Source organism: Apus apus, chromosome 3, assembly GCF_020740795.1.
Source record: "Apus apus isolate bApuApu2 chromosome 3, bApuApu2.pri.cur, whole genome shotgun sequence".
In the NCBI taxonomy this organism is placed as follows: Eukaryota; Metazoa; Chordata; class Aves; order Apodiformes; family Apodidae; genus Apus; species Apus apus.
Genome location: NC_067284.1, coordinates 15,893,205 through 16,037,383, shown reverse-complemented (window position 1 = coordinate 16,037,383; position 144,179 = coordinate 15,893,205). Strand labels below are relative to the sequence as shown.

The 144,179-nt window shown below is 38.0% G+C and overlaps 1 protein-coding gene across 1 annotated transcript; it reads left to right on the top strand.

The window, feature by feature from the left end:
• The first annotated feature begins 59,304 nt into the window (after positions 1–59,304).
• MEI4 (meiotic double-stranded break formation protein 4) lies at positions 59,305–133,276 on the top strand. The gene is made up of 5 exons (XM_051615248.1): positions 59,305–59,347; positions 68,738–68,986; positions 82,774–83,327; positions 97,061–97,192; positions 133,025–133,276. Exons 1-5 carry the CDS (start codon positions 59,305–59,307, stop codon positions 133,274–133,276), a joined length of 1,230 nt encoding a protein of 409 aa, XP_051471208.1.
• Positions 133,277–144,179: the final 10,903 nt, after the last annotated feature.

Here is a 144,179-nt window from a genome sequence, read left to right as displayed (position 1 = left end):
GGATCAATTTGGACTGAGAAAGCTGGAGTAACTTACTGTTCTCCAAAATGAATGTTCCCACCAGTCGATAGGTGAATAACTCAGACCGTGCAGAACACATTTCATTTCAAACCAGTAAAATGCCTACTTTGTCCTCTCTGGAAAAAACTAAATGGTATCAACAAGAGCAGGGGAGAGATGTTGTTAATTTAATTATTGTTATTGCTGGCAAATAAAGCACTGCAGAAATCTAAGGGTTTGTGTTCACAATCTGGCATATTCAAATAATGCAGATGCTATCACAGAAAATTACTTAAATGCCTAATCAGCCTATAGCCACAAAATAATAAGATATTAAGCCAAGGAATCTTTGGGGTCACATTGATTTATTCAATAGTAGATGCCTTTCATATGATCACAGCAAGCAAACAGAATTGATTTAGAGCTACTATTTATGGAGATTGGCTCACCAGGAGTTGTAACCATTCAGTCTCCTGGAAGATTTTCTCACACTGTATTACTAACACACAATGCAGACTGACAAACTTCTGCCATTATTTACCCTGTTTGTAGCACCAACATATCACTACTATTACGCCTTTCTGGTAAACTTTATGATCCTGTTCCTTTGCTCACTGACAGCAGATCTTAGAAGAGTTTCTTCTTGTGGGGAGTCCAGCTTGCTTCAGGAGAAATCAGAATGCAGGGGTGAGGGCAGTGAGAAGAGCAAAGTTTGAGATGAGTGACAATTAAAGTCTGGAGGATATGAAAGCAGAGCACCAGAGCGTGGTGTTTTCAGCACATACTTAATGCCTAGGAACTCACCCATTATTACTAGGAGACAATCTTAAAAAGCCAATCAAAATTAAAGCCCTTAGTTCTTTCTGATAATTTGGGAGGTTTCTTGAAAGTTTGGGAAATCAGTTTGCTATTAAAACAAGTAAATCTGAAAAAAAATATTCTACAAACAGAAAAGGTGTGCTTGGTATACTGTATTATGTTGCCTTTGAAATGTAGCCATAAGGGAGGTACTGTAACAGGATTTGCTGCTTGTCTAGCTTGGGGAAAGCATCATGCAGTTTGTTCTTTTAAGTTGTGTGCTTATATATATATGTTACAATGTCCAGTAGAAGCATTTAAAACATGCATTCTTTGAATTGCAGTTTGCAAAAACAACAGTTGGTGGCACTTTGAAACAATTTTTATTTCTAAATGTGCATTTGCTGATTGTACGTGTGTAGAGGATTACATCAAAATCTTAACTCACTAGTCTACAGTGATGCAAATTACCATAACGATGCAGAACTTATCAGCTATATTCTGCATGGTGCACGGATAGCTTGCTTGAACAGAATATTAAGATCTCAATTTATAAAAACAAGGGAAGGTGCTCAGGGAAATTAATTCTTCTTAAAAAATGTCAGAGAGAAATTACCAGAAAAGACAGCAATGACAAAGGCAGCAGAGGAAGTCACTGCAAACTGTATAGTATACTCCAGTCTGCAGAGATACTGAGGCCTGCAGTGGCATGACAGGTTTCTGTAGACAGCTTGGCTTCACCCAGTTTGCATTTTGAAGTCCTTCATTTTGTTGTGGCACTGATGTGTACAGTATGTAGCAAGCATATAGATTTCTTTTTCAACCAGGACCCTGTAGGTAAACAGGTATTTCTCAGGATTGAAATCCCCAATAAATGTAATGGAGAAAAACAGAGCCTGCTACAGTCATTCCAGAGGAATCAAGCCTTTATCCATGGTGTTTCTATCAATCAAGTGCAATTACACCCCTTGCACAGGAGCTGCAGCATGTCTGATGTCAGTGAGGGAAACCTGGATGTTAGTGGAGATGGTTTGAAAGATACTCTCTGTGTTGTCACATATTTTACCTGCATACATGACATTTAAAGTAGCTAACATGCAAAACCTCTTTCTTTGAGCACCAGGTCAGTTTCTTTTGGGCCATTTCCACTGCACAAGGGACACGTCACCACCTGGTCATAGAGAAAGCTCTGAATACCAGAATGACTTGCTGCATTAGCCGCAGCCATTTGTTCAAAGCACTGGAATACCAGACCACAGCTGGTGCTTGACAGTCTTTACAGTCTGGCCAAAGGAGCTTCAGTGCCTTCTGTTCCATCTCTAATACTCACATACTGGAAATGAGAAGTCTATGTCAACATCTGGAACTGCTGCTGGTCTCTGCCCCTCCCCATCATGCTGTGGATCAGTTGCAAATTATTCCTGTTTGCCATGTTGGCCCTGAACATATTAGGCTTGACAGTATAATTCATAAGTGATTCTTATTTAGCTTACTAAATGGCATGTTTTGCAATTATTAATAGTTCTTTATATTGGCCAGTTTGGGTTTTGTGGAAAAATGTTTCCCTCAGCTTCAGACAAACGTTGTTTGATACAATTACACATATGGTCTTGCCTGAGAATATTTTGCTGCTTTCCCATTTTATTCCAAAGGGCTGTTTAAACCAAGGGGAGAGCTTGACATATTCAGTATGATAAGGCAAACCTCTTCACTGTCAACAGTAATGCTGTCTGGCATCCTAGATTTTCCATAATGTGCTGCCAGATTTGCTGTAACTGAGCTAAATACTGATTTGAAGTGTGCTGGCTTTCATATACTTCCATGTACCTCAAGCGTTGTATGTTCTTGCTTCAGCTACATTCTCGTGAGCAGCCCAGCAGTCCCTACAAATTTTGTGCCTTTGTATCTTTCTGAATGCTTGATACCCCTGCACGCTCCTCCCTGCATCAGAATACTTCTTTCACTCTGAGAGCACAGCTTCTGCTTCAGTCTGAGAAGATGTTTCAAGACAGTTTTCTCCAGTGCCTATATCAGCATTTTGTACCTGCATCCAGAAGAGATGGTTTGCTGATGCTAGTGTTGTTCTCCTGTATGCCTGATCTCATGCTCGCAGAGGGCTCAGACATCCTTTGCTTAGGCACTTTGTATACCTACCTGGATGACAAATCAATTTTCACACACTGGTGCTTTAAGTTCAGGAATGAAGGCAGAAATAGGTATTTCCCACTTGACTTTTACCTTGCCTACATAGAGGCTATGACCCACCTACTTTAGCTGCCTTCCAAAGCAGACATTTCTGGCCCAGTAGGTACTATCCTTCATTACTTATCTGACTTGCAGGCTTGATTGTTTTTATTATGCTAGATATTTTGATCACGTTCTCCCACAGAGCAGCTGTATCAGTTGTACAACTGGGTACCTGATCCCAGTGTGACTGGTAATGCTGTTGCTGCAGCTGGAAGGCTGGGGCTTCAACCTGGCACTCCCCAACTCTGATTTTTTTTTTTTTTTTTTTTTAAAGCATAATCATTCTGGTCTCACAATCCAATTTGTAAACTGTAATTACCCACCATTTCTGATCTGCCAACCACTCCCATAGACTGGTTGTTTTCTGGTTGTTTTGAATAATTTAGTCTATTATTAATACAGGCTCTGAAATGCCTTTTCTGAGTAGGTGTAAATGAGTGTCCCCAGTGCTTTCTTGCAACTCTTTTCTGGGACCCAATTTCTTCCCTCCCCAACAAGTCAGGTTCTGTGATCCCTCAACCGTATGCTCTGCTCCAGTGGGTGCTCAGAAGAGCATCAAGTGGACCATACTCCAAGGGAGTGGAAGTATCTGATATTTTCCACTGTCTCTTTATACTGTCTGAGGAGGAGAGGAAATTAATTATAATGGGCTTCATCACTCTCTGAAAACATCCCAGTCCCCTATGCTGTCAGTGGAAAGAAAGATGCCACTGGTGGATGAGAATACCCTTTGTAGCATTTGAAAAGCACATCTCTCTTTCCACTGACTATAAAGCTTGCTTTATAGGGAGTATATGTCATTCTATTAAGTGGACTGGATCACTCTCATCCTCCTTTATTCCTTCTTTCTCTTTGTCCCTTCCCTTCCTCTTATTACTTTCTCCCTAGGCCAGGTGCCAAAAATGCTGGTGAGGCAGTGTCATCTCAGCTATCAGCTTAAATTTTCAAACTGGCTTCCACTTCTTTCATTTCAGAGAGCACTGCAATTGAAATTCCTCTTATTTTAGGCTGTGATAGTATTTTAAACTCAGAGCTATGTAAAGAATTGGCGGCAATTCTGAACTGCTTAGCTGCAAAGGGGTGGTTACAGACCAAGTGAGGAAATATTTGCATAAATCCTATGTGGGCAGATTCTCACCTAGAAAAAGGCTGTGTTTCTGCCAAAACATTCTGAATCTCTCTGGCATCCACCACAAGACAATTGTCAGACTTGATTGGTCCAGCCAGGAAAGGCTTTTGCTTTCATTTCTGTATGTTTGATGCCAGCATATTTCTCTGACAGTGACCGGACAAGTTCATTGACCATGGAGCTGCCTACACTGAGAAAATCTTCCCTTCTTCTTTGGCAGAGGTGAGTGGAAGCCAGCAGTTGCTCCTGAGGAGGATGGGTTTCCAGTGTGATCAGTTTTTATAAAGTCCCCAGGTTGCATGGGCTGGTGCTGCTTAAGCATTGCAGGTGGCAGGACAGGTGAGCTCAGGCTTTGCTCTGGAGCCAAAGCTCTGAGATGAGACACCTGGAAGGTGTTCTGGCTGGGGAGACTTGTCTTGTGCTGTGATTCTCTTTTTGTATCAACAAGGCTCAAAATCAGAGATTTCAGGGACCTCAGAGTCCCAAATTCCTGTTCCTCAATTTGGTAACTAAGTGATAAGTAAAATGTGACTCTGCATTTACTAAATGAGAAAAACTTTATTAACTTGCTTTTCACTTCTTTTGTTGCTATTTTGTTGAGCATTAGTGGGCAATAGGAGGAGAGGGGAGAGAATATAGATTATCTCATTTCTGTATGGACCTGGCTGGGCATGTTCATGGCTTACTTCCAAACATTTGAATGTCAGTGATGGGGCTGCAGTGGGAGATTTGCTGAGTTTTGTTCTAGAAGTGGAGAATTATAGCAAAAGTAGGACTGCAGTGAGACAGGCTTCAGCCCTTAAATATTTTTCATTTGTCTGTTGTTATCAGCTAATCAAGAATAATCATGAACAGGGAACCTAAGGATAAGGCTAAAGGGGAATGCTGACTGAATGCAAAGATCAGACTGGTTTGCCTCAGGTAACCTGAGCAATGGTTTGCAATGTGAAGTATTGGCAAAGGGATCGGTGAGGCATAGGAAGGCTAAGGGAGTGTTTTATGAAGGCTGACTGTGGAGTTTCTGACCTTAACAAAGGACTTCTTATACCATCCTAAATGCGTAAATTAGATTTTTAAAGGGGAAAAAAAAAAAAAAAAGTGAAATGTGGTATATTTTGATTTGTTACTGGAAAAATGCTGCACAGCATGTCTCATAAGCAAGACAGCAAGTGTCACTGAACAGAAAGGAGGGAAAACAAATTATCCTTTGGGAGATGGAGTCTATTGGGCAATTGAGTATTTCCTGCATAGGAAAACTCTTCACAGAATAAGTGTTGGTTTGTTTGGCTTCAGTATGAAAACATTTGCTTAACATTCATCTTTTTTGCAGAACCAATGCTTCAGTTTCTCATCAATCTCCTTAACTGCTGTGTTCTCTGTCTGAAAATACCTATTTAAACTCTTTGTTGCATGCTCAGCAACTTACTCTGATGTACAACTCCCTGCCCAGGTGATACCAGCAAGCTGTTTGGCTCTGCAGGTCTAACCATCAAGTAGAGTTATTTTTCCACTTTAGCATGAATACAGCTGCCAAGGCCAGCATCTTCATTACCCCACTTCAGCACAGAAGCATGCTAAATCCATTATTTATAGGAAATTTCTGCCAATGATAATCTGTATGTCATCAGCAGAAATTTGCCTACAAGCTCCTTCAGAAATAGGTTATCACTATGCAACGTCACCCAACCAGCTGTAATATTATTAGTATATGTGTGCAGTGCAGCTCAAAAATAAATGAAAACATTTTAATGGAACTTTATTTTCAGGTAACACTGTATGTTACAGTTGTGTGTGTGAAAGTATTAAAAGCTGAGTTATGAGGTGGTATGTTTATATCACTCGCAGTTGGGGAGCCAGCCTTAGTTTTTTGTTAATTATAGGAAAACAAGCCACTAATGATGTTCCAGTAAATAACACAAAGAAATAATAACTAGTTTCTATAGGTTGTTACCCATTTGAAAACTAGAAAACCTTCTTCCAAAACAGAAAACTGTATTTGTAACATGTACACCTAGCCTCAGTACTGTACTCTTGGGTCCTGTTGACTCATCTGCAAAGTATTTCCTACCTGGGGGAGCACTGGCCCTGTCATTGAGGGTTGCTCACACAAGTAAAGAATGGTGTGATATCCAGTTGCCTCTTGTCTGTCCAAAACCAAAACAAGCAAACAAATGAGTTGTTTGCAAAGAAGAAGGTTGTTGAAAAACAAAAACCAAAACCCCAAGAAAACCAAACAACAACAACAAAAAACACAACAAAACAAACAAACAAAAAAACCAAACACCAAACCAAACAAAAACAGGTGAACATTATTGTGGTATCTGTTAACCAAAAGGGCCAAAAGGGCCAGCAAAAAAACCTAAAAAAGCATTTGACATCTCCAAGCACGCACAGGCTTTTGCAAACATTGTCAGATTTTTATTTCACTTGTCTTCCTGGGTGAGACAGTCACTCAAAAGTAAGATCAATGCCTTTGGTCAATACCTCACCCAATACTGTGAAAGGTCATACATCATTGTCTCCCCACGCTAGGGTAATTTGCAAACAGATTCTCGTTGTATTGGAGTCATGCCCAGAGAATTGGAGCAGGAAGGGAATGCTGCTCTGCTGGGCAGGCTGAAGTAAAATAGTCCACCTTTACTGTTGTAATAGGAACAAGATGTGACAGCGGTGAAACATGGGCAGCAAAGGCTTGTGAAGGAAGGGGTAAGTGAAAATAATGGCAGAGGAATGGCAGAGGAAGGCAGTGCCATTGAGCAGCTGTTTCCTGAGGTTGAGAAGTGTCTGTAATGGGCAGCTCATCAGATGACTGCAGCTGTTTCTAGCACCTAAAGCAATAAATAGATTTTTCGGAGGAGCTGGTGCCTGAATATTTCTGAAAATCTCCCCATAATATGACGGTTGGAGCCAGGAGCTACTGATTGCTCCTGAAAACTTGGCTTTTGCTTAGCTGTTGACATCCAAAAGTCTGTGCCTCAGTGTGGTCGCCTGCAGTGTGAGTCAGCGCACGTTCCTCCTCCATGGCCATTACTAGACCCTGTTGTGTCCTAGATGTGGGAATTACTGATGTCATCAAAGGTTAATAGCTAAAGAAATAATTTTATTTGTAAGTACCCCCAACTAACAACCTTTTAATCACATCCCAGGAGAGCTTGCAAGCTTGCATTTTTGAAGACGCAGGGAAATAATGTTATTGCCTGGTATTTGTTTTAAGGCACTGTATAATGAGAGTGGCTTTCTTGCTGTTTTATATAGTGCCCAGGCAGGAAATGCAGCAGTGCCTGTCTTCAAGTTTCACAATCTTTTTGTACACTTTTTCAAGAAAATGACATACATTTATTATGCTCCATATATACAGAAAGTTGTGATCTTTTTTTTGGTTATTAAATTGACTCATGCTCAAAGGAAAACTGAAGTATTTATTTGCAAGTGAAGATTAAAAAAATGAATTTAAATTGAGCTTCACAGAATGGGATGGGTTTCAGGAGCTGTGAAATCAGAGATCAAAAGGAAACATTGCATCTTAAATATTTAATTAAGAATTTTTTCTTGCTTTAAGTATAGCATAACAGGGCTAGTAACATTTGTTGATTTCCTTCAGGAACACATTTAATTTCTCAATTGTCTACTGGCAAACATTGCTTCCAGTGAAGTCAACATGAAAATAAAATCAGGAAGGAATCTAAAAGAATACAGTCTCTTTCACTGAGTGCCATGAAATGTTTATTAGCTGTTTCAGCTGCTGTGTGTAAGTACATTCATCTGACTGTCATTGGGCTGTAGATACAGCAGAGAATAGATAATGAAACTGTTTAGGTTGCCCTGTTTCCAAACTCCTCAGTAAATATTTTTTCTCTAAAACTGGAGAAATCTTCTGTGATAAACTTTCTGTGATGGTACCATGATCTAAATTCAGAATATACAATTATGAATTATTGACTATTCTTGACCATTCTGAATATTGAATTATACATCATACACATACATGTGACCAATTTTCTTCAATTAGTGTGAGGTGCTGTCAAAGCAACACTAACTCTTCTGCACAGATTGCAAGAATTTTATCTTTCTTTACAGCTGTTGTGGGTAAATAGAGCCATGATATCCTGCAAATAAAGAATTATGGTGGCAAATCCATCAGCTGAATCCTTGACTCACGGGTGTAGATATATTCTAACGATAACATAAGATGAGCTGGACTTACTTCTATAAAAAAATTATTAATAAAAAGCAGATGTAGAAGTATCAAGTTGATTACTGCCCCATTAAAATCACCTAGATAACCCTAATTCATACCATAGCCATATTTGTAACACCAAAAACCTTGACATGACTGTCTTATGCAATACAAATTTTAAATTAAAACCCAGTTTGAGAAAATTTTACTAGATTATACTAGACTATGATTCCTGCATTCACATGGAGTATTCCTTTCTTCCTAAATGAAAATTCATTGGATTCACTCAATTATTTGAAGAACTAAGTACTAGTTAATGTAATAACAGCACACTTGAGTGACACCATGAAGATCCTGACCCACCTGTAGAATAAACAGGGCCAGGTTTCCTATTCCAGAGAAATTCTCCTTCACTGTTCATGAGGTCTGCCAATGCTAAAAGTGCTGTTACCACATAAGCACACAAACCTGACTTTGACAATATTCAGTTGATAAACAAGAAGGCAAATGCCAGTGACTTTAGTGACTAAATGCTTGGGTTTTTTCCTAAGAAATTACCTGACCTCGTTTTATGCCAAATGGTTCATGTTTTTATGTAATACCTAAGAGGTCTTGAAATCCCACATTGACCTCCAAAATACAAGTTCTTTACAAGTCAGCTATTACTAAAACCTTTAGGTCTTGATTTCAAAATTAATGAATCGAGGCCTAAATCTACATCCCAGTCCTAGTTCAAGATGCCAACCCAAGTGACTATTTTGAATCTCTTAATTTGTCAATATGCACCTTCTAAAATGTGAAGATCAAATTTGCAAGTAAGAATCCAGCTGTCTCCAAAACTGAATAAATAATCCTAACTGATGTTTAAATAATTCAATGACTTTAAAAATAAACTTATTAAGCATTTCCAGCTATGGAAAATCCTTATGTACCATAAATATAAATCCCCTCAACAAATTTGCCACAAATATAATATCATATATCTCTTGAGGTAATTCTTCACCATTGCACCAACATGTTTTCTGAAGGGATTTTATTTGAGGAGGTTAGAGGTAACAACTTTATATTTAATAATGAAAAATGTGTTGCATTGTTAGCTACAAAGAGCTCAGTCCTACTCCATAACCATTAAAATGCAGGAAGTCACCTATTCAATAATGCAGAATTGTTGTGTATTAAAAATTTAAATCTATAAATATTAATAGAACACAGGTCAGTCTCTTAACCAACAGAGGTAGTTGTACACACAGCTATCATTGTAAGCCTTAAGGGTTGCTCATTTCTTATGGCATAGAGCAAAACAGACGTGATAAAAGGCAGCTGTCTGATAAAGAAAATGTTAATCCTTTTTTCAGATGGAGTATAATGGCAAGAAATCCTGCATAAATAGAGGAGTCTATGGTTGTCCTTTGGGAAGGAAATGTTCCTATTTCCACCTTAACAAGTCAATGTGCTGGAGTGAGCTTTGCAAGGGCATGGCATAAAGGTGTTTATAAGTAACAGCAGTCCAAGTTACCTTCTGTAGCCTTGCTCCTTTACAGCATTTTGACAGTATCAAGAGGTCAGAAATATTATACTGCTTTTCATTCCCTTGGTCTAAAAATACCCAGTCAGAGTATGCCAAATGTATTCAATACCAAGCGAGAGGTGATTGCTGTGTAGAATAAAAACCCTGGGTTATTGCAGTCCAGGTATTTTCCATCTCCAGGAATGGGGAAGCTGATCAGGTTGTGAGAGAGCTTTAAGTCTTGTACATCAGCATAAAGCAAACCTGAAGCACTGGAAAGCTTCAGATAGCTCCTCAGCAGCCGTTCCTCAAGGATATGTCAGTAGTTTCTGGATTCAGATAGCGTCAGCCTTATTTCTGGCTAGGAAAAAACTGACTCTTCAGTGTAGTAGAGTTATGTGGCCCTTTGTGGCCTGAACCAAATTCACATTCCTTGAGCACTCTCTAGATCAGCTAAGGTAGCTCTGTGAGCAGTTGTCTATGTGGCTGCACAGACAAGAGAGACTTGGACAGCCGTGCATGGCACAGGTTCGTCAGGGCTCTGTCTAGAGAAATGAATTTCCTCCTTCTCTTGCTCTTCCAGTTAGCTGCACTGGGAAACCACTGGAACAGGGCCATGCTGTTGTACAGCCTTATTTATGTTTTCCACACTGATGGCTGATTAAACCACAGCTCACAAACACTGTAATACTGCAAATGGAGACAGAGACAGATGTCTGCTGTGCACTTTTGAAGGGCAAGTGGTGGGTGCCTGGTTGTCCTCTTCAGCTCCCTGGGACAGGTATGCTACCAGAGATATGTCCCTGCTCACAGTGTGCATCTCTCAGGCACCTGCGGTAGTTTTATGGTTGGAAATGAGGCAACAGCTGCTTTACACTGTTTTCCACCTCAGCAGAATTGGTTATGCTCATTTAGAAGAAGCATTTATTGAGGAGGAGCTGAGGGTAGGGCAGGATGTGTCACTGCCATGGTGTCAGGTGGGAATTCATGGTCAAAGTCGCTGGGAACCCCACCAGACCCCTGTTCCCACAGCTGTGCCATGGTGCTTTGTTCATGCTTTTGAATTTAATCCCCTTAAGGTAGCAGTGACCTCAAGACCATGTTACTTGAATTAGGACTGTGTGAAAGTACCCCTGAGTGTAAACAGGAAAAGGGTTCAGGATCTTATGCTCTTCTTAGATAACCTTTCCTGTGGTCATTGTCAGAAACAGAAACAGGAATTGACAGACCACTGGTCTGTCCAAGGAGGGCATCTCTTATGCTCCTATGATGATTTCCATCCCTGCTGTGTTTCAAGATATTCTTTCCCCAGCTTTGTGAGAATACAAATGAAAAAATGGGAGCATCTTGCTGCAGTCTTAAGTGGTTGGTTTATTTGGGAAATGCTTCCTGGGTATCCACTGTCTGCCTTTCTTTCTCAGGAAGTCCACCAACAAAATTGCCTCTTGGTGAAAGCACTGAAAAGAGATAAAGGAAAGGAGATAATTAAGGCAGTTTGTGAGGGCATGTAATGATAGGATAAGAGGGAATGGCTTTAAAATGGAAGAGGGTAGATTTAGGTTAGATCTGAGGAAGAAATTCTTTACTGTGAGGGTGGTGAGACACTGGAACAGACTGCCCAGGGAGGCTGTGGATCCCTGGAAGTGTTCGAGGTCAGATGGGGCTTGGAGCAACCTGGTCTAGTGGGAGTTGTCCCTGCCCATGCAGGATGGTTGGATCTAGATGATCCTTCAGGTCCCTTCCAACCCAAACTATTCTATGATTCTATGATAGGAAGCCTTCAGAGGACCTAAGGGTCTCTCCAGATTTGATGGTATTGCTTGGGACTGGATGCCAGGCTAGGCAAGGCAATATATCCATGTTGTGAAGGACAGGTAATATCCTGAAGACCCTGGAGAAGGAGGAAAGAGATCAGCCCTCTGATATCATGGTTAAGAGAGATTATGAGGAGGACACAGACATCCTGGAGAGAGCAAACTGTGCTCTCTGAGCCAAGACAAACAGCACAGGCCGTGAGGCAGGACCCCTGAGCACAAAAAAGAGTCTCAGGTAGGTGCATATCTGCATGGTTTGTTGTTTGTTTTTTTTTTACTTTTTCTTACAGGCCGTTGGTTCTTCCTCCTATCCCACTCAGGCAGAGAGGTAAGAAGCTGCAGGCCAGAGCATAGGAATAATTCTCCAACACACTGCAGAGGAAGCCGATCTTCTCACATAATGTTGCCCTTTGGCACAATCAGGAAAGCACTTGTTTTCAGCATTTCTCAGAATGACGATGTTGAACCGTCCCTTCCCAAACTGCTTCACAGGGTGCCCTTCTGGCCCTGCTCCTTGATGAAGCTATCAGCACCTGAGGTCAGAAGACCCACACCATAGCCTCTCTGGGCCCTCTGAGAAAGCCACCAGGCAGAGTCCTGTTCATTGTGCTGAGGCTGTTTTTTAGTACACTGATAGCTCACATGAGGCCTTCAAATCTCCAGGCTTTGAGAAGCACTCTCTAATGTTTGCTGTGCTGGAATTTGCTGAACTGTCTTGAAACAAGCCTGGTCCGTTAAATATCTTTAGGAATAACTTTAAAACAGCTGCATGGAGTTTTCTCACTGCATTTCTCCTGGCTCATGCCTCCATTTAAAGCTCTGTCTTGTTCCTTACTGGTGCCTTTAGCTGGTGCATTGTTCAGAGCCATCTTTTCCACATTTGCTGAAAGCTCAAACATCATTGGAAAAACAGGAGAAATGGGCAAGGGAAAAGTCTTTTGTTTGGTTTTTTGTTTGGGTGTTTTTTAAATTTTATTCTATTAAAAAAAAAATGTTATTACAAGGCCTGAGGCTGGTGCATGAACAGTTAGAGAGAAACTAGCTCATCCGGGAAGAAAAGCACAACAGGGTTTCTTTTGGAAAGTCACCACAGATTCCTCAAATAGCTGTGCAGGTAAGCAGCAAATAATGTTGAAACTAATCAGTTAGATGTGATTTCCATTAACTGCAAAGCTTTCATTACAAAGTGAGGACCACCTGTGTGATCCATCCATGTGCTTCAAAGCATGATTTGATGTTAGCGCTTAATTAAATTTTAGACTAATGAAAGTTATAAATAAACAGTTTCACAAGGCCAGCTGAATGAGGAAAATACAAACATGATGGAGACTACATTCAGTTGATGAAATGTTTTGAAATTATAAACATTGGTTTGAAATCCAGTGTTTGTAAGGCAATTTGTCCTGTTTAGAAAGATTGTATTTAGTTTTCCATGTCTGAAAGGGAAAGGCAATTTCATAGCTGCATGTTTGTCCTAAACTTCTTATTCTGCATTTCTATGGGCTCTTGATATGCCACTTTGTGGAATGCTTCCTGCTTTTAACAGTATGACAGCTCTGCAAAAGATTGATGGCTGCTGTTAACATAGCAGAGAACATATAGGTCCCATCTGCATACCCAACTGTGTTTCAGAATAGAAGCCACTGTCAGTAACAGATCTCTGATCTCCTGAAACTTTGCCCCTGTTAGACTGACCGTTTTTATTCTTAGACTGACCATTTTTATTCCACTGTGATATTTATCCCATTTCTGATTACAATTTTTTGAAGTCTGCAACACCAAAGCCAAACATGGTGTGTGAGTTGATCTACCTTGGACCTTGCCAGGAAGAGGAAGTCACAATGTAGCACCAGTTAATAAGTTTTAAGTATGAGGTTAAGTAGTCTGAGGTTAGAGAGGAAAAGATCAGCAAAACACTACTAATTAGTGTCATACAGGCAAGCCAACTCCATTTATAACCAGCACCTATGCAATAAAAGATATTAAAACAACAGTGAAACCTGTTCTTTTGTGTTTTACCAGCCCTGCGTTCCTCTCACGGGTCTTGCAGGACTTCTCAGTTTGTTCCACTTCACTAATAATTTTTTCCTCACTCACATTCATACAGTCTCACATAGTTGCCCATAATTAACACCACTGCCATTTTTTACTTCTTTGTCATCTCTTCAATTTACTGCTAGACTTTTTGTTCTTTGATCCACTAATTGGATCTGTGCTTTTTTTTTTTTTTTTTTCAATTTAGAATCTGATCTTTTAAAAACACTGAACGCGGCTGTTCCTTATGCCCAGTTCCTTTCCCTTGCTTTCTTTACTATTTGTTTCCTGCGTCCTTCTCCTTCTTATGACACATTGTCGTTATTACAGATGAAGAAGTTTGTCATATGTCTATTTTTGGACAATTATAATTAATAAATTAAATTTGATCAATCTGTGTACCCTCACAGAGGATGTGTGAGCCTGGAAGTGAGGATGATGCGACTTTCCATTTAACGTGCCGATTTATATGTCAGTGCCAGAGATTTCATCATCTCCAGAAAGCAGACAGGTATGTTTAGCATTGTCTTGTCTATGAAAACTCTGGGAGAATTATTTGGAGAATAAAACTCACTGCTAGCAAAACCAGTGGGATTGCTCCACAGCAAAATGTGACATAGTGTCTACGTGGTATGTCAGAAGTGCACATTTTCTCGTCCTGTCTTACTGTTTCTCCTTTAAGAACACAGGGCATCTAACAATTGCAAGACTTTCAGTCTGTTGGGGCTTACATGCTGGAAGTACAAAACTTGTGATAGATCTGCTTTTTGGAGCTATTTTGTCTTTTAGCTAAGGACAAATAAATTTCTTAGAGTATGCCTACACCAAAATACAGCCCAACACAAGGAACAACATTCAGCAGAGCTAACAGCTCAGTTTCCAAATCTATATAGAACTGTTAGCAAGGACCATACATTGTACAGCTACTTCTGTGTGTCTTTTGCTTCTGAGCTGGCATGGTGTCTCCTCAGCATCTCTCTCCAGTCTTCGCAGAGTACCTGAGCATAGTTAAGCCTTTGTATTAACCAGCTCCTCTTGTGCGTTTCAATAGAAAGCAAACTATTCACAAAAAAGATTGGATTTACAGTGAGAAAAATATGCAAATTGAACAAACACTGTGTGTTATATAGGGTTATAAATACTGAGACATTTTATTTGGAAGAAGACAAGAGAAGAATGTGTTTATATATGTGTCCTAGATATAAAGGCATAAATGCCGAAACTTTTGCAGTACAACATGTATCCCAGCAACAAAGGAGAGACTTTGTGTGAGGAACATCCGTAGGTTTACTATATAATAGCTGTTATTTAAAATTTATCCAGTCTTCCATAGCATTCACAGTGCTGTACAGGATTCCATTTATATGCTTTTTATGATTTACACTGTTTGGTGTAAGCACTGAAAGTTGACTGGAAGCTATTAACACCTATTTATCAGAGTGTTATGTGCAGAAGTTTTGAGACTCAGACTGCATCTAATGCTTTTGGAAGCATTTTTTAGAAACAGGAAAAATCTGCCCTGTGTTTCAGTATTAATGAAGGACAGAAAGAAGGAAAATAAAGTTGCTATAACATCTGTACGCATACTAGTTCCTCAAGCAATATTCAAAGTCAATTCAAACCAGAGAGAGAAGTGAATTCCTTTCTTTGTTGTTTACCATGAACAGAAGGATTGATTGCATAAGATGAAACTACTGAGGCATAACAAGAGAGGATGGCTGACATAAAGCCAAAAATGGCATTTGACCAACAATGGAGATAATACATGACAAGGAAATAAAGACTCCAGGTTGTCACCTCTCTGGAAAGGTGTTTTATGATGGTTAAATGTGGCTAAATGTAAAGCCCTCTGAACAACTTTGGCATTAGGAAAAGTCCTAGGGAGCCAACAAGGGGAAAAAAAAAAAAAAAAAAAGATGTCACAGAAGAAAAAGTAATGCAAAGCCTGACAAAAAAAAGAGATTGCTCCTTCCTTTCAATATCTGAAAGTGACATTCCAGCCATAGATCTGTAGTGTCAGGGAGAGATGAGCAGATTCTCAAATACATTTATTTTTTAATACCATGAACAGAGGTGATGTAGGATTACTTTTCAGTAATCCAAGCCTTACAATTCTATCTTGTCACATACAAAATGTAATATTTGAGTTTGTCTAAATAATATAAATTTACGAATTAGATAAACTGTTACACCTAGATAGTGGATTAACTAAGCCAGTGAATAGCAGCACTCTTAAAACAATGCTGATGATTTTCAGTCCAACATTTGGGTAGACATTAGATCAGCAAAGAGGTATCAATGGCACATGTTTTGTGTGTGTATGGGCAGGCACATGAACTCTTATGTACCATGCACTTGGTTTCTTCAAACTATAAATCAGTAACTGTTCTCAGAGGCAGTACATCAGATTGTCTGATGAAGGATCTGAGTTTTTCCATTATAAAAATAATCTATATTCCCCTCTCAGCAGGAAATTCAGACTGTGGTACACGATGGTACAAGAAACTATATATTTTGCCCTGGTTCCTAGAACTGGCTGCGTTCATACCTTTACTAAGCAGGGCACTGCTTGATCTTGGGTATAGCTGGAAAATAGTTGTGTATTTAGCTGTGTGGGAGTAACATTAGATGGTCCTTCCTGGATTTACTGTAAAATACACATGTAACAGGCTAAGAAATTTTACTTCAATCTGATGCAACACTGTCTTTATTGCCCAGCTGTTCTCTCAGCTATGCTGCTTAAATTGCAGTATGGTAACTGTTAGTGTGGTCTGACATGATCTGTGATAGTATTGTAAATATTTTTAATTTTTTTTCTATTTGTTACCATGGACAAAAGTAATGGATAATTGCATCTGAGATTTTATGCCTCTCATTCATATAATTCTATGCCTCCAGTTCAGCCACCAATACACTTAAAATTAAGTTTCTTGGTTTTATCATAGATTAGAATGTCACTATCAACATTGTACCATTGTCTCAATTAGTTCTTATAAATCTATTCCTGTTAGCCAATTAAATAATTAGCCAATTAAATAATTCTGTTTTATAAGAGATTACATTAATAATGTCTGGCATACATTAATTCAAATTTTTAGAAAGGTATTACTGTGAATAAAACCCATCAGGAACATATCTCCCTGCTGTTGTCTTTATGATTCTCTAATTTCAATGACTTATTATCTCAAAATTCAGGACAAAAGGGCTTGATTGAAGACATTTTAAACTGATAAGTCTAACCTAATTCAAAATGCTTAGAACTGGCCTTGCTAGTCACTATTAATCAGAGAATCACAGAATTGTCAGAGTTGGAAGGGACCTCTAGAGATCATCCAGTCCAACTCCCCTGCTAAAGCAGGATCCCCTAGAGCACATTACTCAGGACAGCATCCAGGTGAGTCTTAAATATCTCCAGAGAAGGAGACTCCACAACCTCCCTGGGCAGCCTGTTCCAGTGCTTGGTCACCCTCACCATAAAGAAGTTTTTGCTTATATTTAAATCGAGCTTCCCATGTTCCAGCTTGTGCCCATTGCCCCTTGTCCTGTTACTGGGAACTACTGAGAAGAGTCTGGCTCCATCCTCTGTGTACCCCCCCTATAGATACTTATAGGCATTAATAAGCTCTCCCCTCAGCTTTCTCTTCTCCAGGCTAAAGTGTCCCAGCTCTCTCAGCCTTTCCTCATTAGGGAGATGCTCCAATCCCCCAGTCATCTTTGTTTCGGGACTCTCTCTAGTAGTTCCCTGTCTCTCTTGAATTGGGGAGCCCAGAACTGGATGCAGTATTCCAGATTTGTCCTCACCAGGGCAGAGTAGAGGGGGAGAATGACCTCTCTCAACCTACTGGCCACACTCTTCCTTATGCACCTCAGGATTCCATTGGCTTATCTTAATATTATCATAGATTCATAAAAATCAGAACAGGAAAGTTCTTCATATGGTCATTTAGTGATTTAAACAGATTCAGGAGCTGTCACTGAGTTCAGTGGCTACAAATCACATCTTAGGTAATATAGTTCCTGATGTTGAAAAATGACTAATTTTAAATATGTTTTTAGGGAGTTATATTCTACAGAGTATATATTTTCTCATTTTTCATTTTTTCCACTTCCTGGGCTACACAGTGGATATGTTTTTCCAGATGCTGGATTGTTCCAGTCCAAATTATTTTTTCCCTTCTAGCTAGCTGTAATCTTTGAGGCTAACCCAGGGCTGCAGCAGAGCCCTGCTTCTCAGAGCATCCTGTTACCCCTCAAGCTGAATCCAGCCTGTGAGTGTCCCATTTTGCTCATGGCTTTTCCCACATGAAGAGTCCTTCCATTTAGCAGATGTGGTAATGAAAAAAAAAAAAAAAAAAGAAACTATGCTGACTGGTCAAAATATGTGCTTAGTGATTCGTCTTGCTCTTTCTGTGTAATTCTTCAGACAACAAAAGTTTTGTTCTTTGTTAGTTTAACTACCTTGGAGTTAAACATACTGTAAAGCAGATTGTCTTCCAAGTGTGCAGTGATAATAATTTATCTCTCTCTTGCCATTCCACTGTCATGTTTACCTGCCTCTGAAGTATCATTGCAAGCTTTCTTGGAGATTTTCGCTAAGCTTGTGTAAGTACTGTGCTTACTGCACTACTATTCCTTACTCCAGAGTGTATTTTCATGCCCTAGCTGCTGCTGCTGCTCAGCGTTTATTGCTTTGAAGATCTCTGGCTTTGCAAAATTCCACTGACCCTTTCAGGCATTGACTGGGGGAAGACTCAAGAGGAGTAACTGATCAAGCATTGAGACCATTCTGCAGGACACCCTACTCTGGCTTGCAGAAGTATGTGAAGATCCATATTCATAGTTAATTTAAAAGCTTCTGGATGCTAATCCTAAATTAAGCTGGTGACGTATTCCTAGTGGCACAGAAACCAGAGACTCCTCCACAGAAAAAGCTCAACTCAGGATGCAAAAGATATGATGTATGGCAGTGCTGCTCTCCTCTTATGAAATTTGTTGCCCAGCATAGGTAGCAGTTTCTCTGCTTGTTCTGGATTTATTGCTAGCTGGGAATCCATCAGAAAGACTACTGGTAGCTGCTAATTGCACAGTGGTTTCAGGTTTACAGGTTTTGATGGATAGTGTACACAAAAGTGTCCTACTTATCTCATCTTCCAATATGACTAAAGTCTCCTCAGAATCAAGCTCATATGGAGTGAGTTTTGTGTCCTCCATGTTAAATTTTAGAGTTTATCTGTAGAAACTTGTGATGACTTCTGATTGGCTCTGATTTTGTTGGAAAGTTCTTCTTTTATGTAGGACTCCCTATTGTTAGAAGATGCTGACTACCATTTAGTTGCTATTTATTCTAGCATCGTTAGTTACACTGCTGCAGTTTAATCAGCTTAATCTTGATCTCAATCCACCAAATTCAGTTCATCAGTACGTGACGTCTGGCTTAAGAAAATGTACAGAAAACATTACTCTGTCATTTTTCTCATTCTCTAAATGCTAAATATGTATGTTTTGGTGTACCAGGGCCAGTAGAGATAAGACAAGGGATAACAGCTTAAACTGAAAAAAGGTAGATTTAGACTAGACATAAGGAAGAATTTTTTTAGTATGAGGATGGTAAGACACTGAAACAGGTTGCCCAGGGAAGTTGTGGATGCCCCACACTTGAAAGTGCTTGAGGCCAGGTTGGATGGGGATTTGAGCAACCTGGTCTAATTAAAGATGTACCTGCCCATTGCAGGTGAGGTGGACTAGATGACCTTTAAAGGTCCATTCCAACCCAAAGCATTCTATGATTCTGTGCTTCTCATTTAGTGTTTCAGAGTTGCATAGCATTGCCAATTCAAAAAATATATTTGACTTGTTATAGTTCTCTTGTTACAGACATCCAGATCTCATATATTTTTGACTCATACCACATTTTTTACATTGTTACTAGCTTTTGAATAATTTACTTTAGCTTCTAAATATAGCCTTATTTGAAGTACATAGTTGAATGAAAATATAACTATATACGTCTAGAGCCTGTGAACTGAAAAGCAGCTTGCTCAGAAAAGGATAACCAGCATTTTGTCACTCTAAAATTTTTAAAGAAAATACCTGAGTAAGCATTTAGCAGCAGAAACATGCCACTTACATTAGGGCGTGGCATGGAAGGATTTGGGAGATTTGAGTTATTTTTAGAGGGGGGCAAGCTAGGTGCTGTTGCATATAATGGTTGCTTGGTAACACATCTAGGATTACAAGATAGCAGGGTCATTGATGTAGGCTGATTTAATCAGTAATACAGAAAAAAAAATCCAAACCCACTCCAGCAAATTGTTGCTTGGCAAGCTCTGTTTTTTAGTGTTTTGTGAGCAATTCAGTGATGCCAAGCTTTCAGAAATATACATTCTAGAAATGCAAGACCAGAGTAGCAGCTTGTTAGTCATTGTTTTTGTTGTATCAATAAGAAAGCTAGTTTTGCCTTTGAGCTTGGATTAGATTTATTTTCATTTGCCTTTCATGTCAGTTTACAAATACACAACAAGCTTTGGATACTCCACTGTATGATCTTCTGCTTTAATAAATATTTGTTGATAGTTCTTTTTTAATATCTCTGGACCTGATCCTAAGAATATGTCATATTGAAAGCAAAATTTGTGTAATCAGATCACTCCTGTATTCAGTTACAACGTCTCATCACTAAGAATGACAGAATTATGTTCTACATAAACAAAGACTAGTGAGTTTTTCTAAGCACATGTACTTAAATCTATATTAAGTTATTTAGTTGATTAAATTGCCTGCAGTTGCAGGCATTGAGTAATCACAATGAACACTGTTTGTCATGGCCATATCTGATCCTTGAATTTAGAGGCATCAGAATGCCTTGATTTAGGCAGAATTCAACAATTTTGGCCTAAAATATGCTTGAAAATGTTGGTTAGCAAATACAGTTGTCATTGCCATACTCTTAAGACCACTTTTGTCTTGGAATATGTCTTACCTTTTTCACAAAAAAAAAGTTATCCAGCCAGACTGGGGACAGTTACATAAGTCACTTTGCAAGTGGTTTCTTAGAGGTTCAACCTCTTCCTCTGAAGTCTTTTAACTTTCCCAAAATCTTTTCTTTCACTGGCAGGAACCAGGAAGTCATCCCACATCATATCTTGTTTGTTGCTAAGTTTCTTTAAAGCTCTGGTATAAACAGGAACAGTGAGTGATTGATGATGAATCACACTGGCCCTTGAATTTCTTACTCAGTAAAATTAATCTTCCTGGGTTTTGCATGAACGGACCCAGCCTGTTACCTCAGAGCTGTGACCTGTGCTGAAGTACAGGGCAATGAATCACAAAGGACCCTGTCGTAAACTTGGTGGAGAAAATTCTCTCATGTTACCCTCTTTATAATAACAGAGGGACAGTCAAATGGGGGAGCATTACCCACCAGTGCAACTCACTCAAAAAACCAGAAGGCTCAGCCAGCAAAAGAAAGGTGCTCTGTCCTAGGCACAGGTCCTACAATTCTTCTGATTTCAGGGAGGTGGAGGGGTTGTGTGTGAAGAGCGATGTGTTTGTTTCCTGATCTATGGTCTTGTTCAATACATGTTGGTGGCCATCTTTGGTGTTCCTTAAATCTACTGGAAGATGTTTACATTGACAGTAGTTTGCCAAATCTGCCAGGTAGACTTTTAATGTTAGATGTGGCATGTAAATACAAGCTCTTGTGGAAAGAGAAAGGAATAAAATAGAAGAATCAGTGCTACCAGCTTTTTTCTAGTACCTCAGTCCTAATTCTCTTACTTCTATGTCAGTGGTAACCTGCATTGTCCTTGAGAAGCAGAATCTCTTCACACTCACCTTTTCCTCAAAATTCCCTTTACTTCCCTTACACACCTGTCATGTTTGTGCTATGTTTTGGTCCATATGAAATTGCAGATTTTGATTAACAATATTTTCTCAGTATGAATAGGAAAATATGAAAGATCTACCTGCACTATGAAAATGAAGCAATTAAACTATTGCTTCCTTCAGTTGTCATTACTCTGTCACTCCAGCTTTTCTGCAGGTTTTGGTTGTCTTTTTTTAGTTTTCTGCTGTTTTCTAGTATTTAATTTTTAAATCTGCTTTGCTATGTTATTTTATCATCATTACCCTTTAATGTCTCATTTCTAATATTATCTCATAATTAAAATAGATAGGAGAATCCCCTCCCTACTTTCTATCTCCACCAAAAATGAAAAGGAAGTTTTTCTCATGAGTACTCTGACTCTTAATTGCCCTCTCAAATTTGATTTAGTTTTTTTTTTTGTTGCTCAAAGTAATTTTGCTTGCCAGCAATTAGAGATAGCATGTTGTACAACAAACTGTTCCAAACACTGGGGGAAACCTCAGGAAAATAGTTTCCATGGTGTTAGCCAGACCTGCATAACTGTTGCTTAGCAAGGAAAATAAGACGAGGCACTTAAGAGCAACAGAACAGAGGACACTAGATGTTCTGCTTTTCAAACTGACTGTTTGCCAGCCAGCCTGATAATGTGTTATGCTACAGCATGGATGGATGGATGTATTTTACCAAGGTGCATTTGTTAAAGATCCTCAATCTGAAGGGCAGATTATTATATGATTCTATTTCCTTTTTACTTTGACAGTTATTATGAATAAAAGGTGTTGATAACATGATTTATGAAGGGGTAGAAGTACAGAACTCCTTCCTTCAAAATCCACCTTTCTTCTCTTAGGTCTCTGCTCTCATGCAGGAGGACTTCACTGTTCCCTGAAAAACATTCCTGAGTCTCTTTGATATTGCTCTAAAGCTGCACAGTCACCCAGAATTTGGAGGCTGGACACTGGCTGTCCTGGAATAGGAACTTAGGCAGTCACAGTTGAAACTAGTGAAACATGTTGCAACTGTTTAAAGTGAGAAATATTATTCCTTGTTTCTGGTACCCAGGAGAAGAAGGTAATAGGGAAACCTCTCTGCAGGTAATCTGCATGTGGGACAGATTGACTTACAAAATTATGTAGGAACAGAAAAGTTTTGGTTTTATTTGGATGAATTTGCAATCTGGACACCAAGCTGTACTCAGGGCAACCTTGTGTTTAGGAGTTCCCTCAGGACAACCTGTCACTTCCCTCAGAAATTAAGTCAGCCTTCTCCCTCTCAAAAAAATGTCTCCCAAAGAGAACAAAGTGATGTGGTGTTCCTGTCTTGATCATGAGCAATTTGATAGACCTGGAGGCCTTCCCATCATTTGCACGAGGCCATACAATGCCTGACATCACTGATTCCACCTGGGAGCTTCAGAAGCCTAAGGCTTACCCTTGTCTTTAGGGCCCTTGCATTTGTGTCTCATAGAATGCCACATGAAGCACACCTATGGGGCAGTCACTCCAAGGGATGGGGAGTGGATAGCTCAGTCCTGTTCTGTCCCAGGCCCTGCTGGCAATCCAAGAGCATGTTTTCAGTGGCTTGCAGCAAATGGCTGCTTATGCACTTGCCCCTGCCCATTTCATCACTCTCCCTAAGCAGAGCATCTCCAGCAGTGCTGCCCAAGCACTGTCTCTCTCTGGGCTTCTCCTCATGTAGCTGTGGTTTTAACTATTGCATTACACAGATTTATCAGCCCCTGTTAACTCCATCCCCTGTAGATACAGTCCTGCTTTTCACTGTCAAACTAGCAAAAAAAAAAAAAATTCTTTAATGCTTTAAGCCAACTTCTGCCCACAAGTGCTCCATTAATTCTATCAAATCTATTTTGGTCTTATTTCTGCCATCAGTTCTGCCACATTTTGTGCCAGCTCAAACCAATAAGCTAAATTATTAAGGCTCAGAGCCTTTCTCAGATAATATGGGCATTTTGTGAGCAGCACAGAACAAAGGTTAGCAGCAGAACAAAGCAGTGGAAAATGAAGCACAGAAGGGATGTAGTATAAAGATGTCACTAGTTTTCTAGCCAGTCTTAGCATTAATGTACTTACTGTATTTTCCACATCATTTACACCATTCTCTTCCCAGTTAATTTTGTAATCTGAAACTGAGGACTCAGCCTGGGGACCAGAACTGCTCTTCTGGAAAATGGGGGGTCTGTTTCAATTGACTTTCCTTGCACTATAAAATAAATGTAAAATGAACAAGATTTGAGTAAGCAGCTTTAGTTTAAAATGATCCTAAAGCTCTTGACAAATGCAGCTGAGTTTGTTTTTGGAGGAAGTTTAATTTTCCACGGAAGAATTATATTGTGCTTGGGTCACAATAAGGACTAAAGCCTGGATTTGCTCCTCCTAAATTGTGGAGGTAGATGTCAAGATATCATCCCATAGCAACCAAAGAGATTTTCAGCCTTTGCCATGCCTTTCCAGCTCATGACACCCAGGGTAGGGACCCTAGCCCTACCTGCCTTGTCCAACATCTCTTGAATTTGATTGATTCCCCTTCATGTGAGGAGTATGACCATCTGTGTAAAAAGACCTCACCTCATCCTGACCTTTGTGCTAGCTGGGGAGGGAACAAGCAAGAAGGGGCAGAGTGAAAAAAAGCAGAGGGTTGTTCTGTTTTTTTTATGGGTAAGTGCAAGGATAAAATAAACTGTACTGGAGAGGAAGATATCAGCAGGTTTTAGGAAAAGAGATTAAAGAGGAAAGCAGACCTGTACATTTCTTCTAGAGTTTGTCAGCTGTCCACACTCTCTGTAGGATGCTGGCAGAGCCATGGCCTAAGGGCAGGAAATAGTGTGTATGCCAGTACTATTATTTTTATTAGGAAGTTCATGGGGGAGACAAGATGAGCTCTGTGTAAAAGTGGCAGAGTGCAACTGGGACACTGCCACGATAGTTCTGCATGGTCCAATTTCGGTTTCTTCGCCTTCTGGGAATTTCCCAAATAGGCAGCTACTTCATAAGCAAGTCCTTATAGGGACTCATCACATTTTGCACTTGACGCCACTTCTGCATGATGCTTACTAGTGTAGGGACAAAGAGTGCACTTGAGAAGGAAAATGTCACCTTCTATATAAAAAAATTCTGATTTCCTTACAAGTCTGGATTTAGTATTTATAGATCCTCACAGTGTTTTCCTTGTTTAAAAAACATATTCCTCCTTTTCTTCCAAAATCTGTGTCAGAAGGGGAGAAGAACGCTCATTTGTAAGATTTAATTTCTTTTATCTTCTTAACCACTAGTGTTCACTTCAGTAAGATAAGGTAGGTTAGAAGGTCTTTGCAAAGGACAGTTCCAGTTCTAATCTTTCTTATCACAGACTTTTCAGTCTCTTACTAATCTTTCTTATTACTCCCATCTGCACCTTTAGAAAGACTATATTTTGAGATAGGCTAACCTGAGGAGACTATTCCTAGCACAGCAGATGTATCTTGATTTATAAATGAGTTTATGATATTTTTCTTTTTATTCTTCACACCAGCCTTTTGTAGGGTAACATTTGCTTTCTGATTTCCAGCTCTGCTAAGCAGTGATCCTTAGAGAGCTGTGATTAGTAATTTAGGACTGCATCCAGATTTACTATAGCATTGAATTTCATATTGCCACCTCACTACTATTTCCCCTTTTTATTCCTTCTAGTTTTGCAAGGGTTTGCTTGACCTATACAATTTTGCTGTCTCTCTGTTTGTCACCCTCTACACTGTTTTACATACTGCTACCTATATATAACTGCACCGATGCTATGAATAGATTTGCTGTACCTCAGCAGTAATCTTTTTTGACTCTCAGCCAGTTTCTAGTCCATAGCAACAAATTGTCTCCCACCTGGATCCCACTGAATTTCTTTATCCTTCCAGTGCAAGGGGTTTTGTCAAAGGCAGTTTCCAAATCTAAATAAATAATGTCAGTTAATTTTGCTTTAATTAAATATTTTCCTGACATTTCAAAGATTGCCAAATAGGTAAGAAGACATATCTCCCTTCAAGTGTACTGACCCTCACTAAGCCCTAAGATCATGAGGCTTGAGGGGACATATAATTCTTCTTATAATTATCTCCACAACCAACTCACAAAGTACAAATTCAAGATATGAGAATTTTCCTAATAAAAGATATATTTATCAGACATGAACATTGAATTTGAATTAAAATAATGCTTTTGAAAATTGAAGTATTTTTATTTATTTCTCAATAGCAAAATGTGTGGGCATTGTGGAAACTTATGCATTCTGAGGATAAGCTCCCTCTCTGCAAGTCATTTGTGCAGACATTAGAAGGGGAGGGCACATGGTGTAATGTTGATCTGTTAGAGCAAGATTTCTGTATGGGATATCTCAGTACTATTGGTGTTACAGCAATCTTGTTTGGCAGAAAAACACTACTGTCATTTGGGTGAGATTTTCTTCAGGGCCCCTCAGTTGTTACATGGGCCTCACATTTTTCTTCATTTAGCAGCACACTGGCATACATCAAACATCCTATAAAACAAAGACTCTTTACTCTTTAGTGTTGACTTGGCATTAAAGTACTTTGAAATATTTATTCATTTAAACATAGTTGCATTACTCATCATAAGCCATCAGTTTGAATAGCCTAAAAGACTAACAGAAAGGCTTGCCTGATTAAATTAAAAAAAAAAATATTTAATTAGCAAAGTAAAACATCAGATCATACTTTTCTTTCATTTTCCCTCTAGAATCCTATGGCATTTTTGCAAGGTGTAACAATTGTTCATGTTCCTGGTTCAGCTGGTCAGAATGTGTCATCCCAATATGCTCAAGCCTATAGGTCTCCTCTGTGCTTCTGACCAATCACCATTTTTTCCCATTTTGAATTGCCAGAGTATCTTATTACAAAGAGCCCTACTCCAACTAATTCTAAGCAATTAATGGTTTTCTGCATATCGTTTCCCTTTATTTCAAATGAAATAAACTTTCCTAAGCTTTTGGAAGGTCCTGCAGGACCCAGACTGAAGAGAATTTGAGAAAGTGTTTCAACCCACCTTCAGATACACATGAAGACAGATTAGATGCATTCCCTTTAGGAAGCACCCACCACTCCCCCTTGACTGTGGAAAGTAAACAGTACATCTGCAGTGCCCAGTGCAGTGCTACACACAGATACCTGAGCTTAGTCTGTAAGCAGAAGTATAATGGCCACTCCACCCTCATTAATTAGTCCTTCCAAAAAAGCACCAAAGTGGCTGATCACGGGATCTGAACAAGCACCTCTGCTTGACACTGGTATTCAGAAGTGCCTGGTGATCTTTCTAAGGCAATGCACTGCACTGAAGAGATCTGCCATAAAGACTCAGGCAGATATCAGATGCAGATGCCAAGCCCAGGCTCAGAAGCAGCCAGAAATGTGAATACATTTTGGTTTTGACACCACCCACAGAAACATCAGGCTTTCACATAAAGCCTGGGAGGATACCCTAATGCCAGAAAGCCTAAAGGGAACCTTCTAGCTTAAAAATTATTAAAACAGGGAATCAAGGAGAGAATAAAAATTATTCAGCAATTCAAGGATCTTGATATTTTAACTGATTATACAGATAGTTTCCTAAAATCTGGCTTTATTTCCTTCTTTCACCACTGAAATCCTTTCCACTTGAATGTATAGCTTTTCTCTGCATGTACAGAAAGACAATTTAAATCAACCTTCATTTTTTATTCTAACAGTGCCATTCTGAAAATAAAATCCATTTATTCAGAAAATGTCCTGAAGAAAAACAGATTTTCATGATGGAAGGCCACTAGAAGAAAATCCTGTAAAGAAAATGACTTTTAGTAAGTCAAGACTGCTACTTGTTTATTAAATGCTGTTGTTATCGTGGATCTCTTGACAGGTTTAGGTGCAACAAAAGTGTACAATTTTACTCAATTACAATGTGCTTGCCTTGTTTTCTCTCTAGAGCATACTTTAACTGTTTGCTCAAGCCAATATTGGATGTAGTCTAAACATGACTAATGCTTTTAACCAGATAGCTGTACAGATAGCTCTTCATTTGTTTTTTTCAGTGTTTTTTTGAGGGGATCTCTTATCTATATTTATCTTGAGGTTTTAGCACCATGTGTCCATTTCATATACCTTCTAATTACTTGGATTTGCTCTGCAACATTTTGTTTTTGATCGACTCCACAAAAACAGTGAAATGACCAAATTGTTACAATTCTTCATCAGTTTCATACTCTAATGTATTTTTTCATAATCTATTTAAAATAATTCTGGTACCTTATCCAACTAATGCTGCATTCTCTGAAGCACTCCAGAGATATTCTCATAAGACACAAAAGGTTTGTCCATTCATTAAGCAAGTTGTTAATGAAGACTGAGTTCTGCATCCATCACATTCCTGCTTTTACATATGCAAATCTCATAATCAGATGGCAAATTTAAGCACTTGTTTCTATATAGAACTGCCGTAATTTTCCTTTATAATGGAAATCTGTGTGAATGAACACTTGATTTTGCAAGTAATTTTGGTGACTGCACAAATATGTTCCCAATTTGGGACTGTATTTGCCACTCAGATGTTTAAAGTTACTTATATGAATAATGTAATGGAAACATTTATCTTTTCTTTTTGTAAATTTTAACATATTGCATGTACAATGTCTCACTAAGGATGTCTATATCTAATGGTGTTGCCTCTAGTCTGTGTACTGAACAAGAGTTACAGAGAGTTGCTGAAGCAATTATCTACAATAGCAAGAAAACATTTTTAATATTTTTAACAAATTTCTTCAGCAAAAATTGCAGCTTTGGTTTTAATTAAGTGTATGTATTTAAGTGTCCTAAATTGGACCTAGATTACATTGATTCTATACATCTTCCTGGATGTCACCTGTGGTGAGTCTTTACTACAGGGAGACCTCTCTGTCTTAGGGTCTTTTGTTCACTGCCTCCTTTCACAAGCAGAATATTGGCACCCATTATTGCTCTCATCACCTTCAAGCTGCCAAGATGAACATGAGTGTATACCTACATTATTTTTCTTGGTTTGGGCAATTTTCTTCATGCTATTTTGAATAAAATTGAAATTGTTTCTCCTTTAGAGGTGACATCTCTTAAACATTTCCTTTAATTAGCTGCTATAAAAACGATACCCACTAAAAAGTCAGAATTTATCATGCTGACATAAAAACTGCTAGATATTCTGAACACAGTTTAAACTGATCTAGTAGAAAGTGTCCTTGTCCATGGCAGAGGGGTTGGGACTAGAGAATCTTTAAGGTCCCTTCCAAGCTGAACAATTCTATGATTCTATGATGCTGTAAATACGGTCTTTAAACTTCCAAAAGACTTCATCAGAAGAGTTTTTCAAGGAGAGAAAAGAAACCCACATGCAGAGAAAAAGCTAATTAATATTGGCAATGGATTCACAAAGAGGAAACAACATTCCCCTCATTTAGTCAAATAAATTATGCTTTTCTACTCACTAAATCAGAAAGCTGTCATCTTGCCAAACAGTATAGCTCTGTGGTCCAAATACCAGATTCTAAAACCGAATAAAAACAGATTGTGGCGCATGTGCTGGACAATTTGTTCTCAGATTGCCTGTAACGTGATGTGCCTTTCAGCAGAGTGGTGGTGGGCTCAGGTGGTGCCTCCAGAGGGCTGGGAGAGGGTGACCAGCCCCAGGGGAGGAAAAAGTGCCTGTGAGTGAGAGAGACATAGCAAGAAGGCAGAAGCTGCTGCCCATGGAGGTAGTACTGGAAAAATCACCCATAACCTCCACAGTGGCAGAGAGCAACTTTTTAGGGATCAGTGGGAGACTGCAAACCAAACCAAGCAGAGAAGGAAAAACTTGCCTGTAAGTATATGAAGAATGGAGGACATTTGTGCATATACATTTTTATTTACATTTTTACTTCTGCTTTGTCTTATTTAGTCACTCTACATTTATATTTTTAAGAAATCTGGCTTTGAGCTGGAGCAGCTTCTTCGTCTTCTGGTCTCCACCCTAAGTCAAAGGTGAAGATATGCATCTCAGAGCTTTACCTGGCTCTCCTCTTACGCCATTACACACATATCCCTTGCTTAAGAATACACAGCATTTGAATTTCTCTGGATTGGCTGAAAATTAATATTTACATCCTGTGAAAATTCCAGGGTTTCAAAATCTGTGCTTTGCAAGACAAAAGAAATATTGACATTTTTCTGACATGGAAATAAAATTTCACATCATCCCATTCCTTTGTTTTGCCCATCTAAGCTAAACAACACTTGTTGACATTTCCAGTTACTGGGTTCAGTGTGAGCTTAAAGGAAGCCTTTAGTTTCACCATCCTCCAATTCACTCTGAATTTTGAGCTGCTGCACTGACTCCTTGAGAGCTGGTCTTTGTGTCTTCACTCTATTTTAACTCAGCTGAAGGAACTTAACCATCTCAGTGCTGTGTAACTCAGCCCCACATGAAGTATTTCATCCCTCAGTGACAAACTGAAAGATGTCAACCTCTGCTTTTGGGTTTGGAACTTATCATTTGGTTATTTTATTTTGAAAAATGCCCAATCAACTCTACACATCTTTTATAAAAATACTAGGCTTAATTTAAAAAACAAGGTTTTACTGTGTTCCCAAGGAAGAAAACCCTCAAATTATTGAATAGTCATTATATTTTTTTATCCTGGCACTAAGGGGCACTATGCTTGGGACTGATTTATGTCTTCTCCCACAGGCGGATTTCCTGATTTAGACTTAGTGTTAGATTAATCAAAAAGTTGGGAAAAATAACCAGACATCCTAAAAAAGTGCTTTTTATTTATGGAATTTCTTTTTTTTTTTTTTTTTTCCTGTTTCACTGTAACAGTATTGTCTTTGTAAAGTACTAAGTGACCAGCATGGCTCTGCTCTCAGGTATCTAATGGAGGCCTTACATTTCAATATGACACTATTATTTTGAGTACCCTTCAGTAGCTAGAGAACCTACTTCAATTCCTGAAAAACTGTGCTGGTTTTGGATTCTAACTCCCTGTTTCCCTGTTGGTGCTTTCTCCTTACCTCCTCCTTCACAGCATTTTCTTTCTCTCCCACTACCTTCTTATGATCACCTCAAATACCACTCTTGAGAGGTGGGCAGGGTAATCCAAAAAGGCTCCTTGGTGCTGTGGGAAAGGCACAAATAAACTTGGGTCATCACATTTTGTTACTTGTTTGTTTATTTCAAGGTTTAAATCCTAATTCATTAGCCTGAATTCGTTCAAAGTGAGCTAAAGGTCACCCTCATTTTGGCCAGGCAGTTGAGATGTTCCTACAGTTATAACCATGGTCAAATATTTAAGAGAACTATATCTGAGATATTAACAACTTCCTAATGTAAGTACAAGGGAATATTTTCTGTATCCATTATTTTTCTTTAAAAAAAAAAAAATCATGTGAATATATATGAAATTATCAGATTAAATATTTTTCTGTTTATTTTATTTCTGTCTTAAAAAAAATAATATTGCAGTATATATTTTTCTTTAGGACTCTCTTTTACTTCTATACACATTTTCTTCTGTTTCTGTAACTACAGTAAAATTCTATTATGTCCAAACATATTTCTTGTTGATAATTTCATTACTATTACACCACCTTTTATTATGTGTGCTTACTGTTTTCTTCAAACCCTAATACCTTCTATGATAGTCTACAAAACTGGTGTGTTACTGTTTACTTCTGATTAAAAGATAAATGAGAACATCCCAAAGACATCTCATTTCCTCATTCACACACACATATATATATCCATCCTAAGTCTAGAGCAGAGGATTTCATAACGGTTCCATGGCCATGAGTGAATATTCTGAAGCTCTTAAATATTGTATTTTTACACTGATATTATGTCAAGTAGTCACAGTATTTGTGACACTTTCCATTCTAAGTGTCTAGAACTCTGTAAGCATTATATCATTACATTATTATAATTATTACTTGAGTATAAAATGTTGTGAATACTATGTTGCCCACAATAACTCTGCTTAAACCTGGGGAAATGCAGACAAATAATTAAAGTCAAACTAGACTCTAGTTTATTGCATATAAAGTTATTTCCTTGGAACCTCTGTTACCAAGGTCTCAGACAGAAATAATACATTTTCAATCTTTCTATAGAGAAGAAATGGCATCTTTCAGAATGTGAAGGTCTGGAAACTATTTTAATGCATAAAATGCTTTTAAGTGGACTGGTACTTCCATTAGAGTAAAATCTATCTGTAATGGAACAGGCTTGCAACAACTGGGTTCCTTGTATAGTCTAATTTGAAAGCCCAAAGTTAACCATTGAAAATCACAAGAAATTAGGTTTAATTTGATTATGTGACCTTGTGCCTTGATCTAGATTATTTGTGCTATGGTTTCTGAAACTGTCATAATTTTTTTTTTAACAGCCACCCTGTGATAAGTACCCAGTAACCAGTACCTCTGCCTCAATCTACCTGTTTTATTTTGAAGAAGGTGAGAGTTGTGGAGATATGGAAAAAAACCTAAAAAACAGAAAGCAAATACACAACTAGACACCACCCAGATGTCTTATTCTGTTTTGAGAGCAACTTCTAACTGTTATATACATCTTTTTTAAATGCAGAATAGCTACCTGCAGACCTATGCTATGTATTGATAATTAAGAACTGGTTTCATAATTTACAAAGAAGGCTCCTTCATCTTTCCTTTTCCAAAGGAATAAATCTATTCTCATGCAAACAAGTTTTCTCTGCTTAATCTTCACTTGATTTACTAATCTGCTAGATTGGTTAAACAGTGATCACACATGTAGATGTCTCTGGGATGTGCTTTCTCTTCATTTCTTTATGAACTTGCAATCCTGTGTCCTGAATACTTATCAGAAGAAGACATCTTATTTAAGACTGTATTAAATTATAGGGCTGTTGTATTTCACCTTCCCTATTTGTGTAAAGTGATTTCATCCAGAATGTTATTTGGCCTGTCCATTATCATGCAAAACAGTATTTCCAAATAATTTTCTTTTCTTATCTATAGTTTGCTTTCTCATGGCCCTTTCTGACTGCTTCAAAGTTTCCTCATTTGAATTTGCATAGTCTGATTCTCCCTTCAGCATAAGAACAGTACAACTTGGACAATATATCTAAGTATTTTGAAGTTCCTGGGATTGCTGATATTAGTTTTCTTTCCTCCAGGCTCAGCTTTCTTCTACCTCCCCTCTTTTGCCATCACTTTAGCAATCTTCTTTCCTTAGGATATCTTGCAGAGCAAGCATTCCATGAGTAATATAGGGTTTTGTTGTTCTCGAATGTTACTTCTCTTATGCTATTTCTTATCCTGGTTGTCCACCTTGGAAGACTTCCAATAGCACATCTCTGCCTCTACCAGTGCAGTTGTAATGTTACTTGAGGAGTAGCTACTTTTAAGCTCTTGACCCTTTTAAACAAGGCTATCTTTGCTGTACTTATTTGTAGACTTTTTTTAAATACCAGGAAAGATTTCCAGGCTCTGGAAATCATTGCACAAGGGGAAAGAGCCTATAGGCTTCTGCACCACAAGCAGGTGGCTGGTATGCCAGTGACAGGTTACATATGGGGTCACAAAAATGCTAATAGCTAGACAGAAATCTCTATACTGGAGAAGCTATAATCTTTGAAGTTTTTGAGCTTCTAGACCTTCTGATAGGTGTTAATAAAGGTTTTGACACTACTTCTAATATCCAACCCCAAGAAGGGGTAATTCCCAGGAGCACAAAGGAAGATACTTGCATATAGATGCTGTAACTTCAATAGTGAGAGTATGAGCATCCTTATGGCTGTCTTCAGTGGTAACTTAAACTAATGCAATTAAATGTATGCATTGATGAATTGTTAAAGCAGTCCCTGGGACATTTTGACGTGAGTAAAGTAGCAGCCTCCTGACCTGCTCCACAGCGCAGGGTTCATTCAGAACAGGCAGTTTGGAAGTGGCCATAATGATCTTGTCTACTGAGAGCTTGGGTACACATTGCAGAACTACAGCTGGACAAAACCCCCAGGGATGGGTGGAGGCTCTGGCAACCCTGTCAAATGCAATTTAGTTCTTTCATAATAGTAGTCCCTGAAGTGGGCATGAGGAGTCAATGCCTGAAAGCCAGGCCTGTGCAAAGGTGCAGTTCATACACAGGTAGTAACTAGGATCTGCATGAAAGGGCAGGGAGTGGGCTTTATAAAGTCTCAGAATCTGGGAAATGAGCACTAGGAATCTAAGGGACAAACCACTGCAGTTGGTTCAGAAAACACCTGTAGTACTAACCTGGAGAGGGAGCTCTTGGGTTAAGAGCTGGCTCGTAATAGGCCTAACACCATAAATTTTCTCTCTCCATATGATTTTTACACTGTTCAAGTGGAAAAAAACAACACATCTTTATAGGCCACTGTAAACTGAAATTTAACCAGATCCTCTGTGAACAGAGATAAGCAAGGTGTGTAACTATGCAAACCAAAAGGGGGAAGCACTATCATTTTAGGCATTACACTTTCTACGCAGTTATTTCATCTCAGTAACTCCCTCTGTGCAGAACAGGATTTGCTTTTAGTTTAGAACAATAGACATTATGGCCATGATCCTCTTTTGTCTTTCATTTCCTGTATCATTCTGCATTCTTGGAAATATGTGTAAAATATTGCTGATGACTCTGGACTTATTAAAATCATCTGACTTTTTCCTGTATAGCAATAAGAAGCACAATGCAATTACAATCATCAGTGGAAAATAGGTGTGTGCTGTCCAGGGAAGATAATATTAAATCAGTGAGGCTGAGAAACACTGTGGTAGTAACCAACAATGAAATTAATGTTAGATGGATGAAAACAGAAAGGATATTGGTCAGCTGTGTTGCAAAAGAGATTTCACTGAGGCAGTTCTTGAGGTACTGCCCCAGATGCTGAAGACAGGTGAATAGAGATCTCTGTATTTCTAGTAGATTCTTGTTACAGGGATTACAATTTTCCAGGTATATGCTGTATAAATAATAATAAGGCTCAGTTATTACTACATAGCCACTCGTGCAGGAATAACTAGCATAATGGAATATCAGCCATAACTGGGATATAAGTTTCTGCACCATGATGTATTAATGCTTGAGTTAATAGGAATGGAACAAAAATTCAGTAGCACAAAACACAAGGCCAAGTATTACAAACTAGTTTCTAGAGTTTCTGCAGTAAATCAGCTCACTTGTTGGAACAATTGTCACCATCCGGTATTTGGATACGAGGCAATTTTTTATGATCTTGTCAGGACAAAACAAAGATAACACACATCGGGTGCACAAAGAGGCACCGGGGCTGGTGTGCGGTCTTATGAGAGATGGGGCAGAACCCCCTTGCTTTCCAACACTCCTCACCGCAGTGGGAGGCTGGGGTGGCTGGATTCTGCCTTCGCTCTCCTGGGATGAGCCGCACGGCAGCTGCATCCTTTGTTGCCCGGCAGGGCCAGAGAAGAAGTTTAAAGGTGATCCCAAGTGGTGAAATTAAGACGCAAACGAGGTCAGATGTCACGCGCACAACAAACTTTTATTAGAATAACACGGCAAAGTCCCTAGAGCGGATAGGACAGGGAGGAAAACAGAGACAGAGAAGAAGGGAGAAAGCAGAGATACAGAGGACAGCAAGCGAGAGCATAGTTACCACCACGGTCCAGCGATGTCGTCGGTGGGGAAGTGGTTCCTGGTGGGGAAGTGCTTCCAATGCACCCATAGTGTCCCAGAGTTTTATACAGTTCTTGCCCATTGCACCCCCACTTTTCTCCCTGAATAAGGGAGAAAATCCTTCTATCTTCTCTGTGCTCCTCGGAGATAGCAGGGGGCAGGTATGATGCCAGGGGCTATGTAGTCTTTGGCTAATTGATGAGATCAGCCATTACAAAAGAGGAGCTTGAGACAACTGGCACCACAGGATTAGTTTGTTGCAGTGGAGTTTCGGTCCTAGGAAGTGGCTTGAGACTGGCACTCTTTGTCTTGTCCTGCTAAGTTGGTGGTTTTCATATCAAAGCCTAGTTATCACTGGATATTCTGCTCCCAGCACCAGCTGTAGAACTCCTTTGTCTCTGACCTCAGCATGTCCCACACTGAACTCCCCAGTTCTCAGGTACTCGTTGCAGGAGGGGGAAGCAAAACGGTTGGGTGGGTTGCTGAGACATCTCTTTAGTCCATCAGCAAATGTTGTTCAACTCTCAGATGCCACAAGACAGACAACAGATATCCTGAGTGCCAAAGTCCATCACATATCTCTTGGATTGTTCGAGGCAAGCACTATACATCCTGAATGCCACAACAATAAAGCAAACCAAAAATTGATAGCTGGTAGCAATCCTATGAGATGTGGTGCAGCCATATAAAAAAACCCATATCCTTAGGGACAGGGAAGTACTAAACAGCACTGTAGCAAGAGTTTACCTGGAATGTAATGTACAGTTATAGCTGGTTGCACAAGTGAATTAAATATGTTGAAAAGCAGAAGCAGAAAGGCTTCTAAGATAATTAAGGGAAAGAAAGGTTATCAAAGGATGAGAAAAGGCCGAGAGCTCTGGTTCTTCAGCCTGGTGAAGAGAAGGTTCCAGGGAGACCTTATAGTGGCCTTTCAGTTTTTAGAGAGGGCTTATAAGAAAGATGGAGACAGACCAACCAAACCATTCTATAATTCTCTCTTCTGAGAGGAACTTGGCTTTCACAGCCTAACAAAATGTTGCATGTCTATAATGTTGCACATTAATACACCAGAGAAAAGCTGTTTCAACTAATAGCCACTGCTGGCACAAGAACAAATGGGTATAAACTGGCCATTAATAAATTTATCCTGAAAAGAAGGTTTCTAAGCACCAGAGCAGCATCGTTTTGTAACAGCTTTTCTATTTGCAGCACAAAATTTAATGTGGTTAAACAGCATGATCACAACCCAGATTATATTATATGATTGACCAAAAGAGCAGAACTCCAATGCTTTTCTCTGGCCTATATCACTAGAGGGAAACATTATGCTAGGTTTTGGACAATGGAGGTATAGATTCTGTATCTCTAGATGAGTTTCTGAATTCAGTGTACACTGAAAACCAAATTTACTGTTGCTGATTTTTTTTCTTGCTTCACCTAATGCTTAGTTTCTCTGTCTGCTTTTATTACCAAGAGTTTGTGAACTTGATTATATGCTGTTTTGCTACTGTTTAGGTACTTAACTTCATCTCATTTTTATAATAATAGGTATGCAACATATTATTGCTGCAGATTAGATCTTTGCAATATATTGTTAATCTTTTAGTTATATTTGTTACATTGCAGTTTGTCATGCTGATGTATAATGTTCATCCCCCTCTCCTCTTAGGGTTTTATTGGTTGCTATAGTTACCAGCCATTGCTCCTCTCATTTCATTTATGTAGGCTAAATTCTTAGTGACTCTAAATCTGTTATCATACACATCTTGTTTTTTCTATTTTGTGGGATGGCAAGGTAACAAAATTGTTATGGGGAAGATTTCCAAAGAAATGAGTAGAGCTTGTTTACATGACAGTCTGGACTCCCAAGGATGATTCCCTCCCTGCACTGCTATCTTTTTTAAATCCATATGGACAATAACCCAGCAAGGTCTTTTACATGCTGTAACACAGTCTATCTTAATATTTATTATTTAATCTATTAAAACATTTGGGTCTCTTCACAAACAGTTGAGGGACCAATTAAAAGTCCAGAAAAACTAAAAAAAGTTTTTTTCATGTAATTAGATGCTTCAGGGCATGCTATTAAGGGCCAACTGTTCCTCTGGTTGACTGAGTACGACTGATAAATCAGATGTTTTCTTTTGTTCTTGGGGTTCCATCTGTCTTGCTTCAATTTTTGATTGATGCTATATGGGAGTGGGTCTGAATTTCATAGAATCATAGAATAATAGAATGGTTTGGATTGGAAGGGACGTTAAAGATCATGTAGTTCTAACCTCCCTGCCATGGGCAGGGACATCTCCCATTAGGCCATGTTGCTCAAAGCCCCATCCAACCTGGACTTGAACACATCCAGGGAGGGGGCATCCACAACCTCCCTGGACAACCTCTTGCAATGTCTTGCCACTTTCTTGACAATTTATTCCTAATGTCTAGCCTAAATAATGTATGAACATACAATAATAATATATGAATAATACGAACCAAGATTGAAGGTGAAGCTAAGGAAGAAATAATGCATCCTTGATAAAAGTTTTCCGAAAATATACTCTGGATAATTGATTTGGAACCCTTCAAGAGTATCAGCCCAAAGCAACCAAGGCAATAAACAACTAGCCTCTAAATCGTCATTCCTAAACTACATGCGAGTCAAAAAAGGGTAGAGTATTGTATTTGTGTCTTCTCCTCTGTAGCATCCATCCTATCCCACTGAAGGCAACGCAGAATTTGTTAGACTGCTGTGCAAAGTGGAGATGCCCAAATTGACTTTTAATTTAGGTACTTCTGCTATTCTGTCAGCCACAATGTGTTAATAACTTTAAGAGGAGAGTTCAGTCCCTTCCTATCAATGCAGAGGGTTTTCTACACTTTTCCGTCTAAGTCCCTCTAAATCCTAACAGAACAATGACACGCAGCAATGCTTGTGTTGAACATTTCTAATAATGGATTACTTCAGCTAGATTTTGGACTAGCACACACACTTTTAAAACCTAAACCTGTCTGTAAATAATATTTTCACTTCTTGAGTAAGTTCATATAAATAAGATCAAAGGTCTTGTGATACACTCTTGCTGCACACTTAGCAATGCTAATGTCACTGTTCTGGCATCACCTTCAGGCATGTAACACCTGGCACTTGCCCAGGCTGGATGGCTTCCTGTTGGTTTTAGGAATGGTTGTCAATATCCATAAGCAGCATAAAAATAGTATTTTATTATAATTGTAGGCACTTAGAGTAGTATCATCTGACCAAATTTAGACAAAGTGAGTTATCAAGGAGAGAGTTAGCTTCCTTCAGCTCCCTTTAATGTCAGCACAGAATAACAGGAACTTTCAATTTCCAACTATTTTCCCTAACTTAGGAGAGGTGTGTAATTAGGTAGCTAATTCAGAGCTAGATAAATCAGCTAGGAGTCCACATCCCTCACCACTCAGAAAAGCTCAACCTTCACTTTTCTAACCTTTAGCCCCCTGAAGTTAACCTCATCCCCCCATTAATGTATGGTTCCCTGATGTGCAATGGGATGAACTCAGCATTTTTTAGCTATTAGTAGCTGACTCTAGAGATATTCCTCTTCCCTCTTGAGGAGAAAGGGCAGGCTTTTTTCTACAAGTAAAATGTAAGTGTAGCCACTGTGACTCTGAAGCTACAGCTCTTCATGATGTACACCATAGTGAACACGATTAACACAGTCATCTGGAATTCACTATCTACTGCGAAGGAGATGTGGATACCTTTGGGTGTAATTGGAAAGATAATGTAACTTCTTCTTTAAAGAAATCTTGAAATAAAGAGTTGGTTGTTTTCTTGTGTTTATTTTTGTTTTGTTTGTTTGTTTGTTTTGTTTGTTGTTTGTTTAAAGTGAGTGAAGTTGCTTAAAGAACACAAAAAAAGTTATTAAAACTTTGACAGATGTTCTGCTCTGGTGAAATGCAAAACTCTGCTAATTTTTACCAAATATCATAGACGTAGGTTGAGCATGTCAGAACTTTTTGATACAATGCTTTTGCAGACTGAAATACTTCTTCATATTTTTTCCCTTCAGTAATTATTTTGTTTCAATATTCCTGAAGAAGGAATTTCTGAGAAGGGGGAATTGCATGTGAACTGATGCTTCCCCATCTAGTAGATCCCCAAAACCCCATGTGCCTCAGCCTATGAAGCCCTGAAGAGCCCAGAGGGCTCTGCCTGGTGCAGCCCACCATGGGGACAGGTCTGGGCTGAAGCAGCAGTAGGCACAAACAGGGTGCTCCTACTTTGGGAAGCAGTTGTCCAAAATACACTTGGGGAGCTTCTGCAAAAGTGGGTTTAGTAGCTTGTTTTGTTTAAATCTTGTTTTAGTAGAGAAACATGTGAGAATGGATATGTGAATGCTCTTCCATTAGGCAGAATATTTTAGACTCTGTATTCAAGCTATGTTTTAATCAAGGACATAAAAAAATACAGAAAGCATGTGTCATACATACTGAATGTTAGGGATATTTTAACAGGGAGAAAGAATGGTGAGTGAGATCTTAGCAAACTAATATAGCTGTGGAAAATAAGACTTGATGACCTTTTAATCACTGGCTTTCTCAATATGTAGAGGAAGATAATTTATTTTCCCAATGCTTCCATTTCTTTCTGTACAGTGGGGATAATATTACTGCTTGAGATAAACCTTGTGGAGAGAAATGTCAAACACTACTTACAGGTTTTGATCAGAGACTCACTATAGCTATTTATCTTAAATGATAAATAAAGATATAGAATTTGAAAGTAAAATAGATCATAAAATCATGGCATGGTAAGGCATTCCTATGAGACTGACCAGAGTGTACCAGAGGATCTGTGGTACCTCTACCATGAGCTAAAAAAAACAATTGGACATGAAAGAGCCTTTGACAACTTTCAGAGGAAAAGATGAGTTATCACCTTTAAATCTCAAATTAAAGATAATCACAATTTTCTCCCTCAATCCTCCTGTAGTTTAAATTAGGGATGCTATTTCTCATGTCCTCTCCCCAAGTGTGGCACAGTGTTGCTTATGTGTTATTGAACAGCTGCCTTACTTGACCCCAGAGGCAACTGCTTCTTGGCAGTGGATCCAACAAACCACAGGAATTCCCTGACTACATCATGGCAATATTGTGACTAGCTTAATTAGATAATGCTCAGGAAGTGTGGTGAGATACTTGGATTAAAACCATTATGTAAGGCCAAATTAATTACGAGTATTAATAAAATCTTGATCTAAAGAGTAATTTGAGTAAAGGTTAAAATAATAATGAGATCTGTGTGAGACACGTTCAGAGTGATTTGCTTCTCCACATAAAATATCTCCCACATAATTTAAAATGTTTCAGTGGAGCGGAGCAGAACAATGCCACTCAGAAGTGACAGGAATATGTGCTGCCAGATGTGAGTCATTGCTGAACTCCAGCACTCCTTTCTTTGTTCACATTTCAAGCACGAGACACCCCATTCCTTGCAACTGATTTTTTTGCAGATGCCTAGATGGAATGTGGAATGTGGACCTCTCCAGACAAGAGGTTTTTATCTTCAATCCATATGCAGAACTGTGGTGACATGGCACAACCATGTCTGTCCCTGGGTGAAACCCTGGCATTTCTGAAATTAAGGAAATATTACCTTTGATTTCAATGGAATCAGGTTTTCCACCATGCATGTGTTTCAGTGCCATGTTGTTTTGGGTAAGGAAATGTGGAAATGCTGGAAATTATGTGAAATTATGTAGCCATGTAGTCAATTTCCCTACAAAACCAGAAAAATCAGACTGAACCAAACTGCTTGATCTCCAAAACTGTTTTGAAAGTTGGGTGGCCAGCACAGGTTGCCACTGATGCTTTTTGCTTGATATGCTTTATTCATTTTGTGAGTACCTAGAAAGTTTAGTATGAGATTTATTTTAATGAAATCTGAACGCATGGAGATTGGATTTCTAAGTCTAAACTTTTTATATTGCTAGGATAGATTCTTTTTATTAAATGCACATATCTAAGACATCACAGGTATTTAGGACATCTGCTCTAGGATGAACTGAGCTGCTCCCTAGATCTGCACTGACTCTAGGAAGAGTTTACATAACTAACCATTTACTAACCATTTACTAATATGGATTTTCTAATTTTATCCTTTTTAGTTAAGTGCTTTATGATTTTAATGAAATAGGACTGAAGTATTGAATTATTTAATGTTATTGGGTTAGTTACCACAAAAATGTGAGCACAGAATTGTACTTTAACTGCAGAAGCAGTGTAACTCTGCAGGCTTCTCACTTTGATTGCTACCTAATGAAATATATGGACTGAACAACCATTTTCTTTTTAGGTAATGGACAAATACCTCTAATGACAGCTCTTCACACAAACTCCACTTATAAGGTCAGATTTCCACATGCAGACTTCCTTGTTAAGTTACTTGAGCTGACTGAGTGAAGCTGAGCATATAAATGTTATTCTGAACATTTAGTTCTAGTCCTTTTATTTTTGTTTACTTCTGTGCTTCATTATAATGAGAGATACACATTTTTGTGTATCAGGGATTATAATTGTGTCCATAGAGCAGCTCACCAGAGAGCATAATTATTGCCCACACGTTGGCTCAAGGCAAGAATTAGACTAGAAAGTCTGACACAGTTGTGACTCTTGCATTTCAGTTTGTTCACCTCCTGGTAGCGCCTAACATATCACCTATGCCTGTTCTAGTTTTAAGTGCAAAGAGATTAAACTCCTGCCTCCATATCCTTTTTTTGCAAGGAAGGTATTAATATCTGAGAATGCAGTTCACCTTGCAAAGACACAGAGCTGTCTGAATTGCCACTTGGTGCAGGGACTGCGATGGCACAGTGGGCAGCTGGTCACACATGCAGCACAGCCAATGCCACAGAGGCCACAGACAGTGCTGGATGAGCAGGAATGGAGGACATTATCTTATTTGGGAGAATTCAAGCCAGGTCTTTTTGCAAGCTACATATCTACTACAGCTGAAGAGATTTATTCAGGCTGGAGGTGACACATCCATTGCTCATGAGCCGTGTGTAGATCACTAATTGGTTTGATGTGGCCTCAGAGGACTCCTTGAAGAGAGGAGCTACAGTGGGAGTGGCCAGGGAGCCTGCACAGAACACATTTAGCTCCATCAAGCAATAAAGACTGGCAATGTCCCTTCTTTTTCTTTTACCAGTGAAATTAGGGTCTCTAAATCACTGAAAATACCTGGTACTCAGATCTTGGCTTCACTGAATTACTCTGAGTTTGTGTGAAGTCTTTCCTCATCAGGGAGTTCTGGCCACCTCAGAGCTATATTGAATGGCATGTATGCATGAGCTTATTTTAGGAACTAGCTATAATAGCTATAATACAGCTATCACTAGCTATAATGCTGGTCAAGATTTCTCCATGAGTCCTTGGTAAGGTATGTGAGCCCACATAAAGATGGTCATCCTGCTCTCTGTGCTACAACCGAGTGAACAGAGCAGCCACTTTTCCCTTTCTGCACTTGGTTCAGATCTTCCCTTTCACTGTGTCACAATTTATGGCTTCCTGCATTGACTCCAGAAAAGCAGGATTTCTTGCATGCCATTCTTTTTCCTGAACATGGTTATATGTTATCACAGTTGGTTTAGTGTTAGAAACCAGGTGCCATACATCAGCAGTAGGAGTTTTGCTGAATGTGACATTCCTCTTTTTATTGAAGTGAAACAAGGATTATAATTTTTTAATTCAACCCAGGACCAGAACCCTCATGACTTATGCACACTTGCAATTTTAATGACTTACAAGTACCACTTATCTCATGTCTCAATTTAGCCAATGACTCATTACATAACAATAATAATTTTTCAGAAGTGTCTCTCCAATACAAAAGCTGTTTACTGTTTATAAATACTACTCATTCTGTTTTAATGTCTCTTAGTAAGTAGTAAATTTTCACAAACAAGAATAAATTAAGAATTTCATTCTGCATATTTTAAATTAATTTTATCTGTGTCTTTTACAAGACTTATGTCTCATTGTATGATTTTAAGTGGTTTTTCAAAATGGCTTCCAAAGGGATGATTCTGTAGAGTTTGCATACACTTCATATATCTCTTCAGAATTATTTGTTCTTGTGCATCCTTTTAGTTACGGAATAAAGACTCCTTAAACTTGTATTGAGACAACTCAAGTAATTTCCTGATAACAAACTAAATTAAATCCACAGCATTAAAAGAAGATTTAAATACTAGAAAAAAGCCTTTTTATGAGAGCACAACTCTTGAATAATAACTTCAGCTCTGACAGTGAATTCTTAGTTATTTCATGAAACTCTGGTGAGCAGTGCTTTATACCATATGTATCAGGATTTTTCAGTATGAGAAAATGAACTTTGGTCCTAATGTGTGCTCTGGGAGTGAGAGGCACTGGGAAAATAGGATAGCAGGGCATTTAAAACTTAATTTGCTGAGTTGTTTTTGAAGGTAGCTTGGGTGCTTATAACAGCAATTCCTGGCTCTCCATCAGGCCAAAAAAAAAAAGGGTCACTGTCCTTTCCTTCCCCACCCACTGGTTATGTTCATTCATGCTGATGCCAGAGGAGGGTCACAAAAATGATCAGAGAAATGGAGCACCTCTCCATAAAGAAAGGCTGAGAGAGTTGGAGTTATTTAGCCTGCAGAAGAGAAAGCTCTGGGGGGACTTTATAGTGGCCTTTCAATACTTAAATAGGGCCTATAAAAAAGGTGGAGACAAACTTTTTAGCAGGGCCTGCAGTGGTAGGACAAGGGGTAATGGTATGCTCTAAGATACCACTGCACTGTTGGCCACACTTGTACCCCAGTGGGACAAGGTCAGCAGCAATGCATTAAGCCACTGAGGATGCAGTTCCTCTCACCTCATACAAGCTTTCTAAAGATTAGAGATCTAGATACTGGTCTGTTCCCTTTCCAGCTAATCGAAGGTGACAGGAACAGCTGTGCTCAAAGCTGAAGCTGTGGGTGGACATCACCACTCTCTGGAGGTGTCAGTCCTTCACCTATGGGGACATCAGTTGGCTAATACTAATTACATGTGGCACTGCCAGGTCTTGAGAGTTTGCAGAAATAGAGCTTGACCTTAATGGGCACCAAAATCATTTTAGTGTTAAGATAACCTTTCTTGGTAAGTGACTTGCTCTACATAAGGAAAGATCTGCACACAGTCTGGGGACCCCAACACAGAATCACAGAATGTATTGGGTTGGAAGGGACCTATAAATGTCATCTAGTCCAACCCCCTTACAATAAGCAGTGACATCCCCAACTAGAATAGATTGCTCAGAGACCCATCAAGCCTGGCTTTGAATGTCTCCAAGGATGGGGCCTCCACCACCTCTCTGGGCAACCCATTCTAGTTATCCATCACCCTCATAGTAAAGAACTTTTCTCTAATGTCCAACCTAAATCTACCTTTCCCTAGCTTAAAAACATTATCCTTTGTCCTATCATTACATGCCCTAGTGAACAGATCTTCCCCAGCCTTCTTATATGTCCATTTCATGTATTGGAAGGTCGCTATAAGGTCGCCCTGGAGTCTTCTCTTCTCCAGGCTGAACAAACCCAATTCCCTCAGCCTGTCTTCACAAGAGAGGTGCTCCAGTCTTCTTATCATTTTTGTTGCCCTCCTCTGGACACACTCCAACAGGTCTACATCCTTCCTGTGTTGGGGGCTCCAGAGCGGACACAGTATTCCAGGTGAGGTCTCACCAGGACAGAGTAGAGAGGCAGAATCATCTCTCTTGACCTGCTGGCCACACTTCTTTTGATGCAGCCCAGGATGTGGTTGGTCTTCTGGGCTGCAATTACACATTGGTGGGTCATGTCCAGCTTCTAATCCACTAGTACCCTCAGGTTTTTTTCCACAAGGCTGCTCTCCATCATGCCTTCCCGCAGCCTGTATTGATATCTTTGGTTGCCCCAGCCCAGGTGCAGGATGCTGCACTTGGCCTTGTTGATCCTTATGAGGTTCACCTGGGCCCATTTCTCCAGCTTGTCCAGGTCATTCTGGGTGGCATCCTGTCCATCTGGCATATTGACTGCACCACCCAGCTGGGTGTCATCAGCAAACTTGCTGAGGGTGCCTTCATTGCCACTATCAATATCATTAATGAAGATACTGAACAACACTGGAGGATGTGGAGCTGTTAGAGTGAGTCCAGAGAAAGGTCACAAAGATGATGAGGGGGCTGGAGCACCTCTCCTGTGAAGAAAGGCTGAGAGAGTTGGGGCTGTTCAGCCTGGAGAAGAGAGGGCTCCAGGGAGACCTGATAGTGGACTTCCAGTACTTGAAGGGGATCTACAAGAAAGCTGGGGAGGGACTTTTTATAAATGCTTGTAGTGATAGGATGAGAAGGAATAATTTTATGCTGAAAGTGGTAGATTTAGATTTGATATTAGGATGAAATTCTTTTCTGTGAGGGTTACCCAGAGAATCTGTGGTTGTCCCACCCCTGGAACTGTTCAAAGCCAGTAACAGTATATACTCCACTTCATCATCTTAGAAAAACAGGAAGGGAAATTAAAAAGAATTGTATTTTCTGTTCATTGTTTTTCAGCATACAAAATGCTACTCTGAGATATTTGTAGTTCTACCTGAAAATTTTAGCACTAAATGGTTATTGAAATACACACAGAACACAAAGGAGAATTCTATTAACTCAGTTAAATTTGAAAGACACAAGTCAGGCAGAAAAAATCCCACAAATTATTAAATACTTCTTTAACTTCATCTTGTCCTATAAGGTAGCTGTGAATGTAGATTACTTTTTTGTTGGAGAAAATACCAAGCCAAATGATAGTACTGCACCTTCTCATTTTAAAAGAAGTTGCACAACATTAAAATGTTTTATTTCTATAATTTAGCTGACATTTTATTTTTCAGTATGCCTCTTTGTGAAAAGAGATTTGTTTTCATTAAATGAATGGAGAGAAAGAGGGCAGTAGGAATAAAATATAGAAGTCAAGGAAAAATAACTAGTTAGTTGTGTATCTCTGTAAAAATGCCAAATATTCCCAATGCTGGGATAATTGGCTGCTTTGTGCGACAAAGAGTACAGAGGAAACATTAACTCACTCCGAAACTATCACCTTCTATTGGTGATACCCAGGCTTATAGGGTCCTTGAAGCAGGGATCTTGCCTGGAGATGAGATGCAGTTCCATCCACACCTCTGTGTGCTCTGATCTGGTCACTCTTGTCACATGAAAACTCTGAGGATGTAACTGGCATGACATGACTTGTCCTGCTTGTTTAGAGAGGTAGGACTGGAACAGCATGTCCTAGCTGGGGGCTGGCGCAAGCAGTGTTTGTCTCTTTTATATCATGATTCCCTTGCATCACCCTCTGATTCAAAGAATGCAGTTAGATTCAGTCTGAATGAGAAATCACTTTATATTGCATCTGTTAGAAATGGTAATTTAGTGTAATTTAGTGTAAATTACAGTCAGCAAACAGAGGATGGATAAACAAGGACATTTTTCAGGTGTGCATTTCTCTTTTATTAATAATATCAATAAGAAAAATCACTTGTTGCCTTAGGCAGGGCAGTGACTATAAGCAACTGCAACTGTTCATTTGCTCATTTACACAAGTACTTTTTGCTAAATAGGCACATATTCTTGTATCCTCACTAGACGAACAAGACAAGATTGCTGCAGCATAAAAGAAACATAGACAACCCCAGGGGGACTGCAGGTGTTTATTTAATCACAGGACCATTTACCTGATTTTCTTAAGCTATTTGTTCACTTGAACTCAAACCCAGCCATAACAAGGAATAAACAATTCACCGACCTTTGAGACTTAGACATTAAAACAAGCCTGTTTTATCTGATTAAGTAAAACAAAAGGAAAATTTGAGTCTCTGACACTTTAAAAGATAAAAATCCTCCCTTGCCCTCCCCCACATGCGTATTCCACGTCTCCAGGATCATATCACAGGAGGAAGAAACCTGACAGTTATCAAAACTTTTAACACTATGACTGTGATTTGACAGAACAGAGAAACAATGTTTCAAAATTAATGCTCAAAAAAATATGGCAGTAATAAAGGCAGCCTTATGCTTCATTTCAATATTTCCTCATTTTGGCTACTGGTTTGCAATATCGGCATCTCATTAGAGCCTAGGCTGCAAAGAAGGCTTCAGGATAATAGATCTTGCTTTAGGCACCAGGGTTTGAAGGGAGAGTGGTAATTTAATATCTTAAAGTCAGTGGAACTGTGTGTGGGCAGTAATGAAGAGCGGCTTATCAGTAGATATACTGTGAAACAGTTATGCTCCAAATCCCTCTTCTACTCACAATTAAAAGCATAGATAACTTCTTAATGTACAGCAGCTGACAGTTCAGATGAGGAAAAGCCAATACCTATCAGTGTCTGTTTATTTCTTATTTTGTGTGGGGAAAATCAGACATATGCGGAATCCATTTGAGATAAAAAGAGCAGAGCTGACTAGCAGAGTACAGATCATTTCTAGTACAAAACAGTTTCATCCACCAGCTCTCTCCAGCAAGACAGGACTGGACCTTACATTTTAAGGGCAGAGGAGGAAATACCAAAGGAGGTTAACAATCAGTTAAATGAGAAAAGGAAAACTCCTTTCAGACAGAACTTCAAGCTTCTAAATGACTTCCTGAAAGCCTCTGCTTTTGTTTGCTTGTTTGTCCTCAGAAAGGTAATTGCCAGAAAACTTGAACTTGCATAGGGAGAGCAGTGCAAAAGGAAAGGGTATGGAATATTAACAGGTACAATTAATCCAATCCTGAAATCTTTCTTCACTTTGTGTTTTAGAGTTTATACAAAACTCTAAATAAATCTGGTAGAAGATTTAGCTCTTCAGGAAACCCAGAACTTGTCCTGCTGGGCTTAGCTGTGAAGCTGTTAACTCCAGCTATTAAGCAGAGGTACAACATTTGTACATCTAAATTCAGTTTATTTCACTAGTAAATTTTATCCAATCCACCAACAAAGGTTGCTTTCAATGCATATAACTGCTCTCTTCCAGCAGAGAATGATTTGAAACAGATTATGCTGAATCCAAAACATCCTGCAGCTCTCCCTGAGCTCTTTGGAGGCAGAGTCTTGTCCACATGTAGGAGGATTGCAGGAGCAGGGAGTTACTGCCCGGGGGATTCGACCTCCATGACACTTGGGTTGTCAGTTTAAGCACTCCTGTCAGTCTGTTCTGTGTCCTTGTTTTTTTTCCATTAATCTCTTACTTTAAAGGATGTAAAAAGAAGACTGACAAACTAAACTGTAAAAATAGGAATCCAAATAAGAAGTTTGGATTATCTCCAAAATATCAGTAAAGATATCCCAATTTTCATATTCCTTTACAGATTTCTGTACACCCCTCCTCCCCTCCCCCCCATTAATTTTACAGGAGATTCTCCCCTGATACCTGTCTTGAAAATTTTGCAAGGAGTTTGTTTAAGGGAAGTTGAATGAAAATTGCTAGCAGTATATTGCTTATGCTACCTATAGAGGAACTGAGGCAAGCTAAGAATTGTCCTCCATATGCCAACATTTGTGGGTCCAAAACCAGATAGAAATGAAGTCAAAACTACTCTATGTCACCTCTGCTCCTTCAGGATTATATTGCAATCTCAGAGAGACTGGCAGCCAACTAGGGCAAACCAGTAATCATAGAATCATTAAGGTGTGAAAGGGCCTTCAAGATCATCAAGTCCAGCCATCAGCCCTACATCCCCATGACCACTTAACCATCTTTCAAAGAACCATGTGTACCCATTGTTTGAAGACCGCCATGGATGGTAGCTCCACCAGCTCCAGGGATGGTGACTCCACCACCTCCCTGGGCAACCTGTTCCAATGCCTCACCACTCTTTCAGTAACTATTTTTTTCCTAATATCCAATCTGAACCTCCCCTGGTGCCACCTGACCCCACTTCCCCTTGATTTATCACTATTCACTAGGGAGAGAGGCCAACACACACCTCGCACTACAGCCTCCTTCCAGGCAGTTGTAGAGAGCAATGAGGTCTCCCCTCAGCCTTCTCTTCTCCAGACTGAACAGCCCCAGCTCCCTCCATCTCTCCTCATAAGAACTATTCTCCAGACCCCTAATAAGACTAGTTGCCCATCTCTGCACCCTCTCTAGCACCTCAACATCCATCTTATACCGCAGTGCCCAGGACTGCACAAAGTGTTCAAGGTGCTACCTCACCAAGGCCGAGTAGAGGGGCAGGATCACCTCCCTGGTCCTGCTGGTCACACTGTTCCTGATACAGGCCAGGATGGTTTTGGCCTTCTTGGCCACCTGGGCACACTGCTGGCTCATGTTCAGCCAGCTGTCAATCAGCACCCCCAGGTCCCTCTCTGCTGGGCAGCTCTCCAGCCACTGCTCCCAAGCCTGTAGCGCTGCCGGGGGTTGTTGTGGCCAAAGTGCAGGGTGTGACATTTGGCGTGATTGAAACTCATACAATTGGCTTTGGCCCACCAGTCAAGCCTGTCAAGATCCCCCTGCAAAGCTTTCCTGCCCTCAAGCAGATGGACACTCCCACCCATCTTAGTGTCATTTGCAAACTTACTGAAGGTGCACTCTATCCCCTCATCCAAATCATCAATAAAGGTGTTAAACAGGAGCAGCTGTGAGCCCTGAGGAACACTAGGTGTGATCAGCTGCCAAATGATGATAGCAGGTACGAATCAACAGTGAAATTATCTACTTCCCTTTTATGCATTGACCCTTTATTGAAGTGATTGAAGATCACCCCCCTAAAAAATTGTATCAAAAAAGTAGGATCAGCTTTTTTTTCACCTCACCAGTAATTTAGGTGTATGTCTTTGCAGCAACATTTTTATTTTTGGGGAAAAAAAGAACACTTGCTTTCATCTTAAAAAATTATAAATTTTTTTTTTTTTATCAGCTTCCCTTTGAGTTTTGTGGACTTTCAAAATTATTTTAAAATATTTTAATGTCATTTTTTAAAAATTGAAAATGCAAATCCACACTTTATATTTTTTTCTTTTTAGCTTGAACTGTTTTAGTTACATAACAATCCATTGTTCACAATTTTCTGATATTAATAACTCAACATTTCCTTTGAAGGATCTGCTTTGAAAACTCACTGTCTAAGCCCTTGTAAAAGCCCTTGTAAAAGATCTGAGTTGCATTTATTATTTTACAGTGAAGGACCTGTCAGATACACAATTATAAAGTTTTCTTTGCAAGGACTTTAAAATCATCTTAAAATTCCTTCACGTAAGTCTGAATAATCCTTTTAAGGTTCATCTGAATGATCCTGTTAGGGTTTCCTATATTTGACAGGATTTTGAAAGGTATCTGTGAGCTACTGTCCTGGTTTGAGCCAGAATGAAGCCAATTTTCCTTTTGCTGATTTTTTTTCCTTCAGTGAGCTTTCTTTTAACTAGCAACTGTGTGTTCTAAGTAAAGCTGATAAGACAGTGGAATGTTTTTCTAACTGCTGGGTCTTCAAGGTCGCACCTTCACTCTGCCAGCTCAGACACTACGGGGAGATCTGTGACCCCCCTGTAGGACACTGAGTTAGACAGACAGCAAAATTGGCCAGAGATATTCCATTCCATACATCTATGTAAGCTCAGAGGAAGGTCAGAGATCAGAGAAGGCAACTTCCTTCCTTCTTCTTCTTCCCTTCTCTTCCGTCCATGGCTGGCATCCGGGGAGGACTCTGTCCATCCATCACTGTCGACCCCCAGGCTCAAGCTCTCCTGACCCTCACCACTCTGCACTTTCTCCAGCAGCAGCTCTGGGATTTCTCGGGACTGTTCCAGCTCAGGAGATGCTGTGGGAGTTGCTGGGGGTGGGGGGAGGCGAGAGGCTTTTGCACATACCTGAACATATTTGTATATATTTTCTTATATCATTAGTGTTTAATTAAAGCTGTGTGATTTAGTTTTCAACCCAGCCAAGTCTCTCTCTTTTTCTCTCTCTCCTTCCCTACCTGGGTGGGAGCGGGAGGGGATCGAGAGCATTGTTGAATCTGAGTCAAACGGTGACAGCTGCTCAGATATTTCTTAGCCTCATGGTGCAAACATACTGCATTTAACTCATGAAACTGTACTCTAAGCATAGAAAATCAGGATGGGATGACATCTGACAAAGTAATCTGTAGAAAATTTTCTAGTTACTAGTGGTGTAGTATCTTTATTTGGGAGCTCTCTTACAAAAATATAAATACTCGATTTCGCAAATGTGCAGAGAATTTAGGATTGTGGAACAGTGGCTTGGAGACCTGTTAAAACCCATACAAAACTGATTATCAATTTATCTAAACATCACTTTTGAAAACTGAATTAACATCTCTGTTGCATCACTGTCTTTGGAAAATACACTGATGATGTATACAATCACAGCCTGACCTACAGCTGTCATTTCACCAAAGAAGGAAAAAAAAAACCACTGCATAATTTCAATCCACTAAAATATCCTCCAGGAAATGAGAGAAAGCCCTGTAAAATTAAGGCTACAGCTAATGAGTTTTGATGGTAATATAAATGGAAAGTAGCTGCCTTTGAGAGACAAAGGTAAATTAGTGGCAACTGTCTTCCCCTTCATGCCTCCACTTCTTTCTTGCTTCAAGTTCTTTCTCTATCAGCTTTGCTGAACTTATCTCTTATGATTTATTGAAGGCAGTTTCTTCATCTTTCTATCTAAATTTAAAGGGTTTTGCTATCTTCTCTTATTGACCCATTTCAATTGCTAATGGAATGTCTAACGGCTAACAGGTCACTTATTTCCTATGGAAGATTAGCTGAAATCAATTTGAGTATGTTCACTAACACTTGAAATGAGCTCTGTTTAAAAAACATTACCTAGGAGAGAAATCACTATCTGTTTAATCTGGATTTTTGCTTTGTACATAACAAATAAAAAATTGTATGATCTTGGAAACAACTAAATATGCATTGAAGAAGGCTAAACAAATGAACATCTGTGGAAGCAGCTGGGTTAAAAAGAGTTGGCAAGTCTTCTGTCCAAGTTAGTTGCTAGTTAATATATTTTTTAATCACATGGATCAAACAGGGTAACTGACTATTAGATACAGTGCTAGTAAAGAAGCTGGAGTCAAAATCTTAATTTCTTACTCTCTGGTTGATTCTCTTGTCAATGTTCTGTAAAGTTTATGTAAGGGCACTTTCTTAGCACAAAGATGCCAAGGAAAACAGGAGGATGCTTTCTGTGTCAGTCATGAAGAACTCAACAGTGTTTAAGAGCCCAAACAACACACAATGGAGAGAACAGATTCCAGCAAGCAACCTCTAAATAATACTGTAACAATCTTTGCCACTGCTGCTGTAGGAAAGAGAAAACTGGGCTAGATGAAACCTTGGTCTCACCCACTGCATAACTTCTTATGTTTTCAGCTGATGTAATCTTCTATCCCCAGTGTTAATTGCTACTGGACTTAACAGATACACAGGCCCAGGTGAAATTGTTTTGACTGTCAGTCTAAGAAATGACCTATGGGACACTGGGGTCATCTCTTTGGCTTGGTATTGACTTTTAACGGAACTAAATTGCCAGAGCACTGAGACGGTCTCTCTTATCTCTTTTCCGCAAATGAAATAAAAATAGTGAGGATAAGCTGGTCTTCATGAATATTGGCAGAACAATTTCTACCCCTGAAAACACGTGTAGAAGTCACTACTTCTGAGGAAGAGGGAGATTCTTAGCATATGAGAAAACATGAGTGGCAACATGGGTTGAGCTTTCTTTGAACTTTGACAGTACTTCAAAACTCTGAGCAGTTTGGAGCATTTAAAGTATTATTCCTTGAACACGTTTAATAGCAAAGAATAGTGTCCTGAGGGCTACCTAAGCACACATTTCAAATGAGGAAACAAAGAGGAAAACATATTTTTTTAATTTTTTTATAGCATCTCACTTGCAATGGCCATCATTATGATTCAGAAGATATTTCTATTATGAAATGTAGAGGTTTAAGAACATGACCTGTTGTGCTAAAATGGTTCATGTTTGCTCACTACCCAAATATGAATTACTATGAATGTGTAGTAAAAACCCAGTGTGGCAGGTCCTGAGTTATAGAACACAAGCAAAATGACTTCTGCATAACTTGAAAAATCTTTAGGTTGCCCTCTTACACTCCAATTCATATAACTTTTAGCTTGACATATACCTGCTTTTGGCCTGTTTGAAGAAATATGTTTTTCAAAAAATCAAGTTATGCATCTTCAACCTGGCTATCTCAATCACAACTGTACCACACTGCACATTTATTAAAGGCCACATTTTCTCTTGAGAGAAATATGCGTATATGGGCCTGACTCTCAATAAAGTCATGCACATATCTGTGAGTAGAATGTGGTGATAAAGCATGAATAAAATAGTAGACTTGAAGAAGGAATGAAAATCATAAATACTACTGGAAAATAGCTCTCCTCCAAATGCAAAGTGCATGGGAATACAAGAGGTTTATCTCCATAAATACATTTCTGTGTCCAATTTCAACTCAGGATCTCACAGATCAGTGCAGAGCAAAACTTCTGAATAAACTTCAGTTTAACTTTCTTACAGACCTCAAGGAAATTATATATTTAGCACATATACCAAGGACCATATGTACTCCACAGAATTCAGGTTTCTTTTTTTCTTAGATATGAATTATCCAAATAATCTAAATAGGAATTTTACTCTACTGCTGCGTTTTCCTTCATTGTTCCTCAAATCGTTGAGATCTCAAATTATACAATCAATAGTAAAGAGTAATAAAATATTAAAGTTGAAATGAAAAACTGCACATTGATTTTTACATACCATAACTGAAATAAATAAAATAGTGAATAATTTCAACAAAAGTCTAGAATTTAGTTAAAAATAAATAAAATGTAATTAGTTAGAACTTAATTTAGCTAGGTTTATGTACTACACTTTTACAGTAGTTTTCATGGATTTAAGGGAAGTGTTCTCCTCTCTGATGGGGGTTTTAGTTTTAGCTTTAGTTATGACAACTCGATCTAGTTCCAAAATTATACATGTAATAAAATTATGTTCACCTTCATTGCAGCCATTTCCTCCTGATCATTTGTTTTCTTAATAATTACTTGAGACACACAGCTGGCAATCTTGTTAATTGTGCGGGTTTTTTTCTGATGGTTTTCCCCATTCAGCAGAAACATTATTAAAGACAGCATACACATTTTGGCAGATGGGTGATTGCCTCTTAAATCCTCTCATGGAATGGGTATTTGTGGAGACTTATGGGACAAGCGGTTTTCTCCCTTTAAAATATGCACAGCCCAGCCTTTGTAGTTCTAATCCATGGTCTGAGGCCCATGTATGGGCCTTCAGATTTCTGAACAGCTGCAAGAGGACATAACTTGTATAGATTTTATTTGACTTCCAAATTGAGTCACTTGAGTCATGCAGTGCAAGTTTTAAATAGCATCTTCATTTGTATCTACTGATGCTCATGCTCGTACATCACCACCATTTAATGTCAGGCATGGGAACCGTGATAATGTGACCCTCTCATGCTGTAAGCAGATGTACTTCTCTGCAGCAACAGCTCAGCTGCAGGAAGAAAGGATTTATGTCAGGTCCGCTGCCCTTCCCTGACAGGCTCCAGGAGCCCCAGGAAGCACAGAATAAGAGTTTGAAAGCAGATACAGTATTGATTGCAGCTTCCTTGATCTGTTAAAATTATGTTCAACCCTTCAGCTGTAAAGCTCAGTAACCACTGAACTAGGACATGTGAAGGGATTTTTATGAGGAAAGGTAAGTTGTGTGTGGAAAGGACAAAGTGTTTTATTTGTGGAAGCCAGGTGCTATAGTTGAAACAGCTAGGAACAAAAAAACACTTTCTGTGACTCTTTGCAACAGCCTGCTTCACTTTGTCATTTGTATCTGTCTGTCTATCTATCTGTCTGTCTGTCTAAATGTGTAAATACATATTTACATGTATTCACCTCTGTTTATGACCTTTTCTTTTTATACTACATATTACATTAGAAATTAGTTTTACTAGTCTAATATAATTAAGTTTTTCTGAAGAGTGTTTTTTCTTTCTCTGATCTCCTTTCTGTATTTGCTAGACACAAAGAATTCTGGGCTCCAAGAATCTACATTTTTAATAACGTAACCTGAAGTCTACACTCCACACTGTGAAAAAAGTAAGTAATTAATGGTTTAAGTTTGTTAAACTCAGTAGGGCACATTTACAATCAGAGTAAGCTGACAAAATTCCTATTAAGTGAAAGAAATTTTGACAGTTCACATGACCAGATGGCCCTCCCTCTTCTCACCTATGGGAGCAGTAGAGTACAGTCCTTTTGAGACAAGTTACCCTGATTTTGGAGACTAAATCTCACTGCTTAGTCTATAAGAATAAGTCTGCTAAATCAATAGATATGTGTGCCTCTGTGCAAGCGTGTGTGTATAAACAATAAAAGTTTCCACAAAATGAGGAAATGTCTATGTTGTCCTTTGTGGGCCTAGGAAGGAAGAGTACTTTGGGGCCTGGTCAATCGGTTTAGATTTTGTGGTGGGGCCTCTTTGCTCTTGACCGCAGCTGTGGGGTGCAGCCAGAATGGTGTTGCACAGGGCGTGACCTGGATGGTGCCACAATATAGCACAGATATGCTATTAGGTCCAGAAAACAACTTCTGTGTTGCTATGCAGCAGCAAAACTGTAGGCATTTTTTAGTAGGAGGCTTCTCAGCACTACTTTGAAGGATCCTGATACAATTCATTGGAAGAATTAAACTCACAAAGGCAGCTGCTGGGTGAAGAGCTTCTTGAGGGAGTCAAAACTCTTACCCATGTGTAAGACTATCAGCCTGTATGCAATTTCCTCCAGTGTAGATATGAACATGTATGTTCACATACAGGCCACAGCCCCTGGAACCTCTTCTGATTTTCAGTCTGGAATTGCTAATTTTCTACAAAATACAGGTAGTAGCTACTTTAACCAGTTTCTGCCCAATAACTCAGTGGCCAGTGGGCTGACCCACATCATAGCACACACATAATCCATTCACTTCTGAGTCAGTGTTTCAAGTCCACCTCTCTGACCTTGCAGTCCTGTGAACCACGTTATAGGCTATCTTCAGGTGACTGGGGAGAAGGTAGGGGCAGAGCACTCTGCTTTGCTTTTGGTTTAGTTTGCTGTGGTTCTTTTGGAGACAGTCTAGTCAGTCCTATGTCCCACTTCAAGCAGGATTATCACCAAGACCAACATTGCTATTACAGATCTTTCATCAAAGAAATGAATCCTTGGCCTAGACAGCATATTACATGGTATCATACCTGACTGTTCAGAAAAAGGTAATTTAGTTTCTTACTTGAAAGTAGGGCAAGTTTCAGTTCTCACTGCAGAAAAATACACCCTACCTGGAGCAGGGATCAAAACTGAAGCCGTCACCTTCTTGCCAGGTGATTGTTCTTTCAGCATATTAAATCCTCCTGTAGCCTAAAGAGTATTCAACTCTTCTATCCAAAGTGGAATATATTCAGTAAAAGAAATGGAGACAAACCTCTTCCAGGACAACATTGTGATTTCTGGGTGCAATGCTCCTGTGTGAAACAAGTGAAAATTCTTCCCTCCCAGAAAAAAAGCATTTAATCTGTAGCCTTTTTATGATAGGTGAGGTGCCAGGAGCACTAGCACAACTACTGTATGTTAAGTGGATTAGCATCTGGCATTTTTTGTGCATGAGGTGTGATTAAGTGAGTACATTCCAAGAGTTGAAATCCATTTAATCGAAACTTATGTCAGACCCATTTGAGTCAACAGAAAGAAATGGACTTTGTAACCTATGATTCAGGTGACATCCAACATCTGCACAGAGGAATGTCTATCAAAATGTCTCAGAATTAAATCAGAATAATATGGATATTTTAATACACTCAATTTTCTGTATTATGAGGCAATTAGGAAGAACTGCTCAGGTACTCTTTGATTCTACCCGTATGTAAAGTGTAATCAGAATTTTGTATTTCCTAGGGTAGCTACTTGACAGTAACTACCTCTTCCTCTCTCTGCTTTTTTATAAACTTCATAAAGATGATCTTATGGAATTGCAATAAAAAGTACGAAAGTAAATAAAAACTCTATATTTTATTTAATTTTTCTTTCTTCCCAGATGTCAGTTGTCCTCTAGGGGGATAATGGGAAAAAAGCTCTCACAACAGTGTTTTGTTAGTCTTAGGTCAACGATGAAATGCAAATGCAGAAAATAGCCTGCTATATTGTCACATTAATTTTTAAACATCTCTACACTAAAGTATGACCATCATTTTGAGTACTTTCTAACATTCGTTTACCCTGGTGGTGTGGGAATCTTTTAGTATTGATTTCCAGATGGTGAAATTATTTGAGGGAAAGTTTTTATTTTACTTTACTGTAGAAGAGAGTGGAATCTGTTGTCATTATCTTGTGTGTACATCTAATTTACATAAAGCACTGTAAAGTATCTGTTCATAACAGAGCACACCCTCATAACTGATGGTGTGTTACCTCATAACGGTAGCAAGTTTTGTTTGTTTCCCTGTTCTCCTCATACTATGTCTAACTTTTGATATTGCTTTTCAAGAACTAGGTTTTCATTGCACCAGATGCTGAAGTGTTATCTTTTTTTCCCGATGGCAATGCTCTATTTCTGAACAGTAACATTGCAGTCATTGCATAACTCGCTGTGCATCCTAAATCAGATTATTTGTTTAGAACTGTGGATTATGATTAAAGGGACTATTTGAACCATATTTCTGTCATCAGAATTACATACAAAATAGAGCCATCACAAACACATAATAACCTATTTTTGAAAAGAGCATGATGCTGAATAATGAAGAATCACAATGCGAAAATTTTTAATTTTTAATTAAATATAACTCTCTAACACAGAAAATTAAAAGTTTAAATGAGAAGACACTGACGTTCCTGGTTGTGATTTTCACACACTCTTCTCAAGCTGCTCTGTCTTTTGCCCCACAACAGCTAGATGAAATTGTAAAGTATAGCAGTTGAGATCGTGTATTTCACGTGCGTTTTCAGACTCTTCCAGCTCTTGGGTAAGTTGAGATACGCTAGAATATAAAGAAGGATGGTGGATTTTGACAGATTGTAGATCTACAAATGAAAAAGTATTCAAGTTTGCTCGACTTCTTGTTGAATCTGTGGGCACCCAGTGTGAGCAGGTCTACATGTTCAACAGTAGAACAATACATTTAACAACTGATTGAAGCCTGTGGCTTTTGGAGTTTTGACCTGGGTCGACCACTGAGTTGTCTGTAATTATTCAACACGTAGATTTGTTAAATACCAAAAAATCATGGCCTATATTGTGATTAAACACCTGCACTGCTTTTACTTTTAATTATTCATAAAAGCAGCTTATTATGTGGTATGACCTTTTGCCACAGATATGTATTTTTACTGTTCTTGAGATCAAAAGGCATGTTCTGAAACAGAGATCAAAAGCATTTATATGCAACTAGTAGAATCACCTTCCTTCATGATCTACGAGCTGCTTATTTCAAACCAAAGCTTGATTGTACTGTTGGTTCATTTGAGACTATCTATAGTGATAGTCCTGCCACGTTTGGATATCAAAGTGGGAATTGCATCATATTTTTTAGTTTCAGCTCTCTTGTATAAAACCCAAGTTTGCAGGTAAAAGCACTGATGCTTCCAAAACTTTTATTTCAGTCACAGTTGAAAAGATTATGTGAGAAAACGCACATTCTGATCTACAGGACTGTCCACTCCGGTGGCCTTCAGCCTCCCCTCTCATCCCTCAACTCGCCCCAGCCCTGCGAGCGGGAGGAAAGGCCCAGCAGCAGCACCCGCAGGAAACCCCCGCCTTTGCTCGGCACAAACCCGAGTGGCCGCTCGAACGGCCCCACCGAACCGCTCCCGCCGAAGCGCCTCGGGGCTGGGGCTGGGCCTACGCGAGGGGCTGCCCGGGCCCGGCAGCCGCGGTGACGCCGTGTCCCGCCCGCCGGGCGCGGCTCCTCAGGCCCGGGCGCGGCTGTGGAGGCAGCCGCCGGGCGCTGCCCCTCGCTATGGAGCCGGGGAGCGGCCTCCGCGGCGGGGCTGCCGCTGCAGGTGGGTCGCGGCCCGAGGCCATCGGGGTTTTCTGGGGGCCTCGTCCTTCCCGTGACTGGGCAGGCGGTCAGAGGGGCCCGGCGAAGGCTCCCGGCGGGAGGCGGCGGCCTGAGGCGGTGACCGCAGCCCCAGGCGTCGCGCGGCGCCCACCGGCTGCCTCCTCCTGCCGCGGCTGTCGCTGCCGTGGGGGACATCCCGGGTGCCGGTGTGGGTGTTGCCTGGGACAGCAGAGGGGGATCCGGGGAGAGGAGCGGGCGCCTCACTCGGACCGACCCGGTCAGGCCGCCGGGACGGGTTCTTCTTGCGGGCAGCGGGTGGGAGGCCTCGCGTGGGCGGCCTCAGGTGTTTCTGGAGTGGTTTCCTGAAGAAGGTTCCTTTAAATCGGTTTATTTGGAAGGAAATGGCAGCCTTCACATGAAAGGCTCACCTCTTTTTTTCTGTTATTAATGAAGAAGATAAGCTATGGATGGCTTCCGTCTACATGTATTCAGAGTCTTGCTTTTCTTTTCTAATATGCTACAAATCTGAAGGGTTTTTTTTCTTACTCATTTCACCCAAGTTGCAAGTAAGAATGCTGTGTTTTGTTGCTGTGTTTTATTGGATAGATGCTGGGATGCAACTAATGTGGTCTACTGGCTGAAAACAAAGTTCCATTAAATAGGCAGATACAATACTAAAGAATTATCAATTCTTTTACCTGAAAATGATTATTTCTAACATAAGTGAATTGAAATTATTGTTTCTGATCACCCCGTCCTTAGGAATTTAGAAATCATAGTGCTCAATTTCCTACACTTTTATTAGTGACTGACAGGAGATAGTAATGGTTAATTTCCTTTTATTTCATTTGAATAAACTAGTAATTGAGCTGAATTAAAGTGGACAAAGACATTTCAATGGACTTGGCTGCAGACGCTGGACAAGTCATTTCCTTAGTTCACTGTCTTTTACAACCTCCCGTGCTTCATAAACTAATATTCAGGCACTATCCAGGACAGCCAGCACGGCTTTACCAGGGTCAAATCCTGCCTGACCAACCTTGTGGTTTTCTACAACAAAGTGACTACATCAGTCGACCAGGGAAAAGCAGTGGATGTCATCTATCTGCACTTCTGCAAGGCCTTTTGACACGGTCCCCCACAACATCCTTCTCACTAAATTGGAGAGATACGGGTTTGATGGGTGGACTGTTCAGTGGATAAGGAACTGGCTACATGGTCACATCCAGAGGGTAGTGGTCAATGGCTCTAAGTCCAGATGGAAACAGTGACAAGTGTTGTCCCTCAGTGGTTCATGCTGGACCCAATGTTGTTTGATATCTTCATTAACGATATTGACAGTGGCATCAGTTTGCTGATGACACCAAGCTGGTGATGTGGTTGGTATGCCAGAGAGATGGGATGCCATCCAGAGGGACCTGGACAAGCTGGAGAAGTGGGCCCAGGTGAACCTTATGAGGTTCAACAAGGCCAAATGCAGGGTCCTGCACCTGGGCCGAGTTATCCCAAGTTATGAATACAGGCTGGGGGAGGTCATGCTTGAGAGCAGCCCTGTGGAAAAAGACCTGGGGGTACTAGTGGATCAAAAGCTGGACATGAGCCACCAATGTGCAATTGCAGCCCAGAAGACCAGCTCCGTCCTGGGCTGCATCAAAAGAAGTGTGGCCAGCAGATCAAGAGAGGTGATTCTGCCCCTCTACTCTGCCCTGGTGAGACCTCACCTAGAATACTGTGTCCAGCTCTGGTGCCCCCAGCACAAGAAAGATGTGGACCTGTTGGAATGTGTCCAGAGAAGGGCCACAAAAATGATCCAAGGGCTGGAGCACCTCTCTTATGAGGACAGGCTGAGGGAATTGGCGTTGTTCAAGTCTGAAAAAGAGAAGGCTCTGGAGGGACCTCATAGTGGCCTTCCAGTACCTGAAGGGGGCCTACAGGAAACCTGGGGAGGGTCTTTCTACAGGAGCTTGCAATGAGAGACTGAGGGGTAATGGTTTTAAGCTGAAAGAAGAGAGATTTAGGTTAGAGGTCAGGCATAAATTCTTCAGCGTAGGGGTGATGAGGCACTGGAATGGGCTGCCCAGAGTTGTTGTGGGGGCTCCATCCCTGGAGGTGTTCAAGGGCAGGCTGGATGGTAGTCTGAGCAGCCTGTTCTAGCGGAAGGTGTCCCTGCCCATGTAGGGGAGTTGGAACTCGATCTTTAAGGTCCCTTACAACTCAAAAAATTCTGTGATTTTGTGATTCTGTAATTGTGGTTATAGCTGTGTTTGTATCTATAATGTATATAAGACTTTTTCCTTCATTACACACTCTATGCTTTTTTAGAGTACCAGATTCCTAGTATTCCTACTGTTCTCTCTTTTCCTTGTCTTGTATTGCAAACATTTACTCTTTCTTGAACAATCTCATATTTCATCCTGCCAGTGTAAACTTTGTGTAAGAAAGCCAAGAACAGGATTTTTAAAATACAGCAGATGCCCTCTGGTAACTTACCTGAAAGAATCTTGTTCACTGAAGTTATTAGTCTTGCAGATTTAAAAGCTTGTGGTAATGGAACTATTCAGGTGAAGGCTGAAACTGTGAAATTAAAAAGGAAAAGTATGGGGATTTTTTAGTTGATATATTTTAAGATGAGAAGAGATGCAAAATAATTCCTGTGTAATCCTCCAAACTGTTCCTGATTGCCTTTTTTGTTTGTTTGGTTTTTTTGTCAAACTTGGCTTTCAAATTCTACGTTCAAAAACTAATGCAGTCATTGCAGGAGATAAGAGATCCGGCTGCTTTCTTCTTGTAAGTTGGCAGTGTATAAAGACTGGGATTATGTTCTGCAGTCCAAAATTACAACTGTAAATTTATACTTTAGGTAATTAAAATTTTTTTGCACATGTGAAACTTTGTAAATTACTAAGAGTCTGACTTTCATGGTCTATCTCATAAAACTGTAATGAAAAGTGTATCCTCAATTTCCAAACCAAATGGATTTACAACCCGCCGATTAAGTGACTCCAGTTTTGTTTTGTTTTGATAGGGAAAGAAATCTGTGCTGATAGATGAAGAGATAAATTTAAACCATTGAGTTATACTATAATTTCTGAGCAGCAGGCTTTATAGAATTCCCTTTTATGCAAATACATGTGAGTGTTTAGCAGACAGAACAGTCAAGAAAAACATGGTAGTGGTAACAGTACTGTGTCCCAGATTCATTGGATTATTTTAAGTGACACAGCAAAAAAAAGAAGCATTTTGGAGAAGAAAGAGTGCAAAGGGAAGAACTTTTAGCTGATGGGGAGAACATACACATAATGTAAAAATTCAGGAATCTCAGGCTTACATTATATTTTTTTTTTAACTTGGGATATTCTAATGGGAATAGAACAGAAGTGAATCCTTTTGTCTTTTTAAAGCTTCTCTGGTGCATAAGCTGTCTTTCCTGTCAATATTTGGTAGTGTTGCTTTAAGAAACAGAGTTAAACTCTTGAATGACGTGGGATTCTTGTAGGTTAAATCCGATGTGGTATTTCTCTTCTAAACCTGTAACTACAACAGCACATTAGAAAACAGGCAGTTAAAAAAACAACAACCCAACAGTCAAATGATTCTGTTCAGAAGGCAAAATGCCAGATCTGTCCAAGCCTGGAAAGAGTTTATGTAAGCATAGGGTTATAGGAATATTCATATACTTGTGATATCTTAAATTGGGAGCTTATGTATTTTCAAGTATGAGGAAATAATATCTTCTGAAGAGTGATACACAGTAACTTTGTGAGTGGCCAAAATTATAATTTTATGCTTATTTAATTCTGGATATACTTCATGCTTCCCATGTGTTTTACTCTGCACCTATGTGCTATTTTGTTTGTGTGTGGGCAATGTTTAAATGTTCACAGGGTTATTCCTACAATTTTTTTCCATGATTTTTGGTTTTCTTTTAGAAAGTTTGTTGTTGTTATTTGGTTGATTTTTTTTTCCCCAGAGATACTCAGCTGAGATTACAATATTCTTTTGAAAGGTACTGATTTTAGCCTTATGAATTTTCTCTTTAGTTAGGCACTCAAATAGTTTTTGGAAAGTCTTGGCTTTAGCTGCCTGTGGTGCACCAACTCATCTCACTGAAGTTGGATGACTACAACAGATGTATGTGAATCTGATCTAGTCATCTTAACCCTCTTTGTCATCGTGGAGGGGGAAAAAGTGTTTCTGGGTCATGACTTAACTTCATCACAAAGTAGATGTACCAATCACTTGGCTTATTTTTAACATTAGAAATCTCTGTTTCTGCCCATTTATCATATAGGAAGTCTAGGCAGCTAGCTTGGCTCTAGCCTTCTAAACTGTAGATACCTGTAGTTAAGAGGAAATAAATCCTACCTCTGAAGTGTTACTGAAATGCTGAGAAATTATACTTCCTTGTGTTCTTAAGTGGTTTGAAATGGTTATAATTTGGGAACGTATAAAAACTCTACAATATTATTTTGTTTGTTCATGTTATTTGGTTTTGGAGAATTTATATTACTTGATTTTAGAAGCTAAAATACTTAAAACATTAAATTGTTTGAAGAAGTAAATAATGTTAATTTTAATCAAGTTTCCTTGGGTTTTTTTGACATTACGTATTTGGAGTAATTGTTTTCAGTATCATTTGAGCATCTTTAGTCCATTTAAAAAATAAAGGTGCTGGAGGTATTGCTTATGTTTGTGGTAGTAAACCCAAGTTTTTCCCTTAGTGTGTCCACATTACTTATCTTTGTGTGTTATGAGTATAGGTTGTTTAAAGATGACACTGTGGAGTAGCCTTAGTTTAATATAAATTTTTACAACAAAAGCTGCTTAATTGGAACACAAGGCATACTTTAGTTCATCTTGATTATGTAGCTGTCCCATTATGATTATTTGTTTTATACAAGAAAGACAGTATTATGTTAGACATGCCAATTAAATCAAGTTTATTTTATTGTTTCTTAATGCTATGGCCTTATGTGTCTGTAGCTCAGCACAGTTCGTAAGAGCACTTGGAGCATTTTGTGCTCCATTCTAGTAAGTCAGTATCTTGGTTGCTATTGTATAATGCAGTATGAGATTATAAAGATGGGGGTAGTTTTTTCACCTTTATCTGCAAGAATTTAATTGACACACTAGTTAAAGCAAAAATCATGACAACAAACCAGTTTGTTGTTTTTTTGTTTTTTTTTTTAAATTATGTTTGTGCCTTTAAAGACAGACAGTACACCTGAATTTAGAAGGAAAACCATTTTTTTGGTATTTGTTGCATACTATTATTTAGGACTGTCAAAATTTTTAGCTGCATGGCAGTGGTGAATGGCAATTTGTGTCTGTCCTTACAAATAATTTTTTATGTCCAATCTATTTCAAATGTGAAGAAAACTGAGCCCTTGAATGGTCTGGAAGTTAAATGAGTTACAGTCTATTTTGTGTCTTAGTCTATTAATTTTTAAAACATTCACTCTTAGAGGATAATGATTTGAATAACAACTATGTGTATGGTTGTAAGCAGTAAGATTTTGTCTGTACACTTGCAGAAGTTTCTTCCATTATGAGCCATGAATTTCATAGGCAGACCTAGAGAACATGCCTAAGGTGTACAATTCTATGACATAAATGAGTATTACTCAAATGTTGAAATATTTCAAACAAGTCTAGGTTTTGGTTTCATTTTGGGGTACCTTATAATTTTCAATCACAGTATAACTTACCCCCCTTCACCACATCGCTCTGTGACTTCCCTATTTCCAAGGTCAGTCAGAAAACTGCATGTAGCACTCAGAAAGGTAAATAATAAAAAAATATTCATCTCCCTTACCCATAAACACCTCCAAAAGACTTCTTCAAAGCTCTAGTCTTGAGGGTTCACCTGTATGAACTGAGTAGCTTATCTCTTGATGCCATTCCTCTGAACAGAGGAACCCAGAGCTGGCTCAGAGAAACCAATAGACATGAGCTCAGGAGCTGGGGAAGGCTCATGCCAAGATCACTGTTGTTTTTTTTTTCCTCAGTGTTTCATTCTGACTGCAGACTTAACTGTACCCTTTTCTAGGTTAATCCTGCTTGGGAGGCCAGTTCCTTTAGTTCATGTGTACTAATGTAAATAATAATTAAGAGAACATACCTTCGCTTTTATTAAAAGCAGAAAGTTGTTGCTATCCCTTCCCTGCCAGCCTGCTGTTGACACTAGTGCAGTTCTGGCATGAGGTAGAAAAGCCCAAATAGCATCCAGGGTTTTTTTGTTTGTTTGTTTGTTTTCCTCTTGAGACTTAATTTGATGTTCAGCAGTGAAAGCAACTGCTGTGCATCCAGGAGCTGGGCTGTTAAATTGTGTGTAGTTAACAGTGGGGAAAAAAACCCAAACCAAACAGAACAACAAACCAACAATGAAGAAGTAAGAGGCAGAAGAGCATCTTCTAATACCTAAGAGAATGCTAGGGGAGGAAGGGGTACTTTTGTGCCACTGGTGGGCTTAGGGAACTGTCATAGTTTCTTGAAGATGTCAAGTGTTTGATCTCAACTTCCAGACTTTGACAACATGTTATTTGTATGGAAGTGGTGACTGTAAAGTGCATAAAAAAACCTTTCTGTGGGGTTGCAGGTTTTTTGGAAATAGGAGATTTTACAGGTTGTTAAGATTACTTTAATGAATAGTTGAAGTTCTTCTGGATGCAGGTTTTGTTGCTTTAATGGCTGATTAAATTTTTAATAACAATAAATTATTTCAATTGGTTAGGGTTTTTAACCAAAAATATGAAACCTTTGACCTTTGGAGTGGAGTTTAGATTTACATGAAGTTTCTGACTGAGAAGAAACTGAACTAAAAATGTGATGATCTGAAAGAAAAAGTGTTTATTTTTCTAATCAGTGGGAATTATTTCCTCTTTACATGTTTCAGACAGTGTCAAAAACAAGATGAAACTTACCAGAAAGGTATCTTGCTGTAGTTAATGGTGTAATATGAGCTGGTGCATCAGATGCAGTGGGACTGGCAGGTTGGTGGAGTGGTGCTTATGAATCAGATTTACCCTGGTTCTTTCTGTGATCTTTTCTTACATTTATATCTAAGGTCCTCAGAGGATCTTATGCCACCTCTTAGTTCCCCTTGGTTATCTAACACAGAGCTCTACAGGACAGTTCATTACTTTTTTGTAATTATTTCAGCAGCTGAATAATTTATCAGCAGCCTTCCACGACTAGGACCTCGGCAGGGCTGTGGGTCCCCAGTGACCTCACCCTGCATGAGAGTTAGAAGCCGGGAAATAAGAAACTTGTCACCAGATAGATGGTATCTGTTGATAGTGTGCTGTACCCTTCTTCTACCAGAGCTTGTAAGGGGTTATTGTTTCCCTCTGTTTAGGACACAAAGTCACAAAGTTTTGTTAGTAAGTAGTTATTTTCACTGAGTAACCTGGGTACCAGCTAGTTTGGGTGGGTAATTCTTGATTCTTTTTGTTTCTGTCCAACATACTTAGCAGGCTTTCTGCCTTCCTGAATTTGTGGTTCTTTTCTGAAGAGGAACTTTGTAAGAATGGATCTTGACAGACACTGAGCAATATCCGGGTGAAACTTCTGTTAAGGAGATGTGTTAATCTGGGGAGCACCTTTCAGGTTCAAAGCCAAAGATTTTGGATACTGTTACTACTTTTCTTTCAGTGTGGTTCCATCTATTTCATTTTATTCACAGCTTTGAAGGTAGTTTAATACTTTCATGGTTCTGTCTTTGTAAAACATTATGCAAACAAGAGTCTTATTATCAATTTGTTGTCCCAGAGAGGTGCTGATCCTTTGTGGCTGAGAGAATTCTGCTTTTTCACTGGAATTCTTAGATATGAATGGAAAAGTTGTGAGAAATTTTGCAAGAAGTACCATTTATTTAATCCATAACTGCTTTAAGCAATAGGTATAGGTAATAGAGTTCAGTTTCCAAGGGCTTACTCTTTCATTATTTTTAAGAGTGCAATGGTGGCTTAGACTAGGTGGTTTTCCGCTGACACAGGGCAGGAACGTAGTGTTTCAAGTGGAGAACAATAGCTAAAATGTAGCTGTATGTAGACAGATCACAAGGAGTTTTTACAGTCTTACCCTTTCTACTCTCTACCTTTCAAAGTGTAACTGACTGTTGTGTCAGAATGGACAGTGTGCAAGGAATGTACAGGAATTGTTTGTGCATTTCAGAAGTATTTGAAGGGTTAAAGAAATATTTAAAAAGCAGCTGTTTTTGTAAGTGCTCTTGATGGATAAGTAAATGTGTGATGATTTATAACTTATTGTCCGAAGTTTAGGAGAACCAAAGGAAAAAACTAGCTTACTGATAGTAGGTGATCTGGTGAAAGGATGACATAAACCACCTTTTTTAAACCTGTGCTGTGACTATTTCAGACATACTCAACACAACTTTTTGTACCACTTAACCTGTGTTTTTCTTGCGTAACAAGAAAAATGTTGTTATGAACAGTTTTTAGATGTCAAGGCCAGAATAAAAGCATAGGAAGTTATATTTTATTATTATTAGAGAAGTAATATTTTTTCAAGTAGGAAAATGCAGTGAATTACTGAATGCAAATTATATGGAAATAGGAAGAAACCCCACAACTTTGCTAATTGGATAGGCTGGATATTATTAGTTATTTTTAATTTAATTTTTTCCTTTTGTGTTTCTAGGTCCTGTTCTGTTGCCCTTGACATAATAATCTCTATAATTATTTTACTCTTTCCAACTCCTATAATGCCTCTTGTTCTGTTCTCACTGTTAGAGCAGATAAAGCTGTCTTCTGCACTTACACTACTAGGCACTTGCATAATTTTGAAGGTGTCTGCATAGACCTTCCTGCAGGCTTGAGGCTCAGTGTAAACTGAGAACTGCAAGTGCAGCAATACCAGGTGTCCAAAAGCAGAAACCATCAACAACCTCATAAGTTTTACCTTTTAAACATAGGGACTTTTTGGTACACTTTTAAGAAACTGTATTGTATTTAAGCTAAGTACAAATAACCACATATGCATACTTCAGTTGTGGGTTTAAGATTTTTTTTTTTTTGAGGGGGGGGTAGTGTCAAGGTTTTTTTGAGGTCAGTATTTTTATTTTTGTTTTAGTGGTGATGTTTGCATTTAAATTGTTGTTATGATAAGCCTATTTGAAGTACTTTCTATTTCCACAATTATTCTCAAACGTAGCCTGAATTTTTTTGCTATAGCTTCAGTGCAGCTCATGTATGTTTTATTCTTACATTGTCCACAGTTCCTTATATTTCTACTCTTTTCCTTGATGATTTAGGAATGCAATAGAAATAAAATAATTAGTCTCACTGTTGGACAGTTTTTAAAGCCAAGAAAATACTGTGCATTATTTTCTTAATAGTCATGGTGAAGTTACTTCTTTGTTTTGTAACAGAAATCAAACGTGGAAGAGAAAATCAAGTTTGGTATATGAAAATATCAAAACTAGCATTGGCTTTTGCAATTATCCACTCAAAACCACCAGGGAAGAGTTGCAAAGAATACACTGAGCACCTTGCCAAAACTGTATCTGAACAAGATTTTGGATGGAAATCAAAAGCTGAAGCACTGGAAGCTGAAGTTCTTCGATTACGTCAGGAACTTCTTTTGAACAAGATCTGTCCAAGGTACTGCTTGGAAAATGGTAAGTTTCACAAATAATTTCTGACTCCTTTGCAGTAGCAAGGAAACAAACAGCTTTCATGTTCCCTGTACCATTTCTTTTATGCAGATATGAGAGTCTTCATTGTACAGCTTTCTGTTCTTCCCAAAGCATGAAGTAGTAGTACACTTCATTAATTTGTAATGAAATTGAGCTTGAGAGTTTAATGCTTACTCGGAACTTACATTTTTAGTCTTAAGAATCAATATATATCATGCAGAATAATTCCAGACATAATTGCCAATATAAACTGTTACTTTATAATCTCAGAGGTGGGGGTTGTAAGAATATTAGTATACCCTATATACATTTGAAATGTATTTTAAAGACATATTGCGTGTTTTTTTTACCCTTTTAAAGATACTTAGAATCTGAATTTAAGCCTAATGCATTGATAGCGTGTGTAAGAGGATGGTTGGGCAGGCAGAAGAAGGCTGTGTGTCTGCTATTTCTGTTAATGTATTTAGACTGTGGCTGCTGTGAATGCTTATTATGAAATATGATAAAATCTTGTGAGTCTGATATTGTAGGATTTAGGAAAGCTTTTAGTTAAATAATATGCAAAAGGAAAAAAAAAGAAAAAGATTAGTGCTGTTTGAGCCTGTATTTTCTAACTTGTATGTGTGTAGTGCATCATTCTCACTCTGAGAGATCAATGGGATAGGACGATCTTAGAAATGAGGCAGTAGAGGATGTCTCCAGATCTGGGGAGATATTTCTCCCAGGAGATGGAGGTCAGAATGCTCTCTGCTGAGGGAGAGGAATAGTACACTGTTGAGGGGATCTCGAAAACCAAAATGTGTAACTAGTTGATTTATGACTTGAGAAGGTTCTCTGATGAGGCTTTCCTGGTGTCCTGGTTTGAGCCAGGATGAAGCCAATTTTCCTTATGCTGATTTTTTTTTTTTTTTTTCTTCAGTAAGCTTTCTTTTAAGTAGCAACAGTGTGCTTTAGCTAGAGCTGATAAGACAGAGGAATGTTTTTGTAACTACTGGGTCTTCAAGGTCGCACCTTCACTCTGCCAGCTCAGACACTACGGGGAGATCTATGACCCCCCCGTAGGAGGCTGAGTTAGACAGACAGCAAAATTGGCCAGAGATATTCCATTCCATATATTTATGTAAGCTCAGAGGAAGGTCAGAGATCAGAGAAGGCAACTTCCTTCCTTCCTTCTTTTTCCCTTTTCTTCCATCTATGGCCGGTGTCCGGGGAGGACTCTGTCCATCCATCACTGTCGACCCTCAGGTTCGAGCTCTCCTGACCCTCATCACTCTCTGCTTTCTCCAGCAACAGCTCCAGAATTTCTTGGGACTGTTCCATCTCAGGGGAGTGTGGTGGGAGGTGCTGGGGGTGGGGGGGAGGTGAGAGGCTTTTGCTCATGCCTGAACATATTTGTATATAATTGTATATATTTTCTTATATCATTAGTGTTTAATTAAAGCTGTGTAGTTTAGTCTTCAATCCAGCCAAGTCTCTCTCTTTTTCTCTCTCTCCTTCCCTACCTGGGTGGGAGCGGGAGGGGATCAAGAGCATTGTTGTCGGACCTGAGTCAAACAGTGACACCTGGAATGCTTTTGTACCGTAATGGTGGCTTCTTTATACATCTGCTATCTTGCCCCATTCAGGTCAATGTGAAGAGATTGCTGAATTCTAACCTTGACTGAAAGGGTGATGTATTAGACTTCAGCTAGAAGTTCTAATGTTTTGTTTTTATTTTTTTTCATAATGTTCCTTTTTCTCTAGAGAAGTGATCTAATGACTGTTCATACCTAGTTGCTGTTTGTGTGTCTGTTCTCTGAAACCTGTTCCAAACATGAAGTTTATTTAAAAGAAACTTTCAAGCTGCTGTTTGTAACGTGTTTTATTGTTGTGAAGAACTGATTGCATATGATGCATATGATCAGGAGAGATTTGTTAACATTTTATGTCTGGAGAGAATATTCTAATTGTGGATTAAGTAGAACATACCCAACACTAGAAATTAAATCAAATAAGCTGCAACTTCTTTGCTCCAAGTTCCTTACCCTAAGCTGTTGAACTGAGCAGTACTGTTCTCTCAACAAAGCAAGCTCTTGTAGTTGCACAATAGGCAGAGAAAAGCAGCAGTCCCTGGTGGGCAACACCTCTTCCAAAGGATGTTTTCATTGTCCTAGTCACACTGAAGTTTGTTCACAGACCTGAAATTTGATAAATAATGTCTAATATTAGATGTCTACAGCTGCACCAGATTTCCTCTGCTTTCTTCATTATCTGTATGGGGACATAGCATGCTTACTCCTTATAGTTTACTTGACCCACTGTGATATTCACTAATATGGATAATAGGTTGACAGGTAGTGCTTTTAAGCTGAAAGAGGATAGATTTAGATTAGATAGTAGGAAGAAATTGTTTACTGTGAGGGTGGTGAAACACTGGAACAAGTTGCCCAGAGAAGTTGTGGATGCCCCATCCCTGGGCTGGATGGGGCTTTGAGCAACCTGGTGTAGTGGGAGGTATCCCTGCCATGGCAGCATTCATGGTTACGATTAGATTAGATTACCTGATGAGGTATCTGTTGATGAGATCTGTGGACACTTCTGATGATCAAGTTGACAGTGTGTTTTAAGAGGAGAACACTTGTGGCTGACATTTAAAGGGCAATGGTTGTAGAAGCAAAGCGTACCTGAAATAGAGACCAGTCTATGACTAACATCTTTCTGCCCTGCGAAAAGAAAATTTGTCTCGTGTGTTGTGCAAATTCTGAGATTTTTCAAGCTCGCGAAGATTAGACACTAAAGAGCGGCTCCTGTTGAGATGGGAAGGCAGAAGGAGCTTGAATCTAAGTTGAGAGGACAAGTGGTTTAAGTGATATTCCATCCTGTTCACCTGAAGGCTACTATAAATCTATCAACCCACTGTTAGGGTTTGTTGTTAAAGGGTATATTGCCCAAGTTTACTACATAATATCACACCACAGAAGTTCTCTTTAGGGTCAGGATCACTGCGGTTGTTCTAAGGGCTAGGTAATCTGCACATGGATCCTTTTCCTCCTCCACTGCTTTCTCCAGCCTTGTTTTTGGAGATGGCGTTCTGCTTAAAACAGTGCAATCTCTTTAAAGAATTCAAGCCCACAGCTTTTCTTTATCTTCCTTGTATTCTATTTAACAACTCTATAGATGCAAGAATACCAGAGTTTCACAAAATCCACCACCAAAAAACCTCATGCAGTAAGGGTCAGAAACTGCATTTGTGGCTGCTGCTGCCTATTGAGAGCTGAAGAGTTGGAGTCCTTCAGCCAAGGGTCACTTTGCAGCTGTATCTTCCCTGCTCTGTATTCTGAGTGTGAGAGCTTTCCTCTCCCACCTGCTGTTTGTAATAATAATAGTGGGTCTTTCAGAGGCTTCACGAATGATTAGAGACTGTCCATGGAGTTTTTATTTCCCTGATGTGAGAAATTTGTGAGCTCTTTGAAGCTGTGCTGCCTGTTTTCCTTCTCCACATAAAGTTGCACACAGTATGGATGCACAAGCACAAAGGAGAAAGAACAAGGTATCCATTTTTAAAGAAACAGTGTCTAAATTAGCTTTGTCCCACCTAGCTGGTTCTCTGTCCTCAGAGCCCCTGGAAGTTCCTCATTTGACTTAAGGTGCAGCTGTCTTTCTGAACACAGGGACACTGGTATTCTTTTTACATAGCTGTGCTTTTGGCCGTACTTCAGCCATCTAAGGAGGAGGAGCAAATCTTTTTGTAATTAATTGTTATTTTTCAACTTACCAGTAGTTTCCTGACAGCTATGGCCATGGGTAGAAAAAAAACATATTTGTATTAATCAAAGTTTCTTGCCTTTTGTCATGGTTTGGCCTAACATGACAGCAAAGAACCAGCCCTGTGGCTGCTCGCTCAACTCTCCCTCCGCCCCACTGGGATGGAGAGGACAAAGGCCAACTAGAAGCTCATGGGTGGAGACAAAGGGCAAGGAGGGTTCTTCACTGATTAAGGCCACGGGCAAACCAGACTCAACTTGGGGAAAAATAATAATTTAATTTAACACTAATCAAAAGCACACAGGACACAGACAACACAAAAAACTAGTGCTTACATGTTACTCCACCCTTCCCTTCTTCCCAGGCCCAAATTACTTTGTTCCCAGTTTCTCACCCTCCTTCCCCCCAGCGGCACAGGGGGATGGTAATGGGGTTTAGAGTCAGTTTACGGGCTGGTGGTTCTTGCTGCTTCTTCCTCCTCAGGAAGAAGGATTCCTTACAGTCTTCCACAGACCTCTCCTTCATGAATCCTTCCCATGAGGTACAGTCCCTCAGGAGCAAGCTGCACCAGCGTGGGATTCCCACAGAATTCTGTGTTGCTTCAAGAGCAGTCATGTTCCCTGGCCTGGGGTCTTCCTTGGCTGCATAATCTTAAGTCCACTGGCAGCAAATCCATATTCACCCCTCCTGGCTCCTTCAGGGAATGTTCCACCACATTCCTCCAAGAATGCACGGGGACAGCCTGCCATCTCGCTATAGGTTGCAGGGAAACTTCTTCTTGAGCACTTTCTTCTTCACCAACCTCGGGATCTTAAAACCCTGGAACTGCCTTACACCTCTTTTCTCCCCTGCTCGCCCGCTGACATGAGTTCTTTCATACGTTAATTGCAGAGGTGCAGCCATTACTCTCTCTCTAATGGCTTCTTGGCTCTGCTTTTATAGCTGGGGGAGCTTCTCAGCTTCTTACCAAGCCACCCCTGGGGCCCTTCCCTCACTACCAAAAACCTGCTAACCAAACCAGCACGCCTTTCTTGGATTCAGATTGAAATTTTACTGAGAGGAGGAGAGAAATTCGTTGCTGTCATTCCAAATATAAGAGTATAAAATATTTGAGGATTCTCTTGTCGCTTTCCTTTGGAGCTGCATTCAAAGACAGAAGGTTTTACAAAGCTTTGATGAATTGATAGATTCATGTATTGAAGCACCTGTCCTCTAAGACTAATTCCTTAGCTGTTATCAGCTCATCAGATCAACAATCATATTGTTTCTTGGCAGCCTCTGTTAAAGAGATCTGAAAAGCCTGCAGCTGTTACTCCAGCCTAAGAAGGCACAAATACGATCTATACCCTTTTTTCCTAGCATGCACTTTAGGAATCACAGTTTAGAGAGAGTAGGTGTTTATTGCCTTGGTTGCTTTAGACTGATACTCTTGAAGGCTTCCAAATCAGTTATCCAGAGTATATTTTTAACAAAACTTGTATCAAGGATGTATTCTCTCTTCCTTAGCTTCATCTTCAGTGTTGGTTCATAGTAGTATTCCCTTCTTATGCAGTTGGTAGCAATTACTGAACTGCTTGCTCCTATAATTAGAAAAAAAAAAAAAAGATCAGATTCTCCTCACCTGCTATTTTTAGAATTACTTTATTCTTCCTTTTATAGATCATTTACAGCAGAACCTCATCTGCCATGCCCTGAAGTCCCCTCCTGTGTTCTTAGCCTCCACAGTACAATATGTGTCAGTGTGTTTAGGGAAATGCTGAACTGTGGGTCATAATGTGATTAATGCGAATGTCCAAGTTTTAACTGTTTCCTGCAGCTGTGTTTGACTTTTCAAGATACTGTCCCCTAAATTCTGCTTCCTGTGTCAAGACATTTGAAGCAACTTGTATCTCTTATTCCCTAAAGTGCCAGAGACAAAAATATTTTTGGATCTCTTGTCTCAGTCCTTAACTTAGTTGTATTTCTTGAGACATTTACTTGTATATGTGGAAAAAGAGAGCAATTTCCCTTGTATATTAGTATAAATGAAGACTTCTAGTCTCCTTTCTTACTGGAAGCTCAGACTTTTGCTGCAAAAGAAGCAGCATGTAGAATTGGAACAAACCATTTCATCAGCTGATTCTGAACAATACCCAACTACAGTTTACTAGCAGGCTTGTTTTGGGCCACAGGATTAAGCCACCTCTTTGCTTTTCACTTCCCTGTAAATGATTGTGTGGGTGTTTCTTGTTCAGTAGGGAGAGGCAGAAAGCCTGGGTGCGCTCAGCTTAAAGCCCCAGCATTTCCTTGGTAGGCAAAGGAGGGATCCTTTGATGAGAGCAGAAAGGGTGATAGCTATTCAAAATCTTTTCCAAGTAATTTGATTTCAGACCTCTGAAAAGTCAAAGCTGTCCACCATGGCTTACATGATTTAACTTGTGATGCTTCTTTTGCCTGCTAACATTAAGCAAGGAACAGTGGGAGAATATAATTGAGAAAAGGTATTTTTAGGCTCATTTTGAGAGAGAAACCAATTGGGTGAATTCAGAAAGACTAGACCAAAACATGTTCAGATTCCTCAGTGAATATGTTACCTACAGTCTCATAAAGGAATCTTCCTCATTAACGGAGGGAGTGGCAGTCAAAATCACACTGAATATTAATTCTAAAAATATATTAGTCTATTAGGTGAAATTACTTCCCAGAAAGACAAGGAAACGGTGTGAAATGTTTATATCTGCTGTGAATAGCACTTAGTGAAAATTTTAGTCCCTATGGCATGGTAGTAAGGTAGAGAGGAATATAGATTAGAATTTCCAAGTTACTGTGGTATGTTTATGTAAAAGCTGTTTCTTCAGGTCAGTGTGTTGGAACGAGCTGCTGTGTCCTGTCACTGTTCTTTCTCCCCTGGTATTTGGCAGGTAGAAAGGAGTGCAAAAGAACAAAAGTTGCAGAGGAACTGTTGGCCTCTGAGGAGTGTCTTTTGCTTCTTTCTTTTTCTAGCTTCCTTTTTCCAAGGTGAGACGATTCTCCATTGGGCAGCAGTCAACACTTTGTTTGATGTCACCGTGGAAAACAGATCTGATTATTTTTGTCTCATGCTTTGGGATGTAATGTTTCTGCATAAAGAGATTCTTCCTCCCTCTCTCCCTGTGTTCCCCCCTCCTACAAAAGGTGGCCTTCTCTCCATACAAACCTGCAAGTGCAGCACAGTCTGTAAGTGTCGTCTCAGCATCTTGTATAAGGCATGATCGTGTCAGTTAATACTTAAAAAATGAGCTGTCATTTGACATCTTAAGTGTACTAGTATGCTCCCATGCTTTGACCCATGGTAATAATGCAAGTAGGTAGCATTACACGTAATGTCTCTCAACCTAAAGTATTTTACTTTTTTAGGAGGGGAGCAGGGAATTGAGAACAGATACATGAAATGACAAAAATGAGAGTTGAAATGTGTATAGCACAGATTTATGGGAATATGACTCTTGGAATATGATGACGAGATAAATCTGTTGCCTGTAATTCTGGTGACACAATGGGGAACTTTAGAAAAGCTGAGGCCTGTTCAGGATAATTAAATAAGTTAATTTGCAATCTGGAAAAAGAACCAGCTGGAGTGTAATGATTCACTGAAATCTGAGCACTGCTCCTTCCATGGATAACGGGTCTGTTTTGGTTGTGGAAACTTTGTCCCTTTGAAAGAAGATGCTGTCTTTCTTATCAGATGATATTGCCACAGCTGTTCTAAGCACATACTTGGGGCAAAGGGACCTAAGAAGCATCCTTTTCTTTCCAGGTTTCTGTATAAGGAACCCATTCAGAGGCAAAAACAACCTAATTGTCCCAGCAAGAGAAAAAGCTTATTATAATTTTATAAATTTCCTGTATGGATCTCGTTCCTGATAAGATGCATGGTGATTTTTAGGGATAAGGTTCAAAAAAGCAAGTGATTTAGAAAGATTTAGACTTCAGTGTAGGTTAATTTCCTTTCTTCTGTGTAACAGAATCATAGTTTTGGGGAAAACTGAATGCGTATGGTAAAAGCCTGTAAGTCAGCATTGAGGAGTAAAGGATCGGTCATATTTTTCTCTGTAAATACAGAATCACAGAATGGTTGAGGATGGAAGGGACCACTGCAGTTCATTTGTCCAACATCCTCATCAAGCAAGACAGCCTGGAGCTGTTTGTGCAGGACCATGTACAGACAGCTTCTGAGTATCTCTGGGAATGGAGATTCCACAACCTCCTTGAGCAACTTACACCTCATTCAAAATTAGTTTTGAGTTCCTGGAGGAGATCTTTGTTTGTGGGCTTATGGATATATAAACACAAAAGCCAGATATTTTTACCATGTTGTATTTGAGTAAATAAATGCTTTTAGGAATGCACACCCTACCTGACTTGTTAGGGAGACCACTTTATTTCAGCCTATCAGCTCATTACAGTTGCACTCAGATCACTGCTGTCTGCATTGACTAATACTTGTCTTTTAGCAAAGCTCAGATTGTTTGACAATGCAAAGCAATTTTAGTAAGACATAGTACCTCCAGCTCAACACTGCTAGTACAAGCAAGTAGTCTTCACAGGTAGCATTAATTCGCTTATTATCTTGAAATATCCACTGTCTAGCTTTGAACTCAAATTTCAGTCATCTCATTGAGATGGTCAATATTGCAAAGTATATGTTAGATCTTTGTCATGAAAGCAGCTTGTTGAGTGTTAACAGATCCAAATCTGTGTTCATCACCTGATTATCGATCCTTCTGTATCTTTACTGCAAATATTGTGTATTTGACTTGGAGAACAAAAGATTTGTGCTGCTTTCTGCAGAAATCCCCTAAAAATGAATCCTCAAAATCCTCTCAGTTCCTACAGAATTCTAAATGTTTGGGTGTTTTATGTAAGAAAAATTCTTAACAAATTAAATATATGCTTCTAAGCATTCTGAGAAACATTTAAATCCTGATATTGAATGATTAATTTGAGAATCATAGACACTCAGTCCTATATTAATTTCTGTGAAGTTATTTCTAGAAAGGACAAAGTAGATCAGCATCAAAAACCTGAGCTTCCAACAGGAGAGCTTTCTTTTCCAAGCCAGCTATTAAAAAACTGTGGAAATGCAGAAGCAAAGTGTGGGATACACAGCTTCTAAAATGTCTTCATTTGGAGAATCCTGGAAGCTTTTTATTATTTTTCCTTATTACTTAAAATGTTCAAATATGTGAGACAATGTTTCTTTGCTTTGATAAACACAGAAGTTTGGCTGGGTTACAGATCATACAACAATGGTGTGCCTAAATACATAGAAGTTCAGGAGGGAATTGTTTTTTCTCAACCAGCCATCTTGGTTAGTAGTGAAAACAGCAGAATAGAGACAGGCTTACCCATGAAAAAAGGGTAAAGAAAACAGTTTATATGTGTGAAGAGGTGTGTTGGGGTTTCTTTTGGGGGGTTGTTTTTTTTTTTTAAGAGAATAAATCTGATTCATCATTCATGTAAGTAACAAACCAATCAATGAAATTATATGAAGAATAAAAAAGCGTTCTGAAAATTGTAGAAGTGGAGAAGTGCACACAACAGGAAAAACTACTAATAATTTTGATATGTTTTTGTTCCCTTTTAGAAGTTATTGACTAAAAACCTGCTTGGAAAACAGTATCATCAGAGGTTTCTAAGATTGTCTCATTTTCAACAGTCAGCAGTGAAGCTAAGCCTGTCAATTGTAACTGAGTTTTAAGAGAGCTTTACAGGTCTAATGTAATTGATTTTGATTTTCAAGTGATAATCCATGTGTGTGCTCACAAAATGTGAGAATCTAAACTTGTGCTTGAAACTGAAGTAATTATTTTTTTGCAGAATTCAAATCATCTCCTCCCTTTGTTTCTTACATCTGCTGTCTTCCAAGTCTACTGTTAGTGGTGTAACTGCAGGTTTATTAAGTTTTTCAAAAGACTTGAAGGCAGTTTCATGAATCCACAGTCATTTCATCAGTTGAGGATCCTTCTTCAGATTTTACATTTTGAACATGTGGGCTTCCTCGGTCAAACACTGTCTAGTCTGTGACAGCAGGTAGTACAGTAGTCTGAGAAAGCATCTTCCACCACCCCTGTTCTCACTGCATGGGTATTACAAATGTTGCCTCTTTGGGTTGGGTAGAACCAGGAGTTGGGTCATTCCCTTGTCTCTTGGTGCCTCTGAGAATCCTTATGACCATGCTGGTGCTGACAGGCACTCGGGGGACAAAAGGTGTTTTCCTGTCCCTTTCTTGTTCCTGAGCTGTCTTGGTGTCTATACTAAGGTAGCTATTCAGAAGTGACAGAATTTGCTTGTGAGATGGGGTGTTTGCCAGACTCTTCTTCCTCAGGACTAGCTGAAGACTTCACACTCTCAATCAAAAGACTTACTGGCATCTCACTCCTCTCATAAAAGCCTCTGTGTTCTGTGGTCCCACAGCAATATGTGTGTTTGAGTTCTTATGCTTCACATCAGTGCCTACAAAGCTTGGTTACATACTAGATACAGTTTACAAGTCAATCCCTCATCCCTTTAATGACTACTGGTTTTCAGGCCAGACACTTTCTGCAGTGGTGCATGTAAGTAGAGAGATGTCAGTTCATCAGTCTTTACACCCCAAGACTGTTCTTGTGACCATATCTTGTTTTATTTGGGGAGCACACAATTCTGATTTTCAGCTCAGGATCTTAATATAGTAAGGAGCTAAAGTCCTAAATAGGAATTAAGGGTTTAAATATTTCCTGAATCTGATGTGACATATTTAGGAAGGCTGTAAAACTGCTCATGTACAAATATTTCATTATCTATATAAAAACATTGTAAAATTTTGTGATTAGTTTATCATAAACCCTAAATGTTCTTCATATTTCTTGTTCCAGTATATTTATAGTCAAATGTTCTTTAAATTACTGCTTAAATACGATTGTTAGTGTGAGGCAGGCTTAATGCTGTTCCTACTCTTTTTTTTTGTAATTGATACCCACCTGGTGTGAATATCAAGACTGCTTTCTCATTTGAATAGTAGTTAAGTACAAAGTGATTGTTTTAACTTGTTTCAATAAATAAATCATAAGCTGTTTCTAGACGTTTTGAGGGAACTACTGAGCATTTTGTGTTGTGTAATTTATTACTTATTTTTGAAAGATAACTTCCTCCTCCTTCCCAAATGACTCAGCATATAAATGACTGAACGTTTTTAAAGCATTTTGTATTATTTATTGAGCTGGAGATATGCTTCTATTGGAGACTTACTGTCACAGGGTTTTCTAGAAGCTGATTGTGGGACAGGAGTTTAAAATCTCAGTGAATGGAAACCAAAGCATAAAAGCAACTTTGCCTTCCACTGGGAAGAGTGTTCCATTGTATGTGCTGCTTCTTTTATTTGGGCATGGTCTTAGATCTTCAGTTTGGTTCCTAGGGATATTTATGTATTTTTTTTTTCCCTTTTCCTTCTCTTTCCTTATGCTTTGTTTCACCTCTTTTTTTTGTTTGTTTTAGTTTTTTGGGTGTTTTTTTTTTGTCTTCTACAAGAGAATCAGTGAACATACATAAGGGGTTTTTGCATTTAATTCTTTGTTTCTTTTGACTTCTGGCACTACATGTTCATGAGTAATTTTCATATTGCCCATGGGGTTAAAAAGATGAACAAAATATCCATGTAGTGACACACAGTAGATGGATTTCCTAGCAGGTCTTATTTTCCTTAAACAGCACCAGAAACAATTTTCATTTTTTTCTGCTGGAATGTCTTTTGCTCAAAACTCTAGGGAGAGAAGACATGAAAGATTGATACCTGCTTTATTAGTCAGACCACGGGAAGTATGCTTTGCTTTTTTGCTTGCTTTCCAAGTTTCAGTACACAGGGCATTTGGGAACACTTATCTAAAATGCTAGGCTGGCCTTACAAGCCCTGCTTTTCCTGTCTCCTGGAAATGTATGTTGATTTCCCTACAGTTATCCCTTTCATTGTAAGTAAATTGTTACAAATCCTGTTCAGTTTTAGTATGTCTGAATGTGAAAAGCATGAAACTCAATGATAAAAAAATAAACCATGCTTCCAGTTTTAATCTCAGTAGTACCCTTAATGGATGATTTGGTATGTTTTCTGAGACTGAAGTAATGGCCAGAATTCAATTTGAAATTGTATAGTTAAGGAATTCTGTATAAACTTTTTCTGAGTAGTGTTTTATTAGTGTACAGAATACTGTAGATTGCTGCCTAGAGATATTTTCTGTGTTAAGAATGCTTTTTTTTTTTAAACCTGCCATGAGGTATAACATTTGTTTCCCATCAGGTCAAACCATCTATAAAATCCTTTGATTCATTTAAGAATGCAAATACGGGGGAATATGGTATTCCTTTATATCCTTGTGGAAAATTCAAACAGTGTATGCATATTTTTTAAGAGTGAGAGGAGCAGTTTGTGGCTGTGCCCTAGGAAGGAGGACACAGCCAGAAGTTGGTCTGATGTGGTTCTACCCTTGGGGCACTGAGATGTGAAGGTTGGTTGGTCTTCCACTTCACTGCTCTCGTGTCCCATACTTGTTTTCACCATTATCTGTTGGCATAGGTAGGATGTAGTACAGAGGGAGTCCTTTGTCATGTAGAACTGAGTTTATGTCCAGAGGCACGGACTTAAATGTATCTAATGTGAAATAGGATGAAAGAGATTCTACAATGGTGTAAAATCTTCCTGGGGAGGAAGAACACCATGCACCAGTACAGGTTAGAGGTAGACCTGCTGGAAAGCAGTACTGAGAAAAAGGACCTGAGAGTCCTGTTAGATAGAAAATTATCGATGAGCCAGTAATGTGCCCTTACCACCAAGAAGACCAGTGGAATCCTGGGTTGTATAAGGAAGAGTGTGGTTGAGAGAGGTCATTCTCCCCCTCTACTCTGCCCTGGTGAGGACACATCTGGAATACTGCATCCAGTTCTGGGTTCACCAGCTCAAGAGAGACAGGGAACTACTAGAGAGAGCCCCGAAATAAAGATGACTGCGGGTTCAGAGCATCTCCCTAATAAGGAAAGGCTGAGAGAGCTGGGACTGTGTAGCCTGGAGAAGAGAAGGCTGAGGGGAGACCATATTAATGCCTGCAAGTATCTAAAGGGTGGGTGCAGGGAGGATGGTGCCAGAATCTTCTCAGTAGTTCCCAGTGACAGGACAAGGGGCAATGGACACAAGCTGGAACATGGGAAGTTCCATTTAAATATGAGCAAAAACTTCTTTATGGTGAGGTTGACCAAGCACTGGAACAGGCTGCCTAGGGAGGTTGTGGAATCTCCTTCTCTGGAGATATTCAAGACATGCCGGGATGCAGTCCTGAGTAATGTGCTCTAGGGGATCCTGCTTTAGCAGGGGAGTTGGACTGAATGATCTCTAGAGGTCCCTTCCAACTCTGACAATTCCATGATTCTGTGAATGTAAACAATTTAATAATAATTAGTAATAATTAATACTTATATAACTATTTCATTAATTATAATTAATATAAATTAATCACCTTCTGTAATGTAGTTTGTGTGTCTTTGAAGAAGATGGTGTAAGACAGGTGATTACTGGAGAAGTTTTTATTCTGAATGTTTTTCTTTGGCAAATGATAAAAAACTGAAGTTTAATTTTCTGTGCATCTTTGACTCTGTTAGAATTCCTTACCTGAGAAGGAGTACACGTAAGGAGACATCTTATTTGATGCACTTAAAGTAACAGACCTTCACTGGCTTTTTAAAAGCAGTCCAAGTTCTTGAGAATAAAAGTAGTGAAAATGTTTGAGGGCCAGAAAATGTACATGCATTTTTTTTCCCTGGGAATTAATGGGAGTATAGATGTCCACTTAAATTGTTTGTGTGATAGCCACTTAAATTATATATGTGAAAACTTAAAATTATCATGGATTTTAAACTCAGACTTACTGCTCATATTATTATGAGCATAAAACATCTTGTTTGCAAATAGATGACACCGCCTTCTGAAAGTTGTTATTTTAATTTATTTTAATTTATTTTATTGTTTTACATTTGTTTTTCAGGGAAACCACATGCCTCTGCTGAAACTGATCAGGAGTGTATACACCCTATGACTTACTCAAGTCAGCTGGAAGACTCTGGATGTGATGTCTCTAATGACTATGCAGTTGACTCTTTAGGCGTAACTTCTGATTTTCATCAATCTGAGCATAACCTCGACACTTCTAAATGTTGGTTGGAAAGAGTTCCCCTATTGAATTTTTGCTGTACTGGCAAGAAGGAATCTCTAACTACTGCAGTGCAGTTTTTGCAATATCTACTTGAAATAAGAAAACTGTCAGAAGGAGGAATTCTTCAAGCAGACTTCACGGAGTTTGAGAATGATTCTTTCACCATATTCAATTCAGTGTCTCAATTGCTTGATGGACTGACCATTTTTTACAGCAGTCCTAAATTTCAAGTTTCAAATTTTCTTTCTGAGACAGTTTGTGTTTTGATCAGTTTAATAACTGATTCTAAATTATCTAATCATGTTTTGAAGAAGTGTTTCAAGAAGCTGGAAGAATTTAAGAAAAATCTAGTTCAGATTATTTTAAGAAGCAGTGATGTTAATAGGGTAAGTTTAAAATATCTTCCATCTTTTCTACAGCATTTTGGCATACTGTAATATTCTGGTTTTATGCACACTTAAAAATATTACTTGGTCTTATATTCTGAAGAGTACTTCTCAGAGATTGTTGTGATTCTTCTGTCTTGTGGTATGGACAATAAATGCTCTAAAGCATTTGAAAAAGTTCTTGCTCATGCATACACATTCTTTTAAGTCTATTCCTGAGCACAGGACTTTTAAAAACTATTAAAAAGACAGATGAAAACAGCTTTTCAGAAAAGATGAAAAACATATTTTTCTCTTGCTGTATGAAGTTATATCGTAGATGCTCACAAAGTAATGACAATTAATTTTTTTAATCTCTCTTGTGCACCTAGATTCAGTAGGCTGGTTTGTTTCAGAAGTTCTCTGTCATTCTCTACACATTTGCAAATTTGTGTTTTAAAAATAAATGAGTAAATGAGTGAAGAATTCAGGATAAGGCTTATCTCTGGCACAAAGAGCAAATAGGACTGACTTGCATTTTAGCTGTATTTATTCAGATGAAATACCCCTAGTCTGTCTTCACAAGAGACAATTCATAAGTAATTAATTCCATTGTCTGTTTTAGGACTTCTGGTTTAGAACTTTTGGTTTTTAGGGGCAGGGCAGCCAGTGAAGCATGGCCAGACAGCAGGGGCTTATAAAAAGGAGGTCTTGCTTGACCAGCCTGTTCTCTTTCTGTGACCATGTGCCCTATTTTTTGGATGAGGGGCAGGCTGTCGACATCTACCTGGACTTTGGTAAGGCCCTTGACACTGTCTTAGAGAAGCTGGTGAATCATGGTATAGACAAGTGTACTTTTCACTGGGTAAAAAACTGGCTGGATGGTTCGGCTCAGAGAGTTGTGGTAAACAAGATCAAAGCCAATTGGCAGCTGGTCACCAGTGGTGTCCCTCAGGGCTCAGTTTTGGCTCCAGTCTTGTTCAATATCTTTACCAATGATCTGGGTGAGGGGATTGACTGCACACTCAGTAAGTTTGCAGACAATGCCAAATTGGTTGGGAGTCATGATCTGCTTGAGGCTCTGCAGAGGAACCTGGGCAGGCTGGATCAATGGGCCCAGGCTGATTGCATGAGGTTCAATAAGGCCAAGTGTCGAGTCCTGCATTTTGGTCACAACAAGCCCATGCAAATCTACAGGCTTGGGGAAGAGTGGCTGGAAAGCTGCCCATCAGAAAAGGACCTGGGGGTGCTGGTTGACAGCTGGATGAACATGAGCCAGCAGTGTGTCCGGGTGGCCAAGAAGACAAATAGCATCCTGACCTGTATCAGGAATAGTGTGGCCAGCAGGAGTAGGGAAGTGATCATGCCCCTGTACTTGGCACTGGTGAGGCCACACCTTTAGTACTGTGTTCATTTCTGGGCCCTTCACTGTAAGAAGGACGTTTGGGTACAGAAGTGTGTCCAGAGGAGAGCTATGAAGCTGGTGAAGGGTCTAGAGAACAAGTCATACGATAAGCGGCTGAGGAAGCTAGGGATATTTAGTGTGGAGAAGGCTGAGGGGAGACCTCATTGCCCTCTACAGCTACCTGAAAGGAGGTTGCAAGGAGGTGGGTGTTGGCCTTTTCTCCCAAGTGAATAACGACAGAATGAGAGGAAATGGCCTGAACTTGCAGCAGGGAAGGTTTAAATTGGACATTAGGAAGAATGTCTATACTGAAAGAGTGATCAGGCACTGGAACAGCCTGCCCAGGGAGGTGGTTTAGTCACCAGCCTTGGAGGTATTCAAGAAACATGTAGATGTAGCACTTCAGGGCATGCTGTAGTGGCTGAGGTGGTAGGTGGGGTTTTTTTTGTTTGGTTGTTTTTGGTTTTTGGATATTTTTTTTTGTTGGCGTTTTCTGGTAGAGTATATGTAGTTGTTTGTGTTTGTTTTGGGGTTGTTTTTGTGTTGATGGTCGGACTTGGTGATCTCAGAGGTTCTTTGCAACCATGATTATTCTGTGATTCTGTCTTATACTAACTTGGAGCAGACATGATGGTGGAATTGTCTGAGACTTACATGCACCAATTTAGTGTCCATGTGTGTGTAACTACACTACCATTATATTAAATGAAGATTGTATCCCTAAAATTAATGGAGCTTTAAGAATGCTGACCAGGTTCTAGATCCCTATTTTAGGATGAGCTCTAGAGTTGCTTTTGGAGAGCCTAGACATCTGCTACACCTGTGGACAGATGTACTCATTCCTTTTCATTTAAAATTAATACCACTCACTGTGTATTAAGCAATTACCCCAGAATGTATATTTCAAACACATATTTTTAGCAAACTGAGGGGAAGTGGGTGGATATGCCTGTATTTTGGCTAGAAAGCATTCAGAAGGAAATCCTTACAGCCTGAAGCTTTTCCAGGACTAGAGCCTTGTGTGATTTTTATTTCAGGGTGTTTTTTATTTCAGTGCTGCCATGGTGTGATACTTAGTTTTTAATTAGAAGTGTTCCTGACCAGTCTTTTGAAAGCATGTGAGCATGCATTCCATTTGTATGGTATGAGGAATACAGTTGTGCGAGTTGCTCCTTTTATTTTTTGTGTTTTTGTTGTATTACAGGATACAGAACACATAAAACTTTGTCAGGCATTCATTAAGGAGTTCTTCATAGTTGGTGTCCAGTGTTTCCTCTTGTTCCCTTCCACTACCTAAATGGGAAGTTATTAAAATAATGTTAATTGTAGGAGAGCAACAAAGAGGCTATCCTGAAAGGAATTATTTGTTGATTGGAGGAACCTGGCAAAGCTACAGTGAGAGGTGTCATATCATAAATGAGAGGAAAATATCCTGATAGATCAGGGGAGTTTCAAGTCTGCAAAGTGCTATTATAAATCATTCAGGAAGGATGGAGTATATCCACATGATTTGCAAGTGGCGTCTTTTCTCTAAGTAGGTTCACTGGGAGAGATGGCTTTTTTATGAGATGCTTTATATCTTGCTTCCACCAGAATACTGACTTTACAGTCATTCCTGTCAGAAGCCATTGCTTCATTCAGACTCAAAGAGTTCAGAAATTGTATAAACCAATTATTATGGGATAACCATGGTACTTACCAGATTTCTACAGAAAAAGGGAAAATGTTGTGGGTAGTAATTACAATGCTTATAAAGATGTATTGAGAAATCCTCTTTAGATGTTTGGTTTTCTTTAAACTTGAATTGCATATGGAAATAAATGTGGAATTCATAATTAGCAGTGGAAATTGTATAACTAATTCTTCATGTGCTGTGTACCAGATATCTCCAAGGGACATTTTATGCTTCAGTTTTAATCATCACTGTTTACTCAAGTGGTGATTGAAATATCAAGATTATAGGTTTAAAATAAAATTACTATTAATTTCAAGGCTGTCATCTGGAAAGAGTGGCAAACTGTATGAATTTTGGTTCCAGGAGGATGCTTAAATCCCTTCAGTATAAAAACATTAGGAAATTTGTTGTATGTAACCTTACTAACTGTCAAAAAGCATTCCTACAGACAGCCATCAATGCAGCTGTAGTATTTTACACGACTTTCCCTTTGCCATCCTCACCTATAAAACTGTCAGGAGCTGTCAAGGAGCACAAAGGGTTGTGAGAAACAGCTTCAAAAAGTGAACAAAGAGAGAAATAGCTGTGGATTACACTTAACAAGCCTTCAAAAGAATTCCAGCATTTTCCAGAGCAAATTAAATAACTTTGAAATAACTTTAAAAACCTTTGAGAATTGGAAAAGAGATAATTACCTCTGCATTAGATGTAAAGGAAGAAAAACAGCAGCAGAATTACTTGCTCTAACTGTTGAGTCCTATTGAGATGTTTCTAATTATAAAGCACTGGAAGCTGTAGGAATCAGCAAAGACATACTTAGAGCTTTTCTACCTGGATTCAGTTGCCTAAAGCAGTGCAATTAGGGTAGAATTTTTAATCTGAAAATCCAAATTTACATGAGTTTCAGAAGGCAAAAAACCCACACAAAACGGGAGGTAAACTAAAAGGAGTAGCCTCTTGAATTTACCTTCTTAATTTTTCTTCTCTTCTTCTATATTTGGAGAGCAGCTCAGAAATCTGCACCCAGCTGTTAGACATGCCAGCTTTTGAAAGGAGCCTTCTGGAAATAATCCAGAAGGAGCTTCAGGTCACGACTCTTAAGAGGTGAAACATGAATGCTTTGAGCTTAAATCAACTACACAAAGGCCTGCCTCTGCATCTGCTGCTGAGATGGTCTTATATCCCTGTACGGCTGCAAGGATCCTGTGTCTCATTCTGGTACAGATGAGCTGTTGCTCTCATGTTGCAAAATCTGTGATAGGTGTTGCTGATCTATGGAGCAAGAGTTTTGCTTGTCAACAGTTTTTAAGTCCTCAGCATTGAGGCTCTTGGAGACTTGTATGGATGTGTTGCCTTCAGGATTCTAAAGTTGAACTGTGTAGAGATCTCAGAAGAAACTGCTTTCTGGTGCCTTGTTCCTGTTCAACAAATACCTCATTTGTCTGCCCCACCACACTGAAACTCTTTCAAACAAGACCTGGAAGGAAAAGAGATGTGTTTCAGTGAACTGTGGTTGTTTGCTTCTTCTCATGCAATGTTTAAAACATCAATATTGACTTTGAAGATGCTGTCAAGAGTCAGGAATTGCCTTCTCAATTCAAACAAATAATAACAAAAAAGGTCATGTGCTATTTTCTTCCCTTTTTTAAATCCTTGTCCACTTCTGGAAATTGACTATCCTACCTTTAGGGTAGTTGTTTTGAAGATGTTATGTGTTAATAGTCTGAGTGGATACTGAGATGACCACAGTCTCTAGGAACTTTTCTTATCCTGTTTGGGACTTTACTGCCTGTTTTTATTTTTCTCGTTTTTGTTTAATCTAAAAGTCTTTATAAAGAATTTTATAAATGCTGAAATGTTACTGTTGATATATTTAGCAGAAAAGCAAATGCAAGAACTCTGAATAGAAGTTTAGTGTCTATACTGGATATCTGGATGAGAAAGAATTCACAATTCTTCATTGCTGAACTCTAGTACAGTGAAAAGCAGGAAGAGAGAAATGTTTGGATCTCATTGGCAATTACATAATGAAACGTATGGAAGTGTGCTTGTGCAATTGGAAAAGTGTACATTAATCAGAACCATGGTTTTGAATCTCTTCCTATATAGGATACAATTTGTATGATTCATTAATGACTGAAACTGCTTGGAAGAGAGTAATTATAAACTTACTTAGATGGTTTTAATACATGCAACAGTATGGGTTTCTTGTTTTGTTTTTTTTTTTTAGAATGGTTTGAGTTGGAAGGGACCTTAAAGATCAACTAGTTCCAACCTCCCTGCATGGACAGGGTCACCTTCCACTAGACCACATTCCTCAAAACCCCATCCAACCTGGCCTTGAACGCTTCCAGGAAGGGGACATCCACAGCCTCTCTGGGCAACCTGTTCCATTGTCTTACCACCCTCACACTGAAGAATTTCTCCTAATGTCTAAGTAAAATCTAACCATTACCTCTTGTCCTCTCCCTACACACCACGGTAAAAAGCCCCTCCCCAGCTTTCCTGTAGGCCCTTCAGGTACTGGAAGACCGTTATAAGGTCTCCTCGAAGCCTTCTCTACTCCAGGCTGAACAGCCCCAACTCTCTCAGCCTGTCCTTGTAGGACAGGTGGTCCAGCCCTCTGATCATCTATCTGATCATCATTTAATATGTGCACCAACTAGTTGTGGATGACATTAAATTCCCCTGGCTGTGTATAGTTTGCAATGCCTTTTGTCAGTGACTGCCTGGGCAGTTCTTTACTAATCAGTTTAAAAGTCTTCTCTTCTCAGGGACAAATAAGATTTAAAAATAGTTATTAATGTTACTGGTGGTTTCCAAGTATAAAATTAGCGGGCTTCAGTTTTCCTAAATTAATTGAGTCCCAAGGGGAATAGCATGGCTCTTGAGATTTGGTGCATTTTCATCAGCCAAAGGATTTTGCTTGTATAGTGGAAAAGCAGTTTATTCATATTAGTATTAAAATGTGTTGCCACGATTTTATGGTCTAGTAAGAGTCAATGTTTGAATCTCTTAATTGTTGAATTAAATTTTCTCAGCAATCTCTTGTCCTGTGTGGAGAGCTGTTTTAAGTCAAATGGTAATCAAAATCCATTGTCTTGTAAGTCACTACAGTCTAAAGCAATCACCAAACTGGCTGACTCTAATTTCCCTCAGTAGAGCAGAGTAACTAGACGTGAATGAATGAAAGAAAATTTTGTCTGCCTCTTAGACTTTCGTCCACCTTCTGTCCTCAGCCAGGCTCAGCTGACACAGGTCATGAACTAAATCTACATTTATTAAAGAGTTACAGGAGGAAGTTAGCAGGATTATCTTTTTTTTTACCAGTAAGGCAAAATAGTTTGATTTGTGGTTTCCTACATGCCTGTCACAGTGTTCTGTCAGGACTGCCTCTTTTCCTGGTAAAAAATAGTGTTATTGCCTGTTTTTATCCAAGTAATTAACTAGTATTTAGAGTATTACTGATTATTTCCACTAGGAGGAGAATTAAGGGATGGAGCAGGCCTTTGCTGTTCTCTTGATTTACAAATTAACTGTATAGGTGCCCTTAACCCAAGAATACAGGAAGTTCTTCCTTTTGTTGAATATGGTAGAGTTTTGTTCAATATGGTAGGAAGTAGATATCAAAGGTTGTTTGTTTCCTTGGACCCCCATCAATTTCAAGGGAGTGCTTTCTGTCAAAGCTCTTAACTTTCTGTAGCATCACATGAGCATTGTCATTTTGTTTCTTTGGTACCTCTGTGATGTTTGTTGCTGAGACTGTGGAACAGCAACATCAAAACCCTTCCCTCAGTCCTTCACTTACCATGCCTGTGTAAAAGCATTTTACCTCTATCTAGGCCTTGTTTTCTGTTATTCTAGCCATGTTATTGAGCAAAAGGACCTAAAATTGTTATTTTTTTTTTGGTTTTGGGGGTGCCATAGTAGGTGGTTATTCAAAGAAATTATATGACCACTTTAGCTCCATCACATCACTGCTTACTCCAGCTCTTCAGTTTCATTCTGGTCACTTCCAAATGGAGGGCTAGGTCTGTCCCTGCTTAAGAATTGCCCTTCTCGTCACTGAAAAATTGTTTGTTGCTTTTAACAGAGATGGTGGATTATTTTTTTTGTTTTGTTTTGGATGAAGTTAACCCTTACATCCTCTTGGTTTTGAAGGTGGCAGTATATCCCAAGAGGAAGCAGTGTTCAACCATTGCTTAAAATGTGTGTACATACTTGTCCTGGTTTGGAGCTGGGATAGAACTAATTTTTGTGATTTTACTTTTTATTTGAGCCCCTTCTAAGTAGCTGCAGTTGCTGAAATTAACAGCATGTTTTTCAGTTAGTGTCTGTCTCTAGGACTGATAACACTCCATGTTTATAGTTACTGCAAGATAATGTGTGCAGAACCAAGGCCACTGCTTGCTTCTGAAGAAAACATCTTATGTTTCAGAGCCAGAGGAGGGTAAGGGGTCACATCTGAGACTCTACTTTGGGGAGGAGCTGGCCAGACAGGTGACCAAAGTTAACCAAATAAAGTATCCTACATGTCATACTGAATATAAATTTAGGGGATAATAAGTGTCAAGCTCACTTGCTTTCTTTGTCCATGGCCAGCATGCTGGGAGGACTCTGTGCATTTATCTGTCTTTGGTCCCAATCCTTGCATTCCCGAACCTGTGCATTCCTGCATCCCAGCTCCCATTTGCCACTGACTCCAGGAGTTGAGTCTGGGACTTTACCAGGGCCTGCCCTGCAGCCTTGGTGGTGATGTGGGTGTTGTTGGGAGGTGGGAGGGGAAGCATGATAGTGCTTTTTTGGATATTTGTAGATATTTCATTACTTTTCATCACTACTGTGTCATTAAAGCCGTGTAGTTTAGTTTCCAACCTGGGTGAGTCTCTCTCCCTTATTCCCTCTCTTTTCCTATGACGGGAGGGAGGGGAGTTAACAGAGAGCATCTGTCATTTGTTTAATTGCTGGCCCAGCATCAAACCATGACAATACTTTTAATGAAGTCTTAGGGTTTCTCTTTTCTTTTGCCTGTTTACTAATGAACCTGTTCTCATAGCTTAAATTTGTCTAGGAAGTATTTTGTGTGCCTAAGTAGGGTGTGTGCGTTATGGTGGTAGGATAGAAGTTAAAATTAAGCTCTACAGAAACTGTTACCTACAGCCAGTTGCACTCCTGCAGTGAAATCTACAACCCCAAACTAGGTACCTCTGTTCTTCCTAGGTATGTGTGCCAGATACTTGGCATTTTTAAGTGTTATGCAAAGTAACTGGCACATTGTGGGCTGAGGGAAGAAGACTGAAGGATTGGGAAATAAACCTGAAATCCATTTTCATTTTCAGGAACTGTCTGTAAATCTTAGACACTTAAGTGAGACATTGATTTACCTCCCTTTATTTTATAAAGTATGACCAGCTCACTCCATAGTTTAAAACCCAAAAGCTAAAGAAAACCTGTTTTCTGTAATTTAGCCAGTGAGTTTTTCTAAGCAGTCCTCAGATTAAGAATTATAATCCATAACTCTTCTGCTCTTAGTGAGCTTTGTTGCTTAGTGTCTTCTGCATCCATCAGCATGCTTGGCAACTCAGCATCAGCAGACAGATAGGCAGTTCTTCACTCCTCTAGGCTTCTGACCAGGACTTGCTGAGAAGAAGAAATCAAGAGTAATTAAATTTTAATCTCACAGACAGAGAAGACTTTGTATCTAGAGCTACATCTTCATAATAAATAGAATATTTACAGTAGGTATTAAAAAATTCGCAGCAGTAACATCAGAATTGTCAGAGTGGCAGTGGTTGTGAATGCTGTTTAACTGGGATTGATACTGTCTTTCTGTTCACAATATTTACTGGATCCAGCCACTTGGATGAGTTAGATATTTAAATACCTAATTAATGAATTCCAAGAAGTTGCAGACATTCTTGATCTCTGCCAAGATAGCATTGCTTGAAGTAAATTTATTGCTGAAAACTCTGATGCCAGCAGAATCCCAGGTGTCTTCAGTAGTTAGCTGAATTTCTTGATACAAGTTTCTTGTATTTAGTCTTCAGATGAACTAATGACTTGTGTGTGTGCTCTCGAGGAAAGTGTTGCCTTTTCTGTGAAGGTGATTGGGGTGAGGTGAAGTAAGGAAGGTACTTGGTTTTAATGTATGGAAATGGGTATTTGAAGGGATTTGCAGCTCTGAGTTCCTTTAAGGACATCCAGGTGGTACTTTAGCTTTGGGTTGAGTTTTTTTGTTTGTTTGGTTTGCTTTTTTATATAAAAAAACAAAACAACCATAAAAACAAAAAGCACAAACTCACAACAGGGTCTGTTGCATGTATTTTATCCCACCAGCTAGGTGTTAGTCTTAGATATATATTACCCAACACAAGATAATCTAAGGTGTTCAAAATGTGGAGGGCAAGGCAAGTCTTTATCCTGTGAAACTTGAAGAAAAAAAATAAATATACTCCAATACTTAGAGATGGTGTTATTTTTACTGTAGAATTTCTACTATAGCATCCTTTGTGTTTGAAAGTGAAGGTTAAGAGAAAGTTACTTGGGCAGCAGTTTATCTTAATAACATACAAAGCTTTATAACAAAGTTGAAAGAATAATTAAAGATTTAGAGATAGAATCCATAGAATAGTTTGGGTTAGAAGGAACCTTTAGAGGTCATCTAATCCAACCCCCCTGCAGTGAGCAGGGACATAATCAATTAGATCAGGTTGCTCAGGACCCTGTCTAGCCTGACCTTGAGTGCTTCCAGGGATGGGGCATCTGCCTCCTCTCCAAGCAACCTGTTCCAGTGTTTCACCACTCTTATTGCAAAAAATTTCTTCTAAATTTCATCTAAATCTTTCCTTTTCTCTGTTAAAACTCTTGTCCCTTGTCCCCATATTTCTTATAGACCCCCTTTAAGTTCTGAAAGGCCATAATAAGGTCTCCCCTGAGCCTTCTCTCCAGGCCAAACAACCCCAACTCTCTCAGCCTGTCTTAGGAGGAGAGGTGCTCCAGCCACAATCATCTTTGTGGTCCTTCTCTGGACCTGCTCCAAAAGCTCCATGTCTTTTCTGTGCAGAGGGCTCCAGAACTGGACACAGTACTCCAGGTGTGGTCTCATGAGAGCAGAATAAAAGGGGAGCATCACCTCCCTTAACCTGCTGGCTCGCTCCTTTTGATGCAGGCCAAGATAAGGCTGGCCTTCTGGGCTGCAAGGACACATTTCCAGTTCATGTCTAGCTTTTCATCCAGCAGTACCCCCAAGTCTGTTTCCACAGGGCTGCTATCAATCCCTTCATCCCCTAGCCTGTGTTGATACTGGGGATTGCCCCAATCCAGGATCAGGATGTTGCACTTGGCCTCATTCAACATCTTGAGGTTCATACAGGCCCAATTCTCAAGCTTGTCCAGGTCCTTCTGGATGGCATACTGTCCTAGATAAATTATACAGCAAGTTGTGCTATATACTCTTGTTCTTGTGAGCAATCCTGAGGAATATGGGAAGACAGCAGAAACAGGGTTGTAGGAGGAAGGTTAGGGATAGATGATGCAGCTCCTGAACAATGAACAATGCTCCATTATTTTCTTCTTTCCAGTTGTATGTTTTTTTACAGTCTAATTTTCTGAATGCTTAGAAGTGAGAATCTCTGAATAGCATAGATTTTATTTTGTTTATACCATTAAGTAAGCCCTAAGGATTAAAAGATATCTGTGCCTCTTTTTTACATGTGATAAATTTTTGAGAGCTGAAGACATTATTTTTAATGAAACTGTATAATATTTGAAATATTATCAGTTTGAATGTTTCCAGAGTTTAATAATACATGAGCATTGCTCTGAAACAGTCATACTTCTGTTTATTATTCTATTTATAGGCTTATTGTTTATATGCTATAAAATTGTTCTGTATGTATTTAATTTATACAATCTGTGATTGTTATTTTATCTTTAAATCTTTGTTGCCTCCTTATTTTCTTATAATATTCTAAGAGATCTACCAAAATACAATGTTAAATTCATATTCTTTAATAAATTGGTTAACAGGTGGAATTTTTCAGTGGCATTGATACTCATATCTCAAGTACCCTAAGTACTGTCATTACAAAATCCCTATTTACTTATCTTAGTAGAGGCTCAGGCTTTAAATTTGAAGTTTTCCTGTTATCTAGTCGTACTGAATTCCAATTAGAAAATAGTAACTTTTGCCAAACTGGAAAGGGTATGGAAAGTTTGTGGAAGAGCCTATTTTAGTTAAATCTCAGCTGCTAGTATTAATAACTACCAAACAATAAAAATTCTTGTGTGTTTCGCTATCTGTCTAAAAAATCTTATAAGCAAATAGAAGAGAGCTTAAAAAAGAACAATCATAATCGTGTTTGTGTGTAAACATATACATTTAGTGTGCTCTTTGGGAGATGATGTATTGAAAAACTACTCCGGATTGTCTAGTTCACTTCCTTGCCAAAGGTTAATTAGCAAGTGTAGTCTGTGTTACAACCTGAAAATACAGAACTATAAAATATGTATTCATCCTTAATTTATAAAAAGTAGAAAAATTAGTCAAAATGTGCTATTTTTGAGCATTGTTTAAACCTCAAGTAATTATTTGAAGCAGTTGTACCCTTTTGGGACTTGGGTGCTGTCAAAGCAGAACTATCCAGGTGTTACAAACTTTGTTTCTGTCATACAGCTTTAGTAGATTCTATGTAAGATCTTTCAGAACTAATAAAGTCTAGATTATTTTTAGGAAGTGGAGGGGTTTTATTTGTTTGAAGGTTACACATTTCCAGTATATGGAAGTCTAATTTTAATTCATGTATTCTTAGACACATGTAGGTGCATGCATTACATTATCCTTTCATATAATTTTAGTTGTTCAGAAACCTGTTTTTATATTGCCTTCATTCACATTTCATCTTTATAGAATCTTTAGTGTATAAATTTATGAATTATTTTAATCTCATGGATTTTCAAAGCTGCATGTGTGGAATTTATGAATTCTCTTTGATGTAAGGAGCTTATGTTGTGTGTCTGTCAGACTTCAGGTTTGACCTTGATCATAAAACTTGTCTGTATTTAATAGTTTTCTTTTTATATTTATTTTGGGATTGTGTGCTAAAGGTAGATGATTAACAGTCAAGATTTATTGAAGTTTGATGGTTGTGGCTGTGAATAGGAGGTTGTCTCATACTGGGCAGATGATAACCAAGCTGATCAAACTCAGCTGTAAGAGGCTGATGAAAAGGCGTTCCATCAACGGGCAGGGCAATTTGACCATCTGATCAGGCAGACAAGCAGTAACTCTAAATAGAAAGCTGTTTGATTTATGTTGTTTACAGCAGAAGTTTTCAGTCCACCTCACTGTCCACTTAGCTAGCCCAAAGTTGTGTCAGTACTGATTTTATGGGAGACAGTTTTGAAAACCACAGTAAAGTCAAGGTAAATAATGGTACTCGGTGCTTTCCCCTCATACCCTCAGCTGATCATCTTGCTGTAGAAGGCTGTCAGGTTGGTTAAGTACAGTTTCCCCTTAGTAAATCCATGCTGAGTACTACTGGATCTCCCTCCTGCCTTTTGTGTGTTGGAAATTATTTGCAGGACGATTAATGCTATACAAACTCGTAAATGGTGGGCAAGTATTTTATTCATATATATAAACACGTATGTGTGTGAGAGGGAGAGAGCTGGTTAGAGTAATAAACTAGATTGTTGATAGGATGCAGTGGTCAGGTTTTGAGTGGTTAAGATATGCTAGTTATTCTTAGACATACATGTTTGTGCCAGAATATCTTTTTGTTGGTCAAAAATACTCATTTACAAAGAGATAGTGAATATTAATGATGTAGGGGTATACATTTATATAAAAATATAAATGATAGTCCTTATATTTAGTGTATATTAAGTTTTTCTTTGAAAGATCTCTAATACATTTATATATAGACATGATAGTGTCTAGTAGTGTTTTAGGAAATAATGTCATGTTTAATTAATAGAGCAGTCTGTTTCATTACACAATAGCTATACATTTCCATTTCAGGGAATAAATAAAACTGGTTTTGTGTTTTTAATAGACAAGACTGCAGCAAAAGAAATTATTAATATAATTCTCATGTAAGTTCACATCACTCCTCACCTGTGGTTTAGGAGCAATGCCTTGGTTACAGCTTGTTAAGCAGTAGTCTGAAAATGCATTGTTTGAATTTGAAAATACAGTGTATCTATCAGCATTTGATCAAGTTTAGTCCTGATAACTGTTGACTGAAAACTCTAGTATAGCTCTTAGCTTAATGGTGTGTTTGAATTTCAAAGAATTCGCTTGTTTCTTTGTCTTCAGTGACAATTACAGTATGTGCAGGGTAGTCACCCACTTTCTGTGACATGAGATGGGCATGACAGCTAATGCTGAAAGGCTGCCTGCTGGGGAATTCGTACTTTTGCAGAAGTTTGTTCATAGGACAATTTCCTGTAGTGCTCTTCTTTTGAGAAATGGAAGTTTCTAGGTAATAGATGTAGATTTCTCATAGATCTCATATGTATGTAATTAACAGAGTTTTAAACTCTGAAATCTTGAATTTTATTTTGTTCTTTAGAAATTTAATAGGTAAATCACATTTCTATTTGGGGTAATTGAGGCAAAAAAGATGGAAATATGTTTTGAAATACTAGATTGACTGTTATATTTCTCTTTAGTTTCAGGCACTGCATGCTGTATCACACACACTGGTTTTGCTAGGAAGGAACAACATATTAAGAAATTCTTTAATATCTCTTCTACTGTCAGAAGTACGTCAGTTTGCTGAGCAGCTGTTGCAAGCTCACCAGGTATTGTCATCTGTTCTTTTGGAGAAGGGCCGAAGCGTGGTGTTGGGGAGCATTTTGTCTGTATTTGTTTGTTTCATAAAATGCAATAAATGAATCATTCTGTAGAATATGCAGCTTTAAGAGCCCAGAAAATGCTAGCACCTAACTTTAACAGCAGATTCAAAAAAAGAGATATAAATAAAAGAACCTTACGGACAAAAAAAAAAGTATCAGACTGTATAATAAATAACACTGTACAGGTTTTAAGGTCATGGTGTATGATTTGGAAAATACTTGAAATAATGAGTTAAAACAATTATTGCAACATGTAAATTGTTGATTATGTAGTCAATACAACTTGGGTATCCAGGTGGGCTCAGAAAGAATTATGTCAATTGCTAGCTCATGTAAAACTGGAAAGAAAGTTGCATAATTTTATTTCAGATTTGGACTTCATCTTTCACATTTTAATACTGATTTTTGTTGTGCAAAGTTATCAGCTTAAAACTCTATTTAGATTGTTGCAATAAGTAGGAGATTAAGAATAGAAGACAATGGAGATTTTTTTGTAAAATTTATTCTTAGGTTAATTTTTTTCCAGTAAAATCTAGAGTTTAAAAAAAACAGAGAGGGAGACAGTAAGTGGATTTTTTTTTTGGTGTTTGGAGAAGACGTGTGTGAGATAAATTTGGTTTTTGTATATTTTTCACTTATTTGTGTGTAGTGGAATGTATTTAATGCAAACTGTTCAATTTCACTTGGGATTACTTGATTGCACACTACCCTGGATGGATCAATAAAAAGAAAACATGCAGCTTTTTATTTGGTGGCAAATAAAGTTATTGATATATACAGAAAAAAAACATCTAGTGGTGGTCCAGTTTAACATATATTTGAAGTGTTGCTCAAACAGTCTTACCTTAATTCTTTGTCTCTCTAGGATATGATATGGGAGTAAGTTCTGACTGCTGGAGAGGGAACATGTAATTTCCAACCCAAATTTCTAGTATGTTTAAATTATCTTCTGAAAAAGCTTCAGAAAGGCCAACTTTGAAAGAATTGAATGATGAGCTTATTGTGTCTTACTTTATGTCACCAGTAGCATACCAGAGTTATTGATGGCAGACAAAAGGAAATAGATTTAAAAAAAAACGTAAGGATAGAGAAGTGTGTCATTAAAAAACAAGGTTTTTTTTTAAAAAAAGCTTAAGCAAGTTGTTAATTTTTAGCTTTATTAGATATCACATGTTCAACGCAAGTAGTTGTCCCTTCTTCCAGCAGAGATTTTGCCATTGGCAACATAGAACTCTCCAACTGAGCATTGCACTTAGGGTTAGTTACTATGGTACTGATTGACCTTGCCATACTGTAACACAGCAATATGTATATATTGTATGGCTTTTGTATTTAATACATAAAATTTATTTCTAAAAATTTCTGAAAGAAGTTTGACTCCTCTGGCTTTGGTTTATTTTGGAAAGAATAATTTATTTGATTTTGAAATCTTAATAAGCTGTATAACTTTCAGTTGAGAAAGTAGAAGTAAATTAATATTCTGTGATTTTAACCACAAAATATTCTATTTGACTACACAAGTAAGTTTGATTTTTCTATGGAAAGTTATATTATTATTGTCAGTGTAATTTGTCTATTTATGGCAAGGTAGTAGAAGATTTTATTCGTATATAAGTATAGAGAAGTTGGTAATTTAATCCTTGAACAATTATGTACTGCAACTGGGATTCTTAAATACCTGGGAAGGCTATCACTCCTCTTGGGACAGGGACTTCTGGTCATTTATTGAAAAGAAAAAGTTAACCTGTTTTTAATCTTGTAAATTTATTCTGTTTCTTCATACTTAATATGAATGGACTGAAATTTGGAACAGTAAAATGTTTGGAACAGTAAAATGCATTTGTTATCTGACCTTTTCAGCTTCAGGACCAGACCCCTTCTTAGGTTAAGTCTTTGCTACCTGAATTTGAAGGTTCAGTAGCTGTGCCTCTGTATGCTGCTGACATTTTGTAGGACTGTGAGATTCTGAAAAGCTGCAGTTCATGTAGGGAAAGTTCTGGTTTGCTTAGCTTGCTGTGAAGTCAGTTTTTAAAAACTTTATACAGTTTTGCATTTATTCCAAGTAGATGTATTGTGTTAATTTACAAACATTTTTGTGTTCTGCATGTGAGAATTGTTTCTGGAAATACTTTTTGTTGTTTTATAATCAACACTAACAATATAGTATCAAATTGAAATATACCGAATGGCAGCTTTAAAAAAGAGTTCTTCATATATACTTAACTTATAATTGACAGAGGGATAATCCATTATGTAATCAAACTTCATTAGCTAACAAGTATCCTAATCTTGTTTTGTAACTTAAGTAAAGATGCAGTTAATTGCAGAAGTGTTTTATGTCTTTCACTTCGAAAAATCAAATTAGGGACTCTGAATTTTAGTTATGATTAGAGGTGTGCAGTGCTTGTTTTCTTTTTGTTTTGTTGTTCTGCTGTTGACAGACAGGAGGAATAAATAAATCACTGGGGACCTGTATTCAGGTTAGCTTGCAATTAACTTTTAAACATTTGAGTGAAAAACAGAAATTGAAAAAATAGCTTGTTCATCCAAGCAGATTTCAGTGTTTTATTTTTGTATATATTTTTTTCAAAGCTGGAGATGTTTTCCAACAGTGACTTGGATTGAAAACAAAATTACCTTTAATTTTTCTAAATTAATCATCTAGTTATCTCAACATTTTTATTTCAACTTCCTCATGAATACTTGAGCTAAGCTACAAATAGGTTATAAAATGTAATAATATGTAACTTTATATTCAGTCATTTATTCAATAGGAAGTGTGCTCAGTTCAGGTTATGTAGGTTTTTAAATACATCCTTTGATAAATACTGAATTTTTTTTTACTTTAAAATTTTGACTGGTTTTAGTGAGTTTGTGTCTGTGTCCTCTTGGAACAAGCTTATCTGTCTGACCCACAGTTTTAAAGAGCTTTCTGTGCTTCTAGCTATACTACTACTACTACTACTACTACTACTACTACTACTACTACTACTAATGTAGGTTGACTGTAGGAGAGGCTATCTAATGAACTACACCAGGAAAGTACAGAGATTACTCTGCATATTTTTATATTGTTCCCTAGTTGGTTAAACCTATTAATCTGGTAATATGAACAATTACTATGAAATACATTAATAGTAAAATTTTGTTTAATATTTTGGACCAATGTTCCTACATGTTAATATAGAAAAAAGTAACTAAGGAGCAAGTAAAACACTGTAGTTACCCTGATTTTTTCACCCTGTTAAGATGCATTTTATGGTAGTAAACTGTAAAGCGAGTTAGTAGTTAGCTTTAATTCATGTAAGTACTTCATCATGTGCTTAAAGTGAAGCTCATACTTCAGTACTTCATTGACACCACAACACTCTAAGCAAAAGCAGATTAATATAATCTAGATTGGATCACTTAATTTTTACTGATGTTGGTTATGTACTTTTTATCTGCAGTAAGAACTAATGTTTCATAAATATGGTTTATAAGAATACAGTAAATTAACCTTATATCCCTATGGAATAGAAATCTTCAGGTCCCCAGTTAGATTCCTACTGCAGAGCAGATACAATTTTAAGATACTAAGATTTCAGAATGATACTGTGGAAGATGAATTATAAATGTTGAGCTCTTCACTATGATAGCAGGTCTTCCTTTATGAGAACTGTTTCAAAGATAGGGAAGTGGAAAGCACATTGATTCAGTGCCCATTTGTAACCCCCCAGGTGTTAATTCCAAGAACACTGACAAAGAAAATTAAAAAACAGAAAATAGATTTAAAAGTAGAAAAAGGAAAACATGCTGTGAGGTTTTGGAATGCCCTGTTACTCAGCAATTGCTGATACAAAACTTGTCTAGCATTCTATTTCTATATCACATTTCTTACTGTACACTTTTTTCAATTTTTAAAACTTTAAAATAATTATATCACAAAAATTGTATACTGAGTAGTTTTGAGGATTTGAGGTTTTTTCAAAATCACCACATTGTGTGCAATTTTTAATGTTATTCATAAGCATTAAGTCCAAATACAAATCTGGGTGCTTTTCTCCTGAAATGGATGGTGCAGTTAGACTTTGACACAGGATACAGGGTGGGATTCATCTTATTTAGTTTAGATGGATGTAGTAGTAGATAATGCTGTCTACTTCTCAGAGGGTTCTACCAAGCAGCTAAAGATAACAAAATAAAAAAGCCAATGTGAAGATAGATATTTGTGAAGGGCTTTGTTGAACATTAGGAAAAACTGGCTCGTTACAACAGAATAGCTTTAACTCAAGTAAGCCAAATGAGTTAGACATATGGTGGGATTTGTCTCACTTAACTTCAGATTCCTATGATGTTTCCATCTAATTTGTTTAGTTTTCCTTCATAGCCAAGAGAGGAAAAGAGGCATTTCTTGTCCTACTTGTTTTGGTTGTAAATCATTATGATAATTCATCATAGAGCTATCTGCTTCTCTCTTCTGACTATAGGAAGGAAACTTAAGTTGGTCAGCTGAAATGTAGATATTTATGTTGTAGACATCTAAAGTTAAGGAAGGAGAATCCCATCATGTCTCTTTGAAGATGTCTTTCGGGTGAAGTGGGGCCAGGGCTGTTATGCCACAGATGCATGTTATGCCACTGGAATGGGTTGCCTAGAGAGGTGGTGGAAGCCCCATTCATGGAGACATTCAAGGTCAGGCTTGACGGGGCTCTGAACAATCTGTTCTAATTAGAGATGTCCCTGCTTATTGTGGGGGGGACCTTCAGAGGTCCCTTCCAACCCAATACTTTCTATGATTATCATAGAATTCCATGATTCTATGATTTAGTTCCAACAGCAGCAGCTCAATGTGGAAGCAAATAGGAGGCTGGAAAATTCCTGTGGCTGGAGAGCATATTTTTTTCTAGCAGGCCTGCAAATTAGAGACATTGTGAATATCAAAATGGTCTAGCTTAGTTGGCAGTGACTCCATCAGGGAAAGTGGAGTTTGCCTGAAACTTTGTTCAGCTAGGCAACAGAAGGGTTTAATGTGTCAAGAACTGGTCTATTAATGTCAGGGCTTGTCTTCATAAGCCTTTCTCCATGTGTCCATTCTGTATCCAGTGGAAATTCTGAATAGGTAAAGTACCCACTGCATGCTTCATTCCAAATGCAGGTGTGTCTGATGAGATGTAAAGAGTTCTTCAGATAAGCTCCTTTTCCCAGGAAGTCTACTTCATTTATGCAATATGTCTAATCTTCAGCCATAAGTTAGAGTTTGGAATAGATCTTTTATATGGATTGGAAAAAAAGCTATTCTGTTTTTTCCAAATAGACTACTTTTCCCAAGTAGAAAATGGCTAAAATCATTAGTTTGAAAAAGAAAATCTGATAATATTATGCAACTGGAAGAGCTTAATGGATTTTGCAGTCTACTGTTCAGGGTACTAAAATGGTTACAAGCATATTTGGCTTTTTATAGTTTCTATTGTTGGCTCTTTCTAATACATCAGATTACTAATACTTCACCCAGGTAAAAGAAAAGAGATTGAGGCCATGTAGACCTCATGAATACAAATAAACATGCATCTGGACATCTGTCACCCTTTCTAAGATGACGTTTATTTCCTTATTATGCTGGTAAGCACAGATGAGAACATACTTGCAAATTGGGAATGGTTTAAGATGCTGCAAAACAGTGTCCTAGGTAAATGTAAGATTATTTTTTATTCCCTGTGCCTGCTGATGCTAATCATAACAACGGAAATAAAACCTGCATAGAATAATCAATGGATCTACATTTTTGTCTCACAGATACATACCTAGTATGGAGACACAGACTTGTCAAAACATAAACCTCTCCCCTGAAAGATAGGAGTGAAAGGATCAGTTGAGACTCAGTATAAGTTAGAAGAGTGCCATACACCTTTGAAGTGTATACCTGCTTTTGCTGCATATATCATCTCCTATTACATATTAGATTTTAAGATGCGTACATGTCAGACAGAACTGAAAATGACAAATGGTTCATGCAGTTTCTGTCTTCCCTCTCATACTATCATGAAATGATAGCATTAAGGAGAAAGGAGTTTAAAAGTATCCTTACAGAGCTAAAATGTAGCAGGTCTTTGACTGCACTTAGGTGCTTGGCAGAATTGAGGATGACATGTAATCAGAAAACCTCAGGTGTTTTTGGGAATAGAGGCTGCAAATACTGATTACACAAGAAGAACTCTGTAGCACTGTCATCTAGAGAATTATTACTCTTAATATTGGTTAATTATCTCATTCATGGAAAGATAATACTGGAAAAGAAATACTTAATTACAGAAGCAAAAATGTATCATACCTCAACAAGTAAATAAGTAATAATCCTGGAAATCTTGTTTCAAGTCATGCACAATGGCTTCAGAAATACCCCAAACCAACATTAAATAACCTGTTTGAATTTTTGATACAGTAAAAAAATCCCAACAAACTGCAATGAAAGCTTATCTGGGTTGATGCTACTCTTACTTCGTTACTCTCAGTGTTAATTTTGTCATTTTCCCTGTTGCTTTCTTTGCAGCTCAGTTAATTCTTTTGCATGCTTGCAAGCAGAATATGAATAGGGAAGAAGCATCTGACTTTTGTGGTGTATCTGGTATACTCACTACTCTGGAAGACCATTTGATTATTTACTTAATCTGTGTCTCCAAATACATAGTTTTAATGCTCCTGTTAACCTCCTTTTTTCATGGAGCTTTCTTGTTTACTGACAGTGATTTGCAAAATGGAATGATGTTACAGAAAATTAAGCACTGCTTCCTTAATGCTTTCGGACATTGGAGTCATCTATGCAAATTAGCGTATATACCATATGTGCTCTTAAAAGTTCCATTTACAGGCAAGGTAACATATTGTTACAGATTTTACCTTCTCATTTTCTTTTTTCTTTTGAAGAATTGTTGAAAGTCTTCATTATGGTGTACTTTTAACACAGCTTCACTAAATGCTTTTCAGCACACAATAGAAATACCCAGTTCACGTGTCAATGGCTTTGTAGTTTATTTGCTAGTTTTGATTTCATATTTTAATACAATGGAAAAGGGAGGAGTTGTAGCCCTAGAATTTCTTAACTAGAAGTTACTGATATAATGGATTTTTGGTTGGAAGAATAATTACGGTTGAAAATTAAAACTGAAAATTAAAATAAGAGCCTAATTAAATGTAGCAAAATGTAAATGGAAACTATGGAATTATAGTGGATACTAGTGGGCCAGAGAGGTGATTCTGCCCCTCTACTCTGCTCTGGTCGGGCCGCACCTGGAGTACTGTGTTCAGTTCTGGTGCCCTCAGCACAAGAAAGATACAGACCTGTTGGAGAGGGTCCAGAGAAGCGCCACCAAGACGATCAAAGGCCTGGAGCACCTCTGCAATGAAGACAGGCTGAGAGAATTGGGGCTGTTCAGCCTGGAGAAGAGAAGGCTCTGGGGAGACCTTATAGCACCTTCCAGTACTTGAAAGAGGCCTACAGGAAAGCTGGGGAGGGTCTTTTCATCAGAGAAGATAGTGATAGGACAAGGGGTAATGGTTTTAAAATGAGAGGGGGGAGATTTAATTTAGATGTAAGGAAGAAATTCTTCCCTGTAAGGCTGGTGAGGAATTGGAATGGGTTGTCCAGGGAGGTTGTTGATGCCCCATCCCTGGAGGTTTTTAAGGTCAGGTTGGATGAGGTTTTGTGCAATCTGATCTAGCAGTAGGGTTCCCTGCTCATGGCAGGGATGTTGGACCTTGATGATCTTTAAGATCCCTTCCAACTTTAATGATTTTGTGATTCTATGAAATCATCACTTAGTCTTTCAAAAACAGTAATTTCATTTTACAGGACTCAGTATATTTCAATTTCTTAACTTTGCACATACTTATCTCTCTCTAAACATGTGGGACAGTCTTGTACACAATGACTTAGAACATCAGCTTGCAAAATTGGGACTTCATTTATTGCTTTGGGTTTTTTTTGCTAAAAATACCTTTGAAGCTATGTGTATCTACCAACAGAGCTTATGCATAACCATCACTACATAAAATCACAATACCAGTAAGATTAACTGCTGTTTGTTCAGCGCATTCTAAAATGTTGAAGTGCTTTAAAAAACTTATTATGCAGCTCACTATGAGACAGACTAACCACTAAGCATGTGCACAGGGGCCTATGTTCTGCAGTATGCTGTGGTATGCCACTAATCATAGAAAAGCTGCTTCTGTTCTTTGCACAGTCTTTTTTCATAAGCAACAATTTTGCATTGTGTTCTCTTTGTGCTCAGATTGAACTCTGGATTTCTAAGGGACCGTATGGCTGAGCTTAGATTGTGAGTTGGGAAGGATGGCAGTACTGTGTTTAGTGGGCTGTAGTGCATTAGGGTTAAAACGGAGTTTAGACTTAGGATAGCAAGTAAGATCTTCACCAGGATCTTATTTGGGAACTGATTGAGGGAACTGCTTGAAAGGCTGTGCTCAGGACTGCCTGTCAAAACCAGCAAGAATGCAGTTGTTCTGCTAGGTCACTGTTAATCAGTTTAGAGTTGGTGTTGGAAACAAACTCCCTGGTTTAGTCCTGAATTGAAACTATTGTAGGCTACACTTGTGGAGGTGTGAATTTGAGTGTGTACGCTTATTAGCTGCACCAAATGCCACCACATCCAGAAGAACCTACTGTCCCAATTTTGGCTTCAAAACAAGCAAACCTTGTCTTGCTAGGATTTAGCTGATGTACAATCATTAATAGAGTAGGTTCATGTCTGGGGTGAAAAGGATTTGCTACCTGGAGTTTGTTTTGTAGCAAAGTTTTGAATTATGGTTTGCATGGCTGAGATGTGCAGGAGGTTAAATCTGGTTCCATAGCTTATCTTAAACTTAGTCTAGATTTTGGGTGACAGCATTCTACCTGGCTGGCTAAGGCTTGATCTGGCAGGGCAGCAAAATAGTACTAATGCTGTGTCCAGATGGGAAAGTAGGTTTCAGGACTGCCATCAGCAGCAACTCCTATTCATTGCTAGATTGACAGGATTTCTGTTATAGATTTAATCTGGGGAGATAGGATGTGATGAGTTAAAGTTGTACATGTTTACTGAAGGTATCACAGAGCTAGTTTTAGACTTGTTATGCTGAGAGATAAGAAGTCTGAGGTTTCAGTCTTAGGTGGGCACTACTGATGTAGCCTTCTCAATCCACAGCTAATTTGGTTGAGGTATTTTATTGGTGGACTTAGGTGTAGGAGTGAGAAGTGAGCTTATTCATGCCTTTGGGATTCAGAGGGGCTTTGGTGATACAGGAATAAAATGCTGGGCTAGGTTTGTAGTGAGGGAGAAAGGGAGCAGCAGTGGGGTGGGTTTAGATCTGGGTGTTAGTGACATGATTTGCTGGATTGGTGTTAAGGTAGAGAGGACACACAGAGTCACAGAATAATTTATGGTGGCACAGCTGATATTCAGTATGTCTAGAATTTATTTTTTTTCCTGCTGGAGTATACATTTGAAATGCACGTAGCACTAACAAAGTATTAAAAGTAGTTCTAGGAAATAATGTTCTTGAATCCACTCCACTTTAATTTATATAAGAATGGCTTATTTTCACTTGATTCCAACAATTTGCATGGTGAGAACTAAATTGAGTGAAATACATAGAGCAAGAATATGAGGAAAATAGAAGAAAAAATATGGTTTGTATTTCTCGTTTTGTTTTTTTTTTTTTCATTTTTTACAATGGCATCCCAGGTTGCATGTTTACAGTGCAGCCTTTGAAGAATTATCTTGCATGCTTTGAATTTCTTGGCACCTGTCAGTCCCTGAATTTAGTTGGCAAAGCGCAATGAAACCTCTAGGTGTGTTGTCTTGAAACAAGATGTACTTGTAGAAGTCTTTCTTGATGGGGTTTGCCTTCTTTTCCAGATTAAATTTGAGATTAGCTTTGGCTTTCCTGTGTATGTCCCTGCACACTCAGATAGTGTCTTTGTATTCCTCCCAGGAGGGCCTGTCAGGAGGCCCTTGTTCATCCATTCAGACCTCCTGCTACCTTTGTTTTTCTGTACATCAGATAAATAATTCTGGAGTTTGAAGGACATAATTTTTTAAAATCAACTAACTCTACAAGATCCCTCTTCTCTTCAGCATCATAGCATGTTGGATTTTTCCAAAGAGATTCCTGAGGAGGCCAAAGTCAGCTCTCTTGATGCCCAGAGTGGCAATACAGCTTTTTGGTTTTGATAAATTTTCAAGCAATAGGTGAGAAATCAGTTGAGTCCCTAAAAGAAATATTATATCATATAGAGGCAAGGCACTTTTTCTATCCACTAAGGAGTAATTCTCTTCAGGAAAGTTTATAGGAGCTTCAGTAATACTCTCAGAGGCATCTCTTCTGGAGATTAGGAGAGTAGGCACATTGCCTACTAAGTTAGCCCTTAATCTTCCAGTGCTAAGAGATATTTGAGAGGGACCTTAAATAACAGAACAAAGTATATTCAAGAATGCTTTATATCTTTGCTGTTATTTATTTCATTATTTTAATGAAGGAAACAGAGAAGCTAGTGTGTTGCTTTCCTAAAAACTGTTTGCTATAATTTGGAACTTGTAAGAAGAAACTCGAATAAGCAAAATGGTTTCTCTAGAAACCTTGGTACTGTGGTCCTTTAAGAGATGTTTTGGTTTTCACCAGAGTGTATAGATTAATTGGGAAGCTTGCAGCTTAAATTGTAAGCTTAGCAAATCTTTTTTGTGTCCACTCATGCCAGAGAGCATACATTCTCTCTGCTTCTGAGGGAGTTGTAGAACTGCTGTTTAAGCAATGCACAGGAAATGGGGAAACCACCAACCATTACTGGGAAATCATGTTCTATCTAGAGCAGTGCTTGCCACTAGCAAGGATGTCAGCTACATGGTGGTTCCTTCACTGTGATTAACCTCGCTTCTTGTCTATCCAGATATCTTGAATTCTCATTGCCTAGTCATTTAGGTCTAGTACTGTTACATTACTGTTAAATCATTGATGTTATCACACCTTCCTTCCAGTCACATAAACCTCATCACAATTATATTCCTCTTTCTTCTGTCAATCACTATATACCAGTCCTTGCCTGTCTTTCAGACTTAGCTTTGGAGTAGCCAAGGGGAGGCTAAAGAGGGCAAGGAACTTTTAAGCTTGAAAACTTTTTCTCAATAAAAACAAGAAGTATCTAGATACTCGCTAAGTTTTTTCTCAAAAATAAATGACGTATGATTCCATTTGGTATTTCCAAAATGAATAGCAAAATCAGAGTAGTGAGTTGCACTTTAGTTAGATAAATACTATAGGTTGAAAGAAGTTATTGTACCATTTGCTGAAAAAGCATACATTTTTAGGTATAATGTGAAAAGAATGCTTTTCTCTCTCAGTAACAAGACAGAAGGAACGACTTACAGAATGAAATTCACCCACACCATAGATCAGGTAGTTTGTAGTGTTCTCTATCAAAAGAGCTTGTTTTCATTTTGTAAATGTTGGCAAATGTTACCCATTCAGGATGAAACTTTTTTCCATAGAGGTCTGCCTCAGGCCATTTTTGTATGTGGTTTTTACTTTATTTTTGTTCCTGTAAGTGCATGTGTGCAAGTTTGAAGAGAAAGGCATGTGTCCACAGCTTTCACAGTAGGAGCTTTGCTTTGAATTCCTGCAGTTCTGTGTACCGGCAGGCATTGTAAAATCATGTCTTAGTCAGCCAAGACTGGCATTAGCAGGTACTGTGAGTGTTTATAGGATTCTTTAGTAAAAGGATGAAAGCATTACCTCTTTCTCTAAAAACAGGTGTGAAGTTAAAGTAATATTTGTAGTATGTGTTGAATTGTAGCAACAGTTGTCATTAAAAAAAAAAAAAAGCTTTAATTCTGTGTTCAGAGCAAACACTCAGTGCTACACATTTTGTGCCCATACATATAATAATACTGAATAGTATTTCTTCTAATTCTGTGTCATCCATCCTCTATAGTAACAGAAGCAAGTACCTTTGCAAAAAAGAAAAAAAAAAAATAACCAAGCACAACCAAACAGTAAGTGATCACATAAGTAAGGCTGTAGACATAAGAGTCAAATTAGGCTTGCAGCATCATTGTATTGATTTAAAATTGCCTTTTCTAGTAAAAAGCAGGTAGCTAGTAGTACATTAAGAAACTATAAAATAAATGAGAGAATTATTTTAAAGAGCATAGTCTGAATCATAGACCTTAATTGCCTCAGTGTTTCATGATTCTGCTAATTAATCCTTTGACCAGCCTTTGGAATATGTCCCACTACTTCATTCTGCATAGCAGTTGCTCAAGAATCACTCAGCTCTACTTAGCTCAAAGGAAGTTATGCTTTGATTAGTGTCTGGGTTTAATGTATCAGCAGTTTATGCTTCCCTTTTCTGTCTGTAATACAGGAGCTGATCCCAGTTTGTGGTTTCAGGGCCTTTTAAGATACAGTTTTCCATGATCATAGACTCTTAAATTAATTATCCTGTGAAAGACAGCTCCTTCTAAACTATGCCTGTCTGTTTTTGGAGTGCAGATGCCACTGTAGGAAAAGTGGAGGAAGTTATCTTTCAGGGGAAGTATAAAGCTTCTGAGACATACCTTATGCATCATTTAAGACTAATGAAAAGGAACAGCGTTTCTGCTCCCATTATGGTTTTAGAAGAGGCACATGGAGATTAAACTGCTTATAGAAGTCTCTTTTCTATGCAACACTGTTGTGTTATTTGCCATACAGCATTACTAGTCACCTAATTATGCCAAAAGTGTAACTTTTGAAATGGTGGCTTAATGGTATTTTGCCCCAAATTAACCTGTTTTCCACAGATGGTGTTTCTAAATAGACCAAACAGCAAAAGGTGCTTTATGATGAGTGTGGAATGTTGCCCGACATTCCATACAGTTGTGCTAGTATGTAACAACTAGGGAAGTTGTGATATAAAGAAATAATTGAACAAAATGTCAAGAATATTCTGTATACTAAAATAATTATTTTTGATAATTTATGTTTGGGTTTTGTTTTTAAAGTTTTTGATCTATTAAAAAATGCAATAAATCATAGAATAGGGCATTTTCATGTTTGATAGCAAATTTGCATGGGATTTGTTCATGTTTCATGTATTTTAAAAGATTGTTGACAAAATATGAGTTTCCACAAAATAATCTAGAAGAGAGACGGCTGAAGGAGAAGAGCAATTGCAATAGTCTTCCAAAACATGAAGAGTTGCTATACAAGGAGTAGTCCTTTTGACTTCTGGAGTGAACATGAAAAAACTTTCTTAGTTAGTAAGGTTAGTCATCAAACTTTACTGAAAGTGTTCAGGTATCTTCATGATGAATATCTTCTGGGTGTGTGACCTAAGTAAGTGAGAGTTTGGACTAAAACGCTTGAGGACTTTTTCAGCCATAGATCTGAACTCTGCACTCCTATTTATTTGGTCAAAATTTGAATCAGTTGCAAGGGAGCGGGGAGGCAGGAAAACTCCCCTGCAGATTTCCTTTGCTCATGAGTTTTGGCAGAAATTGGAGGTCTGGAGAAATGTGTGGATGCTAGTTTTGGAGAGATGGGTATAATGAGGCTTTAATAATTAATGCGAGTAGATCAGGAATAAGGTTTTACAGAAAATCTACAAAATTTGACTCATTTTAGAAAATTATTAACACATCCCACAATCAGGATTTCCAAGTGCAGGAGGTTAAAACTCCCATCTTCAGGCAGTAATACACGTTCAGGATGTAGTTTACATATCTCCTGGCAGGGATTTTAAACAGGTGCTTTTTGTGCAGAAGTGACTGGTTTGTGTCAGAGGAAGCCTCGTGGGGTTTTCATATTTGGAGTCCTGTGAATTCTGTATTTCTCAGGCAGATTACTTTTGATGTCCCCTCTTCTACTCAGTCTTCACTGTAATGCCTATGTATAATATATTTGATCTATGAAGATGGAGAAAAAAGTAATTTTAAGAGAGGTCTTGTAAACTGGGAGAAAAATGCAGCTGGAGACTCGACTGGGCACCATTGATCGAGACCTTACAGATTTGTGGTTGGTTACGGTGGAGCTATACGTTATATAAGGATCTGAATAATGAGTAGCTCACGGCTGGGTTCACTTGAGTAGCAATTCAAATATGTACTGTTCTGGGCTGGTTTATGCTAATGACAAGATTAATTATCTTCAAGAGCCTTTTTGCTCATTTTTAAATATTTCTATGTATCATAAGAGCTGTTCTTCAAAATGTGTTTTAGCATTCATTTCAATTTCAGAACATACATCTCACTTGCAAACAATTTTAAATGCATTTGAAAGTTAAATTATATTATTGATAGATTCTGAGGTCAGAGGGAGTCCAAACACCTTTCTATACAGGCTTCTTCCCAGAAGCTCTTAAATCTGTTATTGATTCTATCCATTTTTTACAATGCTTATTCACCTCTTTTAATCATGATTTTATAATTTTTATGCATTTTGGCTTTCTCTGTCTGAATTTTATTGCCTAGAATTAAGTAATAGCTTAAGGAAAAAAAAAAAAAAGAAGCCCTGATGAAGATGGATAGCATATGCTGAAATAATGGTACAAATGCATCCACCTATGTAGTGCTATATGTAAAGTTATATAGTAAGCTAGATAAATTATGAATGAAGCATAAGCAATAGTCCAAGCAATTAGTTGCATGTTGACTCAATAGGATTCACTAAATATTGATTTGTTTTGTTATTTATTATGTATTTGTTAAAATATTTAATTGAGGAAGAAATCCAGCTGGTGAAAACAAAATTTTTACTAGAACTCATGTGAAAAAAGTGTTACAAATGCTTAGAATATTCCAGCATTTTTGGCATCAGTTAAGATAGTTGGGAATGATCCAGTCCTGGCTTTGTTGTGGTCTAATAGCATTCTGAATGCTGCAAGTCCTCTTTTAATTCAAAAAATTAAAAATCCAAGACCAGAGCCTGTTGGAATCACTAGAGGATTCCATTTTTTGGTCAAATTGCATTAAACCTTTTGGATTTATAATATGGTAGTGTTATACTGTTTCTGAGTTTGGGTACTTTTACAATAATAGAATAGGTATTTAAAACAAGAACTGAGAATTTCTTCACGTTAGTATAACAGACTTTCCTTTTATCTAGTGATTTCTAATTTTTTCTTCTAGTACACATAACCCTTACTTTGTATCAGTAATTTTTATTATGACCCTAGGTAAGGCATAATTTCATTTTTTTTTTTATTGTTTATGAAACAAATTCTTAATAATGCTACCTGCACTTGTTAGTGATGTCTGCCTTGATTATCTTTCCTACCTGATGCTCTGAAACAGGATTCTCTGTCTGTTTCCTTACTCACAGAGAGTAGCCCATTTAGGAAACCTGAAGTTCTTTGTTGGCATTTTCAAACTTATTGGTAATTTCTGTTACGATTCCTGTAAGAAAGAAACAGTTATAGTAATACATATTAAGTAGCAAATGAAAATGGCTGGTTTAAAAAGAGAAGAACAAACCTTAACGGTGCATGTTGTGGTAAGTAATTTTCATGTAATCCTTCTTTTCTCTCTTATTCCTCTTGTTTGAACAGTTTTAAATTGCAGCATAAGATACTTGAAGAAGAAATTTAGTGGAGATTTTGAGGGGTCCTCAGAACACAAAAAATAAAGTATTTCTGATTACTCCAGTAATTCGGTATCATTACTTCTTAACAGTGCTGGAGTAGGGAAATTTGATTTTTTTAATATTTTTTTTTAACAGAAACCCCCAAAAGATACAGCCAAAATAAGCTGTACTAAACATAGCAAAGCTGAAACATACATAGCATGGTTGCCATGGCAAAGCTTTTCTTCTTTCTGGTAATAGGCAAAGCAACTCTTCCATAAGTCCTTGCTACCCCATCAGTCTCAGATCCTCTGGGACAGCACCCCAGACAGCTTGTTGCCAAGCCTGCAAGCAGCAGCTCTCCCTTTGGAGCCAAAGGACCATTTGCTAACTCTGCACTTTGATAAATCTTTTGTCATCCAGAGGTATTCCTGATTGATTCTCCTGTCTGAAAAATGAGGGCAGAGGAACCAAAGCAGGGCATTGTAAAGATCCTTGCTGGCAGCCTTAAAGGTACTCTACTGTCACTGTTGCAGGTATGAGGAATTCTGTCAGAATAGCAGGTAGCATACAGCATTGATTTTAGCTCCACATAGAAGACCACTACCACCTCTCAACCCAGAAGATCTCAGTTTTTCATTTGTTGCATTGTCTTTAAAGATGCATTCCTCATTCCTACTTTTTTCTTCTTAGAAGCAGTGCAGTATTGGAAAAGAAGACAACTTTTTTCACCTCAGTCAGTATCTGGATACAGATCTGACTTGACTGTGAGCAACTGAGAGTGGTTTATGTGTGCAGAAGTGATGGCTCCCAATGAATTTCTGCGCATGCAGGAACTGGTATAACATAAATGTGGCAAAAATTATTGTAATTTGTGCACAAAGCACTGATATATTTTATTGAATTTGACTTACCAAGAGACAGTTTTCTAGAATTTTGCTTACAAAGATGAGATGTCTGTATTAATTTGATCAGTATTATCTTATATGTAAAATATGAGTCTGTGCTAAGTTCCAAGTAAGACTTAAAAAAAGATAATAAAGCTAAGAGTTTAAAAGACCAACTTATTTCTAATGAACTCAGTTCCTTTAGTAGGAAGTTGAAGGAGAGTCAAGATTTGAATCAAATACATAACGTGAAATAGCAAGATTTTCAGAATTTTTAGCTATCAATGTAGTTATAAAACTAAGTTTACAGTGCAGTCTGTGGATTTTTTAATAACCATGTTGAATCGAGGCATATTGATTTAATTGGCATTGTGCTACGTTAAGGGTCTGCAGGAGCAGCAATGAACAATTCTCTTACCAGATTATAACTGTTTCTGTCATTGGCAAATGAAAACCTTGTTTTTGGAAGCCTGAGCAGTTAAGTGTTAAAAGCATTGCATCTGAAAAAAACCCTCAGATATAGGCATCCAGTTGCAGTTGACATGTTTCTAACAAGACCTTCAGGGCTTCGTTGCTGTAGGAAAATACTAGCAATTAATGTGAAATCTAGTAAGTGCACGTCTGTCTACTAAGTTAATAAATAAAACATAGATGCGTTTTATTAGCTGCCAGTTGTATCCACGAACACAAGCAGTGAAGTGTGATACTTAGAATAAATTGGCATCTTACAAATACTTTTTGAGAAATAATTATAGTCCCTGAAATGATTAGCCATGATAATAAATTTACTTTTCCACTTCATCGTGCTATTTTAAAAGTAATTAGCTATATTAAAGTAACCTGTGATTTTGGGATCTAATGGAGTATCTGTTAGTGCAAAAATCCTTCCGAGGTAGAAGAAAGGTCTGCTTCCTTAGATACTCCTTATTTGCAGTCCAAACCACAAATATTATGTTTGTCTTGAACATAAAACTTTTTTAACAGAAGACTTGGTATTTTTATAATATTCAGCATGAACAAAGGGGACAGAACTGTACTGCAATTAATTCTTAACTGTACTAGCATAAAGGAAGTTCCTTAGCAGACAGGAATTTTGGGAAATGGAATATCCTGTTGAAATAGGTCTGATCAGTGATCTAGGGCTTAAGATACACATATGTTTGATGTCTTAATGTGAGTCTTGACATATTCATTGTAAGATATGCTACAAAGGTGTTCATTAAAGCACTTGAGAGCATCTCTTAATAAAGAGTTAAGCCATTACAGGTGAAGTTTCATATCCCCATTTTTTCAGTTTTGTCCACAATATAGTGAGGAAAAGAAATGTCCCTTTCTTCATCCACTTCAGAATTGGAGAAGAAACCTCTCTTGACTCTTTCTGGGTTTTTTTTTGTAACTACTTACAATTTTCTTACTTATGTTTAGTAGGGTAACTGTTTTATCTGTTGTTTTACTTTTATTTCTAACATGCTTTAAAGTTCCCACTTTTTGTTGTGGTTTTGGTTGGTTTTTTGGGTTTGTTTTGTTTTGTTTTCCAAATCTACAATTTACTGATATTCTGTGATCCCTTTAGCTTCTCTCTTCAATTACTTGCATTACATTTTTTTACCTTACCTTCAGTGCCATTAATTGCTTCCCCTTAAATTCCCTACATATAGGTTATTTAATTTTTTATCATCACTTTCACATCTTCTTTTAATGGGTTCATTTTTACATCAGTGTACTTTCTAATGTTGACACTTCGAGAATTCAGCTGACATACTGGCATACAAGGAAAAATAGTGACTTTCATAGTCTATCATCTTTAAGATAAAGCTATGTATCTTTCTGAAAGATTATTACATTCATTTTCTGGAAAAAAATAAGATGTTATATTTTTTCTTGAACTTTCAGATCAAGCTGTGTGGTCTTTGTGGTCCCTTCTAGATTTAAAATTGAAGGCTATGTAAAATCATAATACTACATTATTTGATGCTTTCAGATACATGATCACCAAGAACTTGAAATTATTTTTAAAAAGAGGCAGAATGACTACTCTATTTTTGTCTCTGTATCCTTGCTGTACGAACTTTAAGTCAATATATTTGTTTGAAAAATATGAGCTTGTTTATTTAGTTTGTTTTTATATGCTATTCCCTTCCTTTCAAGGGCAGTTATGCTTTAGAAATGACACTGAATGGATGTGAATTTGGAACCAGGAAGGGTCATGAAATGCAAGAATAATAGCAGCAAAAAGAAAAACCTGTGTGAATTGATTTCTAAGTAATCAAAGCAGCAGCAAAGGAGGACTTTGTTTTTATGGACTGTGTAGAATTTCAGCCTTTTGCAGCCTGATACCCATGCAAAATAGAAATAATAATTACTGTCATGAAGTAAATGCTACGCGTAATATACGAACAAGGACTGTATAAATTCTGAAATAAATTAGGACCCAGAAGAAACAGTAAGATGTTAGGAATGTAGTTGTGTGCCTGTTAGTAGCTAGTATTTGAGACCAAGCAATAGATGTGATTGTCTAGTTAGGACATGCTTCTCAAAGTAGACTAGTGAGTCACCATCACTGTCCATTTGGCTTTCTGCTGTCAGCCAGGTTTTGCTGACTTTCTCGTGTTTTTTGCAACTCTGTCAACTTTGCATTTTTAATAATTGTTCCCTGTCATTTCACTGCACAATTTTCTGTAAGGCTGTTGATTTTCCTACTTTCAGAACTTATCTCTTTTTTTTTTTTTTTTTCTTACTATGTTGAAAGCTAAGCTGCTATTAGTCTTATTTTTATTAAATATTCATGTTTTTATCTTGGATGTTTCTTGATTTTAAAAATCAACAGAAATTCTTCACACTCTTAAGTGCTTTATCACAGAGGGACATAACTGAAAAAATACCACAGTGATTCTGCTTGTGTGTTCCTAGTTCTCAGTGTGAAATCTTTTAGTAAGCTCCTGGTACAGTGCTGGGAAAGAGGTGAATATATTAGAATAGGCTTGACAGCAGTAGGTAAAATGAGTGGGAGACAGCTATTCTAACACTTAGGAAAAGTAAAGAAATTGATGTTTCTTAAATTTTGTTTTTCTGTGCAACTCATCTGTAAAGTTGCAGTTTATCAATCCAAAGTGGTTTCGTTAGTTAAAGCACCTGAATCTTTAAGGTTGGAAGTGGGAAGGAGATGTGCTTTTAAATTTCACCAGTATGTACCAGTGCTTCTGATATCCTTTCATAGGAAATGTTAGGTATGTAGATCCTGATCAGTGATTTAGACTAACAGATTGCACTGTTCTTTGCAGCTTGCTAAATTCTAGTACGTACTACTGGAAATATCACTTATATAATACTCACATTTGTTTAACAAGCACAGCAAAATTGGTCTGGGACTAAATAGGGAATGTAATTCATTGAAAACACTTAGGTTTTTGCATCACATTCCACAACACTTGGACAATTTACAAGGGTTAGCAGCACAGGATAACTCTTTGACACATTACATTTCTCCAGTTTTGCTGATTCATGGTTTCACACCAAAACTAACCTTGCACTACTCTTCTTATATGTCATTCGTATTTGTATTGCATTTACTCTTTCCTTTTATTTACTTGCTCACACCATTAACATTCAAAGTTCCTCTGAAAATACACTATCAAATTTGCATTAGTGTTTCAAGCATCTGTGTCAGTATGTTTTGATGGTGTTACTGTCATGCTCGTCTTCCTAAAGCAATGCGGAACCTGATTGTTTGTGTAGTGACTACTGCCACTACTGGCATAAGCCACTTACTTGAGTTAGTTAACTTTTTCAAAAACAAGGACAAAATAAACTTTCTCAGACAAAGTCAAAATAAACCTAACAACTGTGCCTATGTTCATGCAAATTTATTCCTACCAGTCAGCGACTCTCTTCTCAAAGGCTTGTACTATAAATGCAAGGTGAGCATTCTGAAAGAACAAGTAATTGACTGATATTCAAAACTGCTTACAAACATGAATATTATAAAAAACAGTAGAATGGCAATTACAGTCTGTGTGGAATATTAATGTGCTACTTTGCATGAAGTAAGCCTTTGTTATGAGTTCATTTTATAGGTGAACCAGTGTAGAGTGCTTTCAATATGAAATATGACACATAATTGTATTAATAAAATCCTGTTGCACATATTGCCATCTCTTAATATGCAATTAAGCACCATTTTAAATCCTAAGATGAATCATACTGCATGCAAGAGCAGCAAATTAAATTACTCCCAAGTATTTTGTCATTATTCTTTGATCAGTTAGTGTGGCAAGGTGGTGCTGTTGTAGATCTAAATTTTGAAGAGTGAAGTTAGTTTAATTTTTACTCATAACTTTAGTGAATTATTATTTTGATCAACCCTTAATAGTGAGTACTTTAAATGTAATTTCATGTCATTTACCAAGTACAGAAAATAAGCTATTAGCTATTATTTCCATGCAGTTCTAAAATATTACTAGGATAATAAAGTGGTAAAGATACAGATTATGGGTTGTAGCAGACTTGGTCACGTAATAATGTCTTTTCAGAAAATATATGATAGCATAGAAGGGATTTGGATAAAACCAGCAGATTTAGAGACTTGTAAAGTTGTCTATTCTGAGAGAAAAATTATTATTTAAAGAGGAAACAGATGAGCATTACAAGAGAATTTTACAAACCAGTGTATGATGTAAATAAGATAAATCGAGTATTTTTTCTACCGTTTATCATGATGGAAGAACTAGATGGCATTGAAAATTGAAGGTAAAAAACCTCACAACTTCCATCTGCGAAAAAGACACCTTTCTTCAAAAGTACCATGTAGTATATTTTCTTTCCATGCCTTCAGGTCCTGCCCAGGGAGTATCTAGCTGCTGTCATTAGAACATGCTGAATTTATATAAGAAATGCTAAATGTGCTAAGGAATTTGAAAATTGAAATTACTCCTTGAAACCCTCATGAATGAGGATTTCTGAATGTTTCCAAAGCTGTTCCATTTTTTCAGAAGGAAAATGAGACACCTGGTGGCAGGGATGGGAAGACCAGATATGTGTGGAATAATTATTTCCTTGTCACAGTAGTCTTTCTCCTTCAATTCATGGCTGCTTTTAGGAACAGTGCATGTGGATTACTTCCATAAAAATATTTTAAGTGCTACCCATACGATCTGTTGATGGTTTTTAATTTTTTTTTTTTAGAAATAAGTGGTGAGAAAGACATTGGTTCAGGAAGAATGTTCTGTTGACTGTCTGACGCTGCCTAGTATTACAGGCTTGCTAATTGTTGAATATATTTCTCCTTTTTTGCTGTTGTGTCATTTTGCTTGACAATATACCTGTCCTAAATCAGGGATTATGAACCTAGTGTTGATACAGAGCTGTGAAATGAAAGATGTGTGTCCCAAACAATAACAGTTTCCAACTGCTGAGTGAAGAAGGCAGAAAGCTGAAGTTTCAGGTTCTGCTACCTTTTTCCAGCATTAAGAAATTCACAAAGCTTTACAGTTGCTGCAGTTAGCAACTTTGTTATAAACTGTTACAAAGCCAAAGGGAAGCAGCAAAACCCATTGACTTTCTCCAGAAGGAAGGCTTTAGTCTCATGTTTCAACACAAGCAGAACAGGCATACACTGTGTCTGTCATCACTTTCGTTCTTGCTATTCAAAGATCTCAGTATTAATGGGAGTATTACTCTTGGAATTGCTAGAATTCTTGTAGTCCACCTCAGTTTAGATTGAGATTTTGACAGCGTTTAGAAACTACTTGTTGTGCTCCGCATGATGCCCCAACTGAGTTGTTTTTGCGAGTTCTGCCTCCAAACAAGCACGGGGATTCTATCTCTTACTCTCTGAAATGTCCCTCCTCTTTTCAATTGTTCGCCAAGTGTCTGCACAGGAGAAGCAACATATTTGAGACACTCTTTAGAGACTAGACAGAGTGTGCCACAAGTCCTTCTAGAAAGTTAGTTGTCATCTTCATGAAGGTCACAACAGGTAGTATTTCACAATTGAGCATGTGAGTATTCTCTCTGTTTCTGGGAGGAGCCCACATTTTTTTTCCTAGGTTAATTCCTGAGGTCTTTCAGCCAGTTGTTCAGTGTGGTTGGTTTGTTTGTAAAAATCCCTGTACATACTTTTGGAGAGCACAGCCTTTGTCATAAGATGTTGGCCAGAATATGTCTCTGTTAACAAGGCCATTTGGAATCTGGCAAAGTCACTATGAAAGTCTCCAGTTCAAGCTATCTAATGAATAGATAGATTAAAAAAATGGATATACCAATGTAGCTTGATTAATTTTTTTTATTTGGTTTGGGTAAGGGAGGCTTGTTGTTACTTCTGTGGACACGTGCAACTAGTTGATGGATGAGAATATAAAGCAATTAAACTCTAGAGATAAGACCCAGAAACATGACAAGTGAATTGGGAGGAAGTTACACTTATTTGCATCATCAGCTTCTCCAGCTAATTATCAAGCCGTCTACACAGATTTGAAGTTCTGCATAAACTGCTTTCTCTCACCAATGCTATTTTGTACTGACTTCAAGAAGAATTTTCCTTCCAATACTAATTCATTAATCACAAGCTTGTTACAGGCAACAATGGCTGTGCTGATATTCCTGGTCAAGCAAGATGTATGTTTTTCATGAGGAAGACCTCCTAGATTGATTTTGTATGCTTATCTAGAGAAATGCCTTTCTCTGTGGTCATCTACCTATTCTTGACTTCATTCTTTCTAATGATAAAGTGGATTAGGTCTTTCTTTTCATTGAAGATTGTAGAACCATATTAAGGTCCCTTGGTTTAGTGATAATCACTTGTCAGAGGAATGATGAAAAGTCCCGTGAATCTTGCTTAGAAGAGTCATACTTCTTGGCTGTTTTGGATACAATCTCTTCTTTAAGAAGTGCATTTACTCTGTTTATGCGCGCATATTTCTATTAGCATAGCCAGAAGCTGTTCCATTTAGTTTCCCATACTGTCATCTTGAATCACTGTTAACACTCCCCCTTTTCAAGGATGGTGCTCATGAAGGTGTTTCACAAAAGGTTAAGTTTTCTTGATTCTGAAAACATGATCAGTTTCCTGTAAAAGGAAAAAGGGCTCTGCAGCTCATAGATTCTTGCTTTCCCCACTATCCTCCTTAAAAAAGGAGCTGAATTAAAATCAGTCTAGAAGCCACACACTAAGTTCCTTCATCTGCACATGAGTGTTTGAATTGGTAACTCTTGACATAATCTCAGATATTCAAGTGTAGGGGGGTAAAAAAAATCTATATAAACTGATTTCCTGCTTGTTGCTAAATCCGTGTGTCACCTGGGGACAAAAGGGTTTGAAACAAATCAAGGGACATATTTTATTCTTGAAAGAGATTATAGCTCTCAAGAAAGTTTCATGGACAGGTAAAGCAACATGCAGAGGGGTAATGGGCCAAGGCTGACCTTGTGCAGTTCTGAACACTAGACTGAGATCCCACTGAGGGAACAGTAGGTGGAAGAAATCAAATGAACCCTTCAGGATCAAGGACATCAAAGTCTTTCAGTTCTCAAGCCAGAGGATTGAGAACTGAAAAGAACATGAAATGAACCATAGTTCTACATGGTGATAATCCCATCTCCTCCATTTCCAGGAGGCAATAGAAAATACACAGTATTAAGGAAGTGAGATAGACCTGTGACAAAAGTAAATGAGAAATTTTTGAGAGTTTGCAGACTGGAAAGCTTAAAAACTTTTATAAATCAATGGCTGTGTGCCAATATAATTAGGTGAACCTGAACTTTATTTAAATAAGTTAAGTTTGGTAGCAGAAACTAACATGAGTCCCTTATTGGCTAATTGGCTAATTTGTCATCAGTGAAACTTGAAGGAATATATTGCATGGTTACCTTAAAGCCATTAAAATGTACCAGTAGTTTCTTTTTTACTTGTTCACAGTCTACACGTTGCTGTGTTATCCCAGAAGTTTTCCCTGTGCTATAGCATATATGTCCTCTGCAAGAGCACTGGTGGCAATGGAATGTACGAAAGCTCAGATTCAGGATAATTACTTTCTTCCAATAAAGTAAGTTTGAGCATTTCAATAGGAGGTTTTCTTTATATTGCAGCTGATGTCTTTCATGGGTTAACAGTGTTACGATTATTGTGCTAGGGGGGCTAGACCTTCTAATAATTAGAAATTGGCTAGGAGTCAGTTACAGCATAATAAAGATGAGCTGTGCACCTTATTGTTGATGGAATTTCATTTTGTTTCTTCTCCTAATGACTCAACTGTAGTGATTTCCTGTCATATTTTAGTTATTATATTTCCTACAGTCATCTGAAGTAATTTTTAAGAGCTAGGTGGTCTGGGTATTTAGTGTGATTTGTTAATCTGACCTTTCAATCTCTTCACAGTGGTTTTAACCCTACCTAGTGAATTAAACACTTCTGTTAAATAGCATTAAATTTACACCCGTTTAGAGTACCAAAGAGAAAAGAGGAGTGCTGTTGTGTTACTAAAAGCACCTGAAGAAGCATTGCAATGTCCTTGTATGTTTTTCTACTGGTAATTATTAAATAGAATTAGCTGATAGTGAACAGCTTTGTGCATAAATAAAGTAGCAAGTAATTTGTATTATTACATCTGGAAGATGCTTTATTTTTTGTTTTGTCTCAAACTGAAACTTGGCTATCATTTTGAAAAGCTAGTCTTCCTCTGAAATGTTGGAATTTTTCTAGTTTTTTTCAGGATTTTTTTTTTATAAGTACCATACTATATCTAACATTACACATTGATTGCACAGTAAATCTGACATTGGCATTGCATTTTGCCTCCTGTGTGATCATTCAGTAATTGGCAAGTAATGTGGCACCTGCAAGAAAGAACAGAATAATCTCTGAAAATCTGCTCTGAATGTCAGTTACCATCCTTCTTCTAGTATGGTGCTGCTTGCTATTTTACACAGAAGGTCTTGTTCTGTCTTAGAGACTGCTTTCTATAACCTTCTTGAAACTGTATCAAGATCTGACATTGTTTAGTTAAGTACCAAACTCTGCGTTTTTAAACTCTACTTTTTATAGAGCCGGCATGCAGTGTTTGAAATAGTGATAATTATTCTGCTAGTCCAGTCACCTTCAAAACATCCCTAGTTTTGAAATAAATGTAGAGTTTTGTATCTTTTTCTTCAGTTTGTAGTTTTGATTATTTTCTACTCTTACATTTTAATTTCTTTTTTTCCCAAGACCATGTTCTTGTGGGAAGTTCAAATAAAATTAAAAATTATATTGTTTTGTTCAGATTCAGAATTCACAGACATTAAGGGTGAAAGAGTTTGTGCTGATTAATGAAATACAGCCTCCTATGTATTTCAGGTTCATCTGGTTCCACTTGTGGCCAAGAACATGGACATACCAGTGGAACACTTTATTTTTACCTTCTCCCTTCCTAATCTCAGGAAAACGGAAAATAGAGAGCCAAAATGATGGAGTTGGGCATATAGCAGGGAAGGGAGTGGCAGCACAGGCCCTAACTGTTAGGGAAGACTGAGAAGTTTTCAGATGCAATTCATCTAGTATTGTGTCTGGTTCAGGCCATTAGAAGATGTCACGACCTAAGCTAAAAGGTGGACTTGCACTATTTTTCTATAAAATTCAGTTCCACCAGATGCAAATATATTCTTGACTTCCATTGTTGTCACAGACTGACAGACCATTCTATTGCTGCAGTTGTTTATGTTATCTCTAGCAGTTTGGTTTTTTTTTACACATTACAGTTCTTTCATACGCCTATCATACCACATCACATGAATGACAATCTGTTTCTGCAGACTTTTGCTTACTGTCATCAGGGTCCCATATGGGCCCCTACAAGTACATTTATGTCAGAATTCTGTAATGGGTCCAGCAGACACCTCAGTCCCTTGCTGAAACACTATCTTTTAGGTTTCTCAATGCAAATGCTGTTTCATTTAGCTATGTTCAGATCTTCTGTGACTTTGAACATACTTGGACCTCCAGCTGGGCTGTTTTTTCTAATTGTGTCTTGAATTGATGTTTCTGCTTCAAACTGAATTGCTTTAAACTTCTATGGTATGTCTGTAGTTCAGGTGCAGTAGTCTCCTTTTGGGGGACTCAGTGCAATAGAGTGGACTTCTGGTAATTTTTTTAGCTCTACTGTTCTAATTTTTTTAGCATCTACTGTATCAAATAGCACAGCTATTTGATAAAACCATCTGTACTTTTGCTAGGATACCTAGCTCTCAGATCTGCAGAACATTATCTTTCAAACAAATTATATGACGGTTGAATGGGTCACCACTACTTGTCAAGTCTAGGTAGTCTTATGGGGCTGTGTTGAAGCTTTGGCATAAGAAATTATAACAAGTAAAAATTGTGTGCTTCTCTTGCCATGTATAAATCTTCCTACATTTTATTCAGCTTTCTTCCTGGTCATTTCAAATCCTGGCATTCCCAGATTCATGGTTTCTTGATCACATCCTGCTAGCACAAGGAATGAGGCATGTTGTAAATGACTGTGTGCTTGCTGAAAATAGTGGTGCTATACATCCAAATTTTGGCTTAACGTTACACCCTGCAGAATCTTTTCCTTTAGTTAAGGCCAGTTGTACCATTGCTAACTGACACATTTGAGGTTTTCAGAACAATCCAGACAACAGGTTTGGCCACACACAAACTGACTTGCATAGTTGAGAACTTTCCCCGAGCTACCTTTAATGGGAATCAAGCTATTACGGATTTAGGTATAGGAAGATCTTGGGTTGGCTTGGTTTGACCTAATATTTCACAAAATAATCACCATCATCATTGTTGTGCTCAGACCACAGATCTTTCTTCAATAATTCTTCCATTAATTTTTTCAGATCATAGAATCACAGAATGGTTTGTGTTGGAAGGGACCTTTAAGATCATGTATTTCCAAGCCCTTCATGAGCAGGGACACCTCCCACTAGATCAGGTCGCTCAGAGCCCCGTCTAGCCTGCCCTTGAACACTTCCAGGGATGGGGCTTCCACAACTTATCCGGGCGACTTGTTCCAGTGTCTCACCACCCTCACACACAATTTCTTCCTAATGTCTAAGCTAAATCTCCCTTTTTCCAATTTTGATCCATTACCTCTTGTCCTCTCACTACAAGCCCGTGGAAAAAGCCTGTCCCAAACTTTCCTGTAGGCCCTTCAGGTACAGGAAGGTGCTCTAAGATTTCCCAGGAGCCTTCTCCTCTCCAGGCTGAATAGCCCCAGTTCTCTCAGCCTGTGCTTGTAGGAGAGGTGCTCCATTCCTAGGATCATCTTTATGGCCCTCCACTGGACTTTCTGCAGGAGCTCCATGTCCTTCTAATGTTGGGGAGCTCCAGAATTGGACGTAGTACTCTAGGTGGTGTCTCATGACGGCCCACCTAAAATGCCTTTTAGAATTATAAGTATTTTCTTGTACATAATCCTTCCTTTATATTTTTTGTCTCAAAAATGGAAAGAGAAGCTGGTTGGCTTCTGAAGGTTAATTTATAGTTTCATTCCTTTCAAGTTTACTTTGCTTTTTTGTGTACTATCAGGATGCTACAATTTTCACACAAGCTGATGACAATTTTTGGTTTCAGAAGGATCTTTCTAAATCTAACTGGGTTTAGAGCTACTCCTGGCATGCTGAATTTTTGAGGGCCAGTCTTGAACTGCTCATCACTGTTTTCTAGCACTAGGTTCACTGTGACACTCACAAGTTATAAACCACTGCTCTGAAGCTCTTAAAAAATTGGCTTTTTTACACTACTGTGCTGCTATAGCATTTGAAATAAACTATCAAATTAAAAATGTGAAAATGTCTAGGAAACTACTGGTTTGGGGTTTTCCAGAAGAGTATAGTGGAAAATGAGTGGAGTAGTAAAATTTGAAAGAGAAACTGTATTTGTTTGTGATCATATTCTGTAAAGTTTGTGTGAAGCCTGAAAAGATTGTAGGAAGCAATCTGTTCCGTTTTCTGTTTTGCCATGTTTTAGTCAAAGGAGTAATTGATTTTAAAATTAAACTTTACAACGTGTATATAATCTTTTAGATCCACCATGATGTACTCATTATTTCATAGTATTTTATACTTTGTATGATTTTCAATTAAATATTTTGCTTCTGTAATTTCTCACATAGTTAAATTGAATAAGCAGCATCATTTTTATATTGTTAACTTCTACTAATCCATTCATTATTTATTCTATACACATATTCCACATACTTGAAAATACATTAAATAAGAAAATAGCTCTGCTGAACAGGAAAAGACTGACTCTTAATAGCTGAGACCTTGGTTGAGGAAGACCTACCCATCTCACGTAGCTCACACATTTTTTGGGTCAGTCTATCCACAGCCAAAAACTCAGGCCTGCATGGAGGAAGCAACATTATCTTTGTATATAAACAGAAACTTAAGTGCTTTACTGCTGGTATATTTAATTTCTTACAATATTTTGTGGAAATCACATTGCTAGATAAGAATAATGTTGCTTAAAATGGCTTGGGAATTTCTTGTAATTCAGTGTGTCATATTAAGGGCTAGTAACAGATGACCCAGCTAAATGGTCTGTGGAAGAGGCACGATGCATAGATGTCTCAGGGATAAGTATCTTCCCCTTGGGTGACAGAATTTAAAGTGCATGTTCTGTTTGCTATCAAAAATATTTTCCAGGGTATGCCAAATTGTGTGTCTGCACAGACATCATTTTTGCAAGTTTCATACTGTTGCTTCTGAAACCTCTCTAGCATGAGGCTGGCTGGGGCATCTGAAGTGTTGCTCAGGACTTGTAGTCACTGCACGCGCTCTAGCTGCAAATTAATTTGTTCCTACAGTTTAGCTGATGGTTCCTCCTCTGGAATTTTAACTGTTACATATGTTAGGAATTCCTTGACCCTTTCTGCAGGCACATTTGGTCTTAATCTCTAAGCAGAATTGCTGAATCTTAGGGAGCTACTTGAGAAGAAAGTGATAGTCAGCATGAATAAAGATGACACAACTAGAGTTTCAGATCCCATTGAATAAAATGTGGTGTGAATTTTGCTTTAGGTTCTGAAAGAGGGTATAAATCAGTTAGAACTTTCTTGGCAGGTGAATATTGATGTGGTTAATGAGGATTATAATTACTGGGAAGGATGTTTGGGAAATATGCATTTCAAAATCACAAAACAAAAAGCAATTAAAGGGAAATGCTAATCTGCTAAAAACTGAATCCTGAGTCATAGCAATTAGGTAAATACCTTTTACAAACCAAGTACGATGGTATTCAAATCAGAATCGAAAGATTTCTAGTAGTCTTTCATGCATGCCTGACTTAAACATTTTAGAGATGCTTATCAGCATGTTATTTAAACATTAAACAGCAATTAGAGAGAACCTTTTTGATCCTACTGCATGTTTTCTTATACGATGGATATTGTTGGTTTAGAAAAGTTTAATAATCCATGTAAAGGTTTTGTTACATGCTTGTGGAATATCCGATAAAAAGACTTTCCGTGTTGCTTTTAAGTAAAATGCTTATTATCCAAATGCACTTGCCATACTCTGAAAAATATTTAGGACTTGAACCCAGCAATGAGTAGCCTAGATAGGGATTTCTCAAAGGAAAAACAAAGAATCAAGAACAGAATTCCATGTGGGAATTAAACATGTTTGTTAATCAAATGGGAAGATATTTCCTCTTGAGTAAACAATTCAAGTCATTCTTGAAATATATTTCCACTAACCTCTGACTCAGGCTGGATGGGTAGAGTAAAACAGTGTTGATTTTACTAAAGACTTAGATTTGTCAGCATTACTTTAGCAAACACAAAATTTACTAAATGCTGATGGCTTGTAGATATTGTTTCTAGCCAGTCAACTCTTTCTTATTTTTCATTATGGTGGTTTAGAAACTTTTTTCTTAAAAAGAGATCTTGTCAATATCTGTCCATTTAGGAACTGTTTGTTATAACTACATACTTGTAAGAACAACTATAATGTTAAAATACTGAAAGCACATTCAGAGAAGCATCCCTCCTATTTGCAGGCATAGTGAGCACCAAAATTATTTTTTCATTTCTGTGGACATCAATATCTGTATTTGGTTGTTTTTGTCGTTCAGTCCCAGATCCGCCTTCCTCTTACAAGCATGGTCCACTTCAAACAGTTAGAAGTAGTTTAAGTCCTATGTTGTGTGGTGCGTGGGACATCAGCTTACACTCACTCTGTGGCCTCCTAGCCCATGAATCAGAATTTTCTTGCCAAGAATTCAGTCTGCACATGCACCTGCCTGTACCAGCCTTCTGCAAGGAAGAAAAAGGTTCTAGGACTATTTGCAGAGGTGACTGGTGTATAGACTATTTCAAGACAGAGATATGCTCTTCACCTACTTCTCCCTGCACTAAAGAATTTCTAGGAGCTTTGGCTCTACTTTCTTCCCTGAGGTGATGGGTCATGGGGGATTTTTGCTGGAAATAGATGGCATATTTGGTTCTGTTCTATCCTCCATCCTCCTTAACAGCCTAAGTGATTCCAGTCCAGCCTTTGGCAGTGCTGTAGTTCCTACTGCCTCTGCTTCCATTGAAAGGCCAGGCTTTAGAAGTTCCCGTTGTTTATTTTGATCTTCCCTTTATGCTTCTCTGAAAAATATGCATATAAAAGAAGAGAAATACCAACTTTTAACACTTGACACTTCAGTGAAATTTGAAATAGAATTTCTTGGGTCATAGAAAAGATACCTTGCTAAGCATAAAAGTTATATCCCTGCTGAATAGTAGAAGTTTGCCAAGAAATGGAAGTGGCAAAAGTTGCAAGAAAAAATGTACAAGAAGCAAAACTATTAGAATATGATGGATTGAGGAGATTTGGGTGGAACGCTTTTCTGCTAAAACAGCTGTCTTCTAGAAGTGTCAGTTTTATCACTTTCTAAGTAGCAGAGGTGTATAAAGCCTCATCTTTCCAGTTAGGTTCAAATTTGTATCAGTATGACAGTGTTTTCTGTAGACTTATGTTGTGGACAACTATTTGTTGCATATAGATTTAAATTTGTTATTTTCATAGGACTATAAAAGTCTAAACAGATATTAATTAAGTTATAGGGATAGAAAAGGAGAAAAGCTTTTTGTCATTAATCAAACATAATGAGGCTTCTAGATTAATTCTACTTGTTTTAATTTTGTCAGAAATTACAGTATTTCAATGTTCCATCGTAAACCAAAAAGAAGTTTTCCTGAGTTAGAGCACTTTCTGGTTCATTCCAAAAAGCATACAGGGGTTGCTGATGCTTTTGACCATAGCCTACATAAGTATACGAGTTTCAAGGAAACAAATACATTAGGAGGAAATTCTTTAGTGTGAGGGTGGAGAGACACTGGAACAGGTTGTCCAGGGAAGTTATGGATGCTCCCTCCCTGAAAGTGTTCAAGGCCAGGCTGGATGGGGCTCTGAGCAGCCTGGTCTACTGGGAGGTGTCCCTGCCCAGCAAGGTCACTTCAAACTCAAACCACTCAATGATTCTATGAAATAATAGTTGCTGTGAATATAATCTCTTTCTTTTCATCTAATTTGTATTTGCACTTGTAAAGTGTTCATTCTGTAGGTCCTTTGAGACATAATAGGAATAAGATTTATTTGCCTGTACTCAGAAAGTAGCATCAATCTTCTGCATGTGATAATTCCAGCCTGCATCACTAGAAATATGAGTTGTGGCTGGTAAATAGCTTAAGAATTGTAGAGAATTTCTATAAAGTTAATATTTATTCTTCTTATTTTATATTGCTGATTTTGAGAGCATTTGAATAAATGAGATAAATATGCATGAACCACTAAGATATGAAAACAAAAAGATGCAAAAATGGCACATCGAATATTACTTGGGTTTTTTTTTCTGAAACCATAATTTTGTGAAGGTTACTTCAATTAATTCTGTGCTTTCAGATCTCTAGTTTTTGCCCAAAATTTTACTGAAGACCCAAACTCCAGATCTGTCCAATATGAGAGCATTGGCTTGGAATTTGATCCAGGGCCATCTGATTGGTTGTTTTGCAAAGAGGAAATGCAGTAAAGGCCCAGTGACCTGGAACACAGATGGCTTTTTTGCATGGTGACTGTCATTGCTGCATACATTTTTGAGCAGTTTCCTTTAACATATAAGTACTGTTTTTTACTATAGCATTGTAAAGAAGATAGGTTAGAGAAGTTCTTCCTGTTTTCGGATTATGTACTAAGTTTGTGTGCTTTTCCAAGTGGTCACCCTGTAACGTAGGAAAAGCTTGGAGAATTCATTTCAACCAAAAGCTTTGATCCTTCATGCATTCTGAATTTGGTGATGTAAATATATGAATTCTGATCAGCGGATCATCAAATCCAGGCAGGAGACCCTAGTACCTGTCTTTTCTATCTTATGTAAAGCTGAATCTTACATAACTAACCATTTTGAGGAAATTATTTAAGTTTTCAAAATTTGTTTGGATTGAGAAATCTTAATAAGAATATGATTCCAAAAGTTAAATGCAAAACACATTTTAGCACCAAGAAACGCATTCATTTCCAGCTACTTGGTGAGGAAAAATTGGTAAGGACTGGTCTCAAAAAAAAATTGTCTATATTCCATATTAATCTGATCTATAAAATGAGTGATTATCTTAAAATTCTGAAAAACACAGTTTAAAGTTAATTGAAGTTGGTAATAATATATTCTGGAATTGTAGCCTATATATCAGTGGTTTGCTTTACAGACATACCTTTCTAGGTGGGCTGGCTGGGTGTGTGTGTGTGTGTGTACATAGACACACAGTGCTACCCACATCCACACGTTGCTGAGCAAGATGAGTAGGTCTGTTACCTGACTGCACCATTAGGTAACAGTGAAGGTTTTCCTCTACAAATTCTGTGACTTAAATTAATGTTGATAGGGTTTGTATCAATTAGTGCTACAAAAAGCCTCTCACAAACAAAACCGAGACACATTTTGTTCAGATTATTAAATGGATTGTAAAGGTTAATAAGCCTTGAGCCAGATAATGTTCTAGACTAATATTTTTTTCCCCTGGTTTTATAAAATAGTATTTCAAAGTGCATTTGTCCTCTGAAAAGCAATTACCTCATAAAAATTCTTTCTCCTTGCCATCAGACTTAACCTTTCTGTTCAAAGTCAGTTCTGTGTGGCTAAAATAATTTTCCTCTATTGCAGTAGTATTTGTAGAGGAAAGAGAATTAGTTAGCTTGTGGTTTCTATTATCCATAATCAATTAGATAGTTTACTAAGCTGCAATTAGTTGCACTTTTCAAGACCCACTGAAAGTAACACAATTGCTTGACTGCTTGGAGGAGCCTGAGGTTACAGGGATAAGTGAAGTGGCACAATTTGCCTTTCTAAAACATTTTCTATCGATCCCTTATGTGAAAAGGAGATCTGAGGGAATTTACAAAGCCAACACTTAAGAATCAAATCAAGGTGTTTGCTTGTAACAGTGCAGTTCTAATATCCAAATTACAAGAACTAGAAGTGTAGAACTTCAATTTATACTTAGTAATTTTTCTGGACATAGTCATACTTCATCACTGTAAAGAGTTTCAGGTTGTGGCACATCTGAGGATCTAGTTTAGAATGGGATGATTTGCATCAGTTGCCAAAACTCAGACATCTAATATCACACTGGACATCCTAAAGGTATCCGTCCTAGTTTATAGCTGCTGACTCTTATTTAAAATGGTACTCGTGCTCATCCCTTAGATACCCTTGGAGATCCAAAATGACAATAAATACCTGCATTCAAGCAACTGAGTCCCACCCCCTGCTTTCTTCTATTAACAAAAGTCCTAAGAGCAGACAATCATCTGTTCCCTAGAAATTCAGGAATTCATTAATACCAGTTATTTTCTCAACTTAGAAAGCTGTAATTTAGTCAAATAAGCAAAAGATATACATTTGTCTTACCATCATTAGTTAGTAGTCAAAACAATCAGTATATAGGCATGGTTGTTGTAGAGTCAGATGCTTGTTATTTGAAGAAAAAACTATCTTGTTACCTCTTTTATCAAAGCAGGTTTTACGTAATTATAGTATTTTATTTAATAGGACTTTAAAGTATGCAAATACTTAATATTGTCCTTTTGACAGACCAATGTCGAAGCCTAGACCCGTCTGGCTTTTGTATCACAGGCCTGAACACTAGAAGTATTGGTCCATTTTCTAAAGTACAAAATTAATTTTCTGGCAGCTATGATTTTACATTCCAGTTCTGATCATGTAGCTACTGTAACAGCAGCCTTTTTCAGGTAGTCAGGTTAAGGAGGAAATAGAATTTCATTCTAGAGAGACAACTCCCCAAGGTTTAAGTTTTTGTCTTAAGTTATTCCCTGTGTATGGGCAGAGATTCTGAAAGCTTCAGTTTGAAATGCAGTTTCCAAACACAGAGCAGGTAAATTTATATTGGATAAAGCTAAAAGGCTTTTAATGAATTTATAATTTGGTCAGTGGGCTTGTTTGATGAACTGACTACCACTTTGTAACTGAAGCACGTCTGTAGTACTGGCTTGTGTATTTTCTATTGAGATTGAGAATTTGAACTTTGTATTTGATTTCTAGAGGTGTCACTTGAATAGATGTTTGTCTGTATTTGAGAGTAAAAAAAAAAAGCTATTTCTTTAGTCGTTGTCTTATTTCTCAGAAAAAAGAAGTCCACCATTTTGGAGCCCTTATCAATGTATACAAGTTTTTAAAGGGTGGGTGCAAGGAAGATGGAGACAGGCTCTTCTCAGTAGTTCCAGTGTCAGAACGAGGGGCAACGGGTACAAGCTGGAACATAGGAAGTTCCATTTAAATATGAGGAAAAACTTATTTACGGTGAGGGTGACAGAGCACTGGAACAGGCTGCCCAGGGAGGTTGTGGAATCTCCTCCTCTGGAGATATTCAAAACCTGCCTGGATGCAGTGATGTGTAAAGTTCTCCAGGTTATCCGACTCCAGTGGGAGAGATGGACTAGATGATCTTTAGAGGTCCCTTCCATCTCTAGCAGTTCTGTGATTCTGTGATTTTTAATTATATATCTAAAGCAAAGCTGCTGTTGTTGTTTCTCTGGGGTTCATTGTTGTGTGTCACAGCCTATGGATAATTAGGTGGAGAAAACCCACTTTGTCTCGTGAACAGGAGATTATGTTGAATTTCATATGGTAGTACGATGAAAAGTTAGTCGTTTGGCTATTATGACAAAAAGGAAAACATTTTTTAGAAATAATCATGCTGAGCATATATCCATTCTGATTATATAAATACTACTGCATTATTCCTTGAATTGACATCTGAGATGGTGGGCTGCAGAAGCATTTTCACACTATGCTTATGTATCGATTTTTCTTTATTCCCAGGTCCAGGCCATGTATGACATTACCCAGTATGAGAATATTTTTCCTTTGTTCATGATACTGGAACAACTTCTTCAAAATGAATCAGGAGAAAGTAATGTTTCAAGCTCAGACTATGATGGAGAAGAAAAAATCAAATTTCTGAAGGACCTTGATCAAGTTATTCTTCAACTCTCACATGAATTCCCTTTGTTTTCTTTGTATTTATGGAGAGTGAATATTCTTTTGAACTCAGCTCAAATACAAATTGATTAAAACAGGCAGCCTACTTTTTAACAGTACATTTGCTGTGGGATTGCATTGGAAAATTTTTGAGCCAAATAGGAAAATTGTAGGTATTGAAAAACAATTACTTTAAACTACTATGCTATACAGCAGTTTTAGAGATAATGCAATTTATTTCCAATTTTTAAGATAGAAAAAATGTAATAATTCAGTGCCATTTTGAATAAATGCTTTTTCTCATAGTGAAAAAACAGTATCTTCGTGTTTGCATACACAGGGAAAATGGCAACAAAGAAAGGTCTTTCAGGTGATCTTTAAAATAAGCTCTATGAATTTTAAAGTCAAGACATAACTTATAGAGCTTCAAAATTAGGAAGCTGTCTGTCTTTGAAGAGCTGTATAGCTTCTGTGTGCTTTAAAGACAGTGGCTGGTTGGCTCAAAGAAAAATGTTTCTTTTTAAACTCGATAACTTACCACTTTAAGTTCTTAAAGGACAGATTTAGTTTCTGATTTAATCAAAAAGGTCATTACCTGAGCAAAATAAAATCTGGTGCTCAGTTTTACAACTTTCTTGCATTCATTGTATACTTGGCTCTACTTGAGTATGCACAAGTGTAGGCACAGTGGACCTAATTTACCCCAAGTTGACTAATGATTTCAAAGATTTAATCAAAATAAATCAATTCTAATTATTAGTTTAAACCTTTCTGTTGAAAATTAATGAAAATTTATAAAATCTCCATATGTATTATCTGATTTTTAATTTTTTATTTCTGTGTGATGGAATTATATTTGTAGTAATAATTAAAGTAACATATTTTAACAGAAATCAGCTTACACATAAAAGGCCTTTAAAATATTAGTTCAGCAGTACCTTAACTGATCCAGAATATTTGATACATTCAGAGGCTAACTGTTTTGATGAATGGCATTTTTTACTAATACATAAATAGCATTTTAGCTTTGTTATGTCTCCTAGTAATGCCTATTCACATTAAATAGAAAACATTTTAGTGTTAGTCCTTATCCTTCCCCTCGCACTTACTTCATTAGATCAATTTTTGTGTCAGAAAAGTTCTCTGAAACTCCACTTTTTAAGATACTGTAAATAATTTATCTTGTTAATTTGAATGCATTTATTTCAGATAATAAACCCTTGTTTTCTGTACATGTAAAATATATTAGTATTTACAAAACAAGTTGCTTTGATGTTGTACTGGCTCCCCAATGAGATTCTTATACTTGTTCAGTCGCTGGCCACTGTTCTGTTTCTAAAACTTATTATTTGCTATGTTTGATTTGCAAAACAAGTGTTCCTGAATATTTGCATTTGAAAATCAGATAAGTTTAGCCAAATTGAAGAAAATAAAGTTTAATACGTATGTATTGGTAGCCACTTGGGAACTTTTGTGTCATTTTTGTTACTGCTTTACTTCTTGTTTATTTGTTTTGTTAAGGTAGTGAATCAGTTCTTCCATCTTCCTCCACAGCACTGAAAACATGATTGCAAAAAGATAGAAAGAAAGAAAGAAATAAACAGAAGAAACTGGTATCTCACCAATAGCATAATTTTCATTTTCATTTTTTGAAAAAAGCTTCATTCAAAAGTATTTTATAAAGAAAAAACACAAAACACAGGGTGAAACCAGAATCTGTGTAATTACAAAGTGTGTATTGCTTCAAGACTCTTGTTGTAAAGAACAGTTTCAACACTACATTTTGCTGATCTATTGTAAAAAGAAAAAAAAAAAGTTAGTTGTAAAGCAACTTGGACACAAAGGGACACATCTTTTCATCTTTGCAGGTTGTAGCATTTTCACACCACTAAACTCTCTAGACTAGTGGAAGAACAATGGTTATTTTGGGAAACACATACATCCTTTTTATTTTTTAAGTAACTGCTGACTTGAGACATACTTTTTGAAATCTTTTCCACAGCATACAGGGAGAGGGGTTTTTGTGTCCAAAGTCTCAGACAAAGATTTGAACCAGTATGTTATGCAGCATTGAAAGTGTTTGAGCAGAGTGAGGGTTCCCCTGGTAATGCCACTGTAGCAATTCAGACACACCAACTTCCCTGCAAAAATGCTAGTAACTGATTACCTAGGCTCTCTGTATCTGTTTCAGTGCAAAAATAAATAGTGCAGTTGAACCACATTAGTGAGCATACCTCAGCTTTGGTGGGAGTAATAACCTCTGCAACCAGAATGGTTATTAGACAGGTTATTGTCTCATGTTTCTTGAAGAGATTTTTTGCCAAGATGGGACTTGCATAAAGATGCACAAAGGTAGATGTGGATTTAGAGGTCTTGTGGTTGGGATGCCTAAGTACCCTTATAAAGCACCCTAGTGTTTTGGGCTGGGTCTCCAGCTGCTACCCCAAAGGACTGCAGGTTGTCTTTTAAGTGTCACATGTTCTCTCTCTAAACGTAGGTGCCTCTGACACTCTGGAGCATCTTTAGTGTCACTGTCACTAAATGTGTCTGCTAAGGCAACTAAATTGAGCAGTGATGAGAGCATAAGCCTAGACATGTAGCTCACTGACATGAACATGCATTTAGATGTCTTAATGTGATAACTAAATCACACCTGTGTGATATCTTACCTGGTTTTAGAAGCAGGAAATCCTAGGCTTAAGTCCATTCTCTTCAGACAATTTCTGCTCCTCTCCAGTGACTGTTAGATGTAGCTTGAGTAAACAGTGCTGTCATCAGTTTTGAAATAAAAGAGGGTGACTGAGCCAGTCCCTGGAATTACCTGGTGAGTATTTATGACGTGGTTGGAACAAACCTTCCTGCAGCTTGGACTTTAACCAAGTCTTAAAGTACTTACTAAATACGTATGTCAACATCCGACTTTTATATATCCAGCCTCCAGAGAGGAACCCTAAATCCAGAGAAAGTACCTATGATCTTTGCTGAGTGGAGACTATTAGATGACTCAAAGGAATAATCTCAAAGTCCCATGTGCTGAGCATAAGATGCCATAGACCTAAAGAACAGGAAACACTAAAAAAATAAATTGGTCCTACCAGACACCTCTCCTAGAGTGTTTCATCTCAGTTAGCCTTGCAGTTTTAGAATTAACAGTTCTGGGATATTTCTTTTGTCCTGCTGATCTCCTTTTTGTAAATAAATGTACTTTGGAATTTTGCAAAACACTAATGTTCTGCAAATACCAATTGTTCAGGCATATGTATGTATATGTATACACACACACGGTTGAATTAGGTATTTATATGATTAAATTAGGTATTTATATAGTTGAATTAACAGTGCTTATTAATTAGTAGCCTAATAGCAGTTTATTATTTTGTAATTTGTTACTTTGCCACATTCTTGGCTTCCCAGGTGACTATGTTTTGTACCTATCTCCATCTGTTTTAAAAAGAGTTTTAAGGTAGAATGTCTCATTTTATGAGAGTGGAAAAATTATGAGACAAGGATAATAAATTTTTATTCTACCACTGCTCCATTGACTGTTCTATCCACTGAAGACTTACATGCCTACTAATGACAGCAGTGGGTGGGATTTTAAAGTGAACTGTCTCAGGATATTTTTGTAAACTTAATTTGGAATCTTTTTAAAATCTGTGATTTACTAATTTTTTTGAGGTAGTTATTGCTTGTATGTGTTGTTAATAGCCAAAATGAAATGGTACCTTATTTCAGTGCTTCAATAATCTTTCTTTCTTTCAGTTATCTATGCATTGCTTGCTGATACAGAGTAGCACTTTAGAGTTTACTGTGGTGCAACATTCAGGTGATGTTCACACAGTCTGGTTGGAGGGGACCTCAAGGGATCTCCAGTCCAAATTCCTTCTAAAAGAAAGGTTAGCTGTGGGTCAAACCAAGTTGTCTGTTGCTTGTTTAACATTCAGTCAGGTATTGAAAACCTTCAAGGACTTACACAACTTCTCTGGATAACCTGCTCTTCTGCTTGACTGAATTCATAGTAAAAAATTTTTTTTTCTTATATACAGTCTGAATCTCTGTTGTTTTACGTTAAGCTCGGTGTCTTTAGTCTTAAAATAATAGAATGGTTTAGTTTGGAAGGAACATTAAAGATCATCTAGTTCCAAACCTCCTGCCATGGGAAGGGACACCTTGCTCTAGACTAAATTGCTTCAAGCTTCATCCAACCTGGCCTTAAACACTTCCAGTGATTTCTTGGCCTTCTCTTATCAGCTGCTGTTTCTGGTGTTTCTTCTGTCAAAATGTAGCTTTTTGCAGTTATTGTCATTGAATTTCATTATGTTCTTTGGAGTCCTTTCTAGCCCATGAAGACTGAAATTTATCTCTGTCCTCCAGGGTAAGTGTTCTCCTCTGACCTCAGCATGATGACACCTACAAATTTCATAAATACACTCTCTTGATACATTCACTCAAGTTTGTATGGCCAGAGGAATATTATGAAGTAAAAACTGGAGAAAACAACAGAAATTGAAACTCCTGTAAGCAACTATTATGTACTGAAAGAGATACAACATTGAAAGCAAAGGTATTGTTACAAGGGAAATACAGAGCCTAATATGTTTGCATTTAACATAAATGAGCTCCATTGATTTGATGAAACATTTACCTCATGTTTCTGCTAAATGCAAGTAAAAACTGTGTCAGCCTAATTTTCTATTATATTTTCAAGATAGAGAATTTAAAAGAAGGGTTTACATATGCAAAAGGCTTTGGAGACATTTTTGTCGCTTGAAGAAGATACTGGGGCATCTTTTACCTTCAAAACCCTTCACTGTGACTTGCTTTGCAAAGTTGTTACTTTTGGGCATTGTGTATTCTGGGCTTTGTGTTTTGTATCAGAGGTGAGGAAGTATGTCTTGAGTCATAAAAAGAAAGATTAATCTTGTAGTTTACTTTGTTAGTGGCTGACTGCTCTGACCCCCTCCCCTTTTTTTCGGTAGAAGGGAAGGAGAAGGAGTAACTTGTTTCACAAGGGGACTCTAGGTGTCTGTTTTCAGGCTCTGTTTTACAGAATATCAGGATGCTGCACTGGTACCTCACTGGTACTTGTTACTCATCTGGTAATGAGTCCTATCAAAATCGAGGTTCTCCAGTCCTTAAAGATAATAGAGTCTTTCAACTAATCTTTCAATTTATTTTAGTTGCCATTAATAAAAATTGTTCCAGTTCCACACTGACCTTACTCTGAGGCTGTCTCGTCCTCACAATGCAAGAAAAAAAGAAAGAAAGATGGTAAGAACAGAGAAACAGATGAACAGAGAAACAAAAAGACAAACAATGAAACCTCACAGAAAGTGCAAACTCCAATGAAATTTTCTAAAAGCCTTAAGCAGTGTGTCATCCTTTTAAGGGTCCAAGTAACATGATGAAATCAACTAATAAAGCCATACAGGGTCCTTGCCCTTAGGCTGGAGCTGGCATGGGCAGTGGGAAAAATGTTTGCACAACCTGGTGCAGTGTCTTCAGCACTGGTGCAGCTCGGATCTGCAGCTCTTAACTAGTTTGCATTGCCAGGGCAGGCACCTGGACACTTAGAAGGGCAGTTCACAACAAGTGTACTTAAAAAACTAAGCATGTTCTGTTTCCTAAATATATAGCAAGTTGCAGTTTTTCCAATGTTTTTGTGAAAAAAAATTAAAGAACACCACATAAGTGAGCAATGAAGACTGATAAAATCCCATTCAGTGTTATTTTTTCCTGTTAATTATCCATTACTTCTTAAGGCAAACAAACCTTGCTTTTATCTTTCTTTGTATAAAAGACTCTTTTAAGCAGAGAGACTGTGTAAGAAATTATTCAACACTTTGTTAGTCTGCTACTATTAAAATATGACGGAATAGATTTTTTGCAGTTTTTTGGTGCAGCGATTTGTTCTGCTAGTCAGAAAACAGAAAAATCTACTATTTGATCCTTTAGAAGTCTCATACATTACAAGCTAATAGAAACACAGAGAAAGCCTGTTCCACATGGGTACCTCTTGACTAAGGCACTAAGGTATTGTTGCAAGCATTTCTGTGTAATATTAATGTATGCTTGAGCAGCACACTCTGCTTTTTTCTTCCTAAACCAAAATCGACATCCAAAACTAAAAAAAAAATACCTGACTATGAACTTTAAGATTCTTTTTGGCATTTCTAGTTTTTTGCTTCAAATGAGAAAGAAAGTCTGCTTAAAATAATTTATGCTGGAGTATGAAAATCACTTAAGGGAATAATTGAAACAAATAACATGACCAATATATGGTAGTCATGTGTATCACTGGAATAATTTTTGACACCTTCTGTTTTTTTCACTCATTAGTTTCTAATAAAGTTGAAAAGAGTACTTAGAGGCAGGTTACAGTCAAGTCATTTCACTGCTAAGTTAATTATCCTGTTCCCCACAAAGTGCCCTTATGGATTTTTTGAAATAAACCTAAAGTTTTCATTTTTAGCAGGCAGAAATCTTGACTGCTCTAAGGCTTTGCTGCATTCTGTGACTAGACTGCACACAGAGATCACGTATACCCTTACTGTTAACACCTTCCTTCATATCTTCAGCTTTGATTAGACAGAGCATACAGTGAGTTTGCACCTGTTTGACAATTAACAGGAAGAGTGAAGTACTGAAACGGTGCAATCTCCTTTAAAAATAAATATTGCCGAGGTTTTCTCACCTATTCTATTTTTTCAAGATGTTTCACCTTTATTTTGGTTGCTGCAAGCACATAGACATAACTATGGGTAGATTTTATGTTCCTTACATTAACTTGAGGTGGGGGGTTTGTTTCCATTTCTGGTTTATTATTTTAACTTCAGGATGCACCTATGATGCAGGAATTAACAGAAAAGCAGAGGCATGAGTCCTAAGCTCCTGTAGCACTTCTGCCCCAAAGAGCAGAAAAACAAAACAACTTATAAATTACACTGATTAAGCAGCCTGTGTAGTTTTCTTTTTTTGTTCTGTATTTCTTCTGGATGGGTTATTTTGAAAAAAATAAAATAAAATTGAAGAAAAATGCTTATTATAGCCAAACCATAGAACCCACTTTTACACAGAGTAACAGAATTCATGTCGGCAGCACTTTAAAGGAAGATTATAAGTAAGTGAACAAGTATCTTACTAATTTGCAGACTGATCTGCTGTCTGCAGATCATTTTACATGTTGTCTTGGCAATGTGCTACCAATTGTTGATAAACAGGAATACATCCATTTAATATTCCGTGTCCCTAGTGAAATCTTATATTCTTCATTTGCTTTCATTTAACTCTCTTGACTATCCCCTATGATTCAGTCTTTCCAGACAGCATTACTTTTGTTGATATCCTGTGAACTGATTTGATAATAACTTTTTGATAACATTATTATGCTTGGAGAGTAGTAATTCTGGCTGTGACTGTACCTGTTCTGCTTTGTATGATTGCAGCCTTCCTTGTAATGGTCCTACGATTTTTGTGCATTAAGATTTAGATGTGCATAATTTTATTTTTCAGTGAAAGAAGTGGCTAAACTCTTTTAACCAGCCTCAGATCACACTGAAATGGATGTTTCAGCTGAAATGGGTCAGTCTAGTGCAACTGTGCTCTTTGTGCTAGCTCATTTCAACTGAGATGGATTTGGGGTGTGAAGAAGAGTTCAGTAGGTCATCATGATCCCTGGAAAAGGCAGGCATGAGCACCTGGAAGTAATTTTGATAAGGGAGCTTTTCAATCAGTTCAGCTGTGATCAGGAAAAAAATGTGTCATCAGCCTTACCGATTCCTGGGTTCTCCTTTCTTCTTGGTGCACTCAATTCCTCTATCTCTTCCCCTTCCTCATCTTCTTCTGGCAGTAGATACCGGTATCATTTGCTCTACTTACCACACAGGTGCAAATAATTATCCTAGACCAATGCAGGGCTTCTCACAAAATGCATCTGCAGGTTCCTTGTTTCAAAAAGTGGCCCCAGAAGGCAGGAGTAAGGATGTTCATTCCTTCCTCTTATCTGGGAAGGTCACTCTCCCAGCTGTGGAAAATCTGTGATCCCTTCTCAGTCTTTCAAAGAAAGGCTTCTGGACAACTCTCTTCAGAACAGGTATTATCTGTTGCTCCCAAGTATTTTCCTGGTGTTTTGTGCCAAGGATTACATTTAAGACACATCCTGCTCATTACTCTCCCAGTGACACAATGAGCAGGACTTTGAGATGGCTCCCTGCCTGCTGTGCTGCCTGCTGCAATTCCTGTTTCAAGGTGTGGAAGATGTGTGCCATCCTGGTGAGGACCAAGATTCACAGGCTGCATCTGTACTAGCCACAACACCAGTGCCAGGGCCTTCCTGGCATCAATCCAACTTAAATTCTCATTCTTCTAATCAGGGTTGCTATGTCCAAAGCAGATGTTAATGAATGGTTCTTCGCCTGTGCCAGCACCCAGGCTAAGTTGCAGGAAATCACAGGGGGAATTGCTAGATTCCAGTGCCAAAAGGGTGCCAGGGACTGTTCTGACATTTTTTTAGTAGGTGATTTAACTTCTCTGCCCTGACATTATAATTTCCCGGTGCAAGGAAAGTCCTCAGGTTTCTAAGGTCATGCAGAGATTGAAATGTTTCTGCATAGACATGCCTAATATCTAATTATGTGTGTGTTCACAAATTCCCTCACAAGTTTTGTGCCCTTTGCTTTAAATGTCATTCTTCCCAGAAGGAAATGTCACCAGAGGTGCTTAGAAGGCCTGTAGAGGCTGTCAGGGAAAGTCCTAGAAGAAGCAGGGGAGCAGAGCTTTAGATGGGTGACAAGCCACAAGGCCTGAGCTCCCAGGAAGAAAAATAAAAGGAACTTGGGAGTAAAAAGATTCCTGAAAAGTAGAGCTAGTGCCTGTGCTTCCAAAGTACATGGCACTTGAGAGCTAGGTCACAAACAAGCTAATGGAGGCAGGAGATGATCCTGGGCTGAAACCTCAGTTATTTTCAATTTTGTTTTCTTCCTGGGAGCATTATTTTTTTAATCTAAGGTGAAAAATTATGTGTTTTATTTATTCCTCATGCTAATCTTTCCTGTTGATTTATTTCCCTTGTTTGTGTGTTTGTAAGTTCTCTCCTTATGCCCTTACATACGTTTGAGAAAGCCACTAAAACAGTCTTTAATCCTTGCAGATCACTTATGACAGTATCAAACCTTGTCAGTCTTAACACCATCTTCTGCAAAACACACCAGGACAGCTGTCTGCAGTCAATTCACCAACACTTATCATTACTTTTTGATAACGCTGCTTTTGTCATTTTTCAGTTTACTCAAGTTGTAGCTGGTATGAGCCTAAGGTAAACTTCCATGGGGAAATTTAAATGACAGTCAGCATAAGGTCCCAAAGCCAGAGGAAAATGAGCCAAGCTTGGTGAAGGGATCATCAAAGCTAGGAGTCCTGTTATATATTCAAATTCCAGCTCCAGCATCTGTTTAAATCTTTGATAGCACCAGTGATATTATCCTCACATCAACTCTGGTGTTTATCATCCTGAAGGAAATAGTAACTGTGAGACCAGCTGACAGTAAAGGAATTAGGGCTCAAGGGAGAGGAAATCACTCAGAAAAAAAAAAGAGAAACTTGTTACTTTCAAATGGATGGCTTTAGTGGGAATAGGGCCTCAAAGCACATTAGAGAAAAGAGAAACTTTTATCAAACTCTGTACTAATATAGAAAGCTGCAATAGAAGATACTTATTTTTTCAGTAAAGACTATCTCCTGAAATAGCTGCAGCTGAAATACTGAAAAAAGGAAAAGCTGAACTTGAAGGTGGATTCACTCAGCAGTGTGCAAGGAATCCAGAAGGTAAATAAGCATAATCCAAATCAAGTAAGTAGTACAAGTAATAGTGAATTCTTCAGCTTTAACAAAGCGATTAGCAATTACATTAAAACTGTTATTAGTGTGAATCTTATGTTATTGGATATTTCTGTTCACAGCAGAAAGAATGTCCTTCATAGTGCAGATACCTTGTTATGAAATCAGGAGAGAGAAATTCTCAATTTACAGATGTTGAGAGTAAGGTTCATCCATTAGAATTAGTAGTCTATATTTTTATTTATACTTACATTCCTATCTGTTTGTTTATAAGATATTTTTTGTCAAAACCCACAAACTTAGTAAGATTCTTAATACTTGAAGCAAGCAGATTTTGAGACTTACGTTTAATTTCTAAAATTTGAGGCCAGCTATACCCAGTACCAACTTCTACACATTGAAGGCTTCAGGTTGCCCAGTTTAGGGACAATCCTCTAACACAGAAACTGGATAGCTAGGAAAGACAGTAAGCATAAGCACACTAACTTAGCTTATGAGTAATTTCAGAGAAAATATGTGAAGCATAAAATGAACATGGAGTGAATTGAAAGTACTGATATACCAAAATTTGCTTTGATTCAGAGCAGAGTTTTAACCAATTTTATTAATAGCTATTCCATTAAATATGGTCTCTACAGCATTGCAGTGTCTCTTTTTTTTTTTTTTTTTCTATTGGAATCTTACCTGAGAATTTCTCTTCTGTGTTATATATTTGCATCATTTTGTTTTTCAATTTATATGCATATATTTTTGTACATGTACTTTGTGTTTTTATTTCTATTTTACTTGTATATTTTCTTTTAGGCTTATTTAATCTACATGCTGTAATTTGGTACATAAATTATGCAAACATACTTTCCCATTCATATGCCATAGCAACTGAATCTTTATAGTTTGTATTGTTACTTTATTTTTATTTTAAATCTTATAAGCAGCTGTTTTTCAGTTCTGCTTGAAATGTGTTGTCATTTTGTCTTTGGTACCTCCAGTTTGATACTTGAGGAGGTTCTAAAGTCACTATCTCCTGAGTGAGATCTATGACATAGGGGAAAAAGCAAAAAAAAAAAAAAAAGAAAAAAGAAAAAAAAAAAGCATGTGTCTCTAAGTTTGATTGTTGACTGATCTGATGTCCATGAATCTTTATTTTCACATGTATTTTATA

What these genes read in the sequence shown, in the direction of transcription:
- MEI4 (XM_051615248.1), top strand. Translation starts at nt 59,305, where the DNA reads ATGGAGCCGGGGAGCGGCCTCCGCGGCGGGGCTGCCGCTGCAG. An exon ending in CGGCGGGGCTGCCGCTGCAG is followed by an intron (nt 59,348 to 68,737) that starts GTGGGTCGCGGC and finishes GTTTTGTAACAG; the next exon opens with AAATCAAACGTGGAAGAGAA. An exon ending in GAAGCAGTGATGTTAATAGG is followed by an intron (nt 83,328 to 97,060) that starts GTAAGTTTAAAA and finishes ATTTCTCTTTAG; the next exon opens with TTTCAGGCACTGCATGCTGT.